Source organism: Melampsora larici-populina, assembly GCF_000204055.1.
Source record: "Melampsora larici-populina 98AG31 unplaced genomic scaffold MELLAscaffold_20, whole genome shotgun sequence".
Taxonomy (NCBI): domain Eukaryota; kingdom Fungi; phylum Basidiomycota; class Pucciniomycetes; order Pucciniales; family Melampsoraceae; genus Melampsora; species Melampsora laricis-populina.
In genome coordinates, this window is record NW_006768784.1 from 21397 (window position 1) to 160560 (window position 139164).

At 40.9% G+C, this 139164-nt stretch overlaps 34 protein-coding genes across 34 annotated transcripts in view; 14 read left to right on the top strand and 20 right to left on the bottom strand.

Annotated features, from left to right (window-relative positions):
• Nucleotides 1-154, top strand: part of MELLADRAFT_26215 (uncharacterized protein) — a gene marked incomplete at both ends in the record, with an annotated part of 789 nt that extends 635 nt beyond the window's left edge. Inside the window, one exon of the mRNA XM_007410314.1 lies at nucleotides 1-154. This exon is cut by the window's left edge and continues 635 nt beyond it. Coding sequence (XP_007410376.1) covers nucleotides 1-154 — 154 coding nt within the window.
• A 6394-nt stretch (nucleotides 155-6548) lies between these two features.
• Nucleotides 6549-9134, bottom strand: MELLADRAFT_106786 (uncharacterized protein; the record flags this gene model as incomplete). Its single annotated transcript, XM_007410531.1, has 1 exon — nucleotides 6549-9134. One exon carries the CDS (start codon nucleotides 9132-9134, stop codon nucleotides 6549-6551), a length of 2586 nt encoding a protein of 861 aa, XP_007410593.1.
• Nucleotides 9135-13169: 4035 nt separating this feature from the next.
• On the bottom strand, nucleotides 13170-14234 carry MELLADRAFT_63439 (uncharacterized protein; the record flags this gene model as incomplete). The annotated part of the gene is made up of 3 exons (XM_007410530.1): nucleotides 13170-14064; nucleotides 14117-14195; nucleotides 14219-14234. 3 exons carry the CDS (start codon nucleotides 14232-14234, stop codon nucleotides 13170-13172), a joined length of 990 nt encoding a protein of 329 aa, XP_007410592.1.
• A 3422-nt stretch (nucleotides 14235-17656) lies between these two features.
• On the top strand, nucleotides 17657-18388 carry MELLADRAFT_36292 (uncharacterized protein; the record flags this gene model as incomplete). The annotated part of the gene is made up of 4 exons (XM_007410315.1): nucleotides 17657-17708; nucleotides 17788-18078; nucleotides 18168-18282; nucleotides 18358-18388. 4 exons carry the CDS (start codon nucleotides 17657-17659, stop codon nucleotides 18386-18388), a joined length of 489 nt encoding a protein of 162 aa, XP_007410377.1.
• Nucleotides 18389-19463: 1075 nt separating this feature from the next.
• MELLADRAFT_106789 (uncharacterized protein) lies at nucleotides 19464-20552 on the top strand (the record flags this gene model as incomplete). The annotated part of the gene is made up of 4 exons (XM_007410316.1): nucleotides 19464-19608; nucleotides 19834-20039; nucleotides 20231-20300; nucleotides 20443-20552. 4 exons carry the CDS (start codon nucleotides 19464-19466, stop codon nucleotides 20550-20552), a joined length of 531 nt encoding a protein of 176 aa, XP_007410378.1.
• Nucleotides 20553-23825: 3273 nt separating this feature from the next.
• On the bottom strand, nucleotides 23826-24994 carry MELLADRAFT_56168 (uncharacterized protein; the record flags this gene model as incomplete). The annotated part of the gene is made up of 4 exons (XM_007410529.1): nucleotides 23826-24297; nucleotides 24418-24484; nucleotides 24658-24832; nucleotides 24912-24994. The coding sequence occupies 3 exons, from the start codon at nucleotides 24699-24701 to the stop codon at nucleotides 24151-24153; spliced, it is 258 nt and encodes an 85-aa protein (XP_007410591.1).
• A 224-nt stretch (nucleotides 24995-25218) lies between these two features.
• Nucleotides 25219-29670, top strand: MELLADRAFT_116558 (uncharacterized protein; the record flags this gene model as incomplete). Its single annotated transcript, XM_007410317.1, has 6 exons — nucleotides 25219-27287; nucleotides 27352-28387; nucleotides 28454-28603; nucleotides 28667-28751; nucleotides 28821-28851; nucleotides 28915-29670. 6 exons carry the CDS (start codon nucleotides 25219-25221, stop codon nucleotides 28922-28924), a joined length of 3381 nt encoding a protein of 1126 aa, XP_007410379.1.
• Nucleotides 29671-37492: 7822 nt separating this feature from the next.
• Nucleotides 37493-40833, top strand: MELLADRAFT_116559 (uncharacterized protein; the record flags this gene model as incomplete). Its single annotated transcript, XM_007410318.1, has 3 exons — nucleotides 37493-37984; nucleotides 38088-40434; nucleotides 40507-40833. 3 exons carry the CDS (start codon nucleotides 37584-37586, stop codon nucleotides 40594-40596), a joined length of 2838 nt encoding a protein of 945 aa, XP_007410380.1.
• An 835-nt stretch (nucleotides 40834-41668) lies between these two features.
• On the top strand, nucleotides 41669-42847 carry MELLADRAFT_63443 (uncharacterized protein; the record flags this gene model as incomplete). The annotated part of the gene is made up of 2 exons (XM_007410319.1): nucleotides 41669-41758; nucleotides 41825-42847. 2 exons carry the CDS (start codon nucleotides 41669-41671, stop codon nucleotides 42845-42847), a joined length of 1113 nt encoding a protein of 370 aa, XP_007410381.1.
• Nucleotides 42848-43256: 409 nt separating this feature from the next.
• On the bottom strand, nucleotides 43257-44551 carry MELLADRAFT_87281 (uncharacterized protein; the record flags this gene model as incomplete). The annotated part of the gene is made up of 4 exons (XM_007410528.1): nucleotides 43257-43423; nucleotides 43529-44167; nucleotides 44254-44307; nucleotides 44398-44551. The coding sequence occupies 4 exons, from the start codon at nucleotides 44549-44551 to the stop codon at nucleotides 43257-43259; spliced, it is 1014 nt and encodes a 337-aa protein (XP_007410590.1).
• Nucleotides 44552-45626: 1075 nt separating this feature from the next.
• On the top strand, nucleotides 45627-46051 carry MELLADRAFT_106794 (uncharacterized protein; the record flags this gene model as incomplete). The annotated part of the gene is made up of 2 exons (XM_007410320.1): nucleotides 45627-45729; nucleotides 45834-46051. The coding sequence occupies 2 exons, from the start codon at nucleotides 45627-45629 to the stop codon at nucleotides 46049-46051; spliced, it is 321 nt and encodes a 106-aa protein (XP_007410382.1).
• Nucleotides 46052-46127: 76 nt separating this feature from the next.
• MELLADRAFT_106795 (uncharacterized protein) lies at nucleotides 46128-47493 on the bottom strand (the record flags this gene model as incomplete). Its single annotated transcript, XM_007410527.1, has 4 exons — nucleotides 46128-46327; nucleotides 46426-47076; nucleotides 47167-47226; nucleotides 47325-47493. 4 exons carry the CDS (start codon nucleotides 47491-47493, stop codon nucleotides 46128-46130), a joined length of 1080 nt encoding a protein of 359 aa, XP_007410589.1.
• Nucleotides 47494-49215: 1722 nt separating this feature from the next.
• On the bottom strand, nucleotides 49216-50489 carry MELLADRAFT_123447 (uncharacterized protein; the record flags this gene model as incomplete). The annotated part of the gene is made up of 4 exons (XM_007410526.1): nucleotides 49216-49394; nucleotides 49495-50091; nucleotides 50173-50232; nucleotides 50333-50489. 4 exons carry the CDS (start codon nucleotides 50487-50489, stop codon nucleotides 49216-49218), a joined length of 993 nt encoding a protein of 330 aa, XP_007410588.1.
• A 1666-nt stretch (nucleotides 50490-52155) lies between these two features.
• MELLADRAFT_63447 (uncharacterized protein) lies at nucleotides 52156-53216 on the bottom strand (the record flags this gene model as incomplete). Its single annotated transcript, XM_007410525.1, has 2 exons — nucleotides 52156-52805; nucleotides 53042-53216. The coding sequence occupies 2 exons, from the start codon at nucleotides 53214-53216 to the stop codon at nucleotides 52156-52158; spliced, it is 825 nt and encodes a 274-aa protein (XP_007410587.1).
• Nucleotides 53217-54401: 1185 nt separating this feature from the next.
• MELLADRAFT_106798 (uncharacterized protein) lies at nucleotides 54402-55659 on the bottom strand (the record flags this gene model as incomplete). Its single annotated transcript, XM_007410524.1, has 4 exons — nucleotides 54402-54493; nucleotides 54598-55224; nucleotides 55309-55368; nucleotides 55461-55659. 4 exons carry the CDS (start codon nucleotides 55657-55659, stop codon nucleotides 54402-54404), a joined length of 978 nt encoding a protein of 325 aa, XP_007410586.1.
• An 861-nt stretch (nucleotides 55660-56520) lies between these two features.
• On the bottom strand, nucleotides 56521-57653 carry MELLADRAFT_77856 (uncharacterized protein; the record flags this gene model as incomplete). Its single annotated transcript, XM_007410523.1, has 2 exons — nucleotides 56521-56899; nucleotides 57024-57653. 2 exons carry the CDS (start codon nucleotides 57496-57498, stop codon nucleotides 56808-56810), a joined length of 567 nt encoding a protein of 188 aa, XP_007410585.1.
• Nucleotides 57654-58633: 980 nt separating this feature from the next.
• Nucleotides 58634-58807, bottom strand: MELLADRAFT_87283 (uncharacterized protein; the record flags this gene model as incomplete). Its single annotated transcript, XM_007410522.1, has 1 exon — nucleotides 58634-58807. One exon carries the CDS (start codon nucleotides 58805-58807, stop codon nucleotides 58634-58636), a length of 174 nt encoding a protein of 57 aa, XP_007410584.1.
• A 175-nt stretch (nucleotides 58808-58982) lies between these two features.
• On the top strand, nucleotides 58983-61171 carry MELLADRAFT_77857 (uncharacterized protein; the record flags this gene model as incomplete). The annotated part of the gene is made up of 4 exons (XM_007410321.1): nucleotides 58983-59041; nucleotides 59150-59303; nucleotides 59378-59588; nucleotides 59644-61171. The coding sequence occupies 4 exons, from the start codon at nucleotides 58983-58985 to the stop codon at nucleotides 60966-60968; spliced, it is 1749 nt and encodes a 582-aa protein (XP_007410383.1).
• Nucleotides 61172-62670: 1499 nt separating this feature from the next.
• Nucleotides 62671-64004, bottom strand: MELLADRAFT_63451 (uncharacterized protein; the record flags this gene model as incomplete). Its single annotated transcript, XM_007410521.1, has 5 exons — nucleotides 62671-62945; nucleotides 63006-63133; nucleotides 63209-63551; nucleotides 63635-63784; nucleotides 63881-64004. The coding sequence occupies 5 exons, from the start codon at nucleotides 64002-64004 to the stop codon at nucleotides 62671-62673; spliced, it is 1020 nt and encodes a 339-aa protein (XP_007410583.1).
• A 3555-nt stretch (nucleotides 64005-67559) lies between these two features.
• Nucleotides 67560-70425, bottom strand: MELLADRAFT_43541 (uncharacterized protein; the record flags this gene model as incomplete). The annotated part of the gene is made up of 6 exons (XM_007410520.1): nucleotides 67560-67943; nucleotides 68042-68185; nucleotides 68284-69068; nucleotides 69143-69211; nucleotides 69287-69767; nucleotides 69846-70425. 6 exons carry the CDS (start codon nucleotides 70183-70185, stop codon nucleotides 67927-67929), a joined length of 1836 nt encoding a protein of 611 aa, XP_007410582.1.
• A 1356-nt stretch (nucleotides 70426-71781) lies between these two features.
• Nucleotides 71782-73872, bottom strand: MELLADRAFT_77859 (uncharacterized protein; the record flags this gene model as incomplete). The annotated part of the gene is made up of 2 exons (XM_007410519.1): nucleotides 71782-72879; nucleotides 73159-73872. 2 exons carry the CDS (start codon nucleotides 73822-73824, stop codon nucleotides 71782-71784), a joined length of 1764 nt encoding a protein of 587 aa, XP_007410581.1.
• Nucleotides 73873-77403: 3531 nt separating this feature from the next.
• Nucleotides 77404-78887, bottom strand: MELLADRAFT_87287 (uncharacterized protein; the record flags this gene model as incomplete). Its single annotated transcript, XM_007410518.1, has 5 exons — nucleotides 77404-77651; nucleotides 77697-78069; nucleotides 78127-78279; nucleotides 78355-78657; nucleotides 78717-78887. The coding sequence occupies 5 exons, from the start codon at nucleotides 78885-78887 to the stop codon at nucleotides 77404-77406; spliced, it is 1248 nt and encodes a 415-aa protein (XP_007410580.1).
• Nucleotides 78888-91047: 12160 nt separating this feature from the next.
• Nucleotides 91048-92884, top strand: MELLADRAFT_106806 (uncharacterized protein; the record flags this gene model as incomplete). Its single annotated transcript, XM_007410322.1, has 4 exons — nucleotides 91048-91633; nucleotides 91735-92147; nucleotides 92281-92322; nucleotides 92381-92884. 4 exons carry the CDS (start codon nucleotides 91048-91050, stop codon nucleotides 92882-92884), a joined length of 1545 nt encoding a protein of 514 aa, XP_007410384.1.
• A 5014-nt stretch (nucleotides 92885-97898) lies between these two features.
• MELLADRAFT_77861 (uncharacterized protein) lies at nucleotides 97899-100717 on the bottom strand (the record flags this gene model as incomplete). Its single annotated transcript, XM_007410517.1, has 6 exons — nucleotides 97899-98503; nucleotides 98582-98726; nucleotides 99000-99092; nucleotides 99155-99383; nucleotides 99454-100008; nucleotides 100106-100717. The coding sequence occupies 6 exons, from the start codon at nucleotides 100715-100717 to the stop codon at nucleotides 98188-98190; spliced, it is 1950 nt and encodes a 649-aa protein (XP_007410579.1).
• An 819-nt stretch (nucleotides 100718-101536) lies between these two features.
• Nucleotides 101537-103412, bottom strand: MELLADRAFT_106808 (uncharacterized protein; the record flags this gene model as incomplete). The annotated part of the gene is made up of 6 exons (XM_007410516.1): nucleotides 101537-101961; nucleotides 102026-102067; nucleotides 102190-102591; nucleotides 102680-102835; nucleotides 102907-103026; nucleotides 103106-103412. The coding sequence occupies 6 exons, from the start codon at nucleotides 103410-103412 to the stop codon at nucleotides 101537-101539; spliced, it is 1452 nt and encodes a 483-aa protein (XP_007410578.1).
• A 1788-nt stretch (nucleotides 103413-105200) lies between these two features.
• On the top strand, nucleotides 105201-107019 carry MELLADRAFT_106809 (uncharacterized protein; the record flags this gene model as incomplete). The annotated part of the gene is made up of 4 exons (XM_007410323.1): nucleotides 105201-105593; nucleotides 105673-105888; nucleotides 105982-106677; nucleotides 106906-107019. 4 exons carry the CDS (start codon nucleotides 105201-105203, stop codon nucleotides 107017-107019), a joined length of 1419 nt encoding a protein of 472 aa, XP_007410385.1.
• Nucleotides 107020-107924: 905 nt separating this feature from the next.
• Nucleotides 107925-108380, bottom strand: MELLADRAFT_87291 (uncharacterized protein; the record flags this gene model as incomplete). Its single annotated transcript, XM_007410515.1, has 4 exons — nucleotides 107925-108018; nucleotides 108096-108160; nucleotides 108234-108289; nucleotides 108371-108380. 4 exons carry the CDS (start codon nucleotides 108378-108380, stop codon nucleotides 107925-107927), a joined length of 225 nt encoding a protein of 74 aa, XP_007410577.1.
• Nucleotides 108381-110546: 2166 nt separating this feature from the next.
• Nucleotides 110547-112053, top strand: MELLADRAFT_87292 (uncharacterized protein; the record flags this gene model as incomplete). Its single annotated transcript, XM_007410324.1, has 8 exons — nucleotides 110547-110675; nucleotides 110761-110890; nucleotides 110955-111010; nucleotides 111060-111154; nucleotides 111227-111283; nucleotides 111336-111428; nucleotides 111538-111673; nucleotides 111748-112053. 8 exons carry the CDS (start codon nucleotides 110547-110549, stop codon nucleotides 112051-112053), a joined length of 1002 nt encoding a protein of 333 aa, XP_007410386.1.
• Nucleotides 112054-115997: 3944 nt separating this feature from the next.
• On the bottom strand, nucleotides 115998-117671 carry MELLADRAFT_116567 (uncharacterized protein; the record flags this gene model as incomplete). Its single annotated transcript, XM_007410514.1, has 2 exons — nucleotides 115998-116955; nucleotides 117038-117671. The coding sequence occupies 2 exons, from the start codon at nucleotides 117206-117208 to the stop codon at nucleotides 116449-116451; spliced, it is 678 nt and encodes a 225-aa protein (XP_007410576.1).
• A 6715-nt stretch (nucleotides 117672-124386) lies between these two features.
• MELLADRAFT_124363 (uncharacterized protein) lies at nucleotides 124387-124662 on the top strand (the record flags this gene model as incomplete). Its single annotated transcript, XM_007410325.1, has 1 exon — nucleotides 124387-124662. One exon carries the CDS (start codon nucleotides 124387-124389, stop codon nucleotides 124660-124662), a length of 276 nt encoding a protein of 91 aa, XP_007410387.1.
• A 3809-nt stretch (nucleotides 124663-128471) lies between these two features.
• On the top strand, nucleotides 128472-129257 carry MELLADRAFT_87294 (uncharacterized protein; the record flags this gene model as incomplete). The annotated part of the gene is made up of 2 exons (XM_007410326.1): nucleotides 128472-129140; nucleotides 129210-129257. The coding sequence occupies 2 exons, from the start codon at nucleotides 128472-128474 to the stop codon at nucleotides 129255-129257; spliced, it is 717 nt and encodes a 238-aa protein (XP_007410388.1).
• Nucleotides 129258-131445: 2188 nt separating this feature from the next.
• MELLADRAFT_124212 (uncharacterized protein) lies at nucleotides 131446-132335 on the top strand (the record flags this gene model as incomplete). Its single annotated transcript, XM_007410327.1, has 6 exons — nucleotides 131446-131575; nucleotides 131651-131707; nucleotides 131769-131900; nucleotides 131971-132031; nucleotides 132131-132135; nucleotides 132286-132335. 6 exons carry the CDS (start codon nucleotides 131446-131448, stop codon nucleotides 132333-132335), a joined length of 435 nt encoding a protein of 144 aa, XP_007410389.1.
• An 831-nt stretch (nucleotides 132336-133166) lies between these two features.
• On the bottom strand, nucleotides 133167-137809 carry MELLADRAFT_124181 (putative oligopeptide transporter; the record flags this gene model as incomplete). Its single annotated transcript, XM_007410513.1, has 25 exons — nucleotides 133167-133296; nucleotides 133381-133474; nucleotides 133561-133656; nucleotides 133770-133815; nucleotides 133916-134029; nucleotides 134093-134125; nucleotides 134186-134340; nucleotides 134416-134446; nucleotides 134515-134582; nucleotides 134646-134678; nucleotides 134764-134791; nucleotides 134865-134906; nucleotides 134973-134979; nucleotides 135193-135255; nucleotides 135319-135438; nucleotides 135498-135726; nucleotides 135824-135933; nucleotides 135998-136101; nucleotides 136187-136202; nucleotides 136280-136309; nucleotides 136395-136453; nucleotides 136500-136662; nucleotides 136711-136938; nucleotides 137133-137341; nucleotides 137419-137809. The coding sequence occupies 25 exons, from the start codon at nucleotides 137807-137809 to the stop codon at nucleotides 133273-133275; spliced, it is 2493 nt and encodes an 830-aa protein (XP_007410575.1).
• The window catches only part of MELLADRAFT_87296 (uncharacterized protein), a gene marked incomplete at both ends in the record, with an annotated part of 5193 nt that continues 3834 nt past the window's right edge, over nucleotides 137806-139164 (bottom strand). Inside the window, 7 exons of the mRNA XM_007410512.1 lie at nucleotides 137806-137862; nucleotides 137935-137940; nucleotides 138024-138076; nucleotides 138168-138358; nucleotides 138466-138565; nucleotides 138658-139018; nucleotides 139095-139164. The exon at nucleotides 139095-139164 is cut by the window's right edge and continues 76 nt beyond it. Of these exons, the coding sequence (XP_007410574.1) occupies nucleotides 137806-137862; nucleotides 137935-137940; nucleotides 138024-138076; nucleotides 138168-138358; nucleotides 138466-138565; nucleotides 138658-139018; nucleotides 139095-139164 (838 nt within the window). The remainder of the gene's footprint in view (nucleotides 137863-137934; nucleotides 137941-138023; nucleotides 138077-138167; nucleotides 138359-138465; nucleotides 138566-138657; nucleotides 139019-139094) is intronic.

Here is a 139164-nt window from a genome sequence, read left to right on the forward strand (position 1 = left end):
AAACTCATTTCCATCTCTCGAATACCAACGTGCGCTACAACTCTCAATTCCAATTGTTCAGCCCACCTGGCTGTTAGCTTGTCTCGCCGAGAGCAAAATGGTACCGATCTCGGCTCACTATATAGGTGCAAACCCTACAACCTCGTACACCGGCTCAACTAGTTCACTTGCACGCACCAGAACTGGAAGCAAAGCTGGACTTTCAAAGACCGATGCAACGATCTCCACTACTTCAGAGGGTGAACCAAAAGATTTAGCTTTCGCGTCCAACTCGTCTCCTGAGCCCTTGAAATCGAATGGAGCTCTCTCGCAGTCCGCAAACGAAACACCTCTAGAAACAATCACGGCTTCGCCTCTCTCAACCTACGGGTCGACTGCACCCCAACAGCAGTCTTCCTCTTCACCAACTGACAACATATCGCAAGAACATTCAACCTCAGGTCCAGTCTCCCCAGTCTCCACAAAGACCACGGTGCCCATATCACCCCAGCCTGTTGACCAAGCTGTCGGTCACACCCCACCCCATCTGGACTTGACTCCCAAACCAGCTCACCAGTCTTTGCCAAAGCAACCCCATGCGTCATCTTCCGAACATGCCCTTCACATTGCTAACGACGATCCATTCTCATCTACAAGTCCATCGATTTATAATCCTTCACCTGTTCGACCACTCACTAATTTTCCTATCGAATCCACTTCACCTCACACTGCTGAATCGGTGTCAGCACCCGAAAATGTTGACCTTGAATCGGCTTCAACCTCGGAAGTTCACAGCACCTCAATTCCGTTGCCGGACTCCACTCAAGAATCTCATCCTCAGCCTTCCTCAAACTTGACCCCTGAGCATGGCCCGAGTTCGGATCACGAGCCCACATCAGAAACTGAGTCAGACCCGGTGACACCTTCATTTTTAAGTCCAGAGGATCCTGAACCGGACCCCAATACCCAACCGAACAAACAAAAGGCATCAGAGGAAGAGGAAGAGGAAAGTCGAGGAGGAGGCGAAATCGCAGACCTCTGGATGGGTTCTTTCTCTCCAGTAGCCAATGAAGCCAACCAATAGGTTGAGACAATCAGAAGCTCAGGAATTGTTGAAGAAAACATTGAGCAGAAGAGTAGAACTCTCTCGTTGTATTGTTTGAGCTATGTAATTAAATTCTAAGTAGGCGATGAGAACTGAGAGGACACTTAGTTGTATAATGATTGTTTGTTTTAAGAAAAAAGCGTGCTCAAAACGAGGCAGTAAATGTACATTTGGAATGGGCTTTCCAGAATTTTTAACTCAATACACATCAGGTAAGTGTTTTGATGCAGCTGTACATAAAACATTTCTTGACGAGTTCTCCAAGTCCTTCAATAGGACTGAGAAGGTGCTTACCATTCCCTGCCAAATTTGGAGATTTTCTCAAGAATGTTTTGCATTTTATTCATCTCAGAGCTGGTTGGCTGGCATCAACCCAAAAATCAGCCCAATCCACTTATGTTTCAAAAAGCCAAAAATCCTAAAAACTGGTTGATGGAAGTGATCTTTGTGTGATAGAAAACAGCCAACCTATTTGGGCTGGATGACTCTAGAGCTTGAAGGACCCCCGAGAGCTCCTATCGAGGCATACGATGTAAAAAAATTTCTTACACTACATACCCTTCATTAGAGTTTGAATTCATAAAAAGTTGATACATCTCCTCGCTCTTTCCTCAACAAGGCCCAGCCAGAAGCAAGGGACTTGGTCAATTTTGGATTCCATAGCAAGACAAATGTGAAGACTTGTTACAAGCTATGAACTTCACAGCAATTCACAGCAAACATAAGGAAATAAAATATTTTACATCGTGTGCCTCGATAGTAGCTCTCCGGGGTCCTGAGCTTGATGATTGCATTCCAACACAGTTTTTGAAAGTCAAATTACACACAGACGACACGGGAAAAATGAGAGATTTTCCTGTGGGAAGACTGATCACACTTAATGTTTCTGAGCCAAAACACACAAATAATGCACAAATAATGTCAAAATAATACACCTTGGCTCATCAACTGTGTTGAATACAATGGGTTCTCTCATGGGACGATTGCCTTTTTTTTCCTGTGCATGGGGTGGTGTCAGTCATCAGCTTTCCATCCATGGTGATTTTGGCCGTAAATTCCATAATTTCCAACCCAAGGCTCATTGGGGGGTTTTGAATTCAATTTTCTTTGGGTAATTTTTATAAACTCGGACAAGTAGTTTGTATAATACATTCTTTGTAAAACCAACATATTTTTAATCGGGGACACCTAAAAAGGTGTCCCGCTTGGAAAAAAATTATGCATATTTTATAACAGCAGGCAAGTTGCTGTAGCGTAAAAATACGTCGAAACCTTCAACTTGAAACCCCCTTTGGGTCTTGATAGGTCTTGTGGTGACAACTACATGTACATACAATTACAGTACTCAAAGTTGTATAGTTCCATGTATGAATTTTTCTTATATACTTTTTTGGGCTGTTTTTTGGTGGAAAAAAGAGCAATATACTTTTGCCAGGCTGTGTGCAATTGTAAAATACAAAATAAAACACTATATACAGCTGTTTCAAGAAAGGTTGACAACTTCTTTTGGAAGAAGTTGTCTCCACAGCGGGTAAAACCAGAGACAAAACTTGATTACAGGTTTATTCTTTTCTGTATTCTTCCAATTAGCGGACAGACAAAATCAAGTGAGGGGCAAAACCCGGGTTTTGCACATTGGCAAGATTTTCAAAAAAAATAAATCTTTGTTGAAACAATGTGGTGATCAATTTATGGGATCAATCAAAAAAAAAATTAGTATTAGTAGTTTACCAAGTTTACCAGAAAGGTTTAACAGTGAAGCAAATTTGAAAATGAAGGATTCTGATCAATTGAAGCTCTTTTAGGCTTATGTATTGGTCATTTGGTCATGATTAGGTCATCATATTTCACGAAACTCATTAAGATCATTATGATTTATTCACAAACATATTACAAAAAGAAAGAAAAGAAAAACATAAGAAGAATTCAAAAATATAGGTATACAGGCTTGGAAACGGTTTTTAGGGTATTAATATTAGGTTTGTGGGTTTTGTGAGGTTAGAATATGAAAGAACAGAATTATATTATTCAGTAACAACTTCAATCTTGATGGTTGATAAGGAGAAATGAAAGTTATTAAGAAAATGGTACTTTTGTGAAGTCGGTAAACAAGGGTTTACAGGTATTTTACATATGTAACAGTGGTATTAGTAATATGTAAGGTTGCCAAGAGGATTTTCCAGGATTTTTCAGGTTATAGATGATGATGTAACATTACATGAGCAAGGAAGAAGGAGTAACAGCTGTGTAAAAGGGTGAAAAGGTGTGAATTTTGTCAAAAATGGAGGTTTTCAAGTTTATTACATATGTCAAATGACGTCAGAATAGGATGGTAGATGGCTCATTCAACACAGAAGAGGTGATTACATAATTTACATACTTTAAATCATTAGTAACAGAGATGTGTAACAAAAGTATAAGAGAAATGAGAAACTGGTGTGAATTTTGAATTTTACACTTACATGCATACATGTAACAACATTTACATACAAAAATCTTAACTTCACAACTCAATAACTCATTCCTTACTCATCAGAAACACCTGATATGGCGCCATTTATTGATCAGTATCACAAGATCTACAAGATGCACTTTAGTAATCCAAAATTGGACATCATTTTGAAAAACTTGTAATCTCAAAAGTGGGTTTTCAGCTAGTTTACAAGGACAAAATCACTTGTATTGATCATAAGAAGTGCTGTACATCATTCAACTATGTCATTGATCACTTTTGGCTGTGTAAATTACATCATACATTAGTAACAAATTCATTACATTGCGTCATCATATGGTTTTTAGGGGTTTTTAGTTGAAATTGATTGGTTTTTGAGGCTGTTGGCCATTGTAAGAGTTGTAACACAATATTACATATACTCTAGGATGATTTTGGGATTGTTGTTCCCCTTTTTTCTTTATCATTTACAAAATTCTCATTTTGTTTATCATCATAAATTTATTTTAATAGTACCTGGTCACTTAAATACACCCTTTATGTCAGCCCTGAGTACATATACATGTACCCAAAACTAACCTGTAACAGTAAAAAACATATGTATAAGATTAACTACATGTTACATACTGAGCATAGACTGTATGTAGCATGTAATACAATGGATCAAAACCTTTATTACATATACATGAACCTGTAAAACAACATGTAATATGTAACAAAACTCCATTTACACCACATAACTCAGTGTCAAGAGTTAAATGCTTATATTACATACCACACATAAGATGTATATGTAATTAAGCATTACTAGTAACAATCATTACTACATGTCAATAACTAACCCTGAACCAATGTAGTGATAATAACAAATATCACTACAGTTAGGTTTAGAGAGGAGAGTATATAAACCCCTCCTCTCTCAGCCTTCAGAGAATCCCCCAAGCAATTATTACCCACTAATTTTAAAGAACAATTAAAGTTCAACTGAAGTAAATATCAAGAGTCTTATACAAATAAGACTAGTGATAAGCTTCATCAACTTTAATCAGCTTCCTGATTAAAAGTAGGTAATACAATTCTTCATTCCCCTCTGGATCCTCTACTTCCCCTAAGTAGAAACCCAATCAAGGCTAGTGACCTCCAACAACTCCAGGCTAGTGACCTTAAGAAGAACTTCAGGCTGGTGACCTTAAGAATAACCCCAAGTTGGTGACTTTAAGGACAACCAGATTGGTGAACTAACTCACCCTTTGATCTGTTACAATAAAGATTAAAGGAAGGTCCAGGATCCAACCTTCATTTATTATAATAACATCTTATTATAATTACTGAATCTCTTCTTCAGGAGTCAATTAACTGAAGTCTGTCTGGGTTTGTCCAAACAGACTGTCAGTCCCTTTTTTTTATGATTTCTTTTTCCTTCTTTACTTCAATTTGTACCTACTACATATTTGAAATAAAGAAGTTAAAATTAAGAAACCTACCATTTACCCTTTAGTGAGCCCTGAGTACTCCTACAAAGAGCACCCACCCCTCACCCTTTATTATAGCTATAAAGAGAAATTTACTTTAGTGTTATAGTCAAAAAGACTTATTGGGAATAATATCAAAAAGATATTGCTTTGTTTTCTTAGTTATCATATTGGAATAACACTATAGCAGTGTTGAGAGTAATTAAAATTGTGCTTTTGGTTCTTTAAAAGATATATTTCTCTGGTGCCTTATCAGTACTCAATCAAATAGAGTTCCACTTTCTGATTGTCTTGTTTTAGGAGGGCAGTCTTTGAACATCTTCTACTAGTCATTTTATTGGTAGATATCCCCTTCATGCTTTGTATAACCCTTGTTGGGTTATAAGTTCTACAACGGCTGTGAAACTATATATATCTTTGATTACTGTAAATCTCTGTAAATACAAGAACATCCAAGAATGTGAATTATTCCCACTTGATACTCAGCTCAAGACCAGATACATAAACTCTTTCTCATCTGGTCTCACTGTGACAACCCCCAAATCAAATCATAAAAGTTTCAAGTTTGGCTCTCTTGACAGAGTCATCCAAAGTAGCTTATGACTATCATGGTAAATCCAACACACCTTGATGTGCTGTGGTTTATACCCCAGAATGCAAAACTTGTGCTTCACTCAATGAAACCACTACCAAAATAAGCTGATGCAAATTCCAAAGATGAAGAAGAAAAATATTTAGATTGAAAATCTCTGTGAGAAACAAAAGGCATACAGGTCTAATGAGACCCAAGCTCTTGGGATTTTGAAGGCTCCTGGCAAAGCCCCAGGAAAGTGGGTGATCTAAAATCACTGATTTTAGCCTTTTTTAATACCTTCAAAAATGCCAAATTTTTCAAAAAATTCCATTTTCATACATATTTCACTCTCAGGTTTTGGGAGTAGATTTGAGAAAATGTTGTCATTGTTTTGAGAAACACAATCCTTCATTTTTTGGCCAAGACAAAAGGTGTTTGAGCATATAATTTGGCATCAGAAATAAGATTACTTCATGCATGTGCTTATAGATAATCTGGGCTATTAAATCAACACAGAAAATCTGACTTCAACCCTTCATAAAAGTGTATGAGGAATATTCTCAAACAAAATCCAACAAAATCCATACACTCCAGACATCTAGGTCAGATTTCTTGTCTTTTGTGTACTTGGAGATTCATGCACTCAGACAACCACCTGTTTTTTGAGAAAAATGAATTCATACCTGTCAGACCCCTACATCAAAAATTATTTTTCATATAATTCATACCTCCCAGGTCAATTGGCTTTGGTAGGGTTTTCCCGGGTCCTGATTCGGACCCAAACTCATGTTTTAAATATACATTCAAACTTGGGTTTGTGAGTCACAATTTTGGGTTTTAGAGTGATTCATAAAACAATTCCACAATGGCTATGAAATCATCAATTACTGAAACACAAAGTATGAGTCAAGGTGCTAAGATCAATACAAGAAACAGAGATATCTCCTCAGAATCAATTACTAGTTATTAATGATGATAATGTTTATTTCTTGGTTGATTGATTTCAAGTTCTTTGATAATATTCCTGATTTTGGCTTTATTTGGAGGCGAAAGATGGAACCCAAGTGAAATGAAGGTACCTCCCTCAGTAACAATAATTTTCTCATACCACTGTTCCACCAGGAACCAGGCTGGTTTCATAGAAGTTATCTCACTTGGACAAGCTTTTGAAATATATTGAAATACATCTTTACTGCTGGACCAATCATCAAGCTGATATATTTCCCGGGGTTGAGGCAAGGAGATTGAGTGTGGGGGATCTGAAATCAAAAGATCTATCCATTCAGAAAAATAATTTTTCAAAAATTTCCAGCCACTTTCACAAATAGCTTTCCATTTCTTATTCTCATTTTGATCTGCATGTATTAGCATTAAGAGAGCCATGAATTGTGGTGTGAGTTTTTGTTGTGCTATCTTTATGGAATTGTAGATCATATCATCATTCAGGACAGAGCCAATCCTGGACAAATTGCTTTTATGCTCTGAATGTGATCTCAATGCTGTAAGCAGGACTGTTTGAAGATCTTTGAAAAAGCTTCCAATCTGTTCCCAAAGTGGGTTTTGCTTCTTCATTCTTTGTGTTCCAAAGTGAACCAGAACACGACCAGGCTTTGAGTGAACATATGGAAGCCGTTCATGTTTGTGTGATTCATCTCCTCTCTCATGCAGGGACCCTCTCTTTTCCCCCAAGATATGTTGATATATTCTTTGAATGACTGATCTACTTGGTTGATAAACCATGTGTCCCAGAGCCCCAATTACTCCCCCTTCTTTTCTCTTCAAAGTATCATACCATCCATCTGCAAGCTCCCACACCGGCTCCAAGGTCATATGCCCATGATATGGAAGAAATGCCAGGTAATTAATTGTGTCAGAAGCATTAGACCAATCAATCTCTGTGAATAACTTCTTTCTAGAAACTCCAATCACAGGATTAGGATTTCCCAACAATACTTGTTTCCAAGCAGAAAAATAACCCTCTAGAAAATCCCAACCACTTCTACACATATATTCCCATGGAATCTCTGATACTTGTTCTTGATGTGTTAGCCACAGGATGGCAAGGAAAGCTGGTAAAATATTTTCATTGGAATTTTTCATCACAAGATGAACTCTTTCCTTGATGGATTCTGATTCCATAATTGGAACTGTGCTGGTTTTGTTGGTAATTTTGGTTCCCATACCAGGAAGTCCATGTAAAATATCCTTTTCAAGGCTGACAAAGAAGGTTTTAATTTTTTCAAGAAGGGTTCTGGGCATCCTGACCTCCACTCTTCCAAAATATATAAGAAAACTTGAAAGTCGTTGCTTGATGTGATTCTTAGGATCATATGCCTTTTTCTTCATTGAAATCCATAAAGTACTGTAGGACTCTACTGTATAGTCTTGTGAAACATCTTCAGCTTTTCTTTTCCTCTTTTGTCCTTTTGGCATGGGTATTTTTTTTGAAATCAGAAATTCTTCAAGATTGATTCCATATTTATGGGGGGTGAAAGGAGTCTCTTTGGCCCAGATCTCAATTAGATTGGGGACCAGGGATGAGGGTATGGTAGAATTCAATCTGAGCTTCAGTATGTCTTCAAGGAGAACATTCTTGCTTATGCTTTTACTTCTTGATCCATTTTTTGGTCCGGCAAGATTATAGAATTCATTGTAGGGAGAGAAAATTGCCATGTTCAGTTCTTGGTACAGGATCCTCCACCCATCAGCAAGTAAGTCTTTGGAAGAAGGTCCTTTTTGAACATCATGGAAAATGACCATCAAACCACCAAAATACCTTGTGACTATATCAGTCTTTATCTTCTCAACCGATTCTGGGAGGTTTATCATTCCATAACCCCATTGTTGACCGTTTCCATACCTCGCGAAAAAGGAATCTAACAGAGTACCAAGATCAGAAGCTATCTGGTGATGTAGCCTTGGGTTTGCCTGAAGTATAAGGTTTCCTTCCTCGTGAAGCATATCCAGTAATCTTGATTCTTCAGATTCTTTTGATACGGCAACACAATTTGGTTGCTCTGAGATACCTTGAATGTTTGATGATGATGGCCGATCAATAAGAGAACTCTTACACATCTCTGGATTAGACTTCAAATGTTTCTCTTTCTTTATGGTAGACGAAACCGAATTGATATGAGCTTCTTCGTTTTTTCGCTTGTTGCTTTTAAGTTTTGTTATATGACTATAAGTTTCAGCTGGAAGATGAAAATCAAGTCCGTGACCGTGAACTTCTTGGACATTGTGAAAATTTGTTTGAAACCCTGTCTCCGGTGAAAAACGATCCGTGTCTCCCATAAGATGTTTTTCAATGGCATAAAGGTGAGCTAGCAGGTCTGCTTGAGAAGTATGCTCCAGGCCTGGAGACCCATAGGCTATACTGTTTTGTGGCTGGGGGACTTGCTCCACAACTTGATTTAGTGCTCGATTTAGTGCTCGATTTTCTTCAAGCAATTCAACGTTCGCGTGGGCGAGCTCTTTAGGTAGCATAAGTGTGCCGACTGTGAGGAATGAAAAGTTATTCAGGAGTAGGAGAAGGGGTTTATAGAGCTTCATTGTACTTGGAATGAGCCTTGTGACTTTGCTTGGAAGAGTGATGTCCACAAATATCCACCGGAAGGCCCCCTTCTATGTTCCGAGTCATACCGAACGTGGCACGCTTGTCGTTACCTGAAACTTCTATGCAATGCTTGCTGCCGCACACGCCGCACACGCTTGATACTCTCTCCTCCGCAGCTTTGGTGTTGGGATTGCCACTTGCGTGATCAAGATGTAAGCAAAAGTAAAGAGAGAGAAAAAAGATGTCTTTTAAGGAAGAATTTTCAAATGAACCTTCTTGTGGATAAAATGAATTTTTGGAAGAGAAGGTTTTTTGAAGATTTACGGATTAGTTTTTTCTGAGTGTAATAAGCAATATACCTACAATTCTATATAATTCAAGAAATGGATGTTTTGATGATAAATCATATATATGATAAACTTGATGATCAAGATTTTTATCAATATGATTTAAAGAAGATCTGGCAAATTCAGAAGACTATATATATATCAAAAAAAGAACTGTTTCCCCCAACAAACAAACAAAAAGGTGAAAGTTTAGGCCTGAACAGGCACTTGATCCCAAAAGCAGCAAAAGCACGAACCAACTCATCATCCTGCATAGACCAACATTTCCAAGTGGTGAATATAATGTATCTGAAGTTTTGTGGTAAAGTCACCTCTGTCCTAACCAGGGTTGTCAACATTATGAGCCAGTCCTTTTGTGAATGTGCATAACTTGTAATGAACACTTCCATTGACACAAAGACCAGCCATTGTAACCAAGTTAGGTTTAAGAGTATGATACCAGAGCCAATGCTTCAAAACACAGTAAGTTGAGGAAAGCATTTATTGCATAAATCCCTGGGTAAATTATCCGGGATACACTCCAAGAAAATTATCTTGATTGAGTCGCGTAAAGAAACAATCATTGGGGCAATATCTTCTTGGTTGGTATGTCAGCCATGAGGAGTATTTTGCTGATACTCCCATTGTCAACCATAAAGAACACCCAAGATGAATCTGAAGTACAACAGATATTGTATGTAAATGTTGATGGTCAACTGGACGTGATCAACTGGACGTGATGGCATATACATTAGTTTGAAGGCACCAAGGATTTTACACTCAAACTCCAGGAGACCCTTATCACAAAGGATATACAGCCGTTTCAAGAAAGGTTGACAAATTTTTTTTGGAGAATTGATGTTGATAACTTGTTATTAACAAAGTGGAATGGGCAAAGTTGGAATACATGTAATTGTAACTAACGGGTCGGACTTTTCTAATCTTATCTTTTGTCACACAGATATGACACCATATCTGTGAACCACTATCTTTCAACTTTCCTCCAATTCTATTCTCATCAAATCTCATCACCAACTCAATCTTTCTTCTATTCATCTATCAAGTATTATAAAATCAAACCCACCCTCCCAAGACCCAGATGTGAGAGGTAAGAATATAGTATATCACAAAGTTACTTCTATTCGATTCAAATCCATTTACTCAGCAGATCTTATAGGTTATATTTTTATTTTCCTTCTATTATCATTCATATATTTTATTTATATTATTATTTTTGTTATTTTTTTTTATGTTCTGATTTCATTTATCAGTTGTGTTTATGTTTTGTTCTTTGTCTTAAGATTGGTTATTCTTTTTCTCTTACGATTAAAATAGTTTCCAATTTTCTATAGCAGTTATCTTATTGTGTCCGATTTATTGGGGGAGATTATCCAAGTTTCCTTTTTAGTAGTTTCTTTTCAAAGTGTACAGAGGTTTTATCTAGTTCAGTAGTAGGTTGTTAGGTCCGCTAGCCACCCCGTAGGGCGTGCTTATATTATGTTATCAATTTATTCCCTTGGCTTAGGCCTTGGGCTTTGCACCAAATTCCACAGTCTCATTGGTATTATCATACCAAACAGATAGTGAGTTTATGTCAACCGCGAGAGGTTCTGCGGAGCAGAACCTCCAACAAGTAGACAAGCAAATCACAAAATACATAAATTACACATTTAAAAACATAAATAATAAACTACACCTCTAACACTCGAGTTTCAAGAGTGCAGTAAGAAAGAGAACGAAATAATAAAAAATATTTCATCAAAGAACAAGTAACCAGTTCTTCATTGAAACCCTTACCAATAGTAACCAGAACAGATAAATAGAAACATTGGGAACTGAACCAGAGAACTACAAATGAAGTACCTAGTTATAACTAGGGTAATAACCATCATAGACTACTAAGGGTCTGTTCTCTGTAACCAGTCCAAAGGACCCTAGTTTCAATTGAAATATCATTACAAAAGAAATAAGAAGATCAAAACAATTAAATATATAAAACAACGACCGTTCCTGATAGGAAGGAACGGCATCTTATCTTTTAACTATCAAATATTCGAACTGAATCAAAACCGTTCTACAAAAAGTTTACCTTTTATCAAGAGCCAATCTATTCTCTTATTTTTGCTCAAAATCAATCAGTTAGATCTTTAGAAAATCCTTTACAAGACTTCTTTATATTCTACCTCTTTTATCAACCAAAACCCTTTTTTCCCTTATCTCTCTATATCTACTAAACTAAGTTCGTCACAGATCATTTAGGTAGTTCTAATTGACTGGCGTTCTTATCTCACTTTTCTTTTGATAAAGCAACTTTATCAAACCCACCGCTGAAGCAAGCCTGATACATAACCACGAATCGCGTGTTCATTTCAGAAGATTTATATAGTAATTGTACTATATATCTAAACTGGCAGCGGTATTCCCATTCCACACCATAGACTGATATAACCAACATCTATATCTTAACTTTTAGAAACCTTGCTCGCCAAGAATCTAAAGTTTTTTATTAGCATTAATAGGGTATTTAACTATAAATCCAAATAAAGACTTTTGTGAGTAATAAATTCAACCTTATCTTCAGATACTTACTTAGCATTTGTTGACTCAGGCTGACAGTTTAACAGGTCCCATTTCAGTTGTCTCCACAGCGGGTAAAACCAGAGACAAAACTTGATTACAGGTTTATTCTTTTCTGTATTCTTCCAATTAGCAGACAGACAAAATCAAGTGAGGGACAAAACCCGGGTTTTGCACATTGGCAAGATTTTCAAAAAAATAAATCTTTGTTTAAACAGCTGTAGATAAAGACGTCTCTTTATCAACACATAGAAACTAGACTATTACATTTAAATTGTAAACCTGGGACAGGCGTACTCTTGTACCTATCTCAGAAGACCCTGATTGGAATAGAACCTTCAGTGAGTATCAGGTAGGGGTGACCATTCTGCACCTAAGACAACATGGAGTTACCAGCTCCTGTTATATCAAGGCTTGAATCTACCTCAGTAAACTTGGTGTAACAAAGCCAATAAAGAAGCATCAAGCGCACATTATCCAGCTATGATTCTTTTAAAGCCACCGTCTTGAGTCTCAGGCTGACAGGTAGGTTAGAGGCATTCAAACATTTTCACATTCCTGGCTCCATCCCTGCAGAAGCAGTTTAAAGCTGCTTGATTCTCAGGATGAGCAACACTGTTCAACTTACAAATATGTTTTTTGAGTTAAAAAACCATCTTTTGGGTTACGACTCCAAGTATGTTTTTCAAGTTACAAACACCATTTATTGAGTTACAAGTATGTTTTTGATCAAGTTAGGCAAAACATTGTTCAACTCACAAATATGTTTTTTGAGTTAAAAAACCATCTTTTGGGTTATGGCTCCAAGTATGTTTTTCAATTTACAAAAACCATTTATTGAGTTTGGGTTACAAGTATGTTCTTTGAGTTACAAAAACCATTTAGTGGATTACAAGTATTGGTTACAAGTATGTTTTTCAACTTAGACAAAACATTTTTCAACTTACAAATATGTTTTGTGACTTAAGCAGAAAATTTCTCAACTCACAGATATGTTTTTTGACTTACACAAAACATTTTTTGACTTGACTGCATGTTTGCGTATGGTTTTTGAATTTAACACAACATAGAGCAATACAGGGTGACAACAAAGACACTGATGTTGTCTGTTGGAAGGCATACACGACCTCAGCCCTCAAGGTTCTCTTCAGCCACACACTTGAGGCATTTGGGGTGATAGTCCTTAGAGTTTTTCTGGCCTGTCATCACATTGTGATTTTTGATCACTGATTCCTTCTGTGAAAGCTTGTGTGCTATGGCAGACTTCTTATCCTTTTTGCATTGCTCTTGGGCCACCACTTTTGCAACCGCTTCAGCCTCTTTACCTTTTTTGTGTGCAACCTTCAACACCCTCTTCTCTTCTTCAGCCCGGTCCTTGGCCATTTGGGCACCCTTGAAAGACTGTGGGATTTTGTTAGAGCTGTTGGCTTGATATGCAGCAGCACCTTGTGTGGATGCTTCACCAATGGCCGCATCCGTACAGAATTTATTCTGCCACTGGCTAAAGGCAACAAAAAGGTGATCAAATTGGCCTGGAATTGGCCAAGTCCCCAGGACTAGCTCAAAATTGCTGGGCTGAGCAATAATGTCAATGTTTTTGGTGACATTCCAAGCCATATTGCGTCCAAAGTAGTCATCCAGGCCAAGATCCAAAGGTTCTGTGACTGTGATGTAGAAAAAACTGATGAACATGTGTTCCAACCATGTGACCAGCCCTTTGAGCCAAGGAGCATCAAGTACGGGGTCATCTGAGCCACAAACCATGGCCACCGTGCGTACCTCCACTGTAGGAGGTGGTGGTGGGTCTGGCAGGTCTTCTACCAATTGAGCCAGCTTGCTCTTGTTCATGTCAAGGGAGCTATCAATTTTCTCATTGGTAATTGCAGGATGTGTTAGCCATAGGCCTTCAGCTTCTGCCAGTTGGCAAGTGGAACAGTCACATTCCACCATTCCAGCCTTGTGCTGTTGTTTTGTCTCCTCGCGGACGTCTAAGGCTGCCACGTCTAGAGGTACATAGCCATACCTGAAGCAGGGAATGAAATCAGTGACTGAGCCAAGGACCAGGCTCAACTCACTGGAGGTCCACTGCAAGTGCAACCCTTAGGCACAAGGAGGTCAGTGCCAGGGCATCCATGTGATCATTGTTGGTCATTACTGTTGATGTAATAAAGTCATACAAAGAATTTTTGCCATTGTTTTGCTTGTGCTCAACCAGGAGAAGGGCTAATCCATGATTACTGTCATGTCCAGCTCAACTCGCCAGCTGAATAAAGCTACATGGATTTTGGTGTCCAACCACAATGACACGTCTAACTCTCTTCCAGTTTTGGCTGAGGCCAAGAGCAAGAGTGCAACATGTGACTGCAAGCATTTATGGAAATGTCTTCACAGCATTCAGCTTGGTATTTGGACCAATAAGCGTGTGGTAGCAGCAGACAAAGTTGGAGAGGGTGTTACCGGCTTGAGAAGGATGACCTCAGGCTGTGTGGAGCATAATCAAGTATTCCAATGTATTGTTTTGGGTTCCAGCGTACAAAAGTGTGGGGACTATAGCATTGGTGGCCACTGCAGTGTGATGAGGAAATATTACGTGCACTGAGTTTTTGAGAGGTTGTTTGAAAGTTTGTTGTATCAGTTGGATTTTTGGGCAAGGTAGCTCCACATGGGGGAAACATATGTTGTGTGAGTCTAGCTTGAGATTCACAAGGATGGCATGGATGTGGAGCTGCGCACAAGTACCTGACATCAAAAGCAGTGGAACAGTTGAAGAAGAGAGGAAACACTGTCACTGTGAAAATAATGTATTTTTCCAAGGCGAAAAATGATTGACATTAATGCACAAAATGATTAATAATGCAGAATTAATGCAGAAAAATGCAGAATTAATGCATTTTTAATCATTTTGTGAAATAAATGTAATCATTTCTCACCTCGGAAGAATACATTATATTTGCAGTGTGTGTTATTTTGCCGTAAGATGGTCGAGATGCCTCACCATCCTGGGTGCAGGTATGACTGGCCAGGTGTTTTGCTTTGCCTCTTGCAACCAAGCCCCATTCATACATCATATGCGCCTTATCCACTACATTGAGGATCAATTGGTCCTGAAACCATCAATAACACCACATCTTGTCAAAGGTTTTGCTGGTCAATGCCACCTCTGGACTCTGTCAAGGGTCAAGAGGATTCCAACTGTGTCTATCAGCTGAGGATATTGCATAGCGCCTGCAAGAGGACAAAATGACTTGCAACATATACAAAAGGGCACTTCCCTTCTAAAATTAAATCACAATTCTCTTCCAAGCAGTAGGCACCATTTAGGTTAATCCTTCCCAGGTTGACAAGTCTGTTCTTGCTGACCTGCAATGAAACATCATAATAAATGAGTTTTTCAAGCTTAAACTCGCTCATAAGGGTGTCAGAGAAGTTGCCGGCTTGCCTGATCATCCCAAGAAAGTCTAAAGGGTCAATACCAAGTATTATTGGAGTGTATTGCTGATGATCTTGGATCAGATAGAAGACTTGGGGTACCTGGCTTTTGCCAAATCCATTTCTGGTGAGTAAAAACACTGTTCTTCCATGGAGGAGGTGCACAGCTGATTCTATTTTCTGGACTTTCCCACGGTATCCATAATGGCTCTGAAAGATATTGTTGTTGGTTTTGGTTTGGCTGGGTTTGCTAGTATGTATGTATGGTTTTGGGTACCAATTTTGGTTGCAGGGTTAACAATCTTGTGGGGGTAAACTGAGGTAGCAAGGCATCTTGGGTTTTGCTATGACTTCTTTGTAGCATGGTGTATAAACAGAGAGGGAGTGGTGCAATGAGAGTGGTGTAATTTGGTGACTTGGTGAATTTGGCAAGTGTGACACCACGGGAATTAATTAGTTTGAAACCCAATGGAACTGAATTTTGGTGTCCGGGTTTGAAAGTTCCTTGAATTGTGAATTTTGTTCACAACTTGTTTGCAATATGTTTGCCATCTGTTGGTCCTGCATATGTATGTACAGCTTCATCATACAACAACAACCCCGATTCCAACCATTCAACCATCTTTCCTTTGTCACATATCCTCAGTCTTGATCCTATGTTCAATTGGTGACTCTGTGGTGACTAATGTTGAAAGGTGTTGCTGTTGTATGATGTAGCTGTACATACACGGGGCAAGCAGAGTCCCGCTCAAGGGAAATTGGCAAACAAATTGCAAACAAGGTGTGAATGAAATTCATGATTTGAGGAAATTTCAAACCCTGACACCAAAATTTGGTTCACTCTGGTTTCACACTAAATAGTGGTACACAAACATCTCAACTTGACTTCAAAAACCCATCCAAAAAACCCATGGAAACCCAATCGATTTTGATTCTTCAGCCCTGAAAAATCCAAAAATCAATTGGGTTGCCATGGGTTTGATTAGGTCGGGTTGAGATGTGTGTGTACCACTATTAATTCCCGCGGTGTGAAGTATGCAAACTGCATTTTGGCAATCTAGTTTTGGAGGTTTTGATTGGAAAACGGGAGTTTTGGTTGTCTTCTCTAGCGTGTACGGCCTCGGCGGAGGCCCCAAAGCCTTCTTTTGTGATAACTTTTGGGCAGAATGTGTCAATGAGCCGCCGGGAACGGAAAGTTGAGAATTGAGAGCGTGCCCATGTCTTTGATTACACACTTGAAAAGCTTTCGCTTGTGAGATTTGAGTGCAGTGAGATTGGCAGTTTTCGGTGAAAAGTACCGGCCGATGTCACACCAAAAAAATGAGATAGTGTCCAAGTCCCTCGTTCAACACCGCAAGCGCTACGCAACACAATGTATTTCAACCTATTTCCATTGCGTTGCGCAGTCGGCGCATTATTACGCTACACGACCACTCCGCAATGGGGTGTTTTTTTTCTAACTTGCCGTTGCGGAGCGGTCGGGCAAATATTGCGGAAAATGCGCAATATTGCCCTATCTCCGCAATATTTGCCCTAAATAACCGTCAAAAACCGACCGCAATTGCGGTGCGGGTTTCTGACCAAGGGGTTTTTTGAACCCGGATTGCGGAGCACTGGCACCACACTATATTGCGTTGCTATTGCGGCGCCCAAAAGCGCTACGCAACCGCACCGCAACTGCAACATAGTGCGGTGCTCTTGCGGTATTGCCTCGTTTAAGCGGCTCGTTCGCTCAAGAGGGACTTAGTTAAGTTTTGTAGGGCCTAGTCTTCGTACTGATACTTCACTTTTTTCAATTTTTGGGAAGACTGACTGCTTCAGCGACTGAAGGGATGTCACTGCATACCAAATATCTGTAAATTGCAATTGATCGTGATGCAAAATTCAAATGTGATGGAGATGACGTGAAGTATGGTTTTGTCACTTGTGTATGTGCATGTTCCAGTAGGTATGGCTTTTGAGCGGGTTATTTATAAATCACCTTTCGATCGAATGAATTAAAGGTGTTCAAAATCAAAAGTCTATCGCTGAATTTCGATATTTGAGATGCCTGTGAGTTCACTTTCCTTCAAACTTCTCTCTTCAGGATATCCGTACTGATTGACTCTGAGGTTCCTTTATTTCAAACTAAATAGGCCTACCACTCCGCTTATAATGAATCGTCCGAATTTAGACCAGTTGCCAACATGGTCATCCTACCGGTACGCACCAAGATCAGGGGACCTGCACCACCACTAGGTGTGTTTCACGATTAGAATACTTTATATCAACAAAGTTGGATCATTAACTGAATATTTCAAACTCATTGAACCGATAGCCAACCCGAGTGATATGGATATTGTTGACGAAGCACTCGATCTATTCAAATCGAATTGTTTATTTCGCAACTTTGAAATCAAAGGTTTAGCCGATCGAGTGCTCATTTACCTCATTTTATTCATATCCGATTGTTTAAATAAGATATCACAACTTAAACCACATCAAAATAACCCTTCAGAGGCATCTAAACAACTTTTATCGTATAGTTTGGACAACTTTTACCTACCGGGAGAACCGGGCTTCCCAATGAACGGGATTTATGCCCCACCCAGGGATAAGATTGATGCTGGTTCGTGATGCTGAGCTTAGCGCGTATCTTATGAAACGTCGACTGATATTGTATACAAATTGAAACTATCACTCCTTCAACGATACTAGATCTACTTCGTCAATACCTTACCCAAATCAGGCAAGAATGTTCGCTTAGGCTCGTTGAGAAGGTTTTCAACACCCCTGATGGAAAGCCCAGCAAATGGTGGATGTGTTTCCAGAAGTCAGTTTTGATTTTCGTATTTTCACTTGATGATCATGATTTGATGGTGTTTCATTTTGCTTGGTAAATGGTCAGACGAAAGTTTATGGGAAAAAGTCTATCTTAAGGGCGTGAAGAGTAGTTGTGAGATAGTTAACTAATGACTATTTCACGATTTACTAAATTGTACGAGCCTAGAACATCATTCTAGAACATGAAATCTTTAGTATCTTTGTATGTTGGTAGTGTGTAAGAGTGTAGCGTGTGAGGGAATTCGTATCTCATCCTTGATCATTAAGATTTACCTTTTTTCTTTACGCATCGTTGAAAAAGTTGACGACCTGCGACCACAAGTAAAACGATGCTTCAGTACTGTAAATATGCTGAGGGTTCATATTAGATGATGTAGACCTCCGCCGGATGTTAAAGAGGATCGTAACTTAGTAAGGCTTTGTATTTCTTTTGATCCAGCATTCCTCACTATCCGCAATCTCTTGTTTCTAAGGTTCTTTGTCTAGATAGACATTGCTTCTTGAGAGTGACAGGTCTTTATAATCCGCCCAGCTTTTTTCAGATTGTGTCTCAGTTTTCAAACTGCACAGCATGAAATGAGGCTGGCTCTGGCTTGCACTCCAATGCCGCTAATACACTGGCTCTATAGTGCCACTTGAATCAAATCCTCAAAATGCGAAATATTCATTTAAAACTTTCCTTCAAAGCTCTGTTGAGCCTGTTCGACCCTGGCCCGTTCTGTCTGGCCACGCTCGCATCGATGGCAAGCCACAGGGTCAACCTTTTTTATAGACTCGCCTCGTCACTCCTTTCAAGATCAAAACATCATCTTCACTGGATTCTCATTCCAGCCTCTCACATCCAAATTTTAAGTATAGATGAGCTCTACAACCCGTTTCTCATACCTTGACTCTCTACTCCAACTTCAAAGCGAGATGTTTGATTCCTAGAAGCCTAAAAATCTCCATAAATTGCTTGTCATCCAACCTACCCTCTGTTCATCGATTGCTTACCACCCATTTTCTCATAGAGATAGGAACTCTGGAATCACGGCCAAATACAAATTAAGCAAATACAAACATTTCAATAATAATTAGGAGGAAGGCTATCACAAAGTATAATGTTAAGAAAAACCATGTTGAGAAATGTATAATAGGACTATGTGTCCAAATATTTTCACAAGATAGTCAATGGCACTCCTGTACGTGAACTATGGAGCAAGATCCAAAAGAGTATTAGAGAAATCTGAAGATGCCAAAGCAAACAGTCAACTTTCTGAAGTACCCTTGATAGCCCGGTTCACACAAGGCACACAGTTGGACCGGTGTCTACAAGGTAGATAGGGAGAGTGTAGGAGTAGCCAGGCACTACATAAGGACTTGAACCTTATGTATCCAAGAGAAGAGAATGCAGATTTTCCAATAGAGAAAATCTGCAGGGTTCTCACTGTGTTTTCCACTCAAAATGTTTTAGCACCCACCCTCCTGCCTGGAGTCTGACAGCTCTGAACCTCAGCACTTGATGACAATCCCCCCCTCAGGTCTTCTCACCTTAATGTAGCTCCAGAAGGGGATCCAGGTATCCCAGTGTCTAGCTGGAGAGAAAGAGAGGCCCCAAGGGCCCCTCCCAAACCACCAGCCACCCTATTGACTAAAGAGAAAACTCAAAAGTCTGCCCAGGAAGCAGGTGGAGGGATTTTGACTGTGCAAGAAAAACACACACCCCACACCGAGGAGCACTCCTTCAACCTTATCTCCAAGAGAGGAGTAGACAAAAAAGATCAGGACCACCAAGCACAAAGACAGCGGCCGGGCCAAGCGGGCCAGGGTTGAAACTTGTGTTTCTTGGGGTCAGAAATGCTTTTTTCTTGTTTTTGATGATGTGACTCAAGTGGCACCTTAGAGCCACCATACTTATTATCATCTTTGCTATTATTGCCTCTTATTCAACTACACAGTCCACCCTGATCTCATGCCATACTCTGTTGACCCCATCCAAGTGTGCTGCTGCGACTTTGGCGACGTCAGGTCAGCTGAGGCAGAAGTTGCTACAACTGCTGATTACTTCACAATCCAATAAATGTGAAAAGGTAACTCCTGGCAGATCTTGACCACTCACATGGCTTGTCCCAGTTGTATGAAGCACCCCAAAAGGGAATTATGCATTCAGTCATGTGGGAAGCAAGACTATCAACTTTTGAATATGATCAGCAAATGTGGTTCTGGTGGATGTCAATGGAAGGAGAGAAAGCATCAAAAAAACGTACCTTGAACAATTGATTCACAAGATCTCTTGAAATATAGTGCTTGCCAAGGGAATGTTCAAGAGTGTGTTGGGCACATATTTGAATTAAGGGCCCATCAAGAAATCCCTCACAAAGCCAGAGAAGTGCTATTGAGAGACACATGTGGAATTCCCAATGATTGGCTGCATTACCCAAGAGAGTTGATCTTCTCAAGGCTCTTTATTGGCAGATAGATTTATCCACATGATTGAGCCCTTGTTAATTGGTCAAAATGAATAGAAAGGAATAGGTACAGCTGAACTCTTCACTGCTTTAAATATGGTATGGTCATGTGGAAATATGTTTCATGTGATGTCAAGCTTATTGAGATATTTCATTTCTTTTAGTCATGACATCATTGTCCAATCAAGTCTATGATTTCACTACATTTGTTTCTCCTTCTTCAGTGTATTTTTGTGTATTACCACAGTTATACGAGAACCATAGAGTATATAAGATTGAATGATCCTCTAACTTTGTCTTTTCTTTCTTCATTCAATCTCTTATTCTTGTTTCTCGTACCTATAGGTACTAGCTTTATCCATCCGTGTTCTCTGTTCATTTCACTAAGAACACTTCATGTGTTATAAAGCCTGTCCTTTTACAAAGCTCATGGAATACATTTCTGGTCACTAAGCTCAACTTGATGTGTTATTGAGCTTCTTGCACTGTGCGAGTCACGCCAACGTGCTACTGCTGAACATATATGGTGAGTGAATGGTTTTTTGGACTTCTAATTTTTCATGACACCATGAGATTGCGGTACTTTGTGACCATGTCTATTAGTGAGAGAGCAAATAGTAAAGTTATAATTCATTTGAGTGCAAAGAATCTCAAGCTGCACAAAGTATGTGGTGAGCTTTGCTCTTTTTGCTTTCATAGTTGTGTTTAAATTGTGTTTTTGTAAAGAAAACTTCATGTCTATGCATCTGAAGTAGAAATTTGCTTGTAATGAACGCAATGGCACACACTGATATACCCAGCGGGAAGCATCGGCTCGGAAGGCGGTCAGCTTTCCTGAAATGCGTTGGGGGTGCAATCCGCAAGGCTTGGTGGTACCTACATACATAGCTGATTCGGATCATTCCTGATATGAGCTGTGTTGAAGGTGAGACGAAACGGAAGTGTCTTTTTTGCACTTGGAAGCATTTGTGTTCTTGGTCAGCGGAAGGGTCACCGTCACGGTCTGGTTACCACACATCAAGTCCTTTTGAGGACATCTGAGAGGCTGAGCGTTGAGGACAACTCGGGGTTTTCCTCCCCAGAAATGCTTTGGGCATTTAAATAGTTCTTCACGGTTATTCCTTTAATTTGTGTAAGAAGTCTTCTGCTAAATGCATATCTATGATATGAGAGAATTTTCAATGATCGCTATGTTATTAGCTAGTCATCGTGACGGCCGGCCGCCGGAATGGACGCAGTCATTTTTTTTGTCTTGTAGGTCATCTCAATGTGACACTGATCCTCATTGTCAACATGTCTAAATCCGAGATATTATTCCGAATCCCAGGTCAAAGATACAACTCCAAATCATACATCTTATTCATACTCTGAAAGATTCCATCTGACATCAACCTGAAATCTCGGGAATGGCAGTGCACCAAAAGCATCACGCATGATGACATAAGCCTCAAGCGGGGTAAATATATGCGTGAGCATACATTTCGATCATTTGTAGACTTACGTTTCAAGGGATCGTACATCTTACCCTTGGTAACTTTCTTCTTAGTCGGTCGGTGAAAGATCATAGATCGACTGGTTGAGCAGCAACGACTTCTCATCTCCCGGTGCTACAAACCTACACATCACCGTGACCCTGGGAACGATGAACCACAGAAGCAGGTTCGGCAACTTTAGCGGTGAGAGTGAAGCAAGTTTCGAAATTGATATGTATGTACATAACTGATTTCTTTCTCATCGTCTTGCTGATGAATTGTAGTAGGAAGAAAAAAAAAAGCTTTTTTAAGAAACTTTTCAGGCTCTCAAACATTAAAGGGTTTTTTTTTCTCAAGTATTCTTTTTTTTTTGTTTGATGACAGATTCCGACCGAGGATGTATAAACTCTATGAATTGTTGTAAAACACATCAAGACTACGTGTTTTTCAGTAAGAAATCATGACGAAGTTGAGCTGCGAAGAGTTATGATTATTATGTTGCAGGAATTAATCAGATTGAAATTGAATTAATTCTAGCCTAGGCTGTGAATCACGAGAATGCTTGACAATACTTGAGTGAAGCTGTGTGGTTTTGATTCCTTTCTTCCAGATATGAAAAATGCTGAAAAGGCCTGGAAGGGTATTCTTAAGTTCAAGCGGTTGAGAATGATCAATAACTTTTGTATGTTGGATGGTGGCATTCTTGCAATCCTCATGAAACTCGAGGAGACTTGACATTTTGTCTATCACAAGTGATGAGAGGCCATGGGGAACCCGCCGAACTTGCTTGTCATTTATCTATAGATATCCAAGTTCTTGATGGATGTCCATGTTATTGAACTTGCGATGTTCAAATCTCAGTGAAACTTAGACGGGAACTTACATTCCATTAGCATCTTGGAGGCTTGATTGATATCCAACGAGTATGCGATTTTCTGCGTGTTACATAATTAAAGATTGATGGAAGTATCAGTTGAAAATGCTTCAAAGAAGACAATATCTTTCAATGCACGCACCTTTCCAAGAATTACAAAAGGAAAACTATCGAGAACCTGAGTATGGACCACAGAAACAGTAGGTCAGATGATTAGAGTGGCGATGTTCAAGAGGGCGAGAATATAATTTGTGTTTGATTTTTTTAAGGTAATTAGCACATCAGCCATCCTGCTACCTCCTGAGCCATTGAAGTGCGTAAGCGTTGAAGGGATTCTTGAAATGCCAAGTGAATGGCTGAGAATGGCTGGAGGGATAAATCCCATGGGAATTAAAATACTTAAGAGCTAAGTGCCTAGGTAAGCCTGTCATTTGATATGTCTCTATAAGCATCGTTATGGAGATTGTTTATGCTTGTAGTAGTAATAGCCAGCACGTTAGGTGAGCTTAAGATGATTTAAAGCCTTGATTTAGACCGTTTTGATCGAAGTCAAGTACTACTATCAGACTGACTTAAGCGATTGATAGTAATTTCATTTTAGTTTTGGTTTGGTTGGTCAGATCGAATTTTGATTTTGTATTCGGTTTCTAAGTTGTGACTCTTTGAATCTCTTGACTTTTAAATTTCTACTTTACACTTCCCCTTTTTGGTTTTACTCCCAAAACATTAAAACATACCACTCAACTTCCCTTCAATTTTTTATGCACTCAAATTGTTATTGTTCTAGGTGGTTGTAGCCTTGTTGGTGAATTTCGTTAAACTGTTGTTCCTTAACTTCACCTCACTCATACTCACACACTTTTTCAGAAGAGAAGATATACACTCTATAAACCAAATCTTTATTACTCTTTTTTGATTAATATCACCTCAACTCAACAATTCTCTATTTTTCGATTATTATTGTTTTCGTTTTGATTATCATTTCACATTTGATTATACTACTATACTACCATTCTTCTGGATCACAAATCACTCTCTCGACCCTCTTCCTTGTTCCCCACTACTTACACTTTTATCGGTCTACGCTTTCCTTCGCACACCCGGCCGACTCTCTTCCGCTCCAATCCCTTCTTTCGATCCCTCATCGGCACTTCATCTTTGACATCTCGGCTCGATTCGTATCCGCCGAAGCTCGGTGTTTGACCTTCTCGGTGGGTTTCTTAACTAAATACATCGACATACCTGACCGATTGAAACCGTTTGATTGACATTGATTTCTATTCCTTCGTCATATCACCACTCTTGTTTACTTCCTACCGACTTACTCAAAGTGCTTCGACCTCAATCCCGTTTGCCTCTCGAACCCGAGTCGAAGTTTCGTTAGACTTTTCTTCGAATGTGAGTGGTGCAATCCGAATTCTAGATCTCTCCAACAAATCCCATCGTTTGTTACCCCTACGATGCCATCCTGTTCTCATCTTATCAAGGTCTCTAACATCTTGATTTTGCCTTTCTCCTTGCTCTCGACCTTGCTCAAATCGTTCAATCCCTATCGTTCCTTCAATCTCTAGTTTCTTTTCGATTTGGATGTTTGTAGTATCACTCTGCATCTCATCTAACCTCCTTTTCCACCTGCTCTTACTTTTGCAGACCGACTTCAGCACCTTATCAGCTCAGTAACCACCTGGACCGTACCTACTTCGCAGCTCCGCCTATACCGTTCTACCTTCTCTACTATCCAATCATGTAAGACTTCTTTCCACTATGCTTTGATTGTTTCATAGTTATTTACCACTTGTTTACAACACGACTTGATACTTGACAGTCTCGACCTCTTCACTTCAACCTCATCTGCCCCCCTGATCGTTTCAAGAACCCCTGCACTGCTAGCTACCTCGGCTCTCTTTCACCCTTCTCGTAAGTTCAGTAGGGCAACCATTGCTTCTTTTAAATTTAGAAATGCATCATCATCTACTTGTCGATAGATTCTTCAGCTTACTGACTTGTGGTTTATTCTTCCTTCCCATCACTGACCATCTGCGGACTCACATGGAACATTCGTTGTCTTTTCACACTTGTGCTACAGCTGAACCTATCCCTTGAACTGCGATTTTACCGGCTATCACCTCATCATGTTTGCCAACACCGCACCAAGCGGAGCTTCTGGTGGCGTCATTGGTCTTCACACCATCCACAATTCTGGAACTGCTCTCGGGTCGCTCGGAGCTCATTCAAATACTCACAATCCTCAACAGCTCCAGCAGCTTCAACAACAAACCTCGACTCCTGCGGTTCCCTCTGGCAACTCGACTATGGGACCAAACTCCGGTGGACCTGCGACAGGCGACCTTAATGGTGCTCAGCCTTCACGGCGCCCAAGTGGTCTTCCGTTGTACAATGTCGCTGCTCAAAACGGTCTACCACACTATCTTGGCTACGGACAGTCCTCCTCTGCACCTCTGCCCTCTGCCGGTCCCGCTGCTCCTATCCACCCCTCACACACCCTTCAACGGACCACCTCATTTTCTTTCAATTCTCCTCATCTCCCTTCGCAACACCTCTCGTCTACCCCGGCCTCCGCGCCTCCTTCGGCGACATTACCCCCCTCAAATCGATCCCCATCTATGTCTGCACCTGCTCACAACACACAAGCTCCTGCAAATCACGCCCACTCACAGGGTCGCTCCAGTCTACCACCATCGCTTCCCGGTCAATGTGGTCCAAATGTGAATGCTGCGCTCACTAGCGCTGATTCATCCCGAGCACAGCCGGTGCCTCTCATCGCTCGTTCCGCAACCTCCACAGACGCCATGTCACTTTCCGGCTCCGCTGCTAAGCGCAATCCGAGTAATGGCGCATGTCATTCACCTGGCACACTCTCGAACCTTGGCATCTCTGGTCACCCACCCGCTGGATCTCAACCCGGTCCTTCCTCCATGGGAGTCTCCTCCGCGCCTGGCTGTGGATCTTCGTCAGCCGATGCCAGCCGATTCTTTAATACTTACCTGTACGATTATCTACTCAAACAAGGACTCTTTGAAGTCGCGCAAGTATTTGTGACCAGCGGTGCTGAGATTGAATTGATGGAAAACGCTGAGCGATCTGGATTAGCCGAAATGGCGAACGTATCATCTTCCCAGAAGCAAGATAGGTCTGACAGCTCGCCCAATGACGGGCCATCGTCGTCTCCACCTCAACCTACCTCGAATGGCTGTCTAACACAAGTAGGGGCTCCGAATGGCATAATGAAGAATGGTACTGCAGCTAGTGAGCCCGTCGCAAATGAACGTACTCTGTCTTCCTCTGGCTCAATCGTCTCGAATACTTCACATTACGGTTTTAACCATATAGCTGGCAGTCGATCCGGAGCTGCGAATGACGCATCCAATGGCCAGTCATCGATTACCGATCAAACACCCAATGGAGTTGGTGCCAGTGCCAGTGCCGGAACGTCGAACACTTCTATGGGCTCCCCCAGATCCTCACCGCGAATCCGACACTTGACCCTTGAGAACCTCCCGAAGCCAAAGCTAGCCATGGACACAGATCAAGGCTTCCTTTTCGAATGGTGGACTATCTTCTGGGATGTATTTCGAGCTAAGACCGGCCGCGGCTCGAATACACAGCCTGCTCAAATGTATGCTCATAGTGTCGCAGCTGCCTCTCTGGGAATGTCACTAGAAGCTGGCACACCCAAAGCTAGGCGCGATGCAGTCGGTCTTGTCGCTGTTGCGAATCCTGACATTCAAAGAGGTCAATTGGGTGCTCGAATGCAGCAACCATACACCTTGATGGATTCACAAATGCATCTAGCTCACCATGCTGAACATCCACCGGCGTCTGCGGTGCGGCTTCAGCCTCATCCTCATATGACTCCGCAACAGAAACATCAGCTTTTGCTTGAACACAATGCTCGTCAACATCAACAACAACAACAAGTGCTTCTTCAGCAACAGCAGCAGCATATACAACAGCAACAACTTCAGCATCATCATCAGGCACAGATGGCAGCTCGTCAAAGACTCTATCAACACGAAATGCAACAGCAGCAACAGCAAGAAGCCCATCTTCAACAACAACAGCAATCGCACCAGCAACAGCATCATCAGGCCCAACAATTACATCAGCAGATGTATTCTGAACAGTTTCCCGGTGGCCAGATGGGCGCGTTACATCGCCAAATGTCCATTAATGGTCGACGGTACGTCTTCTCTTTTAGTCTGCTTCCTCAATGTTTGCTAAATTTACTATTCTACTTCTGTCAGAGTTGCGGGAATGGGTCCGCCAGGCCAAGATCATCTCAGTAATATGATGCCTCCACCCCCAGTCCAACATGGGTCTCCGCTGAATCCTCATCAGCAACCGCCATATCGCCCTTCGCGCCCTCCTAGTCGATCCGGTGTTCCCCATGTCTCTAGTCCATTTGCTGGAAACGCAGGCCAACCTCCACGAGAGCCTAGTCGTGCCTCCAATCATGCCAACAGCCCCGCCGCTTTCCAAAACAATCCACGTACCCCCGGAAGCCACTGTTCTGCTGTGACCCCTCAGGCTGCTGTTCTACCACCTCATCGCAGAGGTAGTCCAGGCGCGGCGGAAGACCAAGATCGTAAAAAGCGACGATTAAACGACAACCCGGGACACCAGCCTGCTGAATCACTCCATGCAAACAACCAATCCCAGCAGGCACAGCAAGCGCAGCAGCAAATGCAGCACATGCACATGCAACAACTCCAACATCGCCAACAGATGATGGGCAGTAACGCTTCGACTCCGGTTCCAGCTTCTCAAGGCTCACCCCCTAATATGAACCACACGCCTCATCAAAGCATGGATGCATACAAGCAGGCTGTACATGCTCAGCACGCGCAAGGTATCGCAGCTCCCAATGTCGCAAACCAAATGGTTGGCAATGGTCCCAACCCAGCCGGTAACGTCACTCCCGCCAAGGCCAACGGAGCCAAGACCACGGACAACAACATGCCACCCCCAGCGGGCCGTAATTTCCATCAACCCCCGACTCCACAGGCTACTCCCAACGGAACTCGACCAGGTGATGAACATGCCACGCCTTTGCCTACCATCGTCACTCCTTCGCCTGATCGATCGCAATCAAACCAATCGAATAGGCTTGTGAATCAACCTGAAGGCAAGACTGAAGCTTCGGAAGGAACACCCCACCATCAACCATCACCAATGACTCTTCCACCAGGACAGACATCTGATGACTCGCAAGTCAATGGGGACGCTTCCGGTCGACCTAACAGCAACTCCGATGAAACACCATCCCAAGGAGACATCAAGGTAGCTTTCCATTATCCCCAACTTGACCATTTGTTATTTTGAACTGACTGATGATGTGCTTTGTAGGTTCAGCAGTCGACGCACGAAGGCAACCAAGACCTGTGGCTCATGGGTAACAGTCAGGGGACACAGCAGATGAAAGGAATGCTTGGAGAAAGCAGCGACTCGCCTACCAATGCCCAACCTTCAGGCGATATTGCTGTTTCCAGCAATAACGTACGTGTTCCCCTTCAAAGATTGGTTTCCTGCTCGAGACTAATGTCACCCGATCTGTTGCAGCCGATCGAACAGCTCTTCAATGGGGATGGGTTGAATGGAGATACAAGCGGTTTGGACTTTGATGCTACGCTATTCGAAGCTTTCAGTGCGTTTCCCCATATGCATCGCTCGAACACGGATCAAATGCTAAATATCCCTGATACTTTCTCTACAGTTAACTACGACCCTACTACGACAACTACCGAGTGAGTTCTCACGGTTTATTGATCCTCAATAAGCCCCTAATGACATTTGGTTATTCCACCTAGATACAGCTAGGTTTCGCCAGTATTCTCGTTCATCTTCCTCCTGAGTAACGCATCAGATAGGTTGCCGTCGCAAAATGTCGCCGGGTGTTGGTAATTTCTTTATCGCTTGCTTGTCTTGTCCTATTTGTTTTTATCTCGCTGTCGAACTTTTTCTTTGAATATCTCAATCCTTCCCCCTTTCTATCATGAGAGTATCTCGCAAGGAGGGAAACCGATCTCTTCCACATCAGATTTTGTTGCACAGTAGAAGAAAAAGTGTAAATATCAGGGTATTCTTATGTTGTTTTGTTTCTTTCTCTTTTGGATGTCGATTTAACTTGGGTTTGTTGGATTTATTATCTTCGACTTTTCTTTTCCTTTTCAAAACTTGACGCTATGCATGTGTTTTTGTGTGTTTGTGGACTGTAGGTATGAGAAGACCTTCTCTACTACTTTGTCTCGTTTTTTCGTCTTCCGATTCTTTTCCTGCTCTTCTTTCTTCTTTTCCCTTATCAATTTGTATCAAGAGGTACTAATTTTTTTTTCGAAGGCTTTTTTGTTTTTGTTTGTGTGTGTGTATGTCTTACAATCTACCTATCTATTTAAATTTTTCTTCCTTCCCTTGGCATGAAAAGTGTGTTATGTTATATTGAAAATGATTTGAATTTTCTTCTTTTTTTTTCTGACTGATTGATTGTTTGATTACTAAGGAACAGTTAGTAATCTGATGACATCACTGAGTAATGTTTTTGAATGTAAATAATTATTTGCCACCTTTTGAAGACCTGATTGAACAGATGTGAAACCTTCTCCAGGAATTTGTGAAGGTCAAATCTAGCCAAGTTTTTGTTAATTGTTGTGAGATGATCAGATGTAGTAAATGATATGAGAATGATCATCAACTAATTTTGAGACCTTTAAACTTGTAGGGCAGCAAAATTCTCAACCTATGAAATGTGTTGAAACCTTGAGATTATCCATACATGTGTAGAAAGTATTCTGATATATTGATGTTCATGGAGCATGGTCTTGTGGCAAATGCATCTTGTGAAAGTAGAACAGATCTTGATTGATCTTGGGACAGATTAAGTTGAAGAAAAACACATACACAGAAATGTTCCTGTATACAGACAACCATTTCATCATTTCATTATATGTGGTAGGATGTTGAGACAAAACAAAGTTTTCTATTACCTTGAAGAAGATTAAACTTCAAAGGTCATCACTGAAAATCACAAAATAAAGTCTTTGCTGTGTTTAGATCCAGTTAAAAACTAAAATTTGAGCTTTTCCATTTGTTCTTGATATTCAACATATAATCAAATTGTTCTAAGGGACTTCAAAAACTTAAAACAAATTATAAAATCCTGCCTTGAGCATGCTTGAGAGTCATGTCAATAAGAAATCACAATTCTTAACAAGTGGTTTGATGTTTGTAGATTTTTGGACCAAGCAGGAAAACAACTTTAGGACAGCAAATCAAACACATACTGGGATCATCATATATCAATACTTTCTCATGTGTGGGTTATCTACTTCAGTGGAATGTGGTATAAGAGTGGTATTGATCTCTTTTGAGGTTGATTGGACTTGAGAGGGTCAGGGTAGGCAAAGGTTGAAATGGTCTGGTATGATGATGTATAGTGTGTAACACCATTGACTTGTGCAAGATTGTGAAAAACAATGTATAGATGACACCTTTTATCTATGTACATAGGGTGGAATTTTCTACAAGACAATTTTAGAAAATCAGTTGAAAGTCACATTCTTGAAGCATTCTATCTGTCTTGAAGTGTTTGTAAAAAAATGGAAAACAAAGGTATTAAACATACTCAAAGTAAAAAGGTGGTTTCTGACTACTTTGAAACCTAGAACCTACTTTTTTTTGGTGGTTTTTTTCAAGTATGTTTTTACCAACTGGGTAGCTTTGAGGCCCCCGTGCCTACTTAAACATAACTTTAGCCTCTGTCACACAATGCCTCACATCGTCCTATGGCAAGAACTATCCGTGGATCTAGTTCAAGCATCTGAAAAGGTCTTATCAGTCATGTATTCCACCTCACAACCTTTGTCTTAGGTTGGCTTATATGCCTACCTTTGCCTCAAGATCATGAGAACTGCATCAACAATCTTCATTGATAACTCTGAAGAATCCCTACTGGTCTCTGTCCACCCTCTTGTTCAGGCTTTGAACCACTTCCTCATTGGCACTTGTCGTCTCAAGAGTTTTCTGCATCACAGAAAGCTATCCATCAACATGCTTTGATATTGATATGGGACATTGGTCAAGCCCTTGAAGAACTTACCCACCTCTGATATGTTGAATGAAGGATACACAGTAGAAGTACAGCTTTGCAACAAGAAAAGTTTAATGAGATTTTCAATGTGGTTGAGTTTGACCAGAAATTTATCAAATTTGTAAGGTTGCTTTTAAAAACATGTCAGTTCACTGCAAACATTATTCAACTTCTGCCAAGTGGGCAGGAAACAATGATTAGGAGTATGATTGGTCATAAAATGATCTATCACTCCACACCTGAGCCATAACACCCATACTACATATGTGTAGCAGGCTCAGTGAATAGGTGATTATCATGTACATACAGTTCTGCTCAGTTATATGCTCATCAGGATACATTATTCATATGTAATACACACTGTAACTTTTTTCAGATTGACAAAAGCATTCAAAAGATTGACTACATGGACTGACTCAAAGTTTTGGTGTAATCCCATCAACTCAACTGCATGTAACACCCTTCCTGTTACTAAGAAATAGCTTCAACAATATTGCCTGAGCAGCTACAGAATCATATGTAGTCTATTTTGGGACAATTTTTTCAAAGTCCAAAAAGTTACATGTGGTATAACATGTGATTTATTTATTCTGATGGCCAAAAAACTGAGCAGACCTGTATGTACATGATAGACAACTATTTACTTAGCTTGCTGCACATATGGTATGGGTGTTATGGCTCAGGTGTGCAGTATTGGATCCTTTTATGACAAACTGTACTACTAATAATTTTCCTCTTCCAACTTGGGGAAGTTGAATGATGTTCACAGTGGTCACTTATCCAACCAGTTCTTTGCTGATCTTTGTCATGTTATTCCATCAGGCACAAATGTCAAAAGACAACTTTTATTGATGGGTTGCTTCAATCTGAGAGATTTAATCTTCTACTACAACTCTTCTGTCCCCCAATCACCTGTTGAATGGCAGTTACTCTGGGACATAGTGGCAATGGGGGCAATGGGTTTATGGTGGGACAAAATAAGTGGTAGGCCAGATCCTTTTCAAATGCTACTACTTGATATAACACTGAGAAATTTTGTTTGTAGAAGGATTGGTTCACAATTTTATAAAGCACTGTTTTCACACAATCTTGAAACTGGAGGGTGAATTTGTGTACTGGCCCAATTGAATCAAATGACATATTGGACACAAGTCTTTCTTTCAAGACTGTGTTGAATTCATTGATGGCACCCTTATCCCACTTGCTTTTGCTCCGGCTATAAATCCCAAAGACTTCTGGACTCAGAAGCACACTTATGCTCTTGACTCACTCTTGGTTTGTGTCAATCAAGCTCAAATTATACATGTCCTACATGGCTAGTGTGGTAGTGCACATGACCGGTGTGTCTTTGCTGATACACAGGTAACTTGGCATTTTTCATCTTTGTTGAAAGAAGAGGGATGCTGATTCTTTTTGCTCAGGTACATTGGTCAACATCCAGATTGATTCTTTGGCAAAAACAAATACATCCTAGCAGACTCTGGTTATATATGCTCCAAACATGTCATTCCAACCTTCAAAAGCCCCCAATCCCAGACTTTAGAAAGTGTTAAAAAGAAGTTCAACCAAGCTATCAGCGAGGAAAGGGTAGTCAGTGAGCATGGAAATGAACACTTGAAATGTTGATTCCAGTTGTTGCAAAACCTATGTGTACTCATAAAAGATTGGACACACAGTCACACACAGTCAACTGGAATCAAGTTTGCTGCATCCTCCACAACTTCTCAATTGAAGTGGGCAATATTTGGCTGCCAGAAGCTGTGGTAATACCTCCAAATGAATTGGGAGAAGGTGCTGATGAACCCTTGGATGATGTCCCACGTGGGACTACTCGGCACAATTCTCTATCACAACAATTTCAGTGGGGCTCAGCAGCTGAAAAATTAAAAGTACATAGGCACCCAGCATGGCAGTATAAGACTGCTTGCCTACTTTTTCCGGCTGCTGCCTAGTTTTTGGAGTTAGGTTTTCAAACCAGGTTTATGTATGTCAAAACCACCTTTTTACTTTGAGTACCTTTATTGATGAACCTTGAAGATATTCCAGAATCAAGCCTTAGGTATGGTACAAAAAAAGTATTTTTTGTCCGTGATTTTTTCTCAAAGATCAATAACTCGGTTAATTCACATCACAAAGCTTTATAGACTATATATTCTTGGTCAGGAGATACAGGAGCAGCTTTGTACAGATTTATGATGCTGTATGACATCATCTAAATTTTGGTGGTATCACATATTTTGTTGGTAACTGACCCATAACATCTTGATAGCAGACACCAGTTATTTTGAAAACAGATTGAAATTATCTTGGAAACGTTTTGAAGACATGGGGCACACTTGGCTGGCAGTGACCAGTAGTTGGGGGCTGTGCGCTATGCAAATGTTACAGAGATTGGTGTATAGTTGCTCGTGTCAAGATTGTGGTAACCCCAACTATTGACCCAAAGTCTATGGCCGGCCACACAACTCAACTTTTGGAAAAGCTGGATACAATTCCAAAAGACTTTCATACCTTGCCCGTCTGGAAATGATTTCTCAGCCCAATCAGAAAGATTTTTTATTTTCACATAAGATGATTTCATATGAAATTCGACTTTTTTTTCATAGTTGCGGGGTCTGAGGTGTAGAGCTACCAATCCGCTGTTACCACTGTCCTGACACGAGCAACCATATGTAGCTTGAATTTTGAGCTGCAGCCAATGAGATTTTATGGAAAATCAAGTTTTCAATGAGAAATATGATGGAAATCAAGATGTCAGTAACCATGGGCCAGCAACACTTCTGTTGTGTGCAGTGCTGCAGAAACATTTCTTTTTTTTGGTCTGCACCACAGCATAGGGAGACACCAAAGATAAGGAAATCCCCAAAGAATCTTGAAATTTTACGCGAGCCCGCAGTTTTCAACTTGGTGAGAAGCCAAGGGCACTGTTGTGATGCTCTCATCCAGAGCTTCTCAAAACTAGCTTTCTAGAGCAATTGCATAACTTTTGTTACCTTTTCATTTGAGGCATTCATTTAATTCAGAGAGGTGAGCTTGACATGTAAGATACCCCAGCTCACATAGCTCTTGTAATGTTTGATGAAACCTTCTAAAAAGCTACTTTCAAGAAGCTCTGGATGAGGTGATCTTACAATTACCTTTGGCTTCTCACCAAATTGAGAACTGTGGGCTTGCGTAAAATTTCAAGATTCTTTGGGCTTTTCCTTATCTTTGGTGTCTCCCACCATAGATCCCATAGAAATTTTGTGGCCTACAGTCCACAAAAAAGTTAAGATTGTGAGCATTGCATTGCACAACAGGGGTGGCCCTGTGCTACCTAGCCTGCCTTTTTTTGTTGTGGTACTGTGTGCAATATAGCACATGTGGCTGCCCTTTGTTGTGTGTTGCGGCACAACACAGCTGAAAATACATGTTTTGTGGAGCATTGCATTGCTGGCCCAGGGTTGAATTGTCAGGTAGAGTGAATAATCAGATTTAGAGAGAATGTGTCTCTCCATTCAATTATCTGCATACTTCAATTGTGTTTGTTTGAAATCAAAACAAAGAGAATCATTCAGATTCTTATCTATCTCTGGTGCACATTTTTTGTTTTTTCAAAGGAAGTCATGAGTTCCTCCAAATCTGTTGTTTTACAACAAAGCACCAAGCTCACCCCAAGTAGAATAAGAATGGATATCAAGGACACTGCATCTGCCAGAGCCATTCTTAACATCAAGATTGTGTTGTACTATAAAGGGGCACCTTTGAGTGGGTGACATTCTTGACGTCAAGAACAGCTCTCACAGATGTGGTGGGAGATTCCTTGGTATCCTTGATGTCAAATTGTCTAATTCAAATTTGAGATTACATACACTGATTGCTGTTAACCATAGTGAGAATTTAAAAATCTTGAAGACAATGTTTTCCTAAACTTATCAAAGTCCCACGCTTGCGCCTACTGGCAAGGCGTCGAGCGAGGGACTTATGCCAAACCCGTACAAAGTCATTGCTCAGGGTTCAGGTCTTTTGCAGGAGAGCACCTTCAAACCCCTCTGCAGCCTTTCCCTTTAAGCAATGGTTCTCTGGACCAAAGAGGAAACTTGTTTGCTGTTCTTTTCCACATCTTGTACATGTTTCTTTTCCCGAGGAAGTTGCTCCCCTCCTTCCTTTAAATTGTCTCAAAGTTTCTAAAAATTTGTATGTAGATGTAACATGTGTGAGTTGTATGTAGGTAGACTGCGGTGGAAAAAACATGACAAAACTTGTGGCCATTAACTCACCTCTTCTACGAGCTCAAAGACGGGTGCTTGAGGATGAATGAAAAAGGAGGAGTAACACATCCTTTGACACCTCACTCTTTGTCTATCCCTCCATGAATGTCTTTGAAAAGCATGTGTTGTTTTAGCCATTATGTACACTTTACAAGTCTGTACTTGAAACTGTGGTGGTTTTTGTTGGCTTTGTGTGATAGAATCATTCCTGATGTGGAACTTGTTCCTATAGAACAATTTCCAAAAAGTCGTTATCATTTTTCAGTCGGGTTGTCTACTCACAATTGGTTATTTATGAAGTCGCTTGACTGAAAGTCACTTACTTGGAAAATTGGAAAAAACAAAAGTGACTTAAGCACTTGCAGCAGTTTACACTATACCTTTACATGTTATGGCTTCAAGTGATTTAGAAACTTGGAGACAATTTAAAGGAAGGGGGGGAGCAACTTCCTCGGGAAAAGAAACATGTACAAGATGTGGAAAAGAACAGCAAACAAGTTTTCTCTTTGGTCCAGAGAACCATTGCTTGAAGGGAAAGGCTGCAGAGGGGTTTGAAGGTGCTCTCCAGCAAAAGGCCTCAACCCTGAGCAATGACTTTGTACGAGTTTGGCATAAGTCCCTAACCTAACTAAGTCCCTCTCAGACGAATGAGTAGTCGAGAGAGGGACTTATAGCTTATCCACAAAATTTGGCGTGTGAGCCTGTGGACCTTTGGCTGGGGCAATTTTCAAATCAAGACACTGCATTATCTTGTTTACAGAACTCCTCTGGAGCCAAGAAACAATTTGTGCTGTGAATCATCCTACATATACCTGTGCCGGTATCAGCATGCCAAACCAAATGGCTATCAATCTATTCAAGCTCAATGTTTTGGATAAATTCCATCCTCTGTAATTTGCTGCGGAGGTTTCAGAGAGTCATTTACTCCTGTCTTTGAGAAACTCTCAACCACACTTGAAGTTTACAGGAAAGAGGAGTTTTTCAAGCAATGTTTTGATGACCTTCCTGGGGGTAAGTCTCTATCTAAAAAGACCCGTGTATGTAGAATGATTCACAGAATAATTCATTTCTTGGCTCCTGGGGATTTTTGTAAGCAAGATAATGCAGTGTGTTAGTTTGAAAAATGCTCCAGCCAAAGTTCCACAGGCTCACACGCCAAATTTTGTGGATAAGCTATAAGTCCCTCTCTCGACTACTCGTTTGTCCAAGAGGGACTTAGTTAGGTTAGCATAAGTCCCTTGCTCAACGCCTCACGAGTAGGCGCAAGCATGGGACTTTGACAACTTTTATGTTTTCCTCTCCAGGAAAACTCTTATGTTGTTTTTTTTGGAGAATTCTGGAAATGTCATCCCTGGCCCCAGGTAGTGCTCATCCATTTATTTCATGGAGATCACTGACTACAATGAAGCTCATGTCGGAGCAAGATTCTTAGAACATCACACCTGTACATGCCCAGGTGGGTCACTCACCCTTCATTGGCGCAAAGGGTGCAAGAGGTCCTAGTAAAAAGATGAAAGAAGAGGATGGTGATCATTCAAATTGGCATAGATCAAATTCAATGATGATGTTTGCCAAAAATCCATGGCTGGGCCACTGCCAAAGTTGATGCTTGCAAGGGATCATCCAATGAACATCATTGATGAAAACTATCACTGTGATTAAGTCCCATTCTACAGTCCTTAGATGTCTCATGAAAACTACAAGGTTGTTGAAGTACTATCACACAGAAACAAAGAAAGAACAAGGTTGATATAATAAGACTCTTCATTTTAAGTCAAAAGTTTGGCCACAGGTGTAGTGCACTTTCATCAAAACTGAAAAGAGCTGTGTTGTGTTTATTTTTCCATGAAGTTGTTATGGATCATGATGGGTTGGTTACCAAAGACATTGAGATACAAAATGAAGTGTGAAAGCATCCAGGTTGTGAAGAGGAGGTGAGAATGATGAAAATTTAATAATTTTATGTATCACTTGAGTTTAAACACTCAATTTTATGTCGGTATGTATGACAGAGAGATATCACCACTCATGTGTGTATGTGTAAAAGGACATCGATGACATTCACATTCACAATACAAGCACTCTTCATTCTCAACACTTACTTTTACGAATCTTGTCAATCCTCAATCACTTTCCCAATCAAATGGATGATCTAGTCGACCTTACCTTCGCCACAAGCAATTCAAACTTAACTTCAAAACCTCAATCAACTCCGAGGAATGGTAGTTCTTCATTTGATTATCTTTCCGCCACCATTGCTCGTCCCTCTATCATCACACCAGGACGGACCAATAGTTCGTACGGTACCAAACCCAATCCTATCCATGAATCACGATCGGCCGGTGCACCCCCTACTAGTGATGCCTTCAGTTCACTTTTTGGGGCCAACGATAATGCGAGTCAGAGAACTGGTAATAGCGCGTCAAGTATGACTATCTCTGAAAGACTAAAGGCGGCCGAATTGGAAAAACAGAAACAGAAACCGTTGGAAGTCCCTTCGAGCTATGTACCAAAGTCTTTGGATCCGAGTCCAATAATGGGAGCGTGCGTTCATACTACAAGATCGAAAATCGCTTTCGTGAGACATCCCAATAGCTCAAGTCTGATGAAAATCTTATCGTGCTTTTTTTCTTCCATTCTCAACTAGATCCTTTGCCGTTCCGTCATCCTCTCGACAGACTAATGCACCCTCGAACTCTAGCTTGTTACAAGTACAAACGCCCCCGTCAACTCAACCACATTCTGGGTTATCTGCGGATACATGGGACTTTGACTTCTTGGAAAGTACCAGTGGAAGGGCTTCGCGGGTACCTTCTCCGGTCCCTACAAATTTGACTGGTGCAAGTCTCCCTCTTTCAAGTTCTTCTAAGTCACGCAAAAATAGCTGGGACATCGATTTTGATCAGCCTAACTCAAATCATCTCACACCTGGTGATATCGTCGAGACCGATTTATCATCATCAACCTCCTCTCTGAGGCCTGGTCCGACTACCCACAATTCTTCAATCTCCTTGCTGGGTGATGAGTTTGGACCTCTGGAAAGCGATCAAGAACGACACGGTCAGATCTCTCTTGAGAGTGGAGGCGATGATATACTAGGCCTGCTGGGGGCCCCTGTTGTTGCGATCGATCCAGAAAGGATCAAAAGGGATGCGGCTCAATTATTAGGTCACAAGCAGCAAACAAAAGGACCTTCGCAGCGTACCAGGTCAAATTCACCACCGCCACATATCTTGGGTCAAGTGGTTGAGATGGGATTCACGATTCCTCAAGCTCGACAATCGTTAAATCAAACCTTCCATGCTGAAACTGGCGAATGGGATGTATCCGCTGCTGTTGAGAAGCTCTTGGCATCTCAAGGCGAGACAGCAGTTGGGGGTACTTCTCAACGATCGCGATCAGAGATCGCCAACCACGAGCGATCATCTCCATCGTCCAGACCACCTCAGTCTCGTCGAAAGGAAGAGACCAGGCCGAACGAGAGTCCATCATCACTCGTCAATGCTAAAGAGATTCAAGACCAAGCGGCCGATCTATTGGCTCAAGCTTCTGCCTACGGCTCAACAGCCTTTGGTAAAGCGGCATCATTCTGGAAGCAGAGTAAAGCATCAATAACGAAAGTGATTGAAGATCAGACTGCATCGTCATCTGGTTCTTCCCAAACAATGGATGGTGGGATGATAAAGCCGAAGTGGATGAAAGATGATCAACAACTTTCTGAGCAAGAGCATAATACATCTGATGTATCTCGTAGTAATGCTTTTTCTGATGACTTGGGACCATCGTACTCTAATACAAATCGAAGCGTACCCACCTCTAGACAACCATCTCCCGGTGAACAAAGGCCTTCACAATCCAGGCAGCCATATGTGTCATCAGCTCGGCGCAAGGTAGCAGAGCGTAATGTTAAGAAACCCACTGCCGAACGGACGTTCTCATCGCCGGATCTTCGTAACACGCCTGATAGCTTCGCATCTCTAGCTTCAGACCTTCAACCTAGCTTACCATCAGTACAAGTATCCAACAATCACAAACTAACACCCACCTACAACTTTCCATCAATTCCGATCATCAACCTTGATCAAAGTCAGATCACGACTTCCCTTACACATCGTAATAAAGGCAATGAATGGTTCAAACAAGGACAATATTCCAATGCCGAATCATCTTATACAAAAGCGCTGGAAACATTGCAAGGAGCTGTGATGGGTGAAGCAGGCAAAGATGCTTATCTTGGGTGTTTACCTGTCTTGAACAATCGAGCAGCTGCCAGACTGAAGAATGGAGATGGGAAAGGTGCAAGAGAAGATGCGAATCGAGTGATTGAGATTCTATTATGTGAAGATAGTGAGATGAAGAAATCGTCAGAGTATCTGATGAAACGAATGGAATCGAACTTGAATCGAATTCCTAATGAATTGAAAGGATCGATGGATATCAATGAACAATTGGGTAAAGCGCTAAGTAAAAGAGCCAAGATTAAAGAAGATTTTGAGAAGTGGGAAGAAGCCAAGGTAGATTGGGAATTTTGTAGGAATTTGGGGGGATCGGTGACGAAAGGTGCAGGTGGAATGAAGATGGTTGCAGAAGGATTGGCTCGATGTATGAAAGCGAATCAAAGTGGTGCTCAGAATGTTGGAGTTCGTTCGTCCCAAACTTCAAGACCAATCACAGCACAAAAACCGATAACACGCACCCGACCGGTTGTAGTAAATAATCCAAATACATTTACAGCACTTCAAAAATTAAGAGAAGCAAATGAACAAGCAGAATCTGAATCAAATCAAATGTTTCAATCAAAAGATCTTGTAGATGCAAAAATTGAAAATTGGAAATCAGGTAAAGAAACCAATTTAAGAGCTTTATTAGCTAGCTTAGATCAAGTTTTATGGTCTTCATTGAACTGGAAAAAGATTGGTATGGGAGAATTATTGACTGAATCACAAGTTAAAGTTAAATATGTTAGAGCGATTTCAAAAGTTCATCCTGATAAGGTATGTAAGATTGACTTAATGATGTTCAATTCTTTTTAATTGAAATTCTATCTTTTTTTGCTTGATACATAGATTCCCAAAGATGCAACTGTGGAAGAACAGATGATTGGTAAAGCTGTGTTTGCTGTACTTAATGAAGCATGGATAGCAATGCAAGGATAAAAGTTCTTAGATTTCCTTTTTCAGAATGATTTGTGTTGCACAGCAAACTTGATGTGTTTTTCTTTTGCATTGTTCTACACTTTTTTTGTTTTTGATTTTGATTTTATAGAATGTTTTAAATGAATTGAGATGATGATCAAAGAATAAAGTGTTTTCATTGATTTTGTTTAGATTATTTTTGATGACAGGTTTTTTAAGAAAAACATTGAGGCCTTTCTCTTCCGTTTTACAAGATTGATAAATGTGTATAGGTGGTTATGTGTATAGTTGGCTTTTATGGAACCTATGAAGAGAATAGGACCTCATTCTTTTTTTTTTTTTTTTTTTTTTTTTAAGTGCTTTTGGCATTTATTGCATACAACACTATCTGAACAAGTTATAAAGGAAAAGACTAGTACACCTTGGATCTTAAGCCATCTAGTCGGAGCAAGAGTTTTCGTTGACATGTTGGACGTCGGATGATTCACCCTGTGTTTTTTTTTTTTTTTTGAGTGTGGATTTTAATTTTATAATTTATCCTTCCTTTTGGAATTGGATACTTGAAGAGAGATTTCCTCATCTTTTACTTTTTCAATCCTTTGTTCATAATCACCTTTAGGCATTTAGCCCACCCGAAGGAAAGCGGTGACCCTCCATAAACACCTTTGTGCAATCACGCCCTCTCGGAATTCAGTGTAAGTATGGAGTCATTTAGACTCTAGCTTCTTGTGGTTTCGCAACAGCGCTGGGCAGGCATTTGATCCCCCTCCCCAACCCCCTATCCTAGCGTCAACCGGAGTCACGGGGGAGAAAGGGAGTTGCTGAAAGCATGGGGCAACAGTGATGAACCATACCGAGTTATAATCATTGAATTTCATCGCCGCACCCGCCCCGCTGCGACGGCTATGAAAGAACCCGAAATTCAGGACTGTTGCCACGAGTCACAGTCTGATTCAGAAGTTGAAGGTCTCAGAGTTTGAACATAGCAAGCGATGACCGAGGTACGAGCCGGCTTTATGCACAATCAACATCACATTAAAATGGGTGTGAAGGAAGCAAGCGAGATATTCAACAACCTCGACGCAATCTTATCATGAGTGAACCACAAGAAGCAGGAGACGTACCTCCAATCTTGACATTGGATCGCCGGTTGTGGATAGAAGTCAAGGACTCAGATGAAGAGGTATGTACTCCCTGACTCATAGATGATATTCTTTAAAGCTACACAGTATATTGAAATCATTGTTAGATCTTCGATATCTACTCTAGGCTCGCTGGATCAACTGAGACCTCTTCAGGGGCACCAATCACTTCGGTCGGTCAAAAATCAGGCAATGGTCTTGGTTTTCTTGATTCTTCATCATCAGTACTTGAAATAGAACTCGAAATCCATCAACCAAAGGGGGTTAATTCTCAAAATGGGTCTGAAGTCACTCTTGAGAACTTTTCAAGTAAGAAGAGAGGAAGATCTTACAAATCTAAACCGAAACAACGGGTTTTAGCGACTAGGACTATTACTGCTCAGCTTCATCAAGATATCTATGCTATCAATCATAGAAAAGGAGATACAGGATCGGTGGTTTGGCGAGCTAGTGTTGACTTTGCTGAACTTTTGTGGTACGATTTGTTATATCCAGCAAATAGAGGAATCGACGAACTTTGTGACTCCTTACTCAACATGAACTTATTGGTCTCATCACTACGGATTCTCGAATTGGGTTCAGGTACTGGTGCTTTGGCGGTTCTGTGTAACAAGATGTTTCCAAGTGATTCTCAGTCTAGTTGGACGGTATCTGATCAATCAAGCTTATTATCTACAATCTCACGAAACTTGACTTTAAATAAGTTAACACACGTCAATGAGTTTCAACATCCTAGTCAATATCAAGTTGAAGAAATAGATTGGTTAGAGATTGAAAAAGATTGGATGAAGATTAATTTGAAACCCGATTTAGATGAAATTCAATCAAGTTACGATCTGATCCTTGCTATAGATTGTTTATATAATGAATCTCTCATCTTACCTTTTCTTCATACTTTAGATCATATTGCTAAACCTCAATCATCAGACGGTAGATCGGCTACATTAGTGTTAATCGTTTCACAATTAAGATCAGAGGAAGTGATGAGATTATTTGTTGAAAGTTGGATCAAGTTGCCTTTTTGGAAGATTTTTAGAGTGGATCTCGATGGGTTACGTTCAGATTTGAAACTTGATCTTTCACACCCAAAATATGTGGTTTGGTTTGGTTGGAAGGTGAAGAGTAGATGAATTGTATTAGTATACATTTAATATTCATTTGTTCACTTTTATTATGGTTGTCGGAACTGACAGATATGTATTTGCTTTTGGCATACTTTGGTCTAACAATAAAAAAGAGAGTTCACTGCATAGTCCTGACTGGCTCATGATTTCATCTAGGAAAGTGGGGTGGCGGGCTCAATTATGCTTGTCTGTATTCAAACATAAAAGTTGAGTCTCTGACGAAAGTGTAAGTTCTTAGTAAGCAAATGATGAAAGAATGTGATACAATGTTCGAGTGTTAAGAAACTAATTGAACAACAAGTATGTGATGTAGACTAGCTACTTTCCCTAGAAGCCTATAATCAGAAGTCCATTGTGTTGAAAATACAACTTGTTCAACTTTGTTGAAGGAAAGGAGAACCAGTCCTGAAAAAAATCATATTGAAGGGTGAAAGCGAGCGAAGAAGTAATGAATTCGTCGGGTCAAAGATGGCGACTTTCCCGCACGAGGATTAGGAAGAGCAGGCTGTTTCCACGGTAATTGATAGTCAACTTTGGGTAAGAAATCTTTGATAGATGATTCGATCTTGGCCGTTGGATAACCTTGAATGTTTTTGAGAAAAGCACAAAAATAGTGATAAATAGATATGAGCGTGACCTAGATTCGTTTATGATTGGAATTTCTAAAATCAAGAGAGAATTACTCACCACTTTGTTTACGCAAACGAGCTAACTCTAGGGCTCTATGCCGTGCTTCCTCCGCGGTTTCAGTGTCAAGCTTCAAGTTTCTGAATGAGACATGTTGATCTTTTGCAAATTGCTTCATAGCTAATTTGGTAAGTTGCTCGTCAGTTGTACCAGCAGGAACGACTGGTTTGAAATCACGTTTGATTTGTTCGATGATTTTTTTAGCACTGGCTGGAATCTTGGCCTCATCGTATTCCTTGAAGAGTTGTGCGAGGGTTGCTTTGCTTCGCGGTTCAGTATTCCGTTTATATTGACTTATAGCATCTTTGAAAAGTTCGTTTTCGGCCTTTTCAACTTGTAGGTCTGCTGCTCGCAGGGCGTCTCTAGCAGCTTTGACGTCTGGGTTGAAATTTGATATGTATTCTAATAGTGCTTCAGGTTCCAATTTCTCGATTGCATCAGGATTGAGTATAGTCTGAAGTGATTCACCAGTGATGGGATCTTTGTGAGTAGGTGGCACATAAGGGGGTGAAGGCTTGTGAGCAAAGATATCCGTTGGATTCTTGTCTGTGACAAATCCTGAATTGTGAACAATTGAGGCATCCTTTGAAGTTGAACCTTGTGCAGGTCTTCCTCCAAAGAGTGAGCCAAGCTCTCGAGCTACAAACGATCAACGTGATTGATGTATGTTAGTTTCAATATCAGTACAAATGTCGATTTAGGAACTAGTGAATAGTGCCACTTACTGCCATCTGGTGCGGTTGATGTTATGGGATGAAATGCATTTTCACTCTGGAGTCCTATCAATGAAAACGCGCGTGCGAACAAATTTTGTCAAAACAATTTCTCAGAAAACACAGATAACTTTGGAATTCAAGAGGTATACAAACCAGGTCGTCCATGAGTGGCTATGTTACTGATTTCACCTGCAGCTTGCAGATCTTTCGCATTCTCAGAACCACGGACTATCTCACCGAGTGCAGGGTAGCCAAGGACGCGAGACTTTAACATTAGAAACATGCATAATAGTATTGATATTTGCATCTTTGGATGCCAATGGCGATAGAGTTGAAATTGGTGTCCAGTGGAAGAAGCTATAGAATGCGGCTAAAAAAGATTGATTTCGATTTATGAACAACTTATGGGGTGAGGGTCGGACTTGGGGTCACCGCGTAACGAAGGAATGAAGATGGGATGAAATGGCGAGGATGCTGATCAGGGGGGTACGCAAAAGATATAGCTACAATGATGATCTACTTTGTTTTCTCAAACAAGTTACTATTGATTTAATTAATTTCATGGGTCCTACTTTCTTCGGAATACTTCAGGAAGTATCAAAGATCAGGAGCACTAGAATGAGTCACAGATGAAAACATAATCAAATCCTCAAACTTGATACGCGAGAAAACCTTCCAAGTGACTGTTAAGCCCAGGTGGAAGTCGCCGCCGTCCTGTCAACCGTCGTCACTCCTGATAGGAATGCGTATAATTCGCTTTAATTCAGTGGGCACGCTTTTGACTGTGAACGGCTTCAATTTTCGTTTACCTTTTGATTTGTACCGACCGTGCAGATTATGAGTCTACATCCCTCATTTCGCATCACGTCATTCCCTCTCCAACAAAACAAAAGTCAAGCTGGACAAGACTCTAGCACCGTCTGGTCTTTCCTTATCTTTCAGGCCTTTCACTACGTTGTTCTATTCATTTCCGCATCGGTGATACTGATCAGAGCTCAATCAGCTTGCTGTTAAGTGGTTGGTGATCGCCTCAGCCACCAACCCCAAGGCTAGAATTGGAGCTGATTTATCGCAATAACTGAGAAATCTTTCACAGACTTTTCATGTTTTTTCTACTCGAGGCGACCTGAACAGTTCTGGATGCCTCATGCGCACAATGCGAAACAAAAGAGCCAGATGAATTGCCAGATTTGTGGTCCATTATAGATATAAAAGTCAAAAACTTGCGTAGAAACCCAGTGGTACACGCCTCCTGAAAAGGCCAGCGTGTCTTCTGTAACACTCGCATCTATGTATGATGCTGGTCCAGAATCTAAGAATCAGATGATGCTTTCGGCTTCAGAGAGCAGGTGATCAAAAGACATCATGTAGCTACATTATGAATGAATCTGGGTAACATCAGAGCTAGTATGGCTGGAGAAGATGGACAGAAAAGGAAAGTCGCTTGGGACAGAGTTTATGAGGGCATCAATGAAATATTGATTGGTTCGTGGCAGTGTCAGTTTTTTACTATCTTAATCAAGAATGTAATGAATGGATGTCCTTTTTGTGTCTTCCATCCACAATGACTTGTATTCATAACTATGCAGCATCACCTCTTAATCATGCTTGTCCTCATTCAACTTCAAGGGTCAGGATTGTTTTGGTATCATATTTTGGAAACGTGTCTGATTACCATAGGACGAAAACCAGTGATACAATTCAAGATACAATGTTCAAGTGTCAAGGAACAAATTGGAAAGATATTCATAGTAGACCTGCTAATTTTGGTGAAAAAATGACCATTGATAAAAGTCCATTCCCTTAAGATTATATATATATGTAACTGTTTTGTAGCACAGAGTCTTGCCACGCTTGATTCTGGATGAAAGAACTAACCAGATCTACTGCGAATTTCTGTTACGACGAAGCCCTTGCCGTAAAGCTGCTCGCTGGTCCTGACTCAAACGAAAAGGCTGATTCTGAGTATTGGGAGCAGCAGACCTTCGCCATGGCCATTTGAAGCTGAATTTGGCGGTGAATTTTTGGATAGAGGCTGCGAGTTTTTGAGAATATATTTTCATCCTGTCCATGAGTGGATAGCCTGGTATTTGGAAGAGCAGCACGAAGAACGTGATAGAAATATGAATTCAACATTCATTCCTTTGGTGAGATTTTAAAGACTCGGAGCGAATTACTCACCACTTGTTTTACGCATTTCAGCTAACATGATAGCATCATCTTTCGCTTCTTTCGCATCCTGGATGGCAATGTCTACTTTTCTTGTTGATATTCCGTAATATTCTGCAAGTCTTCTGACGAAAACCTTGTCAAGAGTCTCATCCTTTGCAGAGCTCGGTGCGATTCGTCTCATTTCAGCTCTGTGACTTTCGATATCCGCCTTTGCATTCTCCGGAATCTTCACTATGCCAGTGGCTTCTGCCTCTCTTGCTTCTTTCAATAGGTCGTCAAGATTTTTTCCGGGAACAGGATGTCTCACTTGGAATTCGGTCCAAGCAGCATTAGAAAGTTCAAGTTCAGCGTCTTTGACTTCTTGGTCTGCGTTCCGCCAAACCTCTCTACTAGCTTTGACTTCTGGGTTGAAATTTGATAAGTATTCTACAAGTTCTTCGGGTTGAAGTTTGTCAATTTGCTCAGGTTTAAGTCTACTATGAAGTACTTGACCGCTGACTGCTTGCTTGTAAGTGGGGGGTTTATAAGGAAGTGTGGGTTTGCGAAAAAAGATATCCGCGGTAGGCTTGTCTGTGACAGGCGTCGGATTTTCAAAAAATGATGCGTCCCTTGACGTTTGACCTTGCCTTCCATCGAAAAGTGAGTCAGTAACTTCTGGAACTGCAGAAGATGCAAAAGTTTGATGATTGTTAGTTCCACTCCAATGTTATTGCAATGTGGATTTAAATCGAAGTGAACGGTCTCAGTTACTTTGCTTTCCAGTCCCTGTACTCAAAGCTGAAGAACTCAGGGCATGATCGCCCTGCAGTCCTGTCGATAAAAGAGACGGGTCAAAACTCTGTCAGTTTCTCCCTCAGAAGCGATAGATATCGCACATTGGATGATCATCGAAAGACACCAATACATACCAGGCTTTACAAAGGTTGCAGCATCGGTAATTTCGTCTGCGCCTCGGCCCAGACCACCCAGAGAAGCATGGGTTATCTCGCTGCCCACTGTCATGAGAGGGTAACCAAAGACATGAGAGTTGAACTTCAAAGACAGGAATAACAGTATCAACAGTTTTAACAGCTGCATTTGTGGATGCCGATCGTGATACAATCCAGATCTGTGTGCAGTGAAAAATGCTGAAAAATGCTTCTAGAACTGATTTTTAGTCAATTTGAGATATCGATTTTATTTATTTACCGAGTTATGAGCGAGGATTCCGGAGATGTAAAGGTATCGATACAATGGAGAGAGAGAGACAGCGTGCGCAAGAAATGTGAAATATGATGCACGACAAGACCGAGTGGAAAATGCCGATCTACCTGAGTCCGTCGAACACGTTAGATTCAGGCGAGTTCCAAAATTATCGAAGTCCTTGATCATTTTGAAACATCGTCAACGATGACCGAGGCATGAGTGGCTTCGTGTGTTTCTTTCGTTCTGTTCAGCTTTGTATATCTTCGCTGCGACATATTTTTGTTCTTATCCTCAAAGCTCGATAAACCGAAAATGTCAGGGTAGACTGGGGATTACGTCCAATGTTACTTGGGATCGAAGAAGCTCGTAGCTATAGAGGGAGATTCTCTTTGAAGAGGAACACAATCGACAAGAATTGGACGTGAGTGATGAAGTTGACCGTCTACTCGTCCACGGACCACATGGCACATCTCGCGAAAAGGCTCACTGAACCGCCGCCTAAGACCTAAGTCTACTGTCTAAGTCGCCCGAGTCTTGACGCTAGGTCACGCGGGCCGTCGGAGGAACAATGCCTACCGAGTCAACAGGCACATATGTGACTGAGTCAGGCTAGAGGAAGTACGCAAGGGGAATCGAGACTTACCCAGATCAGATAAGCCTCGAGATGCGAATAGCCTCCAATAGACTGCATAAGGCATCTAAGTCAAGAATGACCAAGCCTCGAGATCATCGTAAAAGCTTTGGCGATGAATCTCGACGAATGCCTCAAGCAAGGAGGCTGAGCCGAGAAAGCTGGCAGTTGGTTAAAGGACTTTTAGGGTCCCCATCTTTTGCAAGTAGAACCCTACTTCGTAGCCTTTAGTACACTTTCTCTCATTTTTCAGCGTATCGACTCTCTTCATTTGTACTATAAATAGAGTCGCTCTTTGTGTTGCAATTTAATAGCCAGGCCCTACCAGTTATAATTACTCGTCTTTGGAATCCTCGTGCCTATCTTCACATTGCCTATCTACCTTTGATTCAATATTTATATCTAGTCAATCCATTTAGTCACTAAGTCTTTCCAAAGCTTTTGTCCGTGAGGTTTCTTTTCCTTAAGTCCTTAACAGTTCCTTAAATCTTACCTACGGTTTGGTTTTGTTGCACCCTTGAAGAGTATAACACGCACCAACACAGAGCACAATGTCTGTGGGGTTTGTAACTTCGGCTCAAGCCAGTTCCGATGAATGTAGGTTTTTTTTTGAATCACGTCTATCTGGACCATTATCAATGGGTATTATATTTTGTCCCTAGACTTTGTGCAATTTACATCCGGAACAAAAATGGGACACTGGAAGTGCAAGCTTTGCACCAGTCGAACCTTCATGGACAAGAGAAAGCACTGCAAGTTGAAAACGCACATCGGCCGAGTCCGTGTGGAGCTGGAAAGACGCTCAGTGAACCGTCCCACAGTGGCTCCTCCCGGTCTAGGCAATCGAGAGCCTCAATCTAACACAGAGAACGGAACCATTGAAAATAATACAACGCGTCATGACTCATTATGTTAGAAAGAAACATCATCTATAATGTGTATGCTACAATACGCGTCATGCCGATGTAAATTTGTTGACGTCGCTATGTGCCTCTCAATTCACCTTCCTCGAAATACCGGCCAAATTGAGTAGAAAGCTTTCGCGACATAGGTATCTTCCATTTCGCAGGAGGCTCAGCAGGCTTTTTCCATGGCAATCTGAAATTGACTTTAGCTAAGAGTTTTTGGATAGCTGCTTTCATCTTATCCATGAATGGATAACCTTTTTTTGAAAAGAGCGCACCCACAAAAGGCATGATAAGTATACAAGCTGACTCTTACTGCTTTGTTCGAATTCTCGGAATCAAGTGAGAATTACTTGCCACTTGTTTTACGCATTTCAGCTAACTTGAGAGCGTTCGCTTTTGCCTCCCGAGCGGTTTTGATGGAAGAATCCAAGTGTTCTGTGGAGACACCCAGCACTCTTGAAAATTGCTTCAAGGCAAGCGTATCAACACCCTCGTCAATTGTCGCAAGTGAAAGTTGCTGTCTTAGTCCATTTTTGATTCGTTGAAGAACTTGATCGGCGGTCTCAGGAGACTTTGACGCTTTATTTTTCTCTGCAAAAGCCTTTAGAGCATCATGGGAAAGGGTATCTTCGGCCTTTTTGACTGCTTGGTCTGCTGCTCGCCAGGTGTCCCTACTAGCTTTGACTTCTGTGTTGAAATTTGATATATATTCTACCAGTTGTTCAGGTTTAAGCTTTCCAATTTGGTCAGGTTTGAGTATACTAGGAAGTATTTTACCAGTTTTGACTTCTATGTAGGTAGGTGGTACATAAGTCGGTGGAGGCTTGTGAATAAAGATATCCGCAGCGTTCTTGTCTGTGACGAGTCCTGAATTGTGAGCCAACGATGAATCCTTTGAAGCTGAACTTTGTTGAGCTCTTCCACCGAAGAGTGAGTCACTGATCTCTGGACCTAGAAAAGATGAACGCGTTCGATGCTAGTTTCAATATCAGTACCATTTAATTTTAGATAAAAGTGAGCATTGCCAGTCACTTTGCTTTCCATCTCCTGCGCCCGATGTTAGAGGACGTAATAAATTTTTACTCTGAAGTGCTGGTGAAGAAAGGTGAACGTTCAAACAAGTAGAATGTTAGTTTCTTTAACAGAAGGAATATATATTTTTGATCCGGAGTTCACCGGAAGAGATACACACCAGGACGTCCATGAGTAGCGAACTCGCCAATTTCACCTGCACCTCGACCGAGATCATCAGCGCCTACTGCACCATGGATTACCTCACTCAGTGCAGGGTGAGCAAAGACGTGCGAATGAAGCTTCAGAAATATACTGAGTAGTATCAAAATTTTCATTCTTGGATACAGATTGTGATAGAGAATCCAGATGTAATTGATGTCTAGTTACGGAAGCCGTAGAGTTTTTATTTTATGAACAGGTCTGAGGGGTTGACCGGAGGTGATTGAAGAAGTAAAGAAAGAATGGAGATGCGACGAAACGGTGACCAGGGAGTATGAAGAGGGAAGTCAAATGTGTGAACTTATCTTTGCTCAAACAAGATAGGGCTATTCGGTGCATTCAAATTTCCGTCGGACTACATCAGGAAGGGATCAATTATCAGGTGTGCTGATTGATCAATCACGCCCATAAAATACTTAAACCCTGAAACCTGACCCGGAGGAAAAACCTTTCAAGCAAGAGGGAGTTTGGGTCTGACTCACGGCCTTGCAACCGTTGCTACTCCTCAGCTGTTGCACTGCCGACTAAAAATCAAGACTTCTTTCACAATTTCAACGTCCTGCTTCTCTCGCAGGTGCACCTCCAATCTTGAATCAAGTCCCCTCAAGCACAAGAAACGTTACGCTCCACGTGGAATTTTCTTGGAATTCTCTTCATGCCTTTGAACTTTCAGAGTTATGAACGCCTCAACTTTCTCAACTAAATATCATTCGGTTAATGTCTGATCAGGGATTTCCTAAAGAAATATTCATGCCTCGTGAACGGAACCAATTGATTTTACAATTTGGCCAAGCAAAACTTGAGGAACTTTGACTGCAAGAATAAGTAGTGCTCTAAACGGGCTGCCGGAGTAAAGTCATAGCTAAAAATAATTTTTAGATCTTGATCTAGGTACTTGGTATATTTGAATGTTTTGGCAAGGTAAAGGCTTGCTCATTGGTCACTAAGAGCTCATGAAATACAATTTTATGGCTTAAGAATATACAAAGATGTCCAGTAATTCTTCTCTTAAATCATTGCTTTGATGGTCTCTCTTTTTTTGCTTTGAGAAGTTGATTCTGTTTGATAAAGTTTTTCAAACTTGAATGAGTTAAAATTCTTAGAGTCATTAAATGGCAGGTCATCAAGGAACAATGACTTTTTTATCTTCATTGGTATGTCTTTGTTATCCTTAAAGATGTGTTATATTGTCACAGATGAAATCAATTTATACCTCTGGATGGAAATTCTTACAAGGTTATGACATTTTGATAAGTGAATGCTTCTGGGTTGATCAATGTCTTCTTTTGAAGAGACAATCACCATGAGCAGTGCTTGAATGGCAAAAGAAGCTTGAATACAGTTTTTTGAAGGGTGGATGTGATGAAAGATTATCAAGGAAGCTTGACTTGAGATATGTTTTAGAGAAACAGCTTATGAAAATGCCTTCTGATGAAAAGCAAAGAATTATGTTGTGATATCCCATGAATAACATGTGGGCCATTCTTAGATGGGCTTCTAGAGATTTCAGGTTGTTCATAAATATGCAAAAAGATATCACCAGGTGATTCATGCATCAAATTCAGGATATTTTGACATCTTTGAGATTAGCTTTAGCTAACTTTTTCCATGGCCATTTGAAATTAAACTTGAACTTGAATAATTTTTTAATTGATAGTTTAATCCTATCAAAGAGTTTCATACCTTCAAAGGTTGCAAATCACAATCAAGGTAATGAAGGTGACATATGTGAGTAAAATAAACACCCAAATTTTAGTTTCATTTCTTATCCACTGTTCAAACTTAGATACTTGATTGCTTACCACTGGTGATATGTTTGTTTGCATATTCAAATGCATCTTGTTGTAGTGATTTTGAATACTGATGAGCTTTATCTACTTCATCAAGTGATAATCCCTGATCCTTTATAAATCTTCTTAAAACCAATCGATCTAGTATTGTGTCATCTATGGTTGGTGGTGAAATACTTTTTGTTGATTCTCTTATCTGTTTCAATTTATTTGTCAAGGCAATTGGTCTATCTCCCTTTCTGATTGTTTTTAAAAATCTTGTTACAGCTGGTTGATATAGTGATTCCTCAGAAAACCTTTCAGCATCTTCTGCCTTCTCCCATTCATATTTACTCAATTTGACTTGCTTATTGAAGTTTGATATATAATCTATAAGCTCATTGGGCTTGAGTTTCTCAATTTGACTCCATTTCAGTTTTCTAGTGGCCTTCTTCCTCGGACTTGGCAGATCATATGTTGCTGGCGAGAAATGATCTGAAGGGTTCATAAGTTTATTGTAAAGTTTTTGCATTGCCTCATTTTCCTTTCGTAATTTTTCTTTTTGGGTGTTTTCTCTATCTTCCTGTTGGAATAAAAATCTCAAAGTGGGTTTTCCATTCAATCTTCTTTCTGAATCACAAAATGAATCACCAAATTCAAAGCCTGCAAAGTTGCACAAAATATATGTGCATATATCAACATCAGCACAATCTAACTTTGAGACATTGATGGACAAGGAACATCGGGCCACTTTCCATTCATTTGGAGTGGTTGCAGAGAGCTTGATGGATTTGGTCTTTGTAAATCTGTTGGCAGTAAGGCTGGTGAGACAGAAGAGCAAGATTGATTCTGAGAATTACCTGACCTGGCTTTGGGAATTCACTAGAGGAGAACCTTACCAGTCCCAAATTGACTCCTCAGATCAACCTGCTCTGTGAAATCCTCCATCTCATGCAAGCCTTGAGGGAATATTTGTTCTTTGCCTTTCAGAGGTTGACCAAGGGTGTCAGCATTCCATATCAGTAGTATGTATGCAAGTTGCATAAAACACCTCTGGTATGGTACACAATCCATGGAATAGTATTATATTGTGATTTGAGTAGATGATGGGCATGGACCAGTTAAAGATGAAGTTTTGAACCTGAAGGGAAAAGGTTGTGGGAATTTTCAATGACAAAATAATAAATGCTGGTTAAGATCTGAAACCCCATCTGGTTGTTATCAATCTTAACATGTCCCCAAAATGGGATTGGGCATTTATTCTGTTTCAGCTGGTCTTTCAGAAAACTCTACAAGGGACCCCAAAAACAAGTTTCAAATATTTCTCAAGAAGGATATAAAAGATCTCCCCTGATAAGACAGGTCAGTGACATTGTATGATGTTTCAAGGGGGTATGTGTACTGAAATGGGAGCAATCAAAGTATGCATGAATATTTAGTCACTTCAGGACCAAATGTAAGAATACTGGCACTTGAAATGCATAAGTGGGAGAATGATTCTGATAGAATATGTATGGCTCAAGGGGTTGTTGAAAACTGTCTATATCATTGCCAACTGCCCCTGAGGTGCTTAGAAGCTGAAATCCCAGGAGTCTATGTATTTTGACCACAGTGAAAGAGGAATCCAAGGAATATGTCTATGGCATTTTCAAGCTACAAAGATTTCTGTTTATGGATACTATGGATGCCCTTGTTCCTGGGGATGTGACCCGAAATTCCTCAAGTGAAAGCCTCTATGATACCCAAAAGGTCAGCATGCAAAAGCCTAGATATCATAATTGTGGGAGGAAACCAAAAGAAGTGGCAGATCAATGCAACTGGAAATCTACTTGTATTTTCATTAATGACTGATGGCAAAGGTGTCTCAAGATTCTCCGCTAGTACCAATCAGATCTGATTATTGGACTTCAGGTTGATCCTACAGGATATCTTGTTTTTTTAAATCAAGGAAGAAGTGCTAAATTTGTGTAATTTACAAGATCATATACATTGTGTCTGTGGAGAATGATATCAAAGATTATTTTGATGAGAAGAACTGCAGGGTGTTTGTTGAAACAATTTTATGGAAATCACTTCCAATGATGAACAAAATAAGATAACCTCATTATGATTCAAGGATCATTTTGATGAGGATTTTTGTTCGGAGATAAAGTTGGAAAGGGATACTTATTGTAATTTTGTTATTCAGATATCTATCTTGCAATCAAGATTTTGAAACCTGTCCAAAGAGTCGATCCAGCACTCTTCATGGGTATCAGGTCAAGTTGATTTTTTCCAAGGCCATTTGAAGTTCAACTTGAAATTGAGGAATTTCTTCATCGTGAACTTAACCTTATCCACCAGTGTCATACCTACAAAGTTTTTTGAAATGAATTTTATATAGATGAAGTAAACACCTGAATTTTCATATAATTTCTTATCTGATTTGTAAATCCTGAAATTAAACCTCACTTACCACTAGTGATATACTTTTTGGCTTGCCAAAATGCGTCTTCCCTCAATTTTTCTGTATTAAGATGAGCTATTTCGACACCCTGAAATGTCCATTCTTTTTGATCCTTGATAAAGTTTCTTAAAACCCTTTGATCTAACTCTTTTTCACTTGCCTTATAGGGTAAACGGTTCTTTGTAAATTCCCTCATTTCTTTCAATTTATTTTTCAGAGCCGTTGGTTTGTCTTCAGTTGTGACACGTTTTAAAAATAAAGTTGCAGCTTCATGATAGACCAACCTTTCAGAGAACTTTTCAACATCTTCAGCTTCTTTCCATTTATCTCTACTTAGTTTAACTTGTCCATTGAATTGTGATATATAATCTATGAGTTCGTTGTTTTTGAGTTTCTCAATTTGATTTGCTCCGAGTTTTTTAGTAACCGTTCCCCTTGGAGTGAAAGCTTCATTGGTTTTTGCTGGAAGATGATCTGGACGACTGGTAAGGTAGTTATATAGTCTGTCTATTGAAGTCGTTTCCTTTTCTGTTTGGTCCTGTTGAACTTTTTCTTCATCTTCTTTTTTGAACAAATCCCTCAAAGTGGGTTTTTCCTTTAGACTTGTTTCTGGAGCTAAAGAGGAATCGCTGAGTTCTACAACCGTGGAATGTGACATATTTGTGTATATAAATGTCAGTAGAAGTAGACTTATAGAGATCGACGGACAAAACAACTTACTCTGCTGTCCAATCCCTTCAAGTGGCTGTAAAGGGCCCGTTGGGCTATGTTTCGGTGAATCTGTTGATGAGTGGGGCGGGTGAAAAACAAGATCAGGATCGATATCTCAAGACCTAGCCTCGAGACTTCATCATCTGAAAGGAGAAACATACCAGTCACACCATGACTCACTAGCTCAATCTCCCCTCTAGCTTCTCCCAACTCGCTTAAGCCTCGATTAAAGAGAGGTAGCCCTTCAAGCAAAGGTTGATTAAGCAGGTGCAAATTCCACATGAAAAGTAAGTATAAAAGCGTCCTGTAGATTCTCCTCTGATATGGCCCATGATCTATAGAAAAATAGTCGACCTTCATCTTGTGAAATGTTGCGGTGATGAATTGAGTGGTTATATGTGGTTCTAAACCTCGAAAGTTGGCCGGGATGTTAGATGGTCGAGAAAGCAATAAATACTTGCGACAAGCATGATAGTGATTACGAAAAGAATCGATCAGGAATCATATGATGAACTGCGACGTTGCCATTTCTCCTCAGATGAACCCGAAGTGATCCACTGAGTGGGGAAACAACCCTTCTTCTGTCGGATCATTCCGAAAAATTCTCGTTTGAGATGACTACAACAAGGAAACGACTAAAATTAAAAACTGTATTGTCCTTCTCCTCTCGTGTTGTCCTGGGGTTGTCTGATAACTGCGACTGAATTGGGTTTCAAAACCGGTTGGTCGCTTTTTCGCCCAACCCCTATTAAGTGAAGTGTCAACTCGTCATGCAACTCGCAAGTATCACTTACGCTTTCCTGATTTATTTCAGAAACTTTGACGCCCTTTTTAAATCATGAACATAGCATTCATATAAGTCATCCTTGGATTGTGACGTGATCCTTGTAAAACAAAGATCTAGTGTAAGGGTCAAATCGATTCCTTGTTGTCTCAAGGAAAAAGAGATATAGACAAAAGGCCTCATATGGAATTTGATCCAAAGGCCAATATGATTCAGCTGAGACCAGAATCATAGGCGGATCAAGAGGTATAAAAGTGAACCGCATGTAAGCAATGAGAGAAGGCAGCGATTGTAAGCATAACTAAGCCCCCATGCAAGCGTGTTTGCCTCTTATCCATCGAATATGCACATTGGAACTGTCATGAGTGTTTTGAGCCCAAGGTGTCTTATTTTTCAAATTAAATAAATTCCTCTAGGAATGAGAAGGGATTGAGATTGAATGAATCAACATGCTTTAAATTTATGTCATTTACAAGATCATATACATTTCTTCCATGGTGGATGTGATGATAAATTATTTTAGCAAGAAAAAATAAAGATATTCTGTGGTAATGACTTAGAACATCTTTTGGTTGAAATGTAGACCTTTTGGTTTGGAGGTACAGTAACATACATTTGGAAAAGGGTATTCAGTTTCAATGCAAGTTTCAACAGCCTGTAATGATGACCGAGATTTTCAAAAAATCGTTGAAGATTCGATCCAGATATGTCCACGTCGAGTAGCTCAAGCTGACTTTTTCCATGGCCATTTGAAGCTGAACTTGAAATTGAAGAATTTTCTCATCGAGAATTTAATTCTGTCCAAGAGTTCCATGCCTACGGAGTTTTTGGAGATAGAAATCAATTTAACGCTGTTCAGATCAGATGATCGAGATAAACACTCGGATATCGATTTGATCTTTTCACTAATTTTTCAGACTTGGAGTTGAGATTCACTTACCACTAGAAATATATTTTTTGGCTAACCAAAATGCTTCTTGCTTCAATTCTTGTGTTTGTCTATGTGCGTATTCTACCTGCTTGAATGTCCATCCTTGATCGATTACAAGATTTCTCAAAATAGTTTGATGTAATTCCTTATCATCCATATTATGTGGTGCACGGCGTTTTACGAATTCTCTCAATTGCTTCAATTTATTCTTTAAAGCCAGTTCTCTATCTTCAGACTTGATATGATTTGTAAAAAAAATTGCAGCTTTTTGATAAAGTGAGTCTACAGCTGCATTTTCTAAGCGTTCTGCTTCTTTCCATCTCTCTTTGCTTAATTTAACCTTTTTATTAAAATTCGATATATAGTATATAAGTTCGCTGTGTCCAAGTTCATGAATTTGATTTGGTTTTAGTTTTTTAGTGACCCTTTTCTTCGGAGTGAAAGCTTCATATGTTTCGGGTGAAAGATGATCCGGAGGATGCATAAGGTGCTTATAGAGTTTTTCTATCTCGAGTGTTTCCTTTTCTGCTTCTTCGATTTGAGCGTTTTTTAATTCTTCATTTTGAATCAAATCTTTGAAAGTGGGCCTTCTCTTCAAGCTTTTTGATACATCAAGAAGAGGGGCACTCAATCCTGGATCTGTGAAGTTTGATATATTCGACATATATAGATATTAGTACAATCCTACTTGGAAACATTCAAAGATAATGGAAATCGGCTTTCCATTTCCTTCAAGCTTTCGTGGAGGGCGTAGGACACTAAAGCTTTGTCCTTTTGATAAGTGAGGTAGGTGAAAAACAAGAACAAGATCAGTATGGTTCCCCACGTTTTGGACCTGGCCTCGAGACTTCACTAAAGAGATACTTACCAGTCACAATTTGATCCACTAGCTTCCCCTCCGTTTCACCTTGTTCTACGTACTTGAAGCTTCGAGGAGAAAGAGTTGCTTCTCCAAGCACAAGTTGATCAAGAACGTGGGAATTCCAAATTAAAAGCAAGTATAAAAGTCTTATATTTATCTTTCTCTGATATAACCCATGCTCTATGAAAAGGTAGTCAAGCATAATCATTCAGGAAACGATGGCGAAATTGAACAAGTCAATGATCAACCTCGAAAGCTGGCCAGGATGTCGAATTTTTGGTTGTCAAAGGAATAAAGATCGCCGATAATCTTGATGGTGATCACGGAAAGCATCAATCAGGATCCCTCACATCACATCAGGAAGCGGATGATGAACTCCGAAGTTGTCATCTCTCCTCGCTTGAATCCGGAGTCATCCACTTAGTGCAGAAACAATCCCCAAATCTGTCCTTCTCAATGATCATTCCGGTTGATTCTCGTGTGGCATGACTACAAGAAAGTGATCGAATTCAAAAATTATATCACTTATCATCTTGTGATACGTCGCAGTCAAATTGAGCTCTGAGATTTATATCGACCTCTCTGTTTAAAGTCGTACCAATGTCCTGATATGGCCAATGTTATAATAAGATAATTATGTAAGACTGAAGAAAGCAGAGTGGTAACTGAAGTTTGAACTCCTCACAAGTATCACCACCTTTGCTTATTTATTTCAGAAACATTCATGTCACTTTTCAAACATGGACGTAGCCATCGTTCAAATCATAGTTGAATTCTGACGTGATTTCAATACAAAGATAGGATCTAGTGTAAGGGCAAAATTGATTTCTTGCTGTCTCATAGTTGTGTGAGCCACAGGTGGGACTAATCGACAGGACAGAGGTTGCACAGCTTGGTATACGGAGCTGAAGTGACGTCTCAAGTTCCACATCAACTAGAGAGATGGGTATGGCGTGCTTTGAGCTTGACTAAGCCCCTTGCTCGGCTGCGTTCGTGTCCTTGTGCTTCGTCTCGAAAACAAACATTTGCCAAAAGTCAAGTAAAGAAAATAGTCATGACGATTAGGCGAATTGGATTAGAATAGATTGTATTGATGTTAGAAATTGATGAGTCAAAAAGACCTCAAGCGTCAAGAAGAACTCAAGAGTCAAGAAGAGATGAAGCGGTAGGAAGTGGTCTGGTTGGATGAAGGCTTGAAGGAATTCGTGACTCGAGTTTATTTTGACAAACTGTGACAGTTGAGTTTGAAACGTGAGATGTCACTGTGTGACAGTCCAAGTTACATCAGGAAGTTCAGTTCAAGTCATTTGCCTTTCAAACTGTTCAAACCCCACCAAAGCTTCCAAAACATCAAGACACCAGATCAAAGCTTGAAGACTCCAGGAAAGAAAGAAGGCATGAGCAAATACGCTTCTTTACCAGATATTGTAAGTCAGGAGTTTCAATAATCTATAATCTGATTGATAAGTCAAGCTCTAATGAAGCCAATCTTTCTTTTTAGGATACAGCACCTGATGTTTATGAAACACCAGATGTTTCAAGTATATTGATAAATGATCGGGATGATGATTCAGATGGTGAAGGTCCATCTTATCATGGATCCAGTTTAAGTCATACAGCTTTAAATGAAGATATCAATCAAAATGGATTAGATCAAAGTTTGGCTCGTAAAAGATTCAGTACCACAACGGGGATCGATGGTAGTCATGCTGGTAAGTTATCATTCATTAATCTTATTTGAGTAGAGAAATTGATTTTGATTTTTAGATTTTTCTTCATCTCTTTTAAAACCAAATCCTCGTCAATCTTCTGCTCGATATCCATTACCACCTAGAAATGGATTTGAAACCAATCAATATTCTATCATACCAAGAGGTTATTCAATTTCAACCAAAAATCAACAACTTGAACAAGAAACTCCTTTAGAACGTTTGAGACGATTAAGATATGAAATTGAAGAATTAGAAGAAGAACTTGAAAAAGATGCACAACGTAAATTGCAAGATACAACTGATCAAGATCCATCGAATGAATCGAAAGATGATTCCACTCCGCCTTCTAATGCAATTGAATCTCAAAATGAAAAATCAAAGACGAAGAAAGCAAAATCAAGAGTTGAACCATCACCTGCTGAATTACTAGCTCAATTACAACACATGCGAGATGATTTAGGAAAATTATCTTCATCTGTTGATTCATTCGAACCTACTTCTGATCTAGTAACTAATCTTAAACAACGCGAAGCCTATGCCAAGACTCTATTACAACAACTCACCAACGGTAATCGTCACACATCGAACTTGAAATCTTCTGAAGATCAATCAAAACCATCAAATCCAAACTCATCAGACACCAGTGCAGCCAAACTGGATGCACGTCTAAATGCTCTAGAAAACTTATTAGGTTCAACAAGTCTACTACAAGCCTCGAGTACGGGAGATGTGACTTTACCTCCACCATTGTTAGTCACAATCAATAAATTAGAACATCAACTTTCACTTTTGACCCAACCAAGACATTTGGATTCAGTTTCAAGACGAGTAAAAGTGATTGTAACCGATTTAGAAAGAGTACATGAAGCCAGAAGGAAATTATCGGATCATAGACCGTTATCTTTAGCTCTTGCATCTGGTATCACTGTTGTGACCCAAGCTGCCAGTAGTACTAATGCTCATCCCCAACATCTTACTACTACTTTGCCTGGTGTACCAGGTATCTTATCCACCGGTTCAAGCTCTGGACAAACAGCTATCAATTTACCACCTGACAGTCTACACAAACTTGAAAGACTTTATAATCTTTTACCAAGACTTGATCCTTTATTACCATTAGTACCACATCTTTTAATTAGGTTAAGATCTTTATCAGAATTACATTTGAATGCACAAGAGTTTTCGAAGAATTTAAATGAATTAGAAGGATCAAGTACGAAAGTGGAAAAAAGATTGAAAGAATTAGATGAGATTTTAAATCGAGTTGAACTTAGTATTCAAGAAAATGAAAGTTTGGTTAAAAATAATTTAACTTTGGTTGAAGATAGGATAGATGGATTAGTTAATAAACTTGATAGTTTGATAGATTCGAAGAATTAAATATACAATCAATTAATTTCAGATTATAATTTGATGTTTTTGATGTTTTTTTATAACTTATCTGATCTTTTAAGAAAGATGCGAGAAAATCAGATGTCTTGATCTTTTTCTCATTATCTGCAAATGAATGATTAGATGAATTAAAATTGTAAAATGATAAAATTGATTATTGCGCAAATTGATGAAAAATTGATCAACAAGTTATATTTGATAGTTCTGTAGAACTACATGAACAAGGGATTGATCTCAGCTTCTACTCAAAACAAAGCAGATACAATATTCAGCTCTAAGGAAAAACTAAAATGGTAAGAAGAGACATACATCATCTAGTTATTTGTACCATGCCAAGCCCACAACTACAGTCAATTCACCACAGCTTAACCAAATTGGGATCTGGCTAAATATGCCTGCAAAACTTTGGCAAATTGGTGGGGGATTTATGCTGATTTATGACAAGCTTTTCTGAATTGACTTTACTTGAAAATAGAAAGACATCAGGAATACTCTTCTCTTCCAGCGGGTATACCAAAGCCATATTGCATGTATGATGTAGTCTGGAAAGCATAAGAGAGTTGTTGAAGCAATGTGTGAAGCACCATGGCTATATCTGACTCATGAATTTATAGGTTTATGTTACACTTTTTTCACTAGTTCCCATTTTCCTCTCCAAATTCTGGACAGCATCCTGCTATTCTGTGTATTGAGCTGACACTGGACAGGATTGTTCACAATTTTTTTTGGACCTTATGTAGAGATCATAGCAAAAAAATTCATGTGTCTTATTCATCATGGGGTTGTCTCAGGGTATGGTCCAGGGGGTAGTTACATTGTGCATTGTGCAAAACACATTGAATTTTGGTAAAATGTCAGCAGATACATGTAGAACTTAAAGTATGTAGCTGTGTACTTTGTGTGACTGGATGACAGGAAGATTCATAGAAGTGATGTTTTATCCAATGCTGATCGTTTCCCAATCATTCCATTTGGCATCATCAGATGTGCATTTAGCTACAATGTTTGTATCATATGGTGTGGAATCACACATGGGAATTGTGTTCAACACAATTGCATATATGAAGAATGATTGATCTCATGACAAGCGTGATTGGATTATAGTGTTAGCACAACTGTAATGGATTCTAAGATCTCTTTTGCTTCCTCTTCTGGAGCCCAAACAAGGATCTTATCACAACCAAATATCAAGTGACTTTCTTGAAACTAGACATCATCCTCTTCTTCAACCTGTTTTGACCTGTAACATTGTGGATGGCTTCTAAACCATATTCAACAATCCTTTTGAGTGGCCTAAGCTCATCAGAATCGGGTTTCTCTTTGACAAACTCTAAAAATCCAAGCATCAAGTTTTTCTGGGTTGTTGACAAATTTGTAACCTTTATGAATTCCTTCATTAAAGCCTCTGTGTTTTCAGGGTACTTCCTGATCAGATTCTCTAGGGATGTGATACCAATTTTAAATTCTGGCATGGATCTTATTTCAAGATAAAAGGCCATATCTTTTGAAAGACTTGTTGCGTCAGAGAAGGATTTGCAAGTATCATATTCAAGAACCAGGTGACTCACTGTTTGACCAAAAAGTCAGGACTTTCCGAATATGATTGACATCTATACAGCTTCTGCACTGGAGTCTGAGAGGATATGCTATGCTTTTTTGTGACATTAAAAAACACCAAACCTGTCTGTATTCACAAAGGACAAATTGTCAACCAATCAATCAAATTTGGTGTCAATAGAACTTTCACCCACTCCTCATCTGCAAGATTTATGTATTGTACCAATTTACTTGCAACTTCATTGGCACGCTTCATCAACCAATTGTCAAGAGGTTGCCTCAGCTCATAAGGTAAAGAAGATGTTTTCAAGGAAATCATCTTTCCTCCCTTTACCATCCCAGTTAGAATTGATTGGGTCTCCAACATTCCTTTGACATCAGCTTTCACTTTTGAATAGAGCTCCAAGTCTTGACGAGTGAGTCATCTCAGTTTCCTTGACATATAGAATGGGGATTAGTATGACTCACATAATATCCAGTATCTATATAGCTCATTCTGTTCAAGTACAGGCCACTTGTATTCAAGCTGAATCTTGTGTTCTCTCAATTCCTCTTGAGCTTCTTGTGTAAATATATCCACAATTTTTTGAGACTTTCTGAAAAATTCAAGTGCAGAGTAATGTTATCTTGTCAATTGACATGAGTACTCCTAACTTGCATAAATGTCTTACATGTTATTTTTGAGTGATGTCACATGCTTCTTCATGTTATCTGAACATCTGGATATTGCTTGATCTAGAAATATGAATTCATGCCATCCACTTTCCAAAAATTTACGGGTCAAGCCAAAGTTGTCCCCTGATCCATACCCATTCCAATCCTTTTGTCTTTGTTCATTCAATTCAAACAAAGTCACTTGAAGAGCTGGGGTTGACATAAATTCAGAAAGTTGACCAATAAATCTCCAGAAATGGATGCCCTGGTATAATGGATATTGCTTAAAAATCTTTTTGAGAATTCCAGGCCATTCTTCAATTTTTGACTTCAAAATACTATTTATGAGTTCATAGTAATCTAGCATTGAGAGTCTCTAGGATTATTGTCAAATACTTCCTTCTTGTACTGTTTCTTTTGCTCTGGTCATTGAAACAGCTTACCATCTCTTTCAGGACAATCATGGAATACTGGATGTTGGTGAGAAAGGAAAGGTTCAGAATCTTGTCTTTCTTCTAGGGTCTTTTCTAAATAGGTTTCAAGATCCTGAAGAGTCAAATGATCTGTAACCTCCCTCCTGTAAGCTCCGTTGGCTTTATTTGTGGGAGGAACAAGTTGTCATTCAAAGAGTAAAATGTCATGCATAAATTGAAAGACAAACTTCTTGTTTTGGATGGATAGGCACTCACTTGATTGAAATTCTCCCCATGGATTTCTTGCTGTGACAGACTTTATGACCAAGGTATGTGTAGTAATGCTGTACCACCATAGAGCTGTAATGTTGACACAGATGAAACTTTTTATGATCTGCATCTTGTTATTGGAAAGGAGAGGGAGAGAAAACAAACTTGAAAAAAGATAGAGATGAAGCAAATGATCAAAAGTATTGTATAGACTTGGAGGTATATTTCTAAACATTCAGAGCAAGATTATGAACTGGTCTTCAAGTTTTATTATACACAATAAACATATCACACAGCCCGTCAGCCTTTGAATATACATACACTCAAAGTTAGACTGTAACAGCAAAAAATCAAAATACAGCATTTACTTTGATGTTTTAAAAGTTTTTTTTCTTTCTGAAAATATTGTCCCAATTTTGTCTTGCTGGGCCAATGACTTGTACCTTGTTTCATGCTTGTACTTTTAATTTGGAATGCTTAAGCACATTTGCTGCAGATTCAGTGCCTGTATTCAAAGAGAAAACATGTCTGTATTAATCCTCTTCAACATGTGATGTTACAAAATTTCATTGGACACAAAAAACTTGCATGTTTTGATAATCTTCTTGCCTATTGGTACACAGTGAAATCTATCTTCTGAATGGTAGGAGTGTATATAAGTGGCATTTTATGTTTGCCTTGCAACTCTCAGCTCAAATTAACAAATATGCTTTCAAGACAATGTTGTTTGTGGCTTCAATAGCAGTGGCACTGACCAGGTCACCACATTGAATTTGTATGCAAGTTCACACACATAGGCCAAAATATGCACACAACAGCCTGTAGGGGCAGGACCCAGGAATGCTCCTGTAGAGGTTGGTGTCGAAACCCGATTTTGGGTTTTTGGGCTCTATACTGCACACCAGTGCTCGCCTCAGGCTGCAAAGCACCTCAAAAGATGCGCATGGGTGAGGGCTATCCAGAAATATAGGTTAGAGCCGCACCGCTTTGCTCACTGCGGCGTAAATCGCAAAGGCGCGATTTTTTTTTGGGTCCCCAAGGCCCCATTCCGACCTTCGATTTTTGACTGTTACATTGCAATATCTCAGCGAAAAGGGGTACTACAGGGTTGAAAATAGGCTCATTCGAAAGCTCTCGTCTAGGCGCATCTTTTTAGCTACTGTAGCCCTTGTAGAAGTGTCGGCGAGTGTGTCTATCACCCAAAAACCTCGTAGAATCAAGGTCGGAATTTACGACACCAACCTCTACAAGAGCATTCCTGGGTCCTGTAGGGGCTGTAACACCAAGATGTAGGAGTTTTCAGCAAACTTCCAAAATCAAATTGCAAACTTTTGACACCAAAATGAGACATGTTTGAATCCTATATACTGTAGTGTGAAAACCCAGCAAGCAAGAAGCTTCAATCTTTTACCACCCATCTACCCAGAACACAAGCATAACCCAGGATTTATGAAAAAGAGATTGTTTTCCAATACAAGCTAAACCTATGTAGAATAATCCCCATGTTTCTGATATCTATAGGACATAATGAACTTGAATCAATTACTCAAATGAAGCAGCTATATTGGATTGTCACAGCTGATCAGAGTGCCTCAACTTTGAGGCAAGCTTGAGAGCGCGTTCACTTAAGCGCTTTTTCCTGAGAAATTGCTTTCTTGAATGTCAAGAAACCACATTCTGTGAAAAGCGTTTGATTTCTTAAATACAAGCATTTTAAAAATCAGAAAATGCTTACAAAAAGCGATTTTTTGGGACTTTTCAAGAATTTGCTATTATCGAATTCTTCCCTTTAGAAATCGCATTCTGTGAATCCTTTCTCAAGCTGGTGAAATTTCTCAAGGCACCTTCCACCGTACGGAACCCCTCCAATCTTGATCAAGTCCCATCCATCGCACCAACCTATGAAAATCCAACATCCACCACACTCATCAAAAGCCATCTTCAATCACCGTCCTCAATCGATCTCATCCTCAATTATACTTATCAATATCTTGCTCATTTGATTCTTGCCTCAAGTCAAATTCACACACCTAAATCAAAATCAAAATCAACCTCGACCTCAGTCAACAAATCAATCAAAGTCAACAAACCAGTCGAAGTCAAAGAAAACAAGATCAAAGCCAATGAACAAGTTGACCGATACACATTGAAGTCAATCAACAAACATATCTATACTGCTTATGATGATACAAAATGTACTATGAAGTGACTAAACGCACGCCAAGTTCATGCTTTTAATATGACAATGAAATCAATATCAATACAAACAACAACAATGGAGGATCTCGACCATTTGCTTTGGTAATGGGTCAATTTAATCATTTCGTAGCCTTTTTGTAGAGACATCTGATCTTTGTCTTCTCTTTTCTATTCAGCTCATCTTGTTTGGTATCGTTTCTTTTTATGTAGATGACTTTTTTAATAATTTATTTTGATTTAGATACTCAACTTCAATCCATACTGAAGGGAGGGAAATCTTTCCGAGTCTATCACATTGTGTATTTATAGATCTTACCAATGAGAATCGTTTGAACCATCATTCCGAGATATATGTAGAGAGTGCTTTGAATAATATATATGGATTGGCCCAATGAGATACAGAGGAAGCTTTCATGAAGGTGTGATCACCTTTGACCTTCTACAGCTTCCATTATCAAATGAGAAAGCGATTGATCTGATCAACAGACGAATTCCGTCCTTAACTTGACTTTAAACAAACGCTTCATGACCACTTTTGTCATGAAACGTGAAATTTCGTTTTTTGTACAAAAATCGCTTTTCTACATGTAGAAAAGCCCTGTCCCTGAATGTGATTTCACGAAATCGCGGCTAAGTGAACGCGCCCTTAGTGTCAGTGTCACTGAATGATTCATTAGCTATAGACCTGACACTCTCTGAGCTCATGGGAATGGATTTTCCTCCAAATAGAACTTTAAAAATCTTTACACATCATCTTCTGGGGTTTGTGAAAGTTTTGTGGTCAGTTTGAATTCTTTTACAAACATAGACCATCTGTTCAGGCTCTTCACAGATTAAATACTCTAAAGGATGAATCTCAACTTTTAACCCTAGCAAGTATCTTATTACAAGACAAAATTCCAATTGTTTTCAAAAGGAATTTGAGGATCAGAGTATAAGAAGCTTGAAGGATAATCACAGTACTCAAAGCTTTATATACTTTTCCATGTATAACTTTTTTGTTCTTTTTTGCAGCTAGAAATGACCCAGAAAAAGTATGTTGTTCAAATGAAGCTCAAAAATGTGTACTTTTAAGCCAAAAACATATTTTTTCCAGCTAGTCGTGTATAATTGTGAAAAAAGCAAAAAAAAAAAGATTATCATCATACAATACTCTCAAACTGTATAAGTATTTTCATCAAAAAAAAAAAAGTTTCTTTTTCCATCTGCAAGGATTTAAACAATTTGTTTTACTCTTTTCAGAAATAACTTACAAGTTTTCTTTGAAAAACTCTTCCTAAGTATATTAAACTCAATGAGGTGAATATAAGGGCATGTTCACTTTAGCAGTTTCTGCTTAGAAATCACATTCTGCAAAATTTAAAGTGTCTATTTGATAGTGCATGTCTCATTTTCATATTAAAAAATTCACAGAATGTGATTTCTGTTCAGAAATTCCTTAAGTAAACACACCCTAAATGTTCCAAGATTTTTGAATGAAAGCTTTATAAAAAAGATAAATGAATGAATGAATTAAAAATGTTAAATAAGTCAAAAAAGATTGTCAAAAAAGGATATATAAAAAAAATCTCAAAAAAATCTATTAAAACATGTAATTAACAAAAAATAAGAGAGAAATCAATATTGTATGTATATAAACCTGAGTTTTTTTCCTTTTTCCTTTGGTTTAAGATCCCCACAATTTTTTTTTCATAGTTTCAAGATGATGAAATTTATCTTAATAAGATAAAGTAAACCTCATTGATGATGAATGAGAAGAAAAGAAAAGAAAAGAACATCCGATTTACAAATAAAAAAAGACACAATGCTTCAAAATTCAAACTTTGCTAAACAGGAAAGGAAAAACCCTTTTCTCAAAAATTCTCTTTACCTAAACAAAATTTCAGAAAAAAAAAAAGAAGATCAGTATAAGTCGATTTTTCAAAACACACACACACACACTATCAAAAATCAAAGATCTTAACGAACCCCAAAAGAATCGAGTATCACCATCTTCACCTCCAGTCCATTTATTACATTGTAAATGTAATTGATGTCCTAATGGTCCAGGTCCACAAAAGAAAACACCAACATCAGTAGCCGGATGTCTTTCTCTAACCGAATTAAAAACACCTAACACCATCCAAAAGAATCAAAGTCAGTTTGATGATGATGATGATCATGTAAGGAAAAATGATCAATTAAATAAACCCGGGAAAATAACCACTTACGATCCCAATTCGGTCGACCATAATGAGTAGGAGATCTTAGATGAGTAATCGCATCTCTACCACCCCCAACATCCGAAACAATAATATTATTAATCACATCATCCTTCAATTTCTGTGTGATATAAGTATGTAATTCGACTCTTCCTTCTAAATCTTGTTCTTCAATGGCTTGTAATAAAGATTTAAACCATTCAAACGAATCGAAATCTCGACAAACCCAAAAGAAATAAACCTTTTGTAATCGAGTTTGTTGTTGTTCTGATTTCGATGCAAAATTCAATCTATACCAAATCGATTTTAAAACAGATGCAAATGGGGTCACTCCAATCCCTCCACCACACAAGATCACAGCTTCGAATTTGAATACATCTTCTGATGCTGATCCAAAAGGTCCATCTACCATCACTCTAGGTAAGACTCGATTAGTAGGTGGTTTGACTACTGCAGCTTCTCCACCTGATTTTTCAGAAACCTTTGAAAAATCACATCCTAAGGCTTCAGCAAACTCCGTTGTAAAATCTCCAACACATCTAATATGTACCGAAATATAATCTTCTTCTGGTGCTGAGGTAAGGGTAAATGGATGCCATTGCCAATACGAAACTTCAGGACAATTTAAAAAGATATATTGTCCTGCTCTTGTCACGGTTTTTTCTTTTTTGATTTGAACTTCACAGACTCGAGATGGATGTTGAATGACTTTTGAAACATAAGTTTTGTGTCTTGATCTAACTTCTCGTAAAACTCTTTCCCAAAGGAAGATCACTCCACCGGCCAACCAATATCTGTGTAGGAAAATCATGAACTGGTTAGTTGAAGTGATGATTGACAAGGTAAGAAAAAAGTTTGAATGACTGACTTCCAAAAGACACCAATCTGATTGAATGAGCAGTAAGGCGGTCTATCAGGCTGAATCATACAAAACATTCTGCACAAAGAAACCGTTCAAGAGATCATCAATATGCGTTATGGAATCGTTCGAGAGAAAAAAGAGAGCACGAACCCATGTAATTGCCAACCCACAAAGAAGACGATGAACAGATGATGAGAATACCAAAAGCGTTCAAATCGAGCTCTTCTTGGAGCTTCTCTAGCATACCAAACCATGATCCCCAAAGCAATGGTCATGATCCAACCAGTAGCACCAGGACCGGTTAAGAAATTAGCACCAATAAAACCTACGACTCCAGTTTGAGTTTTGATAGCTAATTGAGTAAAGTTGGCCATATGAGCAGCAATATGAATAGCCGTAAAGAAAGCTAAAGCGAAACCTGTGAATTTGTGAAAGGTGATATTCTTCTCAAATGGGATCACATGGTTTAAAGCTGATCTTCTTAATAAGGTAATAAAGTTTCGACAAACTGGTAGTAAGATGAAAGCTACATCTACGTGTAAGACTAGTGCAGCTGATCTTGCGATAGGGTAAGTGATTGAAAAGGTTGAACGAGCTTGGGTGAGATTATCTTTCAATTGGAAATTAAGAACTGTGAAGAAAACCGATTAAAAGTCAAAATCAAAGTGTGTCGAGAGAGAAAGAGAGATGGTTTGAGAAAAAGGCTTACAAGCTAAAGTGAAGACTAAAAGATGAACAAAGATCCAAGTCCAAGTAAAGATCTTACGACCACCTTCATTAACCATCCAAGATTTAAAACGAGTCCAACGAGATTCGACCAAGACACCTTTCTTTAAATCTGCTTTAGAAGTAGCCGATTGACCGTTTTGACTTACCGAACTCACACTCAATATACTTCTTCGATCATCTGCTTTTCCCATTAAACCTTGTAATCTAGATTTCTCACTTTCATTTCTTCGTAAGTAAGATGGATTAGATGCCGTATTACTCACTCCTGGTGTTAATGGGATTTGATCATCTAAATCTTGGTCTTGGTTTCGATATGCCATTTTTGGATTGAGATTTGAAAAGATGTTTTGATGTTGGAAAGAGATGCTGAACCTGCAGCAGCTAGGGATATATAATGAGAGTTGATATGATGAGATTTTGGGAGAAGTGATGTGAATGGGAATGTTCAATAGTAAAATTGAACTGAAGTGCTGATTTGAATTTGGCTTCGATTTGAAGTTCAGTTCGTTCGTTCGGTTTGATTTGAGTTGGTAGTTTGGTCTGGTCTGGTCTGAATCGGTTGGTTGAGTTGGTTGGTCCTGTTCGATGGAGATTGGATATATTCAACCGTTCATCAGTCATCAGCTTCATGAGATGATGAGTGGTTGAATTTGATATGAGGCTCTGAGACTGTAGTATGACCAATCTTGTACGTACCAATACATATTCCAACTTCTTCAGACTTCTCATTCAAATTTCCAATATCAAAACTTGATCAGCTCTATGCCATAAAATACTAAGGACCACTGTGAGTCGTGGCCAGATCACAATTCAAATCAGAAATGGATTACTCTGAACAATTGAGATGTAAAAAATTCCTCACATTTCAAGCATCCCAGTGGCAAGCAGAATAAAATGGTCAAGATTCCTCAATAATCACAAAGTAGCAAAGTAGAAAGTCTATGTACAGTCGATTTCAGAAAGCTTGGAAACATTTGCCCGCCAAATTTGAGCAAATTGGCGCGGAATTCTTTCCAAGCTCTGTGCAATTGACTGTACATACATAGCTCCAGTGTACGAGTTACAAAATGCAGTTCAAATCCCCTTTGAATTTCTTCTTTCTAGAAATATGAATGCACATTATCTCATTCGAGAATAGAGTAAAACAATTTTTTTATAATTTGGATTGGATTGAATTATTGGAATTTATTGAGATTGAAGGTTCCTTCACTTAAGCAATTTCTTGGGAGAAATCACATTTTGCAAAAAGTTAAAATGTCTATTTGGTGGAGCATGTTTTTTTTTGGATTAAATAATTCACAGAACGCGATTTCTGGTCAGAATTTCCTTAAGTGAACGCGCCTTGAATGTGTCGGTAAACTAATAGTTTGTGGTACCAATGGAAAACCATCGTAAGTGAAGAACTCAAGGAGTGCTGTACAATTTCTTTGAGTCTCTTATATCCTCATCTCTCAATACATATCCATCTGAACCTCCAAAAAAAGGCAGGCATCAAATTCTCTAATCAAAGTGTATCCATTCATTCAATGAAGTGTTATAATTTTGGAAAGATCTTCTCATTCATCTCAAGCCTAACTTATACAAAAAAAACCAAAAGAAGTTTACATAGGAATTCATCAATACTAAAACAAAAGCTCAATAGAAATCAAAAAAAGAGGAATAAGGATCCTTTAATTGATTTTTTTTTAAAATTCAAAGATGGTTTAGTTAATCTTCAAAACCTCATGATTATATAAATCTAATCAAAACAACAACTTGAATCAATATTTTCTTATCTTTTTTTTTGAAAAAAAAATCTCTGTTTTTTATATTTCAAAAACCCCCATTTCCTTCAACTATTTATGTATACAACTGATATCCCACCAGGGTAGAGAAGAAAATATAACCTCTTCAAATGTTAAATAAATTCCTTAAACCTATCCATCTTCAACAGCTTCACCTTCATCCCAACCCAATCGATTTCCTTTCAAACAACAAGATCCAGATCGATTCCTATTAATTAATTCTTGATGATCTTCAATACATCCTTTAATCTGTAAATTCAAAAACTCATCATCTTCTCTATCCATTGCTTCTTTAATAGCTCTACCTTTTAATCCTAATCCGATTCCAGTTGTGATCGATTTAGATGGTGGACATTCAGGTCTTCTTAATCCTTTTTCTTCATTCAATCGATGTGATAATGCAATCTTAAAGGCATGTTCTGCACATACTTTACAATGATAATATTTTAATGGATTCGCTTTACAAATCCATTCTCCATTGTCCCATACGAAATCTTGTTTCACCGGTCCTGGATTAGGTATGTAATGTAGATCAGTAGAACGGACTGAGGTGGGTGTTAGATCTGATGAATTGAGTTGTAAGGGAGGTGAAAGACTTTTGAGTAATTGTTTTGGAGTTGAATCAAGTGGTGGTGATAAGAGTGACTCTAATTTTAAAGGTGAACGTGATTGAAGGATTGGAAAGCATCGATTAGAAATCACTGTAGTAGGCGTTTGATAAGATTGATCTAATAAATCATATGAAAGACATCCATCTGGCAAAGAAAGGATTCTTGGTAATCGTCGATCAAGTAGGTCGTCTAACCATCTAGGAAGGTTATCTGGAGAAGCTGGAGAGCTTTTGTTCAAGGGTTGGAGTGGTAGATTCTCTTGGAATGGGATCGTTGGATAGTGAGCTTCAGTTGAAGGATTGTGATGATCAGATATACCAATCTCTTGAGACAATCGTGATCGTGGAAGAGGTCTGTGAAGCTGATGGATGGGACCAGAGGTGGTGAGTTTGGTGATCGAAGGACTGGTCCCATCAGAAGATGAAGGAGGTGTATAATCGACATGATGCTCTGACCAACCCCATTCAGTGGTCTCTCTTAGTTGAGCATGAGCATATTCAACAGGATCGACAAGCCAGATGATAGGATCAATAGCACAGAATTCAGAGGATTGATTCATAGTTGATAAGATCTCATCAAAGTGTCGTAAATGTAATAAAGCCAAGAGTTGATGTCCGATCTGCGAGATTGAAGATGCACAGGTATGTTTAGATCAGAAGGCCGCCCGTTCGAGATGGATAGAGGAGGATGGTTGAATCGAATCTCAAGTACACTACATAGATCCCGATCTGATCAGAAATATAGAGGGAACAACCTCATTTCTTTTCTAGTAGACAACAGGCTAGGATGGATAGTCTTCCCGAGCACAGATCATGATCTCTGTCTTGTTCGAAAGGAAATGATAGGAAGACCGATCCGAAGAAGTGGGAAGAGATTCAAGCTACAGTGTTCGACATACCTCGAGTGCTTGAGATAGAGCCACCTCAACCGGTGACCAATTGAAGATTTCCTTCCCATCCTGAGCTGGTTCCTTTGCCATTTCGAATCGAATGAGATCCGCCCCTCCTTTTTCCCATTTGTATGACCCAGCGGGACCTTCCAGAGGTTGAAACCATAGTCTAGCCACATAGACCTCCACCTGACGATTGTAACGAGTTGAATTGGTAGGATCGGATGGTTTCTGATTGCTTAGAGCCTTGGAATTGTTTGATAACTTTTTCATTTTGTTTCGTAAGACGGATTTTACCTCTTCCAAAATATCTGAGAGGGAAGCATAAGGTCCAAAGACTAATAATCGATCAGGAGTAGAATCAAGATGATCTTCTATATCATAAGCCGCATGGAGACGTTCAGCTTCAGGTGCAGGTAGGTCAGCCAATTCGTCTGTTCTAAGTCGATCATTAGATTCGATTGAAGGACCCGATGGATTTGAATAGTTTGAGCTTTGAAAGGACCAAGAAGGTGCTAATGGTTTGATTGAATGAACAAGATGAGCAAGATGAAGGTCATCAAGAGGAGAGAGAGCGTGTGCAGCTGAAACGATTTGATGAGGTAGCGTTGGGGTTGATTGAGTGAGCTGAAATGAAGAAGTTGAACGAGAGAGGTTCGGTGTTGAAGTTGACATTAGGTCTTTCGATTTCGTTCGTTTGGATCGAAGTTCAGTAGACAAATTGTTAGAAATCAGAAATTGATGATACCATCTGGCTGAGTTTGGCTGAGCACTCACTTGATATTTAAATCTGTTGGCTATGTTGCTGTATCAGATATCTGAGAGTTTGAGTTGAAAGACTTCTTGGCATTTCAATCCATCACTTGCTGCCAAGCCTTGACACTACTCTTGGCACAAACCCACTAGACTTTCACAAGTACAAAACTAATCTCTTTGAAACAAACAGGAGAGTAGCCGTATCAGTCTTTACAGGAGACAACGGGAGACTACGGGGACATGCCTTGTACAGCTTGGCCTGTACAGCCTGCTTTGTTCAATCGGAGCATTGGTCGGTCTCGGACTTGAGCTCAACAGGGCCGCTCGACTGTACGTATATATTTCAAATGGTTGCACAGGCTTGCGCTCGCTCACTTCCTTCGCTTCATCCTTTTCGCCATCATGCTTTTCAAGAAAGTCTCAAAGCGATTGAAATTGATTCCAGAGATTTGGGAAAATCTTCATGTTGAAGATTTTGTCAAATTTTGCCTCATAGGCAGTGACTTGATCAAGCGTGTGGGACGTGGGCTAAGTCTCACCGAGAAAGAATCACGGATAGATTATATCCACGATGCACTCAATCAACAGGTCCCACATTTTGCTCTTGCACAAATGTGGGTGACAACGTTCCCTTGCTTAGAGAATTGTCATTCTTCTCCAGTCGATATTCTTGAAATGCTAGGATTGAAAGAACCCCACAAAATACCCCATCAATTCTTTTTCCCGCCTGCGGAATCGTGTCTCATTTGTAAAAAGCGACTACCATTCAAAAAAGAGAAGATAATTGATGGTTATCTATACGATCTTGATGGAGTACATCCAATCAAAAGTGTCTCGATGCATTGTGCAGGTACATCTAATCTTTCTAGTTTTGAGATTTAGGTTGACTCATGATTTAATCTTCATTATTTAGGCTGTAACGTAGCATTTCGACCATCTTATTATTCTTTTGCAAACACACGATACTTTTACACACCTCAACAAAAGCAAGATCGGGATATATTTCAAGTTCATCAACATTACTTCATGAGTAGACAGCTTGCCGAGTCGTTATCTTTTCTACAGATGCTTTCTCAGTCAGTCACATTTGTATTTCTCTGCAGGATCAAACAAAAGCTTTGCTGATGAGATGAAAAATGTGTAGTGTTTCGATATTCAACCTAGTCAATCATTACAATCATACTCATCAGACTTGCAAAGCGCCAAAATTTAGTGGAAATCAATCTTTTGGGGCATCAATGTCTCAGGAAGTTTGTAGGGATGGTCTTGAAATTAACCAGCTGTTATATCATTTTGATGCTCGAAACAAAGTTCTTGAGGTACCAACTTCAGGTCCGGAATCTCGGAGGTATTTACATGCCATGGCCGATCAGTTGAAATATTGGGCTATATCCGGTACTGAATATCAAAATCACGCATGCGACAAATGTGTTTACATTTCTACTGACAACGAGGGGAATGATAAAGGTATGGTATACTTCATTCATATGCCTTCTATATCAAAGTCACTCATCAATCTGATCACTCAAATATTTTAGGTATTCATGCGGTTGTTACGGATGGTGTGACCATAGGACACTTCTGTTGCAGTGCTTCGCGTGAGCAATTGGAGTCTCTGGGCGAGAAACATCCTTGCATCAATAATCTAGATAGTGTCCATGATCGATTCTGTGATAAGCACCGGGTTTCACTCAAGGATCAATGTTACGCACAACCCTGCATTTCAAAATGCCAACCTGGATCAATCACATGTGATAAACACAGCGATATTGGTAAAGCGTTCATGCGTAATAAGGATAAACCCTATACTCTAGCAGAAAAAATGACACGAACCGGATGTAAAACACCAGCTGATCCTTCAGTCAATCAAAATGTGTGGACTGCTGAATTAGAAGACCTTGAAATAATCCAGGATGCTGATGAAACGGACCGTGCGCACGAGGCTGGAAGAGATGGTGGAGAAGGAAACAAGCAAAGTGCAGCAAAACCATGTTGTTCAAGGCGCCGTACTCATAATGATCAGCTAATCGTGGGCTGTTGCGGTATCATTTTAGCTCGAGCTACATTTTTCCGTGCAGAAGCAGTCAGCGCGGTCAAAGTAAGATGTTTTTGGTGTCCTTTCCGTGGATATGTAAAGTCTGAACTCTGTCTTTTTCTTCTCAGCAATTTATCTTAGATTCGTTCCCTGACATCCTCCCAGGTGTTGTTTTCTATGACAATGCTTGTAATCTGATGCGGCATGTTTGGAACAATCCTGAAGATACAAAATTGTTTAAGGACACAGTTGTTGCAGTTGATGCGTTTCATATGTGTTCTCATAAAGAGTCGGATCAATTCTGTCAGAATTTTACAAATCCCAGGAAAATTCCCGATCTCAAAAATGGCAACAAATGGATATTCAACTCTTCGGCAGCAGAGCTTACAAACATATGGTATGGCAAGTTTTCCTCAATATGTAGGGGAATGAATGCAATCCGATACAATTTTTTCTTAGAGGTAATGGTCAGATTGAGAAATGCATGGCTTTCGGAAAAGTTGAGAGCTCAAAAAGATGTCAACTTCATCACAAAAGGCTGGGTTTTTTGACTGAAAGATGTGATTGATTGTGTTTCTTGCAAAGTCCATTTGTGAGGTATATTAAAACAGATTATTCCTTTTAATGTTTTTAGCATAGAGATGAATTCATATATTTGATCCTTTACAAACTTTGATACTGGCTTTTGTTTTCAAAAAGGAAAATATTTGCAGCAGAGTCAAAGATTAATCCCCTAAGTATGGTGAGCACAAAGAAAAGGACAAGAACAATCAAATAAATTTGACTGTAGATAAAGTAACAAGAATAACACGGAGACAAGACTACCATCCAACTCATTAATTGTAAATGTTCAGATCTTCCCCACAGCCTCTTGAACAGCATGTTTGAAAGAAAATGCACTATACACTGACTAACTTGTACATACAAATATTTTTCTAGAATACCTATAATGATAAGTATATTCAAAAGTTGTTCCATTGAGTCAGTCTATACCCCAAGGTTTCAAGTTATATTCTCATTTTTTGATGAGAATATGAAGCTTTCATGCCATTATATTTGTGGAGAGACGAACACATGCACAAATATTGAATTGTCTGACCTCTCAATGTGCCACACTCAAAAGATTCAGACCTTTTTTCACAATAAAGGATAGACAAATAGTTGGATTTAACAATAAAAGATAGACAAATAGTTGGATTTAACAATAAAAGATAGACAAGTAGTTACATTTCACGATAAAAAATTTACAAGTAGTTGTATTTCATGGTAAAAGCAAGACTACTTGTTATCAACGAAAAAAGTGCATTTGTAGTATTTAGCTATATTTTTAGTATAATTGATGCAAGCAATTTGAAACAGATGACCTATTCAACTAAACTACTTGTTATCAACGAAAAAAGTGCATTTGTAGTATTTAGCTATATTTTTAGTATAATTGATGCAAGCAATTTGAAACAGATGACCTATTCAACTAAAATCGCGTTGGTCTGTTTACAATCTGAACCTGGATAAGCAGGACCAAACATGTGATAAGCTTCTGCTACAGTGACATCCTCCTTGCCTTTCATCCACTCTCGCAATGTTTCTTCTTTGTCTAGAGCCCATCTCCGATATTTATAGGCGGTCCTCATTGATGGACCAGTTTCGAAGCGATCACTAAAAAGCTCATGCCATACCACTTTGGCATGGCCTTTCACAAATCCTCTAGGAGCTTTTGAACACCAAACCAACAATTCGGAGAGCTTACAAGCCGTACCAGGGAAGGGTTGGAGGCTTCGTGCCTTCTTCCTGGCTAAAGGTGAACTTTCTATGTCTTCATTGAATTCCTTCTTTCGTTTTGATGTGCCAATAATCTCGACCTCTGGGTCTGAATCTGATTCAATATTAGAAATATTATAAGTAGATGTAGTACTTGCTAAACCATCTCGAGAACGTTCCCAAATTCCCTTCGGCGCATCCGGTTGAAGCCATTGACTGATACCATATGATTTTGGTTTGGTTTTGGTTTTGAACGAATCGATTGCAGCGTCAATACCAACACAGCTCTCAAGTGGAAGCCCCATTTTACGAATTAACAACTTGGTTGTCTCGGAGGTATACATCAAGGGGATATTTGCATCGACAATTTGCTAGAATACATATGTATGAGCTTGACTTCCATCATTCAGACCGGCAAGATCACATACCCATTTCAAGGAACCAGGTCTGAGTACCTCCAGTTGAAGATCCCATGAAGGACCTAACTGGTCACGTGCTATTTGGGCTAAGGAGCGACTCTCAATCAATGCATATCGGGGGAAATTCAGAGCTGTAACTGGTATTTCCAAAGCTTCACCATCCTTAAGAGATCCCAACAAATTGTCATGGTTAGTTAATAACATCATGATTAAACCAACTAGCAATAAAAAAACTACCTTTAGCCATACACAAAGGGTCAATTCGTGCGGAGCCACATCATCTTTAGCTGCTTGTGTACGTAATTGAACAGCATTATGATGAGCTACAGCTTCGCGTGGTAGATCCTTGATAGCATGTCGATCAGCTTGAGGATTAATCATACGGTTAACCACACGACGTTGCTCCTGTTCACTTGTAAGATAATTGTTGGAATCCAAAAGCAGATCTCTCGATTGTGATGGAATAGGTGCAGTCAAAGTCATTGAAGACACTTCTTTTGTGTGATGATGGGAGCAGGTTTGACTGGTAGAGCGACAGCACTATATGCAATTCTCAGTTACCTTGAAAATACTCCGGATAAGGGGGAGATTAAACATACCTGTTGACACAATTTGTTGGGACATCGCCTCAAACATTGCTTGCAATGCCCAGAAGCGCGTATACCGTTCACACCACGGCATTCAAGGTGGGGCTCTGATGTGTTTGAAGTGCTTGCTGTAGTACTTTGAGTCACAGTACCAGAATTGGGGTCCAAATCGGAGGGGAGCATATGTGGAAATTGATGAGGAGTTCCTGATTTTTGGTTATATGAATCCACTTCTCGAATCACATCCTCAAGGCGTGGGGTTTGAAAGAAGTGCTCAAACGCAGGATTGGTCTGACACTAAAGTATATCATAACTTTGTCAGAAACTGAAAAGGACCAACTCAAAACTGATGAAGATCACAAAAAATTATTACTCGAAGACCAATAAGATGAGGATGGTTGTCTCGTTTAATGTACACCACAGGGATTCTGTTGTTGTTTGTTGATGCTTTGTAACAGGTTGGACAGCCAAAACCAGTAAGGATTCCAGGTCTTGGGTGGGGAAGCTTTTGTTGAAGGATTGGGTACTTTGAAGATAATATCCACATTGTGATGGATGTGGAATGATGAGATGTAAAGGGAATTCTCGAATCAAATCAAGGAACATGAAATGTTCAACATCATTGAGATCCCTCCATTGTGTTGTAACTAATGATCATTACGTATCCAATGAGATATGATGAGGCACTGAAAACGTCAAAAATTAATTGATTAACATGATCAATACCTGCTCAGCAATTCAGCTAAGCAAACATTTGATTCAAACAATTGATTCGGCTAAGCAAACATTTGACATCCCTGTTCAGCAACAATAGTGAATGCTCTTATGAATAAACTTAACAAAGTCCCTTAGTAAATTGGATGCCCCCAATCCAAGTATAACCATCTCAAGTCTTCGTGTAGTCTGATAAAGAAAATCTAATACTTTTTTTCTACATATGCGCAACATCAAACAGAACCAGAGAATAGGTTACAAGCAAAATTTAATCAGATAAGGACATATAAAAAAAAGAGTTCAAATCCATAATCAAGAAAACTGATTTGGCTTATGTCGATTTAATTGTTATAAGAAAGTACTGTAAACATCTTTAGATTTACCACTTTTGATAGATAATGATCAAGTGAATCCTGTGGGGTTTTTTTCTACACAAGATATAGATATATTTGAAGTACATTCCGACTGAGACCATACTGTAAGGTTCAAGAGAGTGAACCTTCACTGGGTTCGTAGGGACAGCTTGACAGCGAGGAGTCGCCTATAAAACTTCTCTATATAAATTCCAAACTGACTCCGAGTAGGAGAGTCTCCTCAACATCAGCATCCACACCATAACACACACATAAGAGAGAAACAACAAGAGAACTAGAATGATATCTTACCTGACTCCGAGTAGGAGAGTCTCCTAAGGAGAAGAGCCTCTCTGGAGTCAGGGCGAATAAGATGACTACACTACTATCTAAACCCATACACCTCTGTACACATGTATCCTGTAAGGGCATACCCTTACACCCTCCCCCTCTAAAAAAAATTGTTCTCATGAAAAAAGAAAAGAAAACTTCGTAAGAGTAAAAAGAAATAATACTAAAGAGAAAAAAAAAAAATTCCACCATTGCGTTGACCCTTTGAATTTGTCGTGTCTTGATTATCATGATAGTTATGAATCCCCGAAAAAAAAGAAAAAAAATGGCATGACTCGCCCTTAAAGCGTTGGCATGACTCGCCCCCGAAAAGAAAAAAAAGAGAGAGAACACAAATAGAAACAGTCCTGAAAGACAAGAGAGAAAAAAGAAAAGAACAAAAAGAAAAACATAACCAAACCACCGAAGATAAAAAAATCGTGATCGTTGTCGATGCCGCAACTTGCCCCTCGTTCCGCTATCTGATTGAAAAGAAACAACCCAAGGATGTGCTCACAAAGTGGCCGTGGAGTTGCTTGACAAAAACGGTGTAGAGGGTAGTGGCGGTGCATACTAGGAGGGAGACTTACTTTTGGACGCTAGTCCTGTACTAGGCTCCTTTACTTCTTCTTCCAGCTTATACTGCTTGAGTTTCGAAATGTGGAAAACGGGGTGGGTCTTGTCGTCCTTAGGCAGTTCGAGCTCGTAATTTCGACCATCATTCAGAACTGATTTGATTCTATACGGCCCATCAAACCGAGCTCTCAACTTTGCTACCATACGACCACGTCCCCCAACCACCCGCTGACGATCTTGGCTATCAACTAACACTAAGTCCCCTTCTTCTAACTTGTCACCGTGCTTCCTCCTCTTATTGTATTGCAAGGCCTGATCAACTCGACTTGCCCACAATTTATCTCTCCAATTAGCCCAATCAGCACGTCGCTTCTCAACCCATCTATGTGCGTCGCTTTCCTTAATTTGTGATTCTAGGTTAGTCGGAAAGAGGCGAGGCTGACGTCCAAAAACGAACTCAAAAGGACTTGTTCCAGTTGCCGAATTGATAGCAGAGTTGATTGCAAACTCAACCGCAGGTAACGATTCTAACCATTTGCTGTGTCTAGTGGCCGTCAAGTGTCGTAAGATCTGACCTAGCGTTTTATTTGACCTTTCGCTCCTGCCATCTGTTTGTGGGTGGTAAGAGGTAGACAGATTGACCTTGATATTGAGCCGTTGATTTAGATGCTGCCAGAACCGTGAAACCCAGATCTTGTCGCGGTCGCCTATCATTGACGAAGGGGCCCCAAATATCGAGAGCCAAGATGCAAACATTCGATGGGCGGTCTTCTCAGCAGAGTCCTTCTGAGACACCGGTATGAGTCTGAAAAATCCCGATAACCGACATGTACATGATAATACCATGTCATATCCGTTGACTTTAGGGAACGGACCAACAAAATCTAAACTGATGTCTTCTAACGGTTTGCAAGGAACTTCTGTTGCTTGAAGTCGACCCGATATCAGTGAGGTACGCGCTTTATTTCTTTGACAACTGTCACAGATGGATACAATTGTATTGACGTCTTTACCCATGCCTAACCAAAAGAACTCCTTACGTAGTTGTTCCACAGTTTTGACTACACCTAGATGTCCTAACGCTTGATGGGCTCGTGTGACAATATCCTGTCTTAACCATTTGACATCAGGGATAACCAGTCGCCCGTCAAGATACATGAGTTCGTCAATCTTCAAACTGTCCTCGCGGAGTGGTAAGGTGTTTGCTAGCTTGATGCAGAACGGATCGGATTTGTAGCCTTGTATGATAGTTTTTCGAACCTCCTCATCCATCTTAGCCTTTATCTCCACTACAGCTATTTCTTCTTTTCTTGATAAAGCATCCGCCACTGAATTATGCTCCCCTTTCAAATACTTAAAGTCCAGATCGAAATCAGCAAGGGTCTCCAGCCACCTAGCTTGTCTCCGGCTCAGGTTCCTTTGCTTCAATAAATGCACTAAGCTATGATGGTCGGACATGACATTAATTTTCATTCCTAATAACAAGAGTTTCCATTTCTGTAATGCATTTATTACAGCCAAAAGTTCCTGTTCGTGTACAGGGTAGTTACGCTCTGCCGGTGTCATTGTTCGGCTCTCGTACGCGATAGGGAGAGAGGTTTCCCACTCTTTTCCTTGAAATAACGCAGCGCCTAACCCATGACCACTTGCATCGGAAAAGAGCCACATAGCATCATCTGAATCATAATCTATCTTTTTCAAAACTGGTAAGGTTGTAATTAACCGCTTGATGTTTTCAAATGCCGTGTCCTCTGCTGATCCCCAACGAAAGTCTGAAGGTTTCTTCCTTGAGCTTGTCAATGGTGCGAGTGTGGCTACATATTGACCTAGCCCGTCCACAAATTTTTTCAGCCATTGTACAGTGCCTAGGAAGGAATTGAGTCCTTTTGCTGATTTAGGCGCCCTCCAGGAAGTGACTTTGTCCACCTGCTTTGTATCCGCCCTAATACCATCTTCGCTAATTTCGTGTCCTAAAAATGAAATTTTACGTCGAAATAGTTTACTCTTTTTCGATGAGCAGTAAAGATTAGCTTGTTTTAGTCGGGTCAGAACTTCTCTCAGATGTAACTCGTGTTCCTCTATGGAGTCAGAGAAAATGACAATGTCATCGATGTATACCACACAAATTTTGCCAATTAAATCACCCAGAGCCTCTTCACACCGCGCTTGATGTGTTGCCGGACCATTGCACAATCCCATTGGCATGACTACCCACTCAAACATCCCCCACGGAGTTTTTACTGCCGTCAGAGGTATATCCTCTTTCCGCATACGAGTTTGAAAAAAACTGTTGATTTGGTCAACCACCGAAAACACCTTTCCGGTGGCTACCAGTCGTACTGCTTCGTCAGGATTTGGCAAGGGTGATCTGTCTTTAACAGTTACTTTATTAAGTTCCCGGTAATCACACACCCAACGTGGGTCCGCCGTAGGATCCTTCTTGGGAATGATGAGAGACGGAGACCCGTATTGACTAGATGACCTACGGATACGTCCGGCTTTCAAATGTTGGTCAATAAGCCTACGCCACGCATCTCTATGCTTCAATGGGTATGTGTATTGCTTCCCGTTGATGGTCGCATTTGGGTTGGTCAGTACAATCTTATGGCAGACAGTAGAAGACTCATGTTGTTTGCTGGGAGGGAAAAAATCATCCTCCCCTTCCGCGACTGCGGGCAATTCAGCAGGGAATAAATCCTTAAATTCTTCAAACATCAACTCCTCCTTCTCAGCCAACTTTCTTGCACTCTCAATCTTTCTCACATTCTCCACCACACACGCTAACATCTCTTTCTTTGGACAGTCATTCAATCTTTTTTCTTTCAATTCATTACTTTCTTTCATTTTTCTTTCATCCTTGTCATAAATAACCTTCCCAGTTTTGCTATGAGTTATACAACGTCGATGAATGGATATATCAATTTTATGTAGTTTCAAGAATGGGGTACCACAAATAAGATCATAACCACCGTTAAGCTTTGCCAGCTTGAAGAACGTTGCCCCAAATCGAATAGATGGCTCCTTCGAATCCACGTTAGCAAAAGCAAAATGGGTAAGTTGCTTTACTTGACCCTCAGACTCAAGTGCTAAACCCACAGTTATGGGTTTCACCAGCGGTCGCCTTGGTATGCGAACCTTCTTGAGTAGTCGCTCGTCCATTAAGTTGGTCTCGCAGGCTGAGTCAAATAGAGCACGAACAGGGATTCCATTACATACAAGGTCAACGATGATGGACGGTTCTCTATCACCTGAAGACACACACCTGTCTCCTTTGTCTTCCTCCATGCAGGCTACTAACACTCTGACCGCCTCCGCGTAACGTTCCAGTTCTGCTGTGGACAAATCCGGTAATTCAGCAACCGCCGCGAGACGAGTCGGTGGTGTGTTGTTGGAAACTGGACGCCCCGCTGGTCTTTGTGGTGCCGCTCCAGGTGGTTGTCGGATTTCGTTACGAGGAGGTCGTGGTCCTGCGTTGAACTGATTGGGTGGAGGCACACTGATGAAAGCGCTCGAGGTTTCAGTACAAGATGGGTTATTACATTTCTTTTTACAACTCATACACAATCCTAGGTGTTTCATCCATTGCTTATACCTCCATGCGCTTTCAGCCCGTTCTTCTGGAGTTCTAGTTGATTGTCAAAATCCGTTACCAACTGTAGGCGGCGTAGTTCCACTAGGTTGATGGTTGAGAAATGGGTTCGGATTTACACTACGGTTTCGTGTCTCTCTGATCTGTCCACCATCTGTCAATACTCGTCAAATTGCCTTTGCTTGTGAAATAAAGGTGATCATGTTGAATTTGTCTCCCATGAGTATTCGGTCTTTGCGAACGGTACTATCGAAGATGGTCGGTAACCCCCAGCAGATGTACTGAGCCAATTCCTTTTGAGTGATCCGAGAGAAACGGGAGATGGTTCGATGAAGCGCTTGTGCTCTTTCGATGAAGGCATCGAAGGATTCGGCAGGTTTGATCTGTAGTTTTCGTAGCTGTTGTTCTACATCTGCCACCCAGTCCTCTGGCAAGGTACCTAACGCTATAAGATCCATCACTTCTGACCAAGATTTACCCTCTAGTTCTGATTTAGATGATTGGTACCAGGCTGAAGCTTGTTGATCGATCAATAAGGAACCTAAGAGCTTTAAGCGCTCCTTGTCATTGTGTAAGTCTTTCACATTAAAGTACTGCTCTGTAAGCCATTGCCAGTGAAAGAGTTCCGTTGGCTTCCCGTACGGTCCTTTGTACTTAGGTACCTCTGCTAGACGAATTTTGCTTGCTGTAATCGTTGTACTCGAGTCTTCACTGTGGCTATCCGAATTGTCGATTGGTTGTTCTTGAGTTGTCACAATTGGTGCAGAAAGAGGGGCCGGTAGTCCTGGGGAGCGCGGTGACAACATAGGCAGCGTCACTGGAGCCGTTTCGGGAGGAACCCAGCGAACCGCCGGTGTCGACTGCGCCCATGGGTAAGTCCATGGCATCTCGTTCGGTGGCATTGCAAGGGTCTGGCCAGACTCCGAGTTGTAAGCTGGAGGCGTGTAAGTCACTTTCGGGCGAGGACGCGATGAAAAGTTAATCACCGGAGGGCTGGCTGATGTCGACTCGATGTTTTGAGCGACAACAGGTGAAGGCGAGACCGGTCCGTTGTCCATGTACTGGGCAAACGGGTTGTTGGAGCGCGAGGATTGCAAGCTATGATCCGCAACTGTCGGTTGTACTTCTCGTTGTTCTTGAGCTAGCTCATGGACTAATGATTCTAACGCGTCTATTTGAACACAACGCCGCTTCAAGATCTCGTTCTGATCTCGGACTTCTTTCAGTTGCCTGGCTAGGAATTCGATTTGATCTTCTTCCGGGATGTTCGACATCGCCATCTTGCCTTTACCGCCAGAGGTTGAAGTTTCTGCCATAAAACGACTTGCCGGTGCCTGTGGTGTGAAAACGAAAGCTCCCGGCGGTCTTGGCGTGGCTTGTTCTCCGCGTATCTTACGAGGTGTCGCTTGCTCTTCTAGCAACCGTTTAAAGAAAAATTGAACAATTTCTTTATCGCTCGAAGTGGACAGTTCGCCGTGGGGAGTCGGTGAATGGCTCCCAAAGATGACAGGTTTGGATTGTTCGCTTTTTGGTTGTTTATGTTCGAGTGGTTGAGTTGCTGACAGCTCTCGGTATTCTGAAGCAGGAGTTTCCGGGACTTCCGGTCGCCAATTATAGCGAGGCGGAGTCGGTGGTGGTGGACTAGAAAGCGGCGATATAAGATTCTGAACAGCTCGTGATCGACGAAGCAGTGCGTCGGGATTATCAGTATAGTTTGAAGGCAGATTTCGTCGATCGGACATCCGAAACAGAAGAACAGGCAGCTCGTGGGACAGAAACAGGCGATATAACAGCAGAAATACTAAGACTCAGTCGGAGTGGTAGTGCAGCAGGAATTCAGAGATTAATAAGGTTTGATGATTAAATTAAAAAAAAATTATAGGTGAAAAAAGTGTAAGGTTCAAGAGAGTGAACCTTCACTGGGTTCGTAGGGACAGCTTGACAGCGAGGAGTCACCTATAAAACTTCTCTATATAAATTCCAAACTGACTCCGAGTAGGAGAGTCTCCTCAACATCAGCATCCACACCATAACACACACATAAGAGAGAAACAACAAGAGAACTAGAATGATATCTTACCTGACTCCGAGTAGGAGAGTCTCCTAAGGAGAAGAGCCTCTCTGGAGTCAGGGCGAATAAGATGACTACACTACTATCTAAACCCATACACCTCTGTACACATGTATCCTGTAAGGGCATACCCTTACACATACATTGATAATCTGAGTGGTTGAACATGAACGAGAAAAAGATAGGATTGATCAAATTAGACCACACAATGATAGTGTGAGTTGTGGAGCATGAAAAAGTTTTGATCAAAGGGGTCAATGTCATAATTTTTTAACTCAGACCGCACAGTGATGGGCAGGGAACAGCCAAACCAACTCGCAAAAACACCCCTCTTATAAAGCCTTCCAGGGTTGAAAGATTACCCGACTGAAACAGTAGTACCCACTTTGTGGCTTGGCTTTTTGGTCACTGCATGTTTTTGGTGGCTTGGGCTTTTGGCCACTGGATGCTTTTGGAACTCCCAGTTCGATTGCACCCCATTTACATACATATTTAACTCGTTTGGCGCAAAATAATTGAACTTCAATGGTTGTTCTGATACTGGGGGCTCGGGAGTTCGCTTTGCCCGGCTGTAGTGACTCGGGGCTCCGGTGCTTAGTCTCTCGTAGTCTCTTGTCTCCCGTGAAGACTGATACGCCTACGCTCCCGGGGATGTGGCAAGACTTTTTGTTGATGAGTGTATTGAATTACACTGCGTTGTCACAGGTTGTCACGCGTTACTTGCCAGCGGGCCGCGGGCGTCCGAGCATGTTCACGGTCCTTCGAATGCTCTCACGTGATCAGAGTTGTTGATTAAATGCTCTTGAGAGACTTGATCACTCCAGAGTCCAACTACCGCTATCACTATCAGCTTATCACTATCAAGATGTCCTCAACACCTAATCCACCTTCACCACCAACTCAATCAACAACAAATCAAATTAACTCAACTCACCTTTTACTTCATCATCATCCATCTATCAATTTCAACACTGATGCTACTCCCATCCCTTCTTTTCCCCGAATGGCTTCAATTCAAAGTTTAAAATCACATCAAAGACAATCTGAAGCTTTCTTTCTAAATCATATCGCTTCAGGTGCAACTCCAGGTTCATTCAGTCCATCAAAACAACAACAACAACAACAACAACAACCTATCACCACTTCTACTTCTGATATCTTCGCGGCACCTAAACACACTCCTGGACCTACCACACTAAGACTTATTGAAACATCAACACGAGATTCATCATATCCTAGTTTACCTTATCCTGATCCTGATATCAGTCTCAACATGACGGCAACTAAAGCTCCCTTTGTGTTACCTTTATCAACTCAATCTAATAGAATAATCTCAGCATTACCAGCTAGAGCTACGCCTGCAAGTGGCTCAGCTCAGTCAATTTTTACAAAACCGCCCATCGAAAATGCTGAACAGCTCAGTTGTCCTGAAAATCATAATTATATCGATTCTTCTATTCCTAATTCTGCGTCTCTTGTACCTCAACTACCTCCTTCATCTACCACCTCAACTATGAACGAAAGTATGGATAAGGAAAATCAACCGATAGCTCGTCCGATAGAAGTAGAAGAAACTTCATTACCAAAACCGAAACCAGAACAACCTTCATTACAAAAACCTAAACCAAGTCAATCTTCATTACAAAAACATTACGCCTCACCAGCAGCTGCAATATCTGCAACAGTCTTACAACCACTTGTTATTGAACCACCTAGTGTTGAAGAAAATGGAACAAGCACAATGGAACAAATGTGGGCAGAAGTGCAAACTCGAGCCAAAGCAGCACCTGGGATTGGAAAAACGTTATTACCTGATTTAAATCAGATTGAAGTGAAACCAGTAGATGATAATCAAGATCGCTTTCAAGAAACTCATTTGAAAACATTCTCAAAGGTATATATCCAACATGTTAACTCACGCGTATTCATCCTGAGATTATCAAGAAACTAACACTTGTTTGTTTTCCTCTAGTTTGATAGTATTACAAATCATTATGCAGCAAAACGTAAGGTGACTACTACCGACGCTCAACCAGTCGCATCTACCTCACAAAAACCGACCACAACAATCCCAGAGACAAATAAAAGACAAAAGACAAATACACTTGGATATGCTAAACGATTAGAGAATGAGAAAGAAGAAAAAGAAGCTTCGAAACGGAGGCTTGAACTTGCTAAAGCTAGAAGAAAAAGTCAAGCTGCTAATGTTGCTGGTACGAAAGGTAAGTTGACGCGTTATTTTTTCCAATTTTTCTCGCTAAAGACTGATCTTTTCTTTATTGGATCAATGGTCGCTTTGTGTTTCTGATCGGTTGACAGGCAAATTACCACCGAGTGGATTTAGTAGCTTTGGTAACCGCTTGAAGACCGCAACAAAATCAGTTTACAAAACAGTAACAGGCGTCTTAACTAATACCATCAACACTTCATCTCCCTCAAAGACCAAAGTTCAAGAATCATCCAAGGGTAGTAGACAAACCGGAGTAGGATTTGGTGTTCCATCAGGTTTAGGTATTGGACCAGCCAATCCACCCAAGAAAGTTATACCACAAAGATCAATCAGTGTGAACAATAAGAATCGATTACCACCTGCTGGTCCTACTTCAGTTAGTAACACTCTTAGATCTCGCCAACAATCAAGAAGTGTTAGCAATTCGGCTACTATCGGAAGTAAACGGATTGTTTCGGGTGCCTCTACGGCTACTGAACCGGGTACTCTGAATAGAAAAGGCAACCTTGGATCTCTCTCCACTCGACCTCTTCGAACTCGTACTATTTCTACTACTGCCAAAGGAGTCGAGTCGAATGCTACTACTAAACCATCGGCAACTGCCAAGCCTCTTATTACCAAACCTGCTACAGTTGGTACTCGTGGTGGTATCAAGGCGCCGATTACCAAACTGGTTCCTACCTTACCTAATGCCCCACCTAAACTGAGTTCACCAGTCAAACGAACAAATCCATCGACTGCTCAGGTATATTGACTCTTCAACTCATCTCAATTTCATGATAGTAATACATCAAAGTCGATATCTAACATCAAAACTTTTATTTTCCCTTTTTAGCAGGTGACTCGAACTGCAATTAAACCTACAGTACCACAACCATGGAAACCACATACAGTCAAAACCGTCACCCCAAGACCCATCAGATCTAGACCATTGACAACAACGACGACTACCAAACCAAGTGCGATCCCACAACCAAAGTATAAATCTAGTACTAGAGCTGGACCTAGTAATTTAAGGAATCCTATTGGAGTTGGGAAAACTGTGATCAGATCTTCAGTTACTTTACCTGTACCTTGTAAATCTAAAAGGTTACTTAGAAATAATGATGTAGTGAAACAGGAAGAGAAAAAAGTGGTCGTTGGAGGGAAACGTGGGTTAGATGAAGCACAAGAAGAAGAAGAAGAAGAAGAAGAAGAAGTTGAGAAACCTCCGTCTCAGAAGAAAATTAAAGTGACTTGAATTGATTGTTAAGGGAATTATTCTTAGGGTTTGGATTTGTTGATGGTCGAATTTTATTTCAATTTGCTTATTTCAAAGGTGGATTCTTTTTTGATAGAAATGTGATATGTAGGTATGTAATATAAGTTCTTTGTTAATAAACTAATTGTGTTTTTTTCATGGTCATTTTTTTGGTCTTTGTATGCTTTGATTAATTGTCCTAAGAAAGTTTCCATTTTATTTATTTTGCATGGTTTGAGATTGATATTGATTAAAGATCATTATGGGTATTTTTTGTGAGGGAGTTGGATTGAATTGTATGAATGATGATCTGATATATATATATATGCTTACTGTTTTTCTATATATACACGATATATTATCTCTTTTATTTTCTTCATCGAATTGTCTTTATCTTGCAGAATTAAGGGGGGTTTATACACGATTAGGTTTTGTGGAAGTTGAATGGATTGAATTTTTGACTATTGTGGCGCTGATAAAAGGCACCCAGACAGGCATTCACTACATCAATGATGCATCTATGAATGACAATTTTCTCGATTGTTCTAGGACTCTGTACCCTACAATTTATGGGGCTCAAACAAATTTCATTTCGTGCTATTCAAATGAAACTCAACTTTTCCAAAGCATGATCCATCTTGGCCGCAGGACTCGAATTATGTAAGTAGGAGCAGAATAGGTATCGAGCTCTATGAAGACTGTAGTAAAGGTTCCAACCATGGAGACTTCCCTGCTGTGGATGATGTACACTTTGACTTTTTACAGTGAATAGGGGGTTTCAAGCTCAAGGCTTACGACAACTTGCCCGTTGTTGTAAAATATGTGCGAGGCGCGCGGACGTGGCCGCGCAGAGAGGGCTTGTTCAAGCCAATAAAATATGCGTAATTTCGAACACCTTTTTGGGTGTCCCGAGTTAAAAATAATTTGGTTTCACGTAGATTTTTTGTATTCACAACTTGTCCCAAGTTCTAAAAAAATCCCAAAAAAAACCAAACTTGAAACCCCTCAATGTAACGTGCCAAATGTTCCTGGTGTGCTTACAATGCTGTCCTCATTGTGATACACCGCCGGATTTGTTCGGCTTCCATGCTTTTCTCCAAACTCAGACTAGCATCCCAGCGATTCGGGCACTAGTTTTAATCAGAGCGAGTGACTTTTCACCCAGCACTATATAGTTGATTCTCAAACGCTTCCCGAGATTTCCCTACGACCGCCATTTTTTTCCCTTGCCACGATTATTATGACACAGAAGGCATGGAGGATCTCATCGTGCACACTACTCATTGCGGCTTTTTGGAGTTGTCACTTTGTAAGACCATCAGCAATATCGGTGACTGATTCTAACACTCCCCGGCTATTGAGAAGAAACTTGGGTTCACGTGAGGAGGAAGCCGCTTCAATCATTAAGATTCCAGAACTAGAAATAGTCGTCGAAAACCCTGGCTTTCAACCTCCTCGCACTGTTTATGACAACGCCATCAAGAGCAAACTTACACATCTTGACAGGCCAAAGTTCGAGTACCAACTAATCCAACGTCCACCAACGCACCGCCACCCTAGCACAGAGTGGTGGTCTTTTTGGCAGTTCTTCACAGGCCAGACGTTCCAATCAGTCGTGCAAGAATTACGCGATTACTGGTTCACCGCGTGGAGCTCTCCTCTTCACCGCTTCGCCAAAGACCTCGTCTCGTCTGCACCCAAAATCAATCGTCATTACTTCAGGTCTAATCCTGCAGAGTTGTTATTGTTGGCTCAGGAAGACCACTATGACACATTTAACCGCCAAGTTGGAACCACGCTGAGTGACGCACAAAGGGACCTCAGTAGTTCGTTCAATGCGTAGTGACGCTTTCCTTGCTTAAGTTTTATGGCGTCACTGACAATATCTTTTGGAACTCCTGTCTCTGCTTCTTGCATCATTACATAGGAGAGCGAACCGTGGAATTGATTCCTAGATTTCTGAACATCTTAGTTCATGGGGAAAAATACTTCAAAAAGCCAAGAGCTCAAAGTATCAATGAGGATTTTTACCGAGAGCTTTCCGGCACAGTTCTTGAGGTGAAGAATAGACTCCCCAGAGAGGAAGGAAGCAATTCGCCTTCAGAAGGGTACGCCAAGGCTATACATCAAGTGCTTTACCGAATGCTGGAAGGACTTGAAGGCCTACCAGAGTTAAGCCAAAAGGATTATTATTGGCACCTGGCAAAGCTTCAAGACGTAACCACACAAGAGTTGCTAGACGTCCTTGACCCCCAAAAGGTGCCCTCAGGTAAAACACAAGAAGAGTATCATATTATCATAGCCGCGCTTGACCAAGCCTTGGGAAAATTCAATTTGCAGGTGCAGGGACAGTCACCGCGTAGATATACCTTTCCATTCATCTCAGATACTACTCTCTGATAACTGTATCCAAACGTCCCACAACTGATGCGGGGTCTTTTTTCTTTTTCTGATTTACCCTGACCGTCTATAGCGTTCTTTGTTCGACTTGACAACTTCAAACTTTCTACTCATGGTCAGTTGAAAGATTCATTTTGCATATCACACTGATCGCGTATGAACTGATGGCCTAGAGACTAAACACAGGAAATTTAAATCGAGGCTTACTATGGTTATCCACACTCCCGTACAACGCGAACATAAGCCCCAATGTATTCAAAGCCATCAAGTCCGAGTGGAGGAGATTCACTTTCGACATTCCTTTCGCACAGGAAGTTGAGGCTTTTCAAGACGGTCTGATGCACATAGTATGGCAAGATGAACATCCTTTGAGTTCCAAGATCTGGAGTAACGAAGAATCTAGGTTGGAAAAAATCGCATCACGAACAATGGTATTCTCTGATACGCTTACTCGACGAATATGGTGGCGCCAATTTCAACCGGAGGGCAACTCTGTTGAGCCTTTAGACCAGATCCCAACAAGACATGTCAATCGAGTCTTGTCAACAATAGATGGACTCATTTTGAAGTATGATCCGCAAAAGTTGAAATCCAAACAGCTCATTCCCAAACGTCAATCTCCTTGGGAACCACTGATGGACCGGTTTCATTCGATTCTTTCGAGTACTTCAAGTTGAATGAGTGTGGTCATAACATGAAGGATATGAGCTTAGAAAAATAACCTTATGAGCAATGTTGAATTATATATAGCTATTTAATATCTCAAACCTGAAGCTGAGCCTTTGTCAAGGTTAAATGGTCATCAGAAATCTTCCTGACACCATTTTATGAAGTCCATGATCTATATGAGTCTTCCAGTGAAACTAAACAGGTTAGAAAGTCTTCCAAAAAAACTCACAGAAGAACAGACAAGTTGAGATAAGACTGAAGCTACTGTACCTTTGCTAGAAGGCTAGATGGGAAAGGTATGCCCACAGGATGTAAGATGGATCATTGGATATCATCATCCTTTTCAGAGCCTTTTGAGGTAAACAATAAAAACATTGTTGTATTACCTCTCTCCTTGCATAATCTCAACAAGTTCCCATCAGATCCCCATAGGCTCACACTATACCTGTGAGGAGTGCGCGTCTGCTAGGCGTACTCTTCACTAAGAAGGTGATAAGGGAGGTAAATTGTGTTCTTCACGTGGTACACCCAAGTGAAGACTACAGCTAGTTGACCTCTAAGAAGAGGATTTGCAGAAGAGAGAAAGGGATTAAGGTCAGTAAAGAGCTAGTATGCTCTAACCTCGTGAGACTACAAGGGGCAGGCTTTACACTTTGGTGAACCAAAGATCCTGAAGGCTACTTTAGACTCCGTATAAGGGAGGAACCTTTGCTGCTTTACGGTTTATTTCTAGAGGATATGATGGCCTGAGGCTCGTAGAAATTGATACCGGGGTGCTCAGCAATAGAACCTGTGATGCTCAAGTTTGGTCTTTAGACTACACAACTAATCACATACTTGAGGATCCTCTATATAGGATTTCAAGTATAATGTGATTCTGATGTTGTGATGTGTTCACAGATGTGTGATGAATCAAGGGAAGAAGGGGGGTTTATATATTCACAGGTCAAGCGTCAACTTGTGGTTGGCGTGTGATTCTTGTCTCACTTGTGGTTGGCGCTTGGGTTAGGTTTGTTATGTATTTAATACATTATGTACATGTGTTTATGTGGCTCTTGACTCAGGATGGGGGAGCAGCCTTAAAAAAAAGGCGCACCCTGGCGTGTTTTTGTGAAAAAGGGTGCGTCTAGGCGTCACTGGCACGTCAGGCGTGGCCTTTCACTGCGCAAAAATGACAAAACATGAAAAAAATGCGAAAAAATCCACAAAATGCATTTTAACCAACCTTAAATACATATTTGTTGCTGATAAGGTGGAAGATGGATTGTTTGAAGGTCTATTGTTAATTGAAGTTGATTCATACAACAACTTGAAATGGATTTTATAAGAAAATAAACACGCGGAAAGCCCCACTTTCTCACTATGAGGCATACAGGCCTTTGGGCGCGCTCACCTTGTTTCCGAGATTTTTGGGCGTGCCCTGCGCCCAGGCGCGTTATTTTTTTTGCGCCCCCATCCTGACTCTTGACACTGAGCCTTGAGATGTACTTATGGATTTATACATATAATATAATATTACACGTGTTACTGTTAGCCCATGGTCATGTAATCAGGGCTCAGGGCTGACAATACCAACTCTCATAGATATTGGAAGATCCGTAGTGGTGTCCGTATTTTGCAGGCTCCCATCACCACCCCTGGAAGTGCTGCTGAAATTCAAGGGGTCAAAAGAAGTATGTTTCCATGGTAATCTACTGAAAACACTTGATCATACTATATCATCCTGAATGCTGTATGGACAAGTGCTACAATTTTCATTGCTGAAGGGTTTTTTTAACCATTTGGCTATCAAACATTAAGTATTGGGTGGCCCCCTATCTGCTTGAGGTCCTGTAAAATACAGGCACCACTGTGGATGTTATCATACTTGTCTTCTAATTGAAAAGTGCAGGCCCAATTCTGATTCTAATTAGGGGATACAAAGTAGAATCCGGGTGTGTGCCCGGATTTTTTTTGGCAGTAAATTTTGATTTTCTGGGCACAGTTAGTCTGGGCCCAGAATCAACGGTGGCTTGCTAAGCTAAGCTAAGGATTTTTGCCACCTTGGCTTAGCTTAGCTAGAAGCCGCTAAGGAAAAATGCGCTATCGCTAATCTTAGCGGATTTCCGCTAACGCTAAGCCATTAGCTTAGCGGGCGTAAAATGACACCCGCTAAGCCAATTAATTGGCCGCTAAACCGCTAATAGCGGCTTAGCGGCCCTTTTTTGCACTTAAAACGTGTATTTTTTTGATAGCTAAGCTCCCGGATTAGCTTAGCGCAGACCCCCTAAAGTAAAAATCAAAATTTGATTAGCTTAGCTTGAGTGCGCTAAGGATTTAGCGCTAGCTTAGCGACAAAAAATCGCTAAGCTAATGCACCGCTAAGCGCTAACTTAGCTTAGCCGTGCCACCGTTGCCAGAATCCAAATTTACTGCCAAAAGAAATCTGGGCACGCGCCCGGGCACGTGCCTGGATTCTACTTTGTATCCCCTAAATATAACCTACTGAGACTATGGAAGACCCATTTTTAATACAAGTTAAAACAAATCATGGTGTCTGAGGTACACCTGCTGTAGCTGCAAAGCACCTGCCAAAGATTGCATCACTATGTTTTGGAAAGTTATTATAGCTTGCAGCTTGTCTTTCACTCTTGTGTTAGGAAAAGGGATGGGCTGGAGCTGTATGTAATGTGCATTACATACACATATACTTATGCATGCTTGTGCATACTGTCTGGAGGATTTGACTTTCCTGATCCTCAAATCAGGGAAAAAATCTAGTCACATGTCAATATGTGAGGGAATCTTTTGATCAAATTCAAGGAGTGCACGCATATTCACATTGACAGTGACATGACTACAGTTGCATGCGCACTTTGTGGCACTGATCAACATGTCTTGCACATATTGATGTGACTAAATTTCCCCCTGGTATCACATAACAAAATGGGAAAGCAAAGCAAGGTGACTGGTAGGAATAACACTAGTGATTCAGAAGAGCCCTATGGCTATGATCAGATAAGAGTGACAAAGGATTAAGAAAGGCACCTGGTAGGAATCATACATTATTGATTTGGCAGGACACTATGACTATAATCACATAAGAGTGACAAAAGAGTAAGAAAGGAACCTGTTTGAAGGTGGCATGTGAAAGAAGAGAAAATTATTGAGTAATTCATTATGAGGAATCAGACATTGATAATGTAATGAAAACAAATAATAGCTAGAAAACCTGGTAGGAATCTCCTGTTGGTGATTCAGAAGAGCACTATGGCTATGATCACATATGAGTGATGAAAGAGTAAGAAAGGTACATAAAAGAAGAGAAAATGGTTGAGTGAGGAAACAATGGTGGACACACTCAACAACTTCTTTTATAGCAATTGGAATCTAGACATAGGTTAACAACTGCTAAAAAAGTTGTGACACTCACATGCCACATAGCTGATATGGTGTTGTGTGATATGGAACAGAAAAGAATAAGGCAACAACGGTTGATAAAAAATGTGCTCAATGTGGACCAGTGGAAAAAGGTGGGATGGTTACTAGTGTATGTGGAACAAAGGAAACCAGATTTCAATATTCCTCCTGTTGATGCTTCTTGAACTAGTCAATTGTGTTGGTCATGAATGATATTCCATTTCAGTATCCCTCATCATAGGATTGTTAACTTTAAATGGTGTTCAGTGCTAAGGAAACCTATGGCAAACAAGACTCACAATCGAAGGGTGTTGCAGACCTAGTCACTGCCACTCTCTTTGCTTGGGTTTTGTACTTGGTAATCCCTGCAGTGTTATCACTATATTGGTCTTCCTACACCCCTTTGCCAGCAAAGAAACTGATTGGACCTTCAGACACATCTTGTGGGCCAATTAATTGTTTTGGTAGGTACAATTGAGATATCAATGATCCGGTGGCTTATGAATAATATGATGGTTTCCTTTGTTACATCATATACACCTGTTGATCAATACACCATGTCTTGATTTTATTTGTCATGAAGGCTTACACCAAAAGTTACAGCTCTTCCACTCTCAAAGATTATGCCTGTATGGTACCATCAAGAAAAGACTGCAAATAGTCAAACTCTTTCAAAGACAATTCTGGGCGTGATCATTTTGGACATTCTACATCAGCATCTTACAATGGACTACTGTATGAGGTTCCTTGCTCCAAGTTGGTGCCCCCTTAATCGAAGGGTTGAGTACAGATGTTCAAGACTTTAGCAAGCAAATTAGCAGAAAGGTTTGGGGTGGCTATCCTCAATTTTCAAGACAGTAGGTAAATTTACATTTCGGTCAGGTTGTCCTCTTGATCAAGGAAGATCATTGTTCTGTTGAAACCTTGAGACTCCTGAGGTACTACATGCATTGACCGTTGTCTTTGGTCTTGCCATTTGACCTAACTGAGCCTCCTTGTATTGGAGTGGGCTCTCCATTGGTGGAAAAGCATCAGTTCCAATCATTTGGGTCTTGACAGGCAATTCAATATGGACACTAGTTGAGAACAAATAAAGAGGTAAGAGGGGGGATGAAAGAAAGAAAAGAAGTGGATTAAAATCCTGATGCCGGAGGCAATAACTTTGGGGATAATAGAATGGGTGGATAGTATTGCATTGAATTTGAGTGCCTTTGGTGACTGATCAACCAAGTCACTTCAGGATCAGGCAAGAGCGTTAGAGCCCCTCCGAAGGGGATGTGGGTCCTCCAGCATACAAAAAACAGTGTCAGCAGAGTATCTGCTGCCCAACATCCATTGCCTGCAAAATTTCAAAAACTCCCTAGGTTTGATGCAGCGCCAGAATATGCTCACAAGGAGATTTATAGCTACCCTCAAACCTCCCGAATGTGGCTGCTTCTACATTTTATGAGCCCGATCACATTACAATTTCCAGTGTTTTCATTTCATCAGCTCATTTCAGCTCTCATCGGGTTTCCGCGTCTTTATATGCCTAGATTTTGAATGCGGGGGTGAATGATCTGTCGGCGAAGCGTGCTCATGCGCCGAGACTTTCGTATCGGAGATGCCTCCAACAAAAGCAGTGAGTGATGGTCATGAAAATAGTAGTACAGAATAGGACATTGTTCACGATCTACAACAGCTCGATTGACGAAGACGTTTCAGTGTAGTCAGGCAGGTGTGTTGTCATACCGATTGCTATGAGTTACGAGATGAAAAGTTAAAAGGATTTGGACAATAATTAGTAGTCACTTGAACAGCGCCGTGACGTGATGACATAAGTGCTCGCAAACAAAACATGGTTTGTTTTGTTTTATAGGATGTATATTGAGATGAGCAAGACTAATGGCCGTCAGAAAATAATTTAATGTACTCATTGAGTTGGCACGGATGCTGATGGTTGCGGTGGTTGCTGAGTGTGAGCTGGATAACCAGGCCACGCTCCATATTGCGGTTGTTCACTGGGTGAAGCTGTGAACCCTCCCACCCCACCTGCTGGCCTTGAACTCTCAAGGTGCGCCTCACCTCCGAGAGACTGTTGATGATGAACATTGGTACCGGAAGACTGGTGTGGTGCGTTGGCCGGGCGGTGGTGATATGCAGTCGAGCTAGGGTTGACTTGAGAGGGGCGAGTGCCCTGGGGTGGAGAGGATGCCTTAGCTGCAAGTTGTTCGGGTGAGTATGCGTACCTACAAATGAACGCCATAGAGAGGATTCATCAGTCATGAGGGATGAGAGATGTCAGAAGCAATCGATCTGCAATTCACCAGTTTCCATCCGAGGCCAGGTAATAGCGACTGGTGTCAATGCCATCAGGGGCCAGTGTCTCCTGCGCCGGATATGTTGGATGTACTGTTACTCCCGGAAGACCACCTGAATGCTGATAGTTCTGTTGACCTGGGTAAGGTAAACCTGTTGTCTAATAGTTCATGCAAGTCAGGTCAGTACGATATGTGAACAAGAGCCATTACCACAATGAGGGCAATTTACTTGATCGTACGAGTAGTTAGCCGGTGCGTGATACGGCCGTGAGCTATACGAGGATTGAGGATAAGAGGTTTGTAGATGTGAAGTAGAATTGGGTTGTGTGTAAGTGTCGGCTGCAACTTTAATTCATAAGATGGATAATCGAACCAAGTCAGAACACCGATCATGCATATGGAATCATACAAACGGCGAACTTACCGCCTGGGTGGTATTTCGCGAGGCTTTCCTCGATCATAGTGTCATATGTCGTCTTGGCTTTCATAAACTTGTCATTGATCTGCAAAAGTTCGGCTACCGATTCCAACATCAGAACTCGAGTGGTCATACTTCGACATAGATCAGCGGAAACCCACTTTTCTTCTGTGTATATTTTTCAATGAGTCGTACAATCTTTGGTCGAAGTGACAATGTTTGTTGATAAAGCTCCGATAATTCGTCATTGTCAGCCAAGTTATCTTTCTTGGCGTCCAAAGTTTGCATCATTTGAAGTAGACGGTCAATCTCATTGGCTTGTGCAAACACTATAGCCTCTGCTTCTGCCTCTCTGGCTAATGATTCTGGAGTGGGATCCGGAATAGGTTCCTGTATGAAGTTATGTCAGACCTGGACTGACATCATATCTAGATGGAGTGAGTCAAATGAAGAAACATACTACATAATTGACTGGAAATATTCCTATCTGCCCTCGATACTCGCCTTTCCACCAGTCCTTGTAAGCAGAATCGATCACGCGGATCAGGTCACCTTCTTTGAAAGCCAGCTCTCCTTCCTCGTTCGGCTCGAAGTCGTAAAGAGCCTTGACTCGGCGCGGCGCCGGTTTGCTCAGGGTACGCATGGGGTAAAGCTCGGCACCAGTTGGAGGATGTAAAGATACTTCATCGGCTACAGGAGGTCCATCCTGCAGGGATACACGGGAGAATGCCTCCGTGGGCACAGGGTAATTCAGCACAGGGGCTTGTTGGGCCGCGGAAATAGGTTGAGGAGTAGGATCGTGATGATCTTGGCGACCTTGAGCAGATGAGGTTTGTGCGTTCATTCGGTTGTGAACTGAGGATGGAATGTAACCGGTTGGTCCTACGAGAGACTCGGATTTCGAGCTGGAAGGAAACTTCCCGACACCGGCCATGTTCATCCATTCGGCCTCACGTTCCGATTCAGCCAACGCCCGTTGTAGTTCCTCTTCCTCTCGCTTCAAGATGTCGTCCGGCTGTCCAGGTTAAATACAACAAGTGAAATCTTTTCAGCCAGGCTATGATGCTGTTCGTATTCATTTAATATGAATCATCAGCTTGCTTTGAGCTTACTGGATGGGTCACTGGCTCAGTTTCTTCCTCGTATTGGTACCCCTTTGACTTGAGCTCTTCAACGGTCTCTTCGACCAGCCCTAAGTTGACCTTTCCATGAAAATCATCCGACCATGATTTCAAACATTGTAGGATACGCTTCTTGACCTTCTCATGCGTATAACGATCTTGAACCAATCCGGATAAAACTTTCATGAAAGCACGACTTGAGACCTCCTTGTGTAAGTTTTCGTTCGTATTCTTGACCAATGCCTCCGTTAAGGTCAGGCAGAAAAGTTGTACATTTGCATTTCGATGTTGAAGCCTTTTTTGAACTGATGCAATACAATCGCGAGGACCATTGGGAGTCTTATCTGACATCACCTTATCGCATACTTCGATAAAACCCGACCAGTTTTCGGATGTTTGAGCTTCGTCCGTTGCTTTGATGACTACCTCATCGTATGGATTCACAGGCGCGCCTCGAAACATGATGGATTGTAACTTGAATCTTGGACAGAGATGAGATGGAGGTGACAATTTATGAATTGATTTCAAATGTGGTACAAGCAAGTAATTTGTAGTCAAGCTGTTCGGTGTAAATCCCGCCACCTTCTCAATAGCTCGGGGCATCATCGGCGGGAAGAGGCACAGCCCCCGTCTCGAGGCCACTGAAGTCAGCAATCTCACGAGTCTGTGGCTCCCGTGCCAGTGGTGGAGTGAGCCTGAAGGGCTGACGTCAATGAGTCCTTGAAATCCACATCACTCTGTCTGTGATTCCAAGACATTGGTGTAGCCATCGAAGCCGAACGTTATAACCTGGTTTCTTTGATGGAATGGATAGCACGTGTTTGTGATTAACAAGACCTTTTCAAACCCCTTCTCCTCCACTCTATGCTTCAATCATCTTGCAGGGTAAGAAACTGATAGCAACTTCATAGCAAATATATCAATGTGCATGTTCAAACTTATCAGCCTTTTGTAGTTATTTAGTCAAACTCGACATAATCACAAATCTCACAATAAGCATTCTACCATGCATTTTTTGTTTCATTTACCTGTTTCTCATAGGCAATCTTTCTTACGAAGCAACACTATGAAAGCCTGTGTTTTGTGTGCTCTTTGTGTCTATCCAAGGGCAGCTTTTGAAATTTGTGAATTTGCATCTTTAATAAATGAATCAATTATCAAACACTTCATAACAACGCATATCATAGCGGGAAATGCCATGTTCCAAATCATGTCCCTCCCAATCATTTCCTATCTTGTTAATTCATAGTTTTTATCTTCCAAGAAATTATTTACTCTTCATACTTTTGTGAATATCTAAGAAAGTACTGGGACTCGGGAGAGCACAAGCTGGCAATGCTTCTCAGTCAAATTACATCTCTGCAGGACCATACCAAAAGAGATCTATCATCTATACATGCATGAGGACCCCATACTGCATTCTCAACAGATGCTTCGGAATTCATCAAATATAGTACCCAATTGGAGACCATAGCTACGCCACTCCATAATGTTTTGTGCTGCAAGCTGTTGTGCTGCAGATTCTACAGCTTCCCAGGACTCCACAGGTTTCTCGGGCTCATGATCGGCGAAGTTTGTCAACCATATCTGCTTTCTGAGATCGCCAAAGTATACTGCTATCCGAGACGAGACCTCATCGCGAGCACGGGAGACTTCCAAAGTTCTCAAGAGGTCCTCCTTGGCGAGGGCGCCTGTGAGCGTTGACACATAATCAAGCATTTGACGCAGAAGTGGGTTGTGGGCGCTTCGCTTTGCTACAGCTTCACCGAGCTTATGCGCTGCCTCTTGACTCATCCTGTTGTCAAATCCCATTGTGGCTAGCCATAGAGAGCCGTTACTGATCTTGTCTGTTAAAAATTCTTGTTAGTGTTTCTAGTGCTGTTAGGTTAGCAGCCGCGGGAAAAAACTGACTGTGGAGATCCAAGTTGGAACGATCAAGTTGCATCAAGAAATCTACGTTGGATCGCGAGATTAAATGAACAAGATCATCGATGGACTGTCTTTCAAACTTGAAATGTTGCACGGAACCCGGCACCATCATATTTGGTGAACAGGTAAGAAATTATGACACTAACGTGGAGGCTCGATTCCATAGGACCAAACAAATCTTCCCAGAGTGTGATCAACCAATTCTATCATTCGGTGGAATATTCCATCTGTTCCCTCTCCAAAATTAACCGTATATTGATACATAGAAAGTAACGCTTTGGTTCTCTCGTCCTGAATTTTGAGTAGTTTAGATATACTTGCAGAATCGGTACCAATCAAGAACTGTAGATCCTCAATGGCTCCCTCAATCGTGGTATAGATGTTGTGACTTAAGCATTCTTCAGCCTGTGAAAACCCGTTACTCTCAGGCCTTTGAAGGATACTACGAAGAGTGACCAGCATCTCTTCCCTTAAGTTCTCAAAAGTTTGACCTCCATTGTAAGCAAAAATATTCATGAATCTTGGGATTAATGAGATTGTTCGCTCTCCTTTAAATTCGAAAAATATACGAAATGTGTCACGTAAGCTCTTTTAAGCATTCAGCAACACCAAGATAGATATCACGGGTAAACATACGGCATAAAGCTTTATCTTTTCCGCCCAAAGCATTCCCAGTGATTTCATCAAACCTGTTAGTCAGAGTGGTCTCCACTGAATCGACATTCCAAGAGAAAGGGGTCCTGTGCTCTGAAAAGATTCGAAGGCCATGCATTTGGGGAGGCTTGAAGATACCTGCATGAACATGTCATAGTTGTGTCAGTTTTAAGCCTCTCGTTTGTTTCGAACAGAACACTTCTAAACACCTTTTGTGGCTTTCTTCTCCAGACCATTTTTCATCGAGCCATCTCGTCCCAACCGGTTTTCAGACCCCTTGTTCTGTGGTGCAGGTTTCAATTTTCCTGCTTGATACCTTTCTCGATTGTCTAGAACAACTTCATGATAGGATAGGTCACATTTGTTTCAGTTTTGACACATCTCTTTGTTTGAAATTCTTTTGATTACCTTGTTGGACTTTCTTCTTCAGCTTTCGACCGTCTTTCGTCAAATCATCTCGCTCCAGTCGTTTCTTGGATCCCCTCTTCTGTGATACGAGTTTCCATTCTCCTGCTTGGTACCCTTCTTGATTCTCTGGAACAACTTTGTTATAGGAGACTTGCGAAGCTGATGGACCCCATCGCTCGGGTTTCATGTCCATTGAATGCACCTCCGAATATTGTGCTGCATGAAGCGTACATTCGGCAACACATACCAAAAAAGCGACATAAAATATCAAAGTAAGAAGTTTGATGTAGGTGGGTTTCCTGGCCATTTCATATATTAAAAGCTGCGCTCTGAGAAGTGTGTTTTGAAATAATGAGAGAATTTGGTGTTTTCTGACCCTTCTCCTCGTGGAATTGAATGCTTGAGGCATCAAAATTATATACAAGATGCCTTCCCTGCGCACCGAACGACAGCCGGCGTCTCAAAATTTTGTTGATCTCGAACAGAGCCAGAACCAATGCGCAAATGTATTTGTGAATATAGGGCTCACACATTATGTACCTGGGCCGTGATGTGTGAGCACTATATTCACAGATACATTTGCACATCATGTTGAATGTCAGAACCTACACATGATACATTTTGCCATCTAACACCAACCAGCAGTTGGAAGAGATGTCGATGTTACAAGCAAGTCGAAATATGGGATTGAGGCAAGCTGTGCAAACATATTGAATTCTGTAAAGGGATAGACGGCTTTTGAAAGCCACAGTATAGCCCCCTTTCATTCTGAGATTTCCACATTGTACGCAAGACTGTCTTCATCTATGTACTTGTCTCAAAAAATGATACAGTCGTTTTCAAAAAGCTTGCCGCTAATTCACCGCCAAATCGCTCGAGTTTTGCGGGCAAATTTCGGCAAGGTTTTTGAAAACGACTGTACATAACATCTTTGGATGACTGTGGAGCTATAAATAAACGTCACATGTATTAACTCTTGAAAGCACTACCGCGTAAATAACCAGTGTAAAATATTTTGTCAAGACAATTCGATTCAATGTTTGATGATACCTGCGTATAGTAGTGTTCCAGGACGCAAGTTGAAGAGTTTCAAGATGTTTTATATGTGAACTTCTTGTGAAGTGGTAACACAGTCTGGGGGCCTTCACGAGCCTTGACGGCTGTGTTGCAAAGTGCGCGGGGTCATGCGGCACGGAGGCACGAGGTGATAATTCAGTGAGAATGGCCGCAAGAAAGAATGCTGAAATCAGTCTCTGGTGACCCAAGTGGATGTCTGATGGTGTCTCTGCATGCTGTAGAAAATTGTGGTGAGAAGAGCACCTCATCGCAGAATTGAGGGTGGTCGACAGCGATTGTACATTCAGATATAAGGAAAAGTAAAGAGCGACTTTTCCCGGAGCTTTCAGTCATCCTCCTCGTGAATCTCAACAAAAAGGGTAGTGTCGCTATCAGTTTTGAATTGAGTTGTTCGATGCCGTTTCGACCAGATATCATGGTCATGGAAAGCAAAAGGGAATAAGAAGGTTGTTTGAATGATGATGATACGAAGGAGAAAGTTTTCGAAAACCATGAAGTGGTGGTAAAGTACCTGAGTGTATGCGCTGATTTCATCATATACCTTCCAGGTTTTCTAAGGATCGATTTATCGGAAACACTTGCTGCAATTCTTCTTAGATTGGCGTACAAACTCAATCGTCAAAATAATCTTTCATACTAATCATCCTGCAATTCTAATAAGTGATGACATCTCATTCGCATTCAAATCATCCGCTTTACGCTTTCTTGAGGCCAGAACCAGTTATAAATCGCCAACAAAGTCAAACACAGGCCTATGAAAGACGTCCTTCTAACTCTTTGAGTAGATCACAGAGCCGAAACGAGATACACAACATAGTGACCAAGGATCTCGTTTCCATTCTCACAACCGTTCGCACGCATACTGCATCGGTATTTCCCATTCTCTTCAAAATAATAGCTGGTCACATTGGGTTCGTAGGATACTCATAAAGGCTTTCCGCTTTGTAGTTGGACCGTTTAGCAAGCACTTTGAACCTCATCACGCAGAGATTAGATTCCCTAGAATCCTGCTGTCAGAATGGTCAAAAGGACATCAGCACACTCATTGCAAGCGCAAAAGCAGAGACTGGAATCACTGGTGGGTGCATTCCCTAAAAAACTCATTGGATTGAATCATATTAACACTCTTGATTCACCACTGATTGCAGCTAACGGAATAACAGATCGAGTCAGTAACATGCTCGAGCCATACCTCTCAACATTGCAAACGAAATTACCGGCTCTCGAAACTCACCTCAATGCCTTGCGGTCCGAAATTGTCAATCGAGCGCTGGACCCACCCGAACCGACGGCCCATCAAACCAAAGTTGAACACGAGATTGGCCGTCTACAAGATTCCTTCCAGAGACATACGACAACATCCACAAACGCCCAATCACAAGATCATGAGAGAATTTTGATACTCGAACAAGTAAGCATCAGATGTGATCCGAGCAACGCAATCTTGAATCAGCGGTATTTCTTTCTGACGACTGAGAATTTGTTTACAGGAATTCAAGACATTGAACAATTCAATCTTACCTTTATCTACACTTTCACCATTACTACAAAGCTTTCTTCAAGCAGAACTATCTCGTCAATCGACTTCTCGAGAGCAAATTCAAACATGCGAACCACTGCACACTGAAGTTGACCAAAATCCCATAGCTCACGAAAATCAGGAGACAGGACTGGAGGAAGCAACAACACTTGATGCATCTCAAGTCGTAAGTGTCCACGCAATATGCTCGCTGCGTAGAACGTGTCTCATTCTTCCCGAATCCTAGCTTGCCATTCTCACTTTACCATTTTGATCGCAGGTTACTACTCCCACATTTCAATCATGCTCCACAGGTATTTTCAACGAGTCTCAAAGAGTAGAGATTCCCATGAAAGAGCCAAACCCTCCATCTAGCATTCCGCATCATTTATCTACAGAAATCGATCGAGATCATCCAACAACAGATTCATCGCTCAATGATTTAAATCCTAAGGAAGCCGAATCACGACCGCCTCTCGGGATTATGGAGGATGGAGTAACACACTGCGCACCAAAGTTTCCGGAAGAACTTCTGCCAAGGAGACCTTCGCTGATCGATCTCATTGCAACGGAACAGCAAACCATGCTTGATCACTCAAAGATTCAGCTCGAGGAACTAAAATCACTTGAAAACGCTTCACAAGAAGCTCAACACATCTTAACTCAAGATCATCCTAGCTCTGAAACCAATGTTCGAAAACGGTCTAGATCGCGTCGACTAACCGGTACACCAAAACGCTACCTCACCAGAGCACATCAAGCTTCGAATCCAAATTTGTGCTACCAACATGATCTAGACATTCTCAGAGAGAGACCCAAAGGCCCAGAGAAGGAAACCATCATGAAGAACGGTACAGAGAAATCTGACGAGTTGAGAAGTCTCAAGACTCGAAAATTGGATTCTGCACTTTCAAAAAATGTGGAACGTCAATCACCTTCTTTTCAATCACATCGAGCCTTTTCATCTTCCGTAAATGTGAGATTGTTCATTTCACTTAATCTTGACTGTTTCCGTACAAGAAATGAGGTGTAAGACTGACTTGGAATCTTTGGGATTGATGAAAAAGCCAAAAAGGCATCGAAGACAACTGTTCGAAGTAGAAGAGGACGAGCAGAACCGTACATAGATCTGTGAAAGCTTCATCAAGTACTTCACACATTTGTAGAGTACGACCGTCACTAATTCTGCAAACTTATATGATAGATTACTACTGGGGCAGGCATCAAGGATCACCCAAATTCTACAGGAGGTATGATGCCGTCTGTAGTATGGGTTAGACATTGTTGTTCTACTTCAAGTTTGATGACCCAACACTAGAGTGTTTCACACTGAGTGAGGAATTGAAGAACTCCAAGGGAGTTGTTTGTTGTTCCATTTTTACGAAGATTCATGTAAACCAATGTGATCACTTTATTTCAAAAATAATGATCCCATCACTACTACCACTGTTGCTATTCAATGAACCTCTATTGATCGTGTTGAGATTGGGTCTCAAAATCAAAACATACCAACAATGTAGTTGAGAGAGACTCTGAGCAAGAATCTGACAACAAATCTAAATTGTCAAAATAATGAAGATATGACCATATGGCAAGGTATTTCCTCCGCAAGGCAAGGGCACAAGATGTACTCCTGTCTCAAAAGATGTTAGCTTAACAAAGCGCTTTATACGTGGCTGCCACCTTGCTATCAAGCTAACAAAAGATCTGTTGAAGACTCGTGTCCTCAGCATTGCATGAAGTAAATTAGTACGTTTAAAACATGGAGAGTGAGTTCGAGGAATCCCTGCACCAAACTTGACCATCAAAAGCAGTAAGCCAACCGAAACATTGGCGATATGCATAGCAGTCGGTTGAAAGTTGCACTTAAGCCGATTCTCATACATCAACATGTGACGTAGATCGCTAGGCAAACGTCGGTGAAGTGGAATGACATCAGATTGAGGCAATGAGCTTCATATGTCACATGGAATTGGAGCATTTGCTTTTGAGAAATCATAACCAAAATTGGCAAAGATTGATCCTTGGACTACATGAAGGACAAGGATGACAGCGGTTTTACAACATCATGAAGTAGAAAAGAGGAGCAAAACAAAGAGCTAAAACCTGCAGAAAAGATAAGATGAAGAAAAATCGTAACGGGGAGCTTGTAGGGGGATTTGCAGAGCTAGTTGACTCGAGAGGGTTATCAATAATATGACAGCGGTCGATGTTGAGTCAGAATCAGGCGCAGCAAGATCCTTTGCTCGCAGTCTTGCAGGGACATTCGCTGCAGGAACAAGTGTCACCACCGCAGACACAACCAGCGGCGGCGTTTCTTAAAAAGAGGATCAAACCAAGACCGGAATGAGTATCGAGATTGTTGATAGGGTCATGAGGTCAACTAAAACTTACGAGGTACAACCACAGCCAGTTTCTTTGTTGCAAGAGCAACCATCCAAGTTTCCAGCTCCACAAGGCTAAGATAAATAAAAGATAGCGAGCGTTAAAAGGAGTGAGCAACATGGTGAGATGAAGGAGAATTGGACTAACGGTACAAGCACAAGCTCGGACAGAGCCGTTCTCGAGCTTCACATCGGGGCAACCACCTAAAGAAAAGAAATGGAAATATTGAAAACTAAGCGCTTGTTGAAGTAAGATGAAAGAGGTCTAATGAAGATAGAGCTTACAAGCAGGCATGATGATGATTGAAAGGTTAAGAAGTGTTTAAAGCGGTTTATAAAAAGCTAGCAGTTATATTGATGAATTGTAAGACTTGTTTTATGGATGATTTGATAGAATGAGATTGGTTGGGTTGAAGGGAAAGAAACGGAATGGAGATAGAGTAGTGATTTTTATAGTCAAAATTTTGAGGGAAAGTTCGGGTGTCAAGGTCAAGTGATTTCAAAGTGACTAAAAGGTGAGAAGATTTCGCCGGCCTTAATGACTCACTTGTCACATGGTCTGAGAGACTTGAGTCAAAAAGGCCGTCCCTTGTTACCGTCTATGGAAGGAAGGGATCGAACGAGGGATTTTCGCCGCTTACACATTTTATGACCGCATTTAGTGACCGCAGTAGTGTGAGTGATGACATGAGTGATTTTTGCCGGCTAAAGTTTTCGAGTCTCACGCCTCGTAGCACGACCGCGGCGCAGTCCCGATCGGAAGAGCCGGATGCTCAGAACACACAAGCTCCGTTCCACACACTCTTGTGGAACACTGAGCTGATCATGTCTTACAGCTCTGTCCTATAAAGGTCACTCATCTTGCTTATCCTGTGCGATGCAACAAAGGGTAATCATCCGCAAGATCTGTATCTCCTCGGTCGTGACTCATATGTGCTCACTAAATTACATACAGTCATTTACTCAAAGGCTAAAGCTAAAGTTGCGCTTTGAAAGTTTCTTGTTTGTGGTTTCCATAGTCAACATGAAGCATACCATGAAGCTCCATGAAGACATGTCAACATGTTACCCACTAACTGTTGATATACCCCAACCCTTGTTCCATTTCTTTTCAACAGAAAAGAAGGCTTCAATTGTTCCACAAATCCTGAAGAAACAACGACAAACTTGGAATTGAGTCCCGAGAGAAATCTATGTACTTAGCATCCCTTTTTCTTATTCCAAACAAATGCCAAACTTCCTTTCAAGAAAGAAATAAAATGGAAACCTAGCAAGAAATCTACACCATCAATGGTGTTTCTATTTTCACCTCTGCAAATCCGTCAATACGAAAACAAACAAAAGCCAGAAAGATACCGGAATGAAGTTTGTCGTATATATGACCATGTAAGTCCATTACATATTGTCCCAAAAATTAATGCCCAAGAATTAAACAGTGGAATATTCCATTATAACTCTGGATGCACTTCACGGTGAAAATCATAAAAGACAAATTGTAGACAAACAAAACGGCTCAAATTACCTATCAAATTACGAACCACGAGTGAATAGTGAACACTTTTAATGTTTTCAAAGGATGATATCCAGGTATCCAAGATGTAATAATGAGTGGTGAAGCCATCTCTTCTGGATATGTGAAACTGCTTTTTCAGATCAGTTGAGTTTCCCTCCTATTGTTTTTTTTCAACAGATCCCTTTATCGTTTTACTGCAAGAGAATGTAGTGCCCCATAAAACCATTCGGTTGAAAATCGAAAACTCAGCAATTCCATTCAATTTCCATGAGGAGCTGGATAACTTCATCCGTTCTCGTCATTTTCATTTTTTTACAATTTTGCTGCTTAATGAGATGACACAAGTTAACCTCCAAGTCCAGTAGAGACTGAGTGCCGTTTTGCATGACTATCACAACGTACATACGGCGGTCATAAAAATGACGCATGTATCGCTAGATTTTAACGTTCGGGATCGCACACTGAACACCACACTCACCCCCTTGGAACTGTGGTACTACTACATGCCAGTTTGAGGGGAGGCCCGTTGAGCCCCTGGCCGTCCGAAGAAGCAACATAGATTGAAGAAATAGGATGCAGGTGATCTTACTGTTGTTGAACCAGACGTGAGCTCTGGATGAAGGGACTGTTTGAGTTGTTGAGGATAGTTTGAAAGTGTTGATTTAATGAATTTGAAGATTGGGGAGAATTGAAAGGATTAAAGGTTCCAGAAGGTGGGTGAAAAGGGGTTTGATCAGGAGAGGAAGATAGTGAGAATGAGAATGAGAGTGAGAGTGAAAGTGAAAAGCTGTTCTTGTGTATTCAGCTGTGAAGTTATTGACATATTTACCCCCAGTACGATAACCTTTTTTTTCAGTTTTGTTTCTTTGATATTGATTTTCGGAGTGATACCACTAAAACATATCACTTGACCTCACCTCTTGAACTTGCGAAACTTCATCTCATTCAATGGTCTCGCTAGCCCTCAAGTCTCGTTCAAGAGGATACAACTCATTCGAAGTTAAATTAAATGAAAATCAATCTCTCGATTCGCTTACAGTTCAAGACCTCAAGTCTATCATCAAGAAATCTACAAAGGTTAGAGTTCATTCATCGAGCAGTTCTTTACTATCCCTTTAATCTGATGGATCTGATATTCTTTTCGATGAATGACTTCATTAAGCTTGATTCGATTCGTCAGCGACTTACTACGGCCGATAAAAAAGTTCTCGATGACGATCGAAAAGCTTTATCAGACTACAATATTTTAGATGGTGATGAGATCACCTTCAAGGACCTAGGTCGCCAAATCTGTTGAGTATTTCTAGAACCTCAACCGACTGCTTTTGACTTGTTCTAATTGATTCCTCTGAACAGCATGGAGGACGGTTTTCTTGATCGAATATGTAAGACCAGCTAGATTGTCGATTTTGGTGATCGGTGTTCTTATCTTCAAATCACATTCGATCTTTTGTTTCATAGCTTGGACCTTTGATCATTCACCCTCTATTCTACTTCCCGAACCCATTATCAAATCAAATTTACAAAGGTCCAGTCTTACACAGTACAATGCAAAAGTGAGAAAACTTCATCTTCACTTCGTATACCTGTATTTGATGACCGATCTTTACTCCTCTTGTTACTCTTAGATCGGCCTTTGCTATGGTGATGGCCCATTTCGTTAAAAGGGAACTTGAAACTATCTTGTGAATCAAATTCGATTATATATTTTTGGATTAGATGGCTAGCTAATTCGAGAGTTGAACAAAAACTTGTTCTACTAAAATCATCTATCAACAGCGTTCATCGGTTTTCAAATGCTACAATGCCATTCCGTAACATATTCAAGAAGTAAGTCTATCACCAGATTAATCTACTTGATTGGGTTCATATCATACGGCTTTTTTCTCTCTAAGAGAACGTACTTGTTGATTCACTTTTATTATGTATATCCTTACAGCTCATTCCATTACTGGATCCTTTCTGGTGTTCTTTTAGCTATTCCGATCTATGGTCAAAATTCCTCAAGTTACAAATTAGCATCCACAATCTTTGATTCACCAGCCTGGCTTGGTTCTTGTCTTGCACTTTGGACTGTCAGTGTTTTCAGAGCTTCAAAGAGTACTGAATTTTTTTGACCTGATTCGAATTTGATTCCAAATTTGAACAGTATGCGGAACTTTCGAACTTAACCGTACACATGCATCTAAGATCACTAAGACCACCTGGAACAAAGACCCGAGTATTGCCATACGGTTATGGATTTAAATTAGTACATTGTCCAAATTATTTTTTTGAATCACTAGCTTGGTTTGCATTTACTGCATTAACTGGATCATGGGCATCTGGATTATTTTTGAGTGTTAGTACGACTCAAATGAGTTTATGGGCACTTAAAAAATCAAAAACTTATAAAAAAGAGTTTGGTGATCAAGTACCTAAGACTCGTAAAGCGATCTTTCCATTTATTCTTTGAAATCTGGGTTTTTTCTCTTCTTCATTCATGAAGAACTTTTTACTTCATCTCTATTATCATATATATGATGTGATGATTAAAATCCTATGCTAGAGTTTATTAGATTATCAATATTTTTATGCATTTCTTATTCTTACTCTTTCTTTTTTTTGATTGATTATATATCTTACAAATCTTACTTTATCAGTCTAATAGACCCCAAGATTTTTTTTTAGAAAAAGTACACAAAGGTATAAAAAAAATTAGGCAGAATTTATATGGTATAATTTTTTGAAGTAGAGAGAAACATGAGATCTTATAAGCTGATTGCAAAGTCAGGGGAAGATTTACCCTGGTTCCATATATATATCTCCTGCTGAACCCAGATAAGACATAACTGGAATGAAATGTGTTCATGGAATCAGATGTGTGATTATGTGATTGATCATTGTGATATACAAGATGATGATTCTTTGGTTTGATAAGGCATTTACCTCTATGTATATTTGATCACACACTTCAAATCCATTCATGGTGATTTTTGTGAGTCCTGATTAACTCTAAATTCTTGAAATTCTTGCTCATTTGGAGGCTATGCATACACCCTTGTTGTTTTTTTTGATACACCTCAAAGGTGGACTTAGTTAAGTTAGATGGTTCTTACATGTTCATGCTTGTTTTAGATGATGCTACTAAAAAAGGATGTTGGCCTAAAGTGAAACAACTCACATAGTAAAAACCAATTGTGCTATCAATCTTTAAGATTGATGCATTGTGAGGAGAAATGACATTCAGCACAAAATGGGATCAGGATACTGTGAAGCAATTGCAATGAATTGTTGCAATGAGACATGCAGAAGAATGTGGTGGTTGGGTGCCTAATCTCTAGTAAGTCTGTGTAATAAAGTCTTTTTGGATGATTGGCTATGTGAGCACAAGCAGATCATCCAAAAGAAAAGTTTTGATCTTGCTACACATCAAAGCCTGCACAAATGTATGATCCACATGATTTAGTAGTCATCTTTGTATAGGGCCAGGATTCCACCACTGACCAGACTTAACACAATTAGGGTTTTGGATTAAAATCCTATATCTTGAAGTTCATAATGAATGAAGCCTCATGGCTGGCCTTGGTCTCACTCCTCAAAATTTAGAATGAAAAAGCTTTCTCTGACTACATTTTAAAAGGGTATGTCTGCTTACATGGATGCAGAACCTTAATTGGGAATAAATATACTTTTTCCTTTTCCTTTTCCTTTACTTTCTTTACCTTTGTAGGGATTTACAAAGTACCAAGAGTCTGATAAATCATTCATTGGGCAAAGACAGTTCACTTGTCCCTAGAATGACTTGCTAAATTGATCTCACTAGCAGCTTTCATTCTCTTTCCCCAAATATTTTGAATCCAACTTCTTGGAGATGGTGGATTAATATCAGCAAGTGCATCAACCCATGTTCTATCCAACAGAATTCCCATGCCTAACTCTCATTACCAACTAGATGGGCTTATGGATGGTAGTTGAAACAAAGTTTGGACTTATGAGCATTGGTGCCTTCAATATTGGCTTTTGTTGTCATGAAAGACATGTCCCTAAACTTCCATTTGAAAGGTGTTCTTACAAATTATATGGTAAACAGTACTTGGGCTTTTTTACATCTTGGTTCTCTTTACCTTTCTTATTAATTATCTAAGCTTGTGTGATCTTCTTTCTCTCTTACATAATTACACCTTAGTTCTGTTTCAAAGTCCATGTGCCAAAACTAGGTCTGAACATTTCCATCAACTTCCCTTCACTGGGGTAGGAATATTTGAATGCCTCTGGATCCCTCTGTTATAGATTTTCAGATAAAGAACTACTTGATTTCATCAAAGTTGGATGATCTTTTCTCTTGATGTGGAACATGCTGCAATTATTTGGATAAGATAAGAACAGTTGTTCCAAGAAAGGTTGTTTCATTTTTCCAAAAATTCTCTCCTGTGCAAAGCCCATACTTTTGGTTTTGTTGAGGTTCTGCTTTTCACAAAATTGTGTGATATGGAAGGAAGAGGATCCTCCAATGATATTCATGCTTCCCTGTGACCATTTGTTCCACATCTTTTGACATACAACTGCTGAATCCTTTATGATTGATGTATCACAGGGGCAAAAATAGATGCTCACATTGGGATGAGCATTCAACTTTTATTGTTTCCTTCAAACTTTGTTCAATTTTACTTCTGAATTCTTTCCCTTTTCTTCCTGTTTTCTTCCTGCTTGTCAGCTTATTACATGATAAACAGGAACTGAGCAGATGAACTAAGCCTTCCTCAGGCATCATTCCTTGGCAAAGCAGCCTGAGGGAGGGCTAGCACATCAGCTCACTTTATCTCAGCCACTCAGCTGATCCTCAGCTGAATGCCTTGGAGCATGCTGATCCAGGGTTTTGGACAAGGCACTGAGATGTTCTGCTAGTACTACAGACACTGCACAATTAGCTTCAGCATGAGCTGTCTTAAGCCATAGATGAAAAGGAACTAGTGGTGTTTTTACCGCTAGTCCTATGAAAATCCCTAGTCATATTAGAGGATGATAATCTGGACTCATTAGACTTAGTACTGCTATATTTGTCGTATTTGTAATCCAGTGACTCATGAACTGATTATGAGTACTCATCCAAGAGACTGAGCTCAAAGAATGCTCATCCAAGATGAAAATAAGCATTCTCCGGCAATGTACAGCAGAATTTGAGCAAAACACAAACTGGGCAGATGAACTAGGCCTTCCTCAGGCTTCACCCTTAGCAAAGAATCCTGAAGGAAGTCTGTTCCATCTGCTCACTTCATCTCAGCCCCTCAGTGTCATCATGCCTTGGATCCTGCTGATCCAGGATTTTGGACAAGGTGATGAGCTCCTCTGTTTATGCAGTGACTCACAAACTGATTCTGAGTACTCATCTGAGAGGCTGAGCTCAAAGAATGCTCCTCCAAGGTGAAAATGAGCATTATCTAGCAATGTACAGCAAAATTTGAGCAAAACAGCCTGATCGCCTGGGGCTAGCACTTTAACCAATAGGATATGCATGCCTATGTATTCAGCTCTCTTCTTACAGACATGATTCACAGGATTCTTGACAATTTGTCACAGACTTGTCCAAAGCAGATGTCACATTTCCCAATTTTCTGTTGACAGTGCAAGTCAATTGATAATCTTCAAACCCATACTTACTTTTGTGCCAACCCATTGGCTCATCCTCATGCCGGTAAAGATGTCCTCACAGAGGATATCTTGGCCAACATTGCTTGGTTCACCACCCAACATGTTAGAAAGGTGGCAAGTTTATCAACAAGGAGCATGTTTCTTTGTTGTGGCAAGTATGTGTTAGTTGGGTCAAGGATGCAATAGAGGAGGTGGTCAATGAGATTATAAACATGTATATGTGAGGGTTTCACATTGATTTCATTCATCTTGAATGATGTAAAGCTTCACATATTATACATAGGCATTATATAATCACATCTTTCCTAGACAAATCTGGTTGTGATCAATAAGCAGATAGGTGTGGAGACTTGTGCAAAATTCCCCATTGCAATGCCACCTGTGCTCAGGAGGAGGTCAAGCCAAGGTCAGGATTGATCAATTAGGGAACATTCTTTACTGGAAGTGTGGTTGCTAGGGTGGCTGCAAGCACTGTAAAAGATATCATGTGCATGCCTGTTTGCCACAAAGATTTGACAAGATGGTTGGACATGTGACTGATTACTAGAAACTGACAGCTATGAATTAGTGGCTAAGAAGTTGTGCAACCCTTGGAATATTCCAGATTTCCTCTGCTATGTGTCTAAGAAGTGCTTGGGTGGGATTTACTAACGTGTATCACAGATGCAATGTAAATGTTCAAATTTTGTCAAGAACAAAGTGACTGGTTTTGTACAAGAATTAGTATTTTACTTTTGTTACAACTTGAAGTTGTAGAGTTTTGTACTTAGTAAAGACAAAACAGGATAGCAAAGGATTAAATTCTATGATATATAGCAGAAAATCAACTGAAACATAGAGAAATAATACAAAACCAAATATTGAGCAACATTTTCAATAAAGATGATAAAGATAAAGATATCACAATAAGATGACATGTATCATTAAAGAGTTAAGCACAAGCGCGCTGCGTAAGGGAAATTGAAAATGACAATAAAGAAGACTGCAAAATAATAATTAGGTTCTTTTCCTTGCAAGAAGGATCCTTGGATACAACAAACTCAGTATGTAAAGTAACTAAATCACTACACTGAGGGAGATTTTAATTCATCAAGAAAAAGAAAAGAAGGACGCATCAATGATATGCAAGAAGATAATAGATTACATTGAACTCCATCAAATCATCCGCTCCTGGCGTCAGGTTTCGTTCAAGTGAGTATCACAGGTCGTGTAACCCATTTTAGCGTATGGGACGCATTAGGCAGCCTTTTTCATCTGAGTAACTATTCTTTGGTGAAAAACGTGGAGTGTATGATTGCAGTTCGTAGTTGGAGGCACCGATTAAATCACCGGAAGACTTCGATAATTTGCCGCTGGACTTGAAGCTACTAATCCAAAATGAACCTGATTCATAAATTAACTTTCTATCATTCTCATCACGAGGTTTAACTCCTGTTTCTTCCCCTCGACATCTGAAGTCCCAATCTTGTTCAGTAGAATTTCTTGGCCGCTTAGTCTTCCTAACACCGTAGAGTCCGGCTACAGAAGAGCATCGGTCAAACAATGAACATGGTTGATCTGATAGTACAATCGGTTGTTCTATAACGTCAAAGAAGCCATGAAGGGTCGATGTCACAGAACGTGCAAGGCTTGGTCGCCTCTTTGAAGCTTTGGGTACTGCCTTTGGTTGAGGGCTAAGACGGAGTTGGGTATACTCCATATTTGATGATGAGCGAACATTACTGAGCTAACAACCACAATGATTATTGGAGAACAGATTTAGATCAAGAAGATGAACATACACACACACACATATAGATGTTGCTTACCGTATTTGAGGCCCTTTTGAGAGCTTCGGATAGCGTGCGGGTGATTCCCATAGAACGGGAACTCGTTTGGTGTGACCAACGTGTCGATGAGTGAGGAGAGTATGATTGACTAAAAGGATTCATTCCGTGACGTGGTTTGACGTTTTTGGGCAACAAGGGCCGATGAGACATATCCAAAGCACTTTGAATGGAGACTTGGCCGAAGTTGCTGCCTAGAATTTGGGCTGATCGATACGAGGTCGTAAAGAGGAACTATATGAACAAAAACTACTGATTCAACTTTTGTATATGTATGAGAAATTGCTGACGCGAATTTGCAATTAAGACAACAGCGCAAGACGCGAAGCGATAGATCAAATGGATTTGAGGCGTAAAATCTTTAGCACAGGTGTTGGAATATGTTATGAAGATGGGGCTTTGCGGACGTTAGGTGCAACAAGAAGGGGGGAGGAGAGAAGGTATGACAAAGACAGGATGATTTAAATAACAACGAGACCGGAATAATGCACAGTCTGATATTCTGAACGACTGCACTCGTCAGGCAAGATCGTAAACTGTGTTTATCTTGATTTGCAGCAAGCAGTTTAACCAAAATTGTCGTACAATATTGTATAATCGTAGACTTGAATTCAGGTATAGGAAAAGACTCGAAGAGGTGAGGAAGAGAGTGGATAGGCAAAAGGCTAATTCGGTGCTGGTAGATTGAAGCTGCTTGAGATGGGTCAGATACTCAACACGCGATTCAACACGGCAGAGTGGGCACGGTCGCGTGAATTGATGAGTGGGTCACCAGCTCTCCAAACCAACTTGAGGGTATGGAGTCAACCGCGCGCGTCCAGATGAGGTGATTTTAGAGCCCCATTCGTTCGGAGGAGACTTGGAAGGATCTCATAGTCTACGAAGTTAGATGTAAATTCCCAATACCATTCGATTCACAACGCGGGAAATCTGCGCCTGGTCCTTAGTGTCCCCTACTTTCATGAGGTTCATCTTCTTAAACTTCAATACATCTTGCATCAAGATGAGATTTCGACTTAACTATAGATCCTGTGTGAGACTTCTTGGAGAGGTGGTTGGCATCACTTTTCCAGGTCTTTGAACCTTGTCTGTGAGTGGAGTCTGAGAGGTCCAAACGTATGGCGCTGCGAAGCAAGAGACTTTGTTGAAAGATTGATACAGTCAAAACTCTCCAAATCCATAACTCGCTAAATCCATAAACCCCTCAAAGCCATAGGGTATGGTTTCCACATTTGTGGTGCAGGCCAAAATTTGGATTAACCCCTCTAGCCCCTTAACTCATACCAAAATAGTGGGAAAATGTGGTTTTTATCCCCGCTAGACCCATACTTTACCACAGAGTTAACTGCTCAGCAGTCTACCATCACTGACTTCTTCCGCTGTTCTCCTCTACCCTCAACCTGATGATCTATGTGTGTTCATAAACCTCTGTCACCCTTACTGTTCTTCACTTTTGTGATTGATTGTTCTCTTTGCTCAGCCCTCTAAATCTATGATTATCATGGTCTGATAGAGTTTTTGTTTCTAAAGAACCATACATCTATGGCATTAGAGGGTGTTTCTGATAAAGCCATACTTCTATGGTATTAGAGGGTTTTTTTAGTAAAACCATAGATAGGCTAAAACCCTATAAGCCCATAGCCCCTGGATTCCACAGAATGGTATGGCTTTAGGGAGTTTTGACTGTAGCTTGATCATCTCGGCCTAACTCTGAGCTGAGGAATGTAAAAAGATCTTTGTGTCGACTCATTTCAGACTGCGATTCACTGATGGACCATAGTCTGGGATTAGCATGCATATCGTAAAGACTTATACGAGAATCAAAATCTCAAAGAAATATCCAGGAAATAAGGGCTGCAAACTACATGAATGACAAGTTCAAGACCTGCCATGTTAAGGGTGGCAAGCTTTACGACAAGTTCAAGAAGTCGTGGATACCTGGGACGCGCCATAATGTCATCCGAGCAAAACATACTAGCCTGAGCCATGGATCAGGCAAAAGCAAGAGGTAAATCAAACCTTTGAGCTCTTGACGTCAAGCCAAGTTGCTTTCCAACAGACTTACTCTAAAGCAATCCTTGCGTGCATTCGGAAGTGACCACCATCAATTCTCATTGCCAACTGAAGTCCTTTTTCTAAACTTAAAAAAGTCCCAGGCTCGCCTGCCAAGTCCGTACTGAGATACAATTGATTCCGATCACAATAAGATAGCCTTTGAAGAATGCAACAGATCCGTATCTTTTTATTGGACTTGCGCGGGCAATTCCGAATTTTGGTCTTCCTCCAACACTCATCTACTCATGAACTCAAAACCCACCATGGGAAACCCTAAGTGCATTAAATCAAGCACGAGGTCAACCCAAAATATATTTGAATGGGATGAGTTCCTTTGAACATGACTACAACACTTTTACAGGGGCCAATAACAAAAGTGGATGTGCTGAAAATTTTGTTGGATTATTCTTTTCAGCCATATTTTGTACAATCACAAGGGCCAAGATTGATGCTCAGATACATGTGAGCATTGTACACTTTCCTTGGTACGGATGCCCAAAGGCACGACGGTATCCGGTAAGTTCCATGAGGCCTGGGGATGAACGACCCCGGAGATCAAGGCCCGACGAGTACCTCGGGCCTTCCGCGTATAGGAACATATCTCGAAGAATGCGCACAGACAGAGAAAATCTCTGACTCGCATTCTACTTCATCCCCAGAGCTCACCAGGAGAAAGATAAGATTATCCTTTCGCTGATTGTTTTCAACAAGAAACAACAATTTTTCTTTTCCTCCCACCCACCCCTTCACCCGCCACGCAGAGAACCCCCTTAGCCAGGCAGTCTTCGGCCTCGCGGCCTCCCCCAAGCCCGTGAGATCTGACTCTTACAGAGTTAGATATCACATAAAGAGACTGTATGACTAAGTAGTTGAAAACTGCACGTGTGAAGTCATTGACAGAGTAAACACATAGAAACTAAGTGACATAACGGTGAACACAGATCCTCATAGTGAACATCACACAGGTGCAAATGGATGAATTCTCCAAAAAGGATTGTTCCTCTTTCAGATTACTTCAATTGACAATCTTGGTAGTGCTCAGGTGATCAGGCTGTTTTGCTCAAATTTTGCTGTACATTGCTGGAGAATGCTCAATCCCATCTTGGATGAGCAATCTTTGAACTCAGTTTCTCAGATGAGTACTCAGAATCAGTTCATGAGTCACTGTATACTCAGGAAACTTCAGCACATTGTCAAAGACCACGCATCAGCAGGGTCCAAGGCATGCCGCTGAGGATCAGCTGAGCGGCTGAGATGAAGTGAGAAGATGGGCCATCCCTCCCTCAGGCTCAGGCTTCTTTGCTAAGCAGTGAAGCATGAGGAAGGCCTTCTCAGTTCCTGTTTTGCTCAAATTTTGATGTTCATTGCTGGAGAATGCTCATTGTCATCTTGGAGGAGCATTCTTTGAGCTCAGACTCTCAGATGTGTGCTCAGAATCATTTCATGAGTAACTGCATACTCACACCATGTAAATATCCGTGTAGCACGTCAACGTGCACACACAAAAGACTTTCCTTAGAACCTGTAAAGACCCATCAAAGAGGTGCCACAACAGGTGCATCTTCCCCTTATCAACTGGGATGTTGAAAGTCAGTTGATCCCAGCTGAGGACAAAGGATTCTGCAAATCCTATGAATAAACCACTATTCACAAAGGGCACTCAACAACAATCTCAGTCTAAATCCAACCAAAAAACTTTGAGATTTGTTTCAAAACTCTCCGTGTGTGCACGTCAACGTGCTACACAAATATTGACCTGGTGTCAGAGGAGCTCATCACCTTGTCCAAAATCCTGGATCAGCAGCATCCAAGGCATGATGACACTGAGGGGCTGAGATGAAGTGAGCAGATGGAACAGACCTCCTTCAGGATTCTTTGCTAAGGGTGAAGCCTGAGGAAGGCCTAGTTCATCTGCCCAGTTTGTGTTTTGCTCAAATTCTGCTGTACATTGCCGGAGAATGCTTATTTTCATCTTGGATGAGCATTCTTTGAGCTCAGTCTCTTGGATGAATACTCATAGTCAGCTCATGAGTCGCTGCATCCTGAGAAAAGCTCAGTGCCTTGTCCAAAACCCTGGATCAGCATGCTCCAGGGAATTCAGCTGAGGATCAGCTGAGTGGCTGAGATAAAGTGAGAAGATACGCCAGCCCTCCCTCAGACTTCTTTGCTAAGGAATGATGCCTGAGAAAAGCTTAGTTCATCTGCTCAGCTCCTGTTTATCATGTGATTAGCTGAAAAGCAGGAAGAAAACAGGAAGAAAAGGGATTGGAAGTAAAATTGAAAAAAAATTGAAAAAAATAACAAAAGTTCAATGCTCATCCCACTGTGAGCATCTATTTTTGCCCCTGTGTATAGAGCTTAAGACTTTCACCTCTCTGTCCAGGTTGACTCTTGCTCATGTGGTGTTGATTTACAAATTGGCATTGGACTCTTTCACAAGTTGTTGCACACAAGGGCCCACTGGTGTTGGTATTGTGGTACTGTTCTGGGACAAAGCAAAAGGATTGTTGGACCCTGTGCTGTGAGCTGTGTTAGGCCATCACTCCATTACCAATCACAAAATGGTCTGTTCAAGTGCATCAAGCCAATCATGGTCAGCAACCACAAGTTGTGCTTCAGCTTCCCACTCTGATTTCTCTTGCTCCACCCTCTCCACTTTAGCCTGCAGGGTATTGGTGATTTTGTTTTGAGTCATTGCTCCCGTGGCCTGAATCTTGCTATCACATTGCAAGGATTTGGCTGTTGCTTGTTGCATGGGATTATGTACAAAAATCCCTGGTACTACAGGCATATTCAAATTGGCTCAGTTGGAAAAGTTATGTACTATTTGTGTGTCAGGGTTAATGATTGGTTCTGGGTGAGACAAAGAAGCTAGGGTATGGGATGAAGAAGGGAAAATTGTTTGTATAGTCTTTCCAGGGATTTTGGCATCTTCAAATTCCAAAGGACAATTGTATCGAGGGGGAGCTGGTGCAGCTCATGATTTTGCAGATTCAGAATGCTGTGATTCTTGAAGAAAAGTGTCAGGACTAGTGCAGAAGTTACTGGGCAAATTGAATGGCATATGATTGGCAATTCAGGGGTTGTTCAACATGTTAAGATTTCAAGTCAAGTCAAATGGTTGTCAAAAAAAGAAATTTAAAGTTATGAGGACTTGATCAAGATGGTGTAAAGATATCAGCAGAAACCTTCACTATGACTTTCAAGAACTCTCACAGGGGCGCTATAACCACTGGAAAAATAATCTAGAACATGTGTTTGCTTTAAAAGTATCCAGCTAGCTAGTTTCAGTTGGGGTTTGTCAAGGAAACAAAATAAAAATCAGAACAATATGAAATGAAATATGATAAAGTGATGATAACCTTTACCTAGCTCAGGTTGGGGTTTGTGAAGCAAGAAGAACCCAACATGGAGCCAGGGCAAATTGAGAGTATGCAGAGTCAACTTGTATACAGACATGCAGTAACATCCTTACGCAACTGTGTTCTTCCTGACCAATTTTCTTCAGGGTTGCACAGAAAATTGCCATCACGGTGGGTGGGTGGTAATGATATCATATGTCACTGTTACCTATGCAACCTGATCAAATTTTCAGATATTTACAAGGAACATGTAAAGTACATGGAGATCTATGAGTGGTTAGAGAGTGCAAGTCTGTAGATAAAAAACATTTTTAAATCACGAGATCCTGAATGTATTCTCCTATAAGTTTCTGACTTGATCTTGGAATCACTATCACAGCAACACTTCCAAGAAAGTTATCTTGGAATTTCAACTCAAAAGTATCATTGGACTAAATCACCTCCCATGTGGTGTTCAAGTATTTAATCCAACACGTTTTTCAAGGCCAAATACACACCTGTCGTTGGGCATACCTCACTCTCAGAGCTCTGAGGACAGGATCTGGGCCCAGCATCAAATACTTGGCAATAAACAGTATTATGGCTACTGGGAAGGTTTACAACCCTCCCTTTTTGCTTTCTCTCTGCAGAATATCCTGAATTAAAACTGGATGTTGTGGCTGTGACAATACCACAAGGAATATCCTTGGGCCATGTTGAAGGAAAATAGCAGATGATTTGTCAGGCTCTATCACCTAGAGAGTAAACCTGGCAATGTGGGAAATATTGAAGTGAGCTCAAGAATGTTGGTTGAGTGCTGAAATAAACTGCACTGATGAAGAGGATCTCTTGATGAAGGGGGTACTTCCTTCATCAGGTCTCTGCTTTCTCTATTCAAACCCTTGGGGTGATCCTCCACATTCCCATAATCCTCATCTTTTCAAGCTCTTCTTTTTTTCTTGGTAGTCTTATGAGTTTTCCTGCTGTCTGAGCTGTAGCTGTATGAATCAACACTAGCGCGAGAACAACAAATGCCATTTTAACCTTTGACACACTAGCTAAACCTTTTACCAAATATTGCTCAATACCTTTTGTAACATTAATTACTCATTGCAACAGATCATGATTTACATCATTCTCCACAATTCTCCACAATTCTCCACAATTCTCCACAATTCTCCACAAAGATGATGTTTTTAATTGACAAGAGGGAGTTGATGCCCACTAGACTGACAAGATAGGTCTTGAATTATTCTCCACATAGATATCACTTTTAATGCACAAGAGGTGTTGGAACTGACTAGGCTGATGGTATCTAACAGTGATGTGGCAAACATGATCAGTCTCCGCAAGAATTGACTTATTGTAGCCCTCTCTGTGTGTCCCTTTGAAAACTAAATTTGACCTCAACACTCTGGAATGCAGGTCCAGGCACAAGTTTTGAATTACACCAAGGCAGTGCTTGTATATATTTAAAGTTATCTGTGACTGTTGTGAAACACATTGGGAGGTGTGGACATATATGATGCTATTCTATGGATAACAGAGGGCCAAGGCTGTTTTGAAATCTCAGTTACATCAAGTTTATATGTGTCTGATGGGTATATAAGCCAATCAATTTACATGTAATTTGCTCCTCATCCACACATATACTTCTTCCTGCACCTTGCCAATCAGTGATTTGCCCGTATTCTTATTACTGCAGTATTTGAAAAATCTCAATGACTGATTAGGATATTGCTTTTATCTTATTAGTCTGTTAGATTCATTTGGACAAGTGTGCTCTTTGGTCAAAGACAACTCAAATAGCTCAGAGACACACAGTTTCTTTGCTGTACGTCACTTGCCCTTGAAGCACTTCTATGGCTCCTTGGAAATCTTCCTCCACATCTGTATATCTTGACTAACTAGAATGAAAAATCCAGGTCAAGCACTATGAATACTGTCTTCCACATCACAAACATTGTGCTTATCTGCACCTTCTCAGCAATTGTTCAACCTGCACCCATCCAAAATTGTGGTGGATATGAGTTGACCAAACCCTGGATCGAAGGATTGGACACACAAGTGCTCAGTAATGGAGACAAGGTCTCCTCTTTTAGACAACATCCAGCACACAAGGGGGATGGTGAATGTTGTTTTTGTGCAGATTATGATGGTGATCCCCCCGCTTGTACTTGTTGTGGGATACCCTGTTGCACCATAGTATAAAAGAGACTAACTACAGCTAGCTAACAAAAGATGCATATCAGGAGAAGGAGGGTATACTTGATGGAACAATGTCAGCATGGCATTTTTGGGTTATCCGTGAATACCTTGATTGATATGCCACACTCAACTGTACTAATGATCTTTCATTCCTTTTGTTGCCTTTTTAGAAGGATTTTCTCCCCAATAATTAAAGTCATTCTCATATGTGCTGCTATCATGAATCTTAAGCTTCATATATATGATTGTTGTTGCATTATCTGTTCCCTGATCTGAGAGGTCCGAAGAGCTTTGGTTCATCATAAGTCCACTTCACAGAAGTGCTCAGGTTTTTGGTGCAGAGAGCATCTTCAAAATCTATGTTGGCAGGACTTGCAATTCTTCCCAAACCCAGGCCACATTGAAGACCTCTACAGGATGCAGGATGCATGGATTCTAACAAATCATCCAAGCAACCTATAAAAATGAATTCTAACTAATCATCCAAGCAACATATAAGGTGCAATATTGCTAGTGAAAATGCTAATGAACAGTTGGTGGCTGGGGAAACAAATAATTTGTGGAGTTGACATATGACAACTCTACAGGCAACATCAACTGGATAAGTTCAGGCTGGTGTAGCAAGCTTGTTAAGGTTTACCAGATCATCTGATGCTACATGTTTGAGCTACAAAGACAGACACAGCTGGAATATCTCAACTCATCTTGTTGTATGATCAACTAAATTATCTGTGTCTAGTGAAGGAAATTCACAGGTGCAAAAACAAATGCCTTTTTTCAATATTTGTTCAATTTTACTTCCAAATTCTTTTCCAGCTTGTCAGCTGACTAGATGATAAACAGGATTTGAGAGGATTAACTAGGCCTTCCTCAGGCATCATTCCTTAGCAAAGAAGCCTGATGGAGGGCTGGCCCATCTGCTCACTTCATCTCAGCCACACAGCTTGCCTTGGCCCCTGCTGATCCAGGGTTTTGGCCAAGGATCTGGGATTCGGCATGAGCCCTGCTTGCTTGGAAGCGGGTACTGGCAATAATCTACCCCAAGCGCTTTTTAAAAATGCTTCCCAGCTTCTGAGCTGCCCCCTCCCCGCCGGGGATCTCTCCATACGTCTTCAGACTGTCCCCCGCCACCAAAAATTGGGGCCTACCAAAATATTGGTTGCCTGTCAGTTCCCCATTGAGTGTTAGCAGGTAGAGCAGAAAATCTCTGTACATTCTCTTCATGAGTGAGTGCCGGCTCATCTTCTCCTTTTTTCTGGCAGTATATCAACATATTTACCTTCTTGTGGCCATCTATGAACTTTTATTAAGCCTGTCTTACCTTTGAATTCTCCATATCTGCATGCAATATCATACATTTCTGCTATGATTACAGTAGCTCAGTTCCCTGACAAATACCAGGGATCCTCATACTCCAGCCCGGCTCCCATTCCATTGGAGTTGGTACTGGTCAGGGGGGATGAGATACCCAGCCCAAGGCACCATACTGATGGTACGGAAGCCAGAGATCAACAAGGTCACAGGTAACGGGACTCATGCTGAGCTGGGATGTTCTGAGTATGCAGTTACTGGTGAACTGATTCCCAGTACTGATCTGAGAGACTGAGCTCCAAGAATGCTCATCATAGATGAAAATGTGCATTCTCCAGCTATTTACAGCAGAATTTGATCAAAAAAGGAACTTGACAGATGAACTACAGTTGGGAAATTTGAAGCTCAACCACGGTCCCTGGGCAAAAACAAAATTTGAACTGCCTGGGGGACTTGCAGCTTTGGGAAGCCCAAAGCCAGGTCAAAAAAATCATTTATGGAGCAAGAGAATGTGTTGCAATTTGAAAATCACCCTCACAGCTCTTTGTGATTAGCCAATTTTTATTTTATTTTTCTTGACCACCCACATTTGGGACACATACAACATACAGGATAAAACTGTGGTTCTGTCATATATACTTAACTACCTAACATTCATAACTAGGTAGCCAGGGGACATAACTAAGTACATAGCATACGTAAGTGCACATAACATGCTTTAGATGTGCATAGGGACAACCTAAATACCAACTTGAATTGTTTTCAGTCTTCATGAATGCCTGCATCACATGCAATACAACGGTGAGAATGATAAATCTTCTCTCTGATGGACCTCTCAGCTTGAGCTCCAGGGAGACCATAAGAAATTTCTGGTGAGAAATCACATTCTGCAAAATTTAAATTTTCTATTTGGTGGTTTATGTTTCATTTTTGCATCAAAAAGATTCCAAAATGTGATTTCTGGTCAGAAATTCCTTAAGTGAAAATGCCCTGAATGTAACCTGATACAGCTGAATGTGACCAAAGTGAGACTTGAGACAGTTGAGGGGATTGGACTCTCAAATGAGCTCATCAGTCCATCCCTGCCACTCATTAAGAAGAAAACCTGAACACCATTGGTAAAGGAGCTTGCCTTACTTGATGATTGGGGAGGCTCTAGGAGTGATACACTGTTGAAGGTTTCAGCTTGCCTCGCATGATTAGGGAGGCTCAAGGAGTGATACATTCATTATTTCCTCTCTTGTGAACAAGCTGAGCTTGTGTGTGATGAAGCTTTGTGATGTCAAGTTAAGGAACACTGAGGGGTGAACACAATTATTATGTAGATAATGGATGAACAAAACCAACCATAATCAAGAACACTTGCCATTTGCAACAGTTACTTGTGTGGTTTACATGCTTAGAGCATCCCCAGCCGTGTGCCGTGAACTAGGGCTGTGACCTGACCCTGAGAGTTCAGGGCCGGCCCCGGGGCCAAATTCAGCCCTGAGTGAGCCCAAGGACCTCTGAAAACTGCTCAAGGCCAATCAGGGCCGGTAAGAGACTGGTGTGAAGGCGTTTTTTTGGCGAAAAAAGGGTTGGCACCTTGGCCGGGTCGGGCGCCCGAGCCGCCTGAAGCTCCCACGGGGCCATTTTCAGCTGTCATTGAGCAGGATCTGGATGCCCCAGGGCGCGTACCGTCAGCTCTGTGAAAGACGTCGGGCAGAGTCGGCCGGGCAGGGCCGGGTCCGGGTCACTGCCCTACTGTAGATTTGGGGTATTTTTATCCACAGCCATTACCCCCAAACACATACTTAGCTTGGGTAATTCTCCACATGTGATTCAAAATAGGCCAAATATGGTCTTTTTCCGCTTGCACCCTAAATCCTTCTGTACCTCACTTCTCCCATAAACTCTGACTTGTACAATTGGACTCTCTGCAAATCACGCACCTCAATAATCATCTAAGCCATAACACAGCTCCCAAATTATGCTACAAGCCAAAATGTAGGGAACCACGGCTGTACATACTTCAAAGTTCATACCTCAAACAGTTCCCTAAACAATCTGTGCGGTCCTCTGTACGTTACCAATTTATGGCACGGCTGGGGATGCTCTAAAGTTGCTATCCTGGCCAAAACTTTGAAGCCCTTTTTTGCAGAGGGGAGCACTTTCCTCAATAACAATGTGCAAGAGATCAGTGCACAGCTTTTCCTTGTGGCCTATATACAGAACCTCAGTATGGTCAGAAGAGTCGGAAGGGATTGAAGGAGGCTCTTTTCCTTCCTGCCAGGCTGCAGCATCTGAATTCTTGGTCCGTCAACTCTAGTCCTGTACAGCATGTGACATGTGATGCACCAGGGTGTGTATGTAACTTGTCACAGGCTCTGTCACTGCTTCATGACACCCGGAACCGAGCCTGTGCACTCGTGGAGACTGGAGTTGTGACGTAGCGCAGAGTGAAGGCTTGATATTTAAACCACAACTCATCGACTTCATTCCCTACTCAAACTTCAATCAACATGGCAGCAGGCTTTTCACCTCATAATCCAACTGGTCATATCCATCAGTCCTCTTGCTGTTCTGGCAATGAACCTAAACTCACTGTCGAAGCTCCTTCATCTTTGGACGACCTCATCACCCTGTACGACCTTTCTGTCGATTCTTCCACCAACAAGGTCAATCTCGCACCCAAAGCAAATGCTAATATCAAAGGAGCGGCTAAATCAGTGCAAGATACTTTAGACATTATTAATGATTTATCTCAATACTTGGTCCGAGCTCCCTTTCCTCACTGCCCGCCTCAGCCACAATTGGTACAAAACAATGCCCGCTCTCAGCAAATTAACAAAATGAAAGAGGATGGAAATGTTGCATTCAAAGGCAACAATTTTGAACGAGCGGTAGAGCTCTACACCTTGGCCGCAGAGGCAGCTGCGACTCGGCCACTCTTCGAGCCATCGATGTGGGTCAAAGAAGAACTGAGCGTCGTACTATGTAATCGGGCTGCTGCCTATCAATCGATGAAAAAATGGGTTGAAGCTCTATGTGATGCCGAAGCTGTGATTCAATTGAAGCGAAACTGGAGCAAAGGTCATTTTCGAAAAGCTAAGGCATTACAAGGAATGGGGAAATTAGATCAAGCAAGAGACGCTGCTCTGTTGGGACTTGAGTTTGAGCCTGATAATTCAGTACGTCCCTTTCACAGCAATTGCTTTGTTTTCTTTTGCCAAACTGATTAAAAATGACTTTTCGAACAGGACTTGAGAACGATCCACAACGAGATTGCTGCAGCCAGTGCCGCATAAAGAATCTCGGCCATTGTTCGGGAGAAATAAGCAGAGGCCATGAACCACCTCCGACTAAGAAGCAACCTTTATCGAAATATCCCAAAATCTCTATCAGTATGACATTCTGCAATCCATCTTACATTCAACCTTTTTTTTAGCCTTTGACATCCACATGTTCAGTTCCCTTGTAGCGTCCGCGTTGCCTCTTATCATTTCATTGCGCCTATCCTGTGGTCTTCCTACATTGCGTGGCGGCGGTTGTTTCATATTCGATCCCATCTGATCTAAAGTCATGCATCTCGTGCGGAATCTAGAATATAACTTACTTGGAGTCACAAAAGACCATCTATAACAATCTCTCCAGAAGCCTCTGTGATACCATCAATTTGTCTGGCTGAGTAACTGGGTGAACAAATATGATAGCAACATTAGTTTGGAGCCTGAGGGCTTCAAGTTGGTTGTATGTCTATAGCATGATCTGAAAGCAGAACAGTCAATCATGAGATCTTTGAAGCAAAAATGACTATAATTCGTGGTTTTGGCTTGGATGTTTCTTTGAGTACCGCCAGCTTTTCGATCTGTTATCACATCTCTTGACACCCTGCTCTGTTGCCACATCACTCAAATGGCATTGGTGATACTGTGAACGTTTGTCTGCCACATTTTGTAGTATACATATGCGCAATAGTGAGCTTGACCATTTTGTGAGATTTGGTATCTGCTAGCAAGGTCAGAGATAACATAGCCCTACCAATCGGTCCACATTGTTTCTTATGTATACCACTCCACATTGCCACATGAGTTTCTATGTGCAAGCTCACAACATCACAGCCCAGAAACAGAAGTCAAGCTGTGGCTTTTATATGGGTTGTCACCTGGTAGTCTTCGTCTCATCTGAAGACTGATACGGTTGTCCAGTAGGCAATCTCACCCGTGATCCGGCATCCTGTTGTACAATATCACAGTGCAGCCTAGCCCACGATCATCTGAAAGCTTGCTGGCGTTTTTTGACCCCAGAGCTCCTAAATCGATCAGCCTTCTCCACCGGTCGGTACAGTATGTCTTCCGGGATGAGTCCCAGCGTGGCCTAGCACACGCTCTTATAGAAGTTTGCTGGCTTTTGTCACTTTTGATTGCCGCATTCATCACTTTCTGATTTACCAAGCCTTGACGGTACAAGATATTTTTGTCTAATTTTTTTCACACTTTTCCTCAATCTCTTTCAGTCGTGCTCTACTCATATCCTTCCGATAACGCGAAAACAATGATCTCCAAAGTTGCTTTACTATTGTTTGCGATCACGGTCGTGTCCCCAATCACTGGCACAGCCGGAGACGACGTCACCAACAAAGTGACCTGTGATCAAACATATCGTGGGGTTAAAACTCATGCTCGTGAGTAAAACGGGTGCAAGGATGAAAGTTTTCCTTACGCACTCTGATCCAATCTGACCGTGCGTCTGCAATTAGGTTGCAGCACTGATGGTTACTTCTATGATTGTAGTGATTGCACTGATGGAACTGCAAGTAAGTCCCAGAATTTCCATGCAGGTTCTCCTATCCAAATCATTCTGACTTTTGAAATTAGAGGGACTGTTCTGCGTCCATACAAGTATACATATGCGCAATAGTGAGCTTGACCATTTTGTGAGATTTGGTATCTGCTAGCAAGGTCAGAGATAACATAGCCCTACCAATCGGTCCACATTGTTTCTTATGTATACCACTCCACATTGCCACATGAGTTTCTATGTGCAAGCTCACAACATCACAGCCCAGAAACAGAAGTCAAGCTGTGGCTTTTATATGGGTTGTCACCTGGTAGTCTTCGTCTCATCTGAAGACTGATACGGTTGTCCAGTAGGCAATCTCACCCGTGATCCGGCATCCTGTTGTACAATATCACAGTGCAGCCTAGCCCACGATCATCTGAAAGCTTGCTGGCGTTTTTTGACCCCAGAGCTCCTAAATCGATCAGCCTTCTCCACCGGTCGGTACAGTATGTCTTCCGGGATGAGTCCCAGCGTGGCCTAGCACACGCTCTTATAGAAGTTTGCTGGCTTTTGTCACTTTTGATTGCCGCATTCATCACTTTCTGATTTACCAAGCCTTGACGGTACAAGATATTTTTGTCTAATTTTTTTCACACTTTTCCTCAATCTCTTTCAGTCGTGCTCTACTCATATCCTTCCGATAACGCGAAAACAATGATCTCCAAAGTTGCTTTACTATTGTTTGCGATCACGGTCGTGTCCCCAATCACTGGCACAGCCGGAGACGACGTCACCAACAAAGTGACCTGTGATCAAACATATCGTGGGGTTAAAACTCATGCTCGTGAGTAAAACGGGTGCAAGGATGAAAGTTTTCCTTACGCACTCTGATCCAATCTGACCGTGCGTCTGCAATTAGGTTGCAGCACTGATGGTTACTTCTATGATTGTAGTGATTGCACTGATGGAACTGCAAGTAAGTCCCAGAATTTCCATGCAGGTTCTCCTATCCAAATCATTCTGACTTTTGAAATTAGAGGGACTGTTCTGCGTCCATACAAAGGGTATTCCATCAAAACTGCCTGACGCACAAACACCAGGGGTTGTGAAGGACGCAGCATGTATCAATTACGAGAAGCTTACCCGTGACAACAAACCATTCGGCTATGGTACAGGCTCCTTTCAAGATGAACTATTTATCTTCCAGTCAAAGAATATTGATTTATTTTTCCTTTGTAGGGTGCTCCACGGGAAAAGTTCCACAAAGTTTATTTTGTAATGATCTAGATTCAAAGACAATGTACGTCTCATTTCGGGAAAGAAGTTTGAAAAGTTAGGCGTGATCAAAGCTGATAAATCCTTCAACAAAATTTGAACTTGGAATATGGCCTACTTTTAGTCCAAGTGAGTTACAGTTTCAGTGCATTCAAGAGTTGAACTCTTACAACCTATCCACACGGCCCGGCCGTATTCGAGAGCGCTTTTACAGCATGGATCTCAAAAATCAAAGCAGTCCCTTCTTGAACGTGACTGACTTTTTACACTTCCCTTCAGCTTGTCAGAAGTGCAAAAAAGGAGGTAAAAGACCTGACCTGATTGTTTAGTTGTATTTGCGGCCAAGCACTGCGGTTTGAGATTTGAGAGGTGTGCCAAGGAGGCGACCATGGATGCTTGATTTTCCAAACTGACACGATTTCAATCTCCAATTCCTGTAGACTTCTAAAGGAATGAGCCGATGGAGCTATCAATTATGAAGACATCGTTTTCGGCTTGGATGAATGTCAACTTTGTCATCACCTCGCTGCTGACAATTCTCTACTGTGTTTGGTCATTTCATCTTGTTGATCATTGATTGGAAGATTTGTGTCCAAACCTCCAGAGCTGGCTTGGGTGGTTACGCTACATACATATCACATGCTTGTTTTGACGAGGAAGATTTCTTAGTGGACCTCTGGCTGCACATGGAAAATTAAATATTTGTCAACGATCATTGTACTCGATCGAGGCTTGACACAACCCACTTGAGGCATTTGCATCCACTACATTGCTGTTTAAAGTGTCAATTATTATGAAACTGATGATCCGCTTGCAGGTTGGATTGAGGTCCTGGGTACACGTAAACCCCAATACCCCTCTGAGGAAAACAAATGTACCTGATGAGGGAGTATCAGCGCAACAGAAACTTGAACCAAGAGCTCATACCATACCTTGCAGGTCACTTCTAAAGACAATCAGCTCCCACATTCAAGATCTTTGGGGGTTCAGAAAACGTGAAACCAAAGGTCACATATGTGCCAAGACAAAATAAATCTATATATAAGAGAGACTTGAAATTGGTTGACATAGGTGTATTGTGAGATTTTCTGAGCGCTGCAAGTCGGGAAAGGCCAGGATGTGAGATGACTGAAGCCCGTCGAAAGCAAAATGGATATGACTGCTGACGATGATATGCATTACAACAAATGAAATGACCACATATGCTTTGGTACATAAATCTATATATACTGGATATCACAAGATTTATCTTAAAGATTAAATTGATCAACTACCTACTTTGCAATGTTCCTAAAGAGGCGGACACCAGGGAATTTCACTCCAGTAAGTGAGATGATACAATACAGAAGTGACCAGGTCGAACCAATACTCAACTGCATCAATTTTAGGATTCCACCATGATTCTGACCCTTGAATGCTCAATACGTATATCGTCAGGGCGTTGATGCTTGTACCAGCGTCCAACGCACTTTACAGAACCAGACCGCATCACGTCAATTCCACGGAATTTTGAGAGGAAATCTCCTGTTGTGAATTGCACTGTTGATCGCTCACCTTGACAGGACGTAATTGTACTTTTCGAACCACTTCGGTCGATACCGTAAAGCCCAATACTGTGAGAAGAATGCAGCTAGCAACCCACAGGTGATACTATAAAGTTCAGAATGAGTGTTTGAGTTGTGGCATTGACCCGCCAGATTTCATTCTATAACGTTGTCGTTGTAGACGCAGGGCGAGGATCAAAATGAAATGGATAGACTGACATATTGGTTGGAATTTGTGGAGGGATGATAGAGCCGTGTAGCAACACTGAAATGATCGACAAAATCCGAGTTCAAGTGGTCAGCCTCATATCGCCTGTAAGGTCTTTGGATCAAGTTTGTTACTAGAATGATTTGGAAAGCTCAACAAGGAATACTCAGTTTCTTCCACTGAACTCGCGGGTACCATTTTGCTAAAACCCAAGGAATGAAGGGCAAGATAGCTCCGATGGGGAATCCCCAAAATAGTGTTCGATATTTGCCTGACGAGATAGGATAGAGTTAGTACGGAGTTTGACCGCACAGACACAAAGGTTATGACAAACCAGCGAAGAAGCGAATCGGACCAATCAGACCCCCTGCATACAGTGTAGTTAGCCGACAGTTACACGATGGCAGATCAATAGCCGAGAACAAACATATCACCGAGGCAGAGTAGAAAATTTCAGGTTTTCTGCCAGTCCATTGACCAGTGGGATCCTCGACAGTGCCATCCAACATGGCTCTCTTGTCGGCGATTACAGATCTTATGAAGACATAGTTTATCACTGCGCCTACTGACGTCCCTACTATCCTATGGAAGGTAAATTTCAACTTTCCCGGATGCATAGAGCAAATGAGAAGACGATGAACTGGAGTGCTAACGTACTGACACAAGAACATATCCTTCGGTGGGATTTCTGTAGAGGTTATCTTATCAGCTAGCGCGCTTAACGAGGATTCCAAAAGACTATAAGTGAGACTCAACTAGCATAGATACCCAGCTTCAAGTCAGAAGCTAGATCCAAGCACTGACTCATCGTCATATAACCGTAGCTACATTCGATCAAGCCAGTCAATGGCTACTCGGGTACAGGAGGGTGAGCTCAGTTAGCTTACACCTTGAAAGTCACGTTGGCCAATGGTCGTCCACTAGAGTCAAAGAGTGGTTAGTTGTTGACACGTTGTGATGGTATTGCCCTAACTGAGTGAGCTTAGCAGCTTGTGCAGAACTTACGGCAATAGTATCCCGGCTACAAATTCGGCTACATGAAAACCAGTCAAGCTTTAGTATTACAACATAGTCAAAGTCTCAGACTACGCGAAAATGGAGCATACTTATGACATTAAGGCCAATCTGGGTGTTCGTGGTTGCTTTGACTAAAAGTAGATAAAAACTTCAGTACCACTGCTAGAGCTTGGATGATACCCGGGGATGTAACGTACTGATACCCTTTGGGCATGTTGATCAAGTAGGATGAGGTACAAATGTTCATATTAGAGGGCTTTATATCGATATTACTGGGCACATGGCTCGATTCAATGCGTTCTGGACCAGCTTACTATAGGTATGATGAAAAACGTAGCCTGAGAAGACACAGACGTCAGAGTGTGCTCAAGAAGGAGATCAAGAAGGAGATTATTGATGTGGTCAATCTTGACTGACCATTCCCAATGCTAAAAGCAATGCCCAAACCGGGCACTGAGAGACAGTTGATGCGCGCAGGTCCTCAGTCAGCTAGCAGGAGCGATATAACTCAAATGCAATCACATCATTGGAATGTTACTCAACTTGTAGTGGATATACCATGACGACGAAGACCGAAGCTAAGAACATAGTACCCCCGACCCACGCATACCAAGTCCAGGGTACGTTCCCATAATTCCTCTCAACCATCTCGACGTGGACATCCTATTTGCAAACATTGTGAGTTGTTGAGGCTTGTCAATGAATATATGACACTGACTTACTGAAGATCTTTTGTGTCTATCGGAAAGTGCCGAGCTGATGTCCTCCCAATGGAATAAGAAGACTGTGACAACAGCAGATGTGAGAACGGCAAAGCTGATCCCGTAGGAGATTGCAAAGTAGGGTGTCAATTGGATTGGTCCCAATTCTGTCGAGTTACCAGATAGAGATGTCAGATTATCAAGTATACTGGTAAAGCTCGCGCCAAGCTGATTGCCCTCACCTGCAAACCTTGTGAACGCGAATTAATATAGAAGAGTACAGTATGTAGAAGAAGGTTACCGTCAGATTAGGTTGGTCGATTAAATCGCAGAGGATTCGACCTTACTTTGCTTCATCAAGAGTGAAGTCCGGCTTAACTACAGCAGCGACATTGTACTTTTGATAATTTTGATCGTACAAGCGAGCGGAAACTGCATTGTCTCCAAAGCTTTGGTTCTAGAGTTCCGCGGAAGTGATCAGCTATTTGTTCGGCTGCTTCTGTAAGTGGAAGCTAGCGCACGTTCCAGAAGTTCTTGTACCACATCAATGGTACCAGGATCCACATTGATATGATCATACCAATAAAGAAATTTAGTGAAGAGAAGAATGGTGTGAAGAGGGAGCCTGAAGAGGATCACCAAAATAAAAATCAAGACGAAGCTGAGTAAGACTGTCAGTTAATCCGTGAATCGGGTCGCTAGGAGCATACCAGAAGAACCGATGACCTGTCAAGTTCAGGAATCATATATCCAGAGGTCAGACAAGATGGATAAAGGGGTTGACAGGGAGATAGGGTTTTTACCGTCCAATCCAAAGAAAATGTCATCAAACCCTGGTTGCACATAGGACGCAGCAGTTGAGGTCAATTCTTCTTACTGCCTCAAGCAAGTTAGGTGATGGAGAAGATGATAACTTACGGCTCCAGTGTCTAACGCAAGCGCGTGAAGACGGACATAAAAGTAGAAAGTAAGTGCGACTCTTTCGCTAGTGGATTGAAGTATAAAAGATGCAAGACAATTTACAAGCAGATCCTAGGACCCTCATAAATGCAGATCGATTGTTGATGATGCACAAGACTGATATACTGGTCAGAGTTGGTGCTATCACTGATGGAATGAACTGGATAAGGCGTGCAAATTTATCAATATATTTTGAAGAGCAATACCCATAGCTAGATGTTTGAAACTGAGAAGTGGACCGGCGAGATCATACTTGGTAGAAAAAAATGGCCACAAAAACAATTGCAAAGAACTTCATCCGGTCGCGGGTGAGCTTTCTACCTTCTTCAGTATCTCCTCCCACGGAATGAAGTGTGTTATAAAGCGTGACCACCACCAACGAAGAGGGCCATACCATCGCAGTGGGTCTGATGAGAATCGAGTACGTAAATCCGGCCAGCCCAAAGCCGAGAAGCTGGGTAGACAGGATCAAAAGCAATGAGCCGAAATGACCCATATCTTGCTATGCCAGGATCAAAAATGCTGGCCATGTCAGTTCCAATGCGATGGACATCTTGAAGCAAAGCTTATCAGGAAGAAGAGAATTGATTGGAGGTGCTGACATGATAGTAAAGGTCTTGGACCTGAGATAAGCGCAACTCAAAAACAATAAGCTACGGCAACCAGACAAGCAAGAATGATGATAAGGTTATTTACAGCGACAATGTCCCCTGCATAAGCCGCTGACGCAGCGCATCCGGCTAAGACACCTATCAATAAGTGCTCTTTGATGCTGAACTCTCCCGGGTTTAATTCAATGCGAGCAAGCCATCGAGAAGAATCGCCGCTAGCGGAGCTCCACCATCCAAACGGATTCGGGCATCCAATCGAGCGCTTAGGTAAAATCCGAGCGAGTAACTTGCCCACTTTCCGCACGAGTGATTACATTTCAGCCAGGTCCTCAGTATCGATCATTCTTGCAGAGGGTGGGGGCGAGACTGACATGGATAGCTGACAAGGATGATAAAAAATCCCCCGAAACCAACTCCATTCGATTTGAAGAAAAAGATCTGCTGGACCCCTGCGCCTATTCCTCCTAAAATGCCCCCGATGAGCCATACTCTGAATGTCAGGGTGGTGAGCGTTGGGTCATCTGTTTCGGGTACAACTTTTGCGACCATACGCGCCGGATCGTCCTCATCCACCTTTGTCATTAAGTCTTCATTGGAATGATCTTTGGGATAAGCGGCGGAACCAATGCGTGTCGGCGAAGCTGGCCTCAGTTCACCGTGGATTGACAGGGATTGAAGAAGTATGCCGTCTTCGTCTTCTAACTCCTCATCGCTGATGTGATCGGAAACGGGTCTGTAGTCCGCCTTTCCGGATGATATCATTCTGGTTGGAGAGGACATCGGACTATCGCGCGTGCGGCGTTGCATTCGAAACGCTGATCTTCAACACGAACTGATTGAGTCTCGAGAAACCTTTCCTCTACCAAATTTTTCGCTCATTGACTCACCCGGGCCTATTGAGTAAGGATGTGTGGATTATCAAATAGATTCTTATCATCGCTTCTGATAACTTGAGTTTATCAAGCCATCAACTCACGTGAATGTTTGATGAAGAGTCACTCAGGTAGCAGGTTGATTCGAAGGTGAATCCTAGTCATTTGACGTCACCAGATTAATTTCAAACCATAGCAAGAGCGTAAAGAAACCTGGGCAGATTGCCATCAAACCCGAAGGTCCCGACTGACCGTTTTGAAGTGAAACGCGAGTTTTCCCAAATAATAATGCAATCTATGTCTGGTAATATATCGCCAATGGCACTTCGGAAGATCGCTTCGAAAGGTGTCGAAAGGTAACAATCGTATGGATTTCAAAGCAGAGGATGGACCGAATGAGGAACGATGATGGTGGTGCAGGCCGTTTGCCGCAATCGTACTCAAGTGAGCACACTGTTTTTACAAAATACCACCAAAGCTGCTGAGCTGTAGCCTTAGGGTTCACAGGTTGGCAAAATTCAGGTAAGCCTTGAATGGGTGTCACACGGTGGTAATGCAATGGCCTGCAACATAGAGATTGTGAAAGGTCGTGATAAGCCGTGATCCTCACAGCACCCCCTTGCCATTACCAAGCCTTGACAGGCAGCTCATACAAAGGTATCCAATGAAGTTCATCATGTACATTCAAATAAAATACAACATATACAAAAACTAATTTCAAATATCAAATTTATTTACTTAAAGAAGAATGTTCAGGTTTATATTTTAAAAATGAAGCTTTAACATCTTCAACTCCGATTTCTAAACCATGAGTTTCAATACCATAACATTTCAAGATCACTCCATTCCATTCTTCAATCCATTTCCTTAATTCAGCTTCACATGCACTCCAAACTGTATTCATCACAGCTGATGGATTGGCTAAATCATTAAAATGTTTTTCTACTCTTTTGGCAAGTGCTTCGATGGATTTCTTCAAATCTTTTTTATCAAAGGATGAAATCGCTCGTTTTAAGGCCGATTTCGTGTATTGACTATGCATTGAAATCTCACTAGGAGACGTAGTTCTTAATAATTGTTGAATGCCTTCGAAGAAGTCCTGTGATATGAGAGGAATTGATTTGTTTAGTATCTTTTCGTCTGTTGCCCTTCTTATCTTACGTTGGACAACTCACAATCAATCGAGCCAAAGGCCGTCGAAGTACCAAACGGATGTACAAATTCAAATTCTGATCGTACTGTTCC